The 144,179-nt window shown below is 39.8% G+C and overlaps 1 protein-coding gene across 2 annotated transcripts; it reads left to right on the forward strand.

The window, feature by feature from the left end:
• The first annotated feature begins 71,098 nt into the window (after positions 1–71,098).
• On the forward strand, positions 71,099–120,275 carry LOC139697427 (uncharacterized). Of its 2 annotated transcripts, none has more exons than XM_071596131.1 (3): positions 71,099–71,179; positions 106,953–107,106; positions 119,609–120,275. In XM_071596131.1, the coding sequence occupies exons 1-3, from the start codon at positions 71,158–71,160 to the stop codon at positions 120,072–120,074; spliced, it is 642 nt and encodes a 213-aa protein (XP_071452232.1). In that variant the 5' UTR covers positions 71,099–71,157; the 3' UTR covers positions 120,075–120,275. The 2 variants fall into 2 exon arrangements, with proteins under 2 accessions (XP_071452232.1, XP_071452231.1); XM_071596130.1 differs by lacking the exon at positions 71,099–71,179 and adding an exon at positions 93,379–93,659.
• The last annotated feature ends 23,904 nt before the right edge of the window (positions 120,276–144,179 follow it).

Genomic DNA, 144,179 nt, shown 5'->3' on the forward strand with positions numbered 1-144,179 from the left:
TAGACAAGGTAGAGGACCAGATGTTGCTGGGAGAAATTCAAAGAAGCAGGTAAAAATAAATGTTCGGCATATGCGATATCAATGGGATGTTAAAGACTGTGATAGAGGGAAGACTGGTGGGTAAATCAGGTAGATGCCAGAAAAGAATACGCGTGTTGGACGGAATGAAGGGAGGCAGGAAAAATGTGGAGTGAAAGAGTAGTTTATTGTAATGTAGAGTCTTAGAGGTATTATTCCGTTTCGTGTTCGGCGGGGCTTAGAATTGTAGCGGCGCTTAGTTCCTGGATCCATCATGACCTAACTTAGTAGGTAGAATACTATAAACAATGTAATTAATTTCATAAAATGAGAAATATTTGCGGGTTGGAGGTCTCATAAAAGCTTCGAGAAAGTAGATGACTAATTGGAAGTTTTGACGGTTTTCCTAACATAGATAATTCACCGACTAGTAAACCAGGGAACTTCTAAAATGATTTTCATAAGGTATATTCTAAATCTCATGTAATCTGTCCTACATGATCTTCAATGGATTTAATAGAATTTCTTAGATTTTCCTTCCGAGTGAATTATCTTGCCTGTATAAATTATTTGCTTTCCCGACTTCAGAATATTCCTTATCTTAATTGGAATTTTATGGCTGGAAAATATATGAACCTGTATTGGAAAGCGTGAAGGAAGGACAACGCCAAAGGGCGTATGGAATAGGGTGTTAAGTAGTAAGCCTTTGGGTAATTGATTAATTTACCATGTAGGGGCATAAAATGACATTATTTTTGAGCAGTTATAATGGCTGTACGAGTCCCTTCCTGTCGTTTCGATCACCGATAGTGCGATAGAGATGTGTTACCGTTTTTTGAGACAATCTGTTTTCTCAGTGCGGATTTCACTGACAATGTAAGGCAGGGAAAACTTTTTCTCTCATTGCCACTGCCAGCATTCATCTACATCTACGAGGGTCTTCCGGAAAGTAGTACCCGTTCGTGCCGCATGAAGTGCTGACGACGCGAGTAGCCGCTGGACGAGGTCAGATAGCTTCAGTGGCTTGTCTGCCTTCTCTGAGCCAAGTTGCGTGACGCTAGCATTGCCTGTGTTGTTTCTGTGATTGTTTACAATGTTTAAAAAAATTGAGAACGCCGCCAGTTGTGAAGTGAGGGCAGTGATTAAATTCCTCAATGCAAGAAACGTTCGCCCATGTGATATTCATCGCCAATTAAAGGAGGTGTATGGAGACAATGTAATGGACGAGTCGTCTGTTCGGCGGTGGTGTTGCAACTTCAACATGGGGAGGGGGAACACACACGACGATGAGCGTTCGGGGAGACCGTCTGTCATTACAGACCAACTGGTGAGCTCAGTTGACGAATTCGTGAGGAACGATCGGCGCGTCACAATTGATGACATCTGTGAGCATTTTCCCAATGTTTCTCGAACAATTGTTCATGAAATTGTTAAACACCATCTGCATTATGCAAAAATTTGTGCAAGATGGGTCCCTCGCGTATCTCAATGAGCTGGCGGCGAAGGACTATGCAGCAGGAATACAGAAACTTGTCACACGTTATGACAAATGCCTTAATTTGCTTGGAGATTATGTTGAGAAGTAGTTTAAAGTATCCTCTTTCAAATAAAATTTTTTATGTTTGTTAATATTTACTTTTGTGTCTTTATTTCACGAACGGGTACTACTTTCCGGATGACCCTCGTACATATTACACCGCAAGCGGCCGCAAGGGCGTGTAGCAGGGGGCGTTAGGCCACCACCCGTAAAAGGGAACAAAACCACATGCAAAATCAACACATCCATGCAAACTTATACCCACAGTTCACATATATTCATGCAAAAATCCTTTCAACTTACCCGCATGCAAATACATATACTATCAACTAACAAACAATTGCACCCTAGGATGTAGTAAAAAAAATATCCAATAATGTGCAAGCTAGAATTTGAAAAGTAAGAAGGCGAAATTTCACTACCTAGCGTAAAACTAATATGATATGCGCATTGGTATCCTGAATCAGAACCAGGGGTTGCTTAAAGGAGTGGTAACGTATCTTAACGAGTTTAAGAAGTCACAAAACAATACTAAAGAGACAAATACATAGAGTCACGAGAACCCAAAATAAGAAAGAAGAAATTACGAAGAGTTGGAATATAAAGTAAGGGAATATGGCAAAATAAACGTGATGAAAGAAGCGGTGGGAGGTAATGGAGAGTTAACAGATAGAGGAAGAAATAGGAAGAGGCGCTTCTTTACATGAAGGTGGAGGGAAAATTTCACGAAATAAGAGTAAAATCTGTGCATAAATTAAGAGATACGATAGGAAAAATATTAATCGAAGTTAAAGATATTCAGGCCAGTTGGAAAGAATTTATGGAACTACACTATGGTAAAAAGATTTGGTCAACGAGTTTAACTATAGAAAGATAATATGAAGATAGGATAGCTTAGGTCCAGGAGCATTTGTTGAAGAATCGAATTCACATCAATGGAAATGAAAACTCACAAGGCTCTGGGTCGTAAGTATTCCTGCAAAACTAGTAAACGTTTTGAGGAAATATGGAAGAGTTTTTGTAATCTCATCTCTAGAATTATTTGTGAAAGAATTGAGAAGAAGACTTTGTTATATCAGTATTAATTCAGATCACCTAAAAGAGTAAAGAAGTACTATGTGAGGACTATAATATGATTTAGCAACAACTAAGGTAGTTCTTTAGAACCACAGACATAAGGATTGAGAAGAGAGATGATGACTAGGATGCATTTATTAACTTCGCGGGCTTCAAGAGGATACTTGACAGAACAAATTGCGCAAAATGAACTCAGGTATTGCTAAAATAGGATTAGATTGGATAAATAGGGTAAATCCTTCAGACTATCGAATGGAGAATCAATTTGGGAAGTGAAAGGCAGTGGAGTAAGACAGGTCTCCCATTATTACCCATGCTTTCAGGTAAGCCTGTACCCATGTTCCCAGTTTATAAGGGTAAGTGTGGACGAATTTATGTTCCCAGGAATGCATCAATGTGATTATTCCAGATTTAGATGGAATTTAGACACCGTTACAAACGCAAAGAGTTGACTAAAATGAACCTCACGATCTTTTTCATATCGCTCATCTAGGTCGATAGCCTTATCAAAGAGATACTTATATGGTGTTCTTTTTCTGATTATTTAATGGGCATACATGTAATATACCTAAATAATTCCGTTACATACTGGAATAAGTCATCCTTAGGGTAAAATTTTTATACTAATTGTATTGCATTGATCCCAGGGCACGTAATCAACCCGGGGCATTTGACAGATAATTAGTAAATAATAAATGGTATCTGACCACAGTTACGTTCTTATTCGAAAAGCCTGAACCAATTTGATTTAGTTTTAGCAGTATATAAGACTACATTTGTACTGTTTGTGTATCAGCTCATTGTGTGGTTCTTGGTTTTATTGCTTATTGTACATTAAGGAGAATTCATTTTTAGTTCTCCTGATGGAGGATACCGTGAATGGGTGGAACAAGTTATGTTCCACAGGAGTTACTCTGTCAAAACTGTTGAGACAAATGATACCTCTTGCTGAAAAAATATTGGGTATCAAGAATTTGATACCAAATTTGGTAAATATTTTATTTTTAATTTGATTATTCATGTTTATTTAAATATTTTACTGATAATAAAATATCTCTCAATGTACGTCGAACTTGCTTATACGAGGCCTGTCCAGAAGGTAACCTCCGTTTTCGTGTGGCGTGAGAATTAGTGAAGGGAGCCGAATAGCAGCTGTATTGACGCACGCGGTAGGTCAGTACGCTTCGAGCTGCAGTGGTTTGAAGGTCGCACCGATTGTCGTTTGTTTGCAATAGCGAGTCAAAATAACAGTGCAGTTGAATTTCCCGCCAAATGGGAAGTCTGTTCAGTGAAAAGGTTTTTACTGATAAAAAACTTCAAAGCTGCAGACACTCATTGAGAAATTCATGCTTTGATCGCACCTCTGTGGGCTAGTGTTGTCGTTTGTTTATGAGTGAACATAAATGTCCATTATGATGACTGAAGTGGCCGCCCGTCTTTCATGAACGATGAGCTGCTCCTGGAAATTGACAAAAAGTTTGTGAAAACCGGCGTTTTACAATCTGAAATCTTTAGAAAGTTTTACGCAGATTTCTACGACTCTGTTGTATGGAAACACGACTGAAAAGTTAGGCTATTACATGTTTTCTGCTCGTCTCGACGAAGATCTTCAAGATGCTCTCATCGGTTGGCTGCGATTTCAGGTGGCAAAATTATATTCTGATGGAATTTGAAAATTAGTTCAGAGATATGACAAATGTATAAATCTGTTTGGCGAATATGTATAAAATAGTAGTGATATGTTGTGTTGAAATGAAAGTAACACATTTTCTGTATGAATTCCAGTGTATGTTTTGTAATACCATAACGGAGATTACTTTCTGGACAGCGCTCGTATTTACTCTTGTATTTTTCAACAGGGCTTGATCCAGGAAACGGTGAAATGATGGAACAGAAACCGGCTTGTCTATGATTGGTTTTTATGTAAATGGCAAGGACAATGAGCCTACTTGTGGTGGTAGGAGGAAGTGCTGGAAGTCCGCACTGATAATGTAAGTGGAAATCGATTTAACTTCAGACTGTGTTATGTACTGTTTTAATCAGGGTTCTTGATCGTTTACCATCGACGTACTTTTGAGAGCTTTCAACTAATTCCATTTAACCCTCCACTGTTTGGTGTTTTCAATATTTTCTTCTATGAATATAAAGCTATTTTGGTATATATTCCATTGATATATTCTGCGTTCATGTTCACGTATTCGTTTTCTGGAATAGATTCAATGCCTGGCAGTTCGATGTTATCATAATAATACATGTATTTCTGCTTGATCATCAATGAATTCAACTGCCCCTTACCTTTAGAAGCATTAGAGGAATCCTCCTCGAGCAATCCTCACCGTCTGCTGATTTGAGAGCCAATGTCCAAGAGAATGTGTGGTTTCGTATCTCTCGCCCGATTCGGGTGCATCCCTGCCGCGTGTCGTTAACTGTCGCGTATTAAATTGTTCCTTCTGCGGTTTTATCTCGAAGAGTGTTAATACCACATGTCTTCATTCGACATCACATGGGCATGCACTTTCAATCGTCACTCACGCACGCAAAGGACTTTGATTCGTCCTGTCTGCTTATTCGTTATCCCAATGGATAGAGAGCCTCAGCAGCTTTGATTCATGGCTAAGATAATAAAATAGTCCGACCAACCAATTATTTGTTGATTGCTCCGGGTTGAGTGAGTGTTCTGGGATCAATTCAATAAATAATTTACTAGAATTTAACACTGTCGACTTATTCCATGGTGTAGCGGCATTATTTAGATGTATCATGGTCCTCACATGAGAATAATGGAGAGAAAAATTCAACTGTTATGAAACATCTGACGGTAGCCTAAACGAGAATGGATGACATAACTCGATACGGGTAGGCGACTAAATCACCACCTGTATATCGTAACTTAACCCGTTTTTTCGTGCAAATAATATAATTTGATTAATAAATCTACCGGTAAAGATAGGCTGTGGAAGAACACAACTACCTAATAAATATTTTGTTTCTCCTAATAAAATACAACCCAACATCCAACTCTATAACAGCCCCTCTTCATATCGCTGTCGAGTAGGATGTTGGGTTGTGTTTCGTTAGGAGAAACGATAGAATAAAATAAATATATTGTTAAAATATTTCCATGGTGGTAGTGCAGTTTTGCGAAAAGGTAGGTTTGACTTTCTATTCCTACGAAAGCTCGGGACCACCGAAAAATGAAAAAAATCCAGGCTGAAGAAATAAGATATTTCTAGGAAGCGAAAGAGCGATCGATTCACCAATGGAATCCACTCTATTCGATCCAATGGGCTGGATTAGTCGTCGCTGGTTACGAAAATAAATTGGACTTGCTTATTCTCAGCAGGGTGTAGAAGACGACGAGGCGAATGGGAAGGAGAGATAGGAAATTCAAATTGCGCGATTCTCTCGTGATTAGTGGTAATAGGTTCATGCGCTCACACACACGAAGAAGTGCACCCACCTCTGGGAGAATCACGTCGCGTCTCCATTGGGGAAGATAAAAAGAAATGGGTAAGAAAGAAATGGGAAAGATTAAAAAGGTGAGGTAAGAGTTGCCATGGATGGTTGAAATGGCGGTGAAACGGAAATCGGCACGGAGAAAAGGAATAACGGATTAGGAATGTAATGAATGGAATGCAGAGTGCTTGAATGCTTCTCGGGCAGATAAATAGCTCCCGTGGATGTAAGGTCGCACGCATGTGAAGTAATTGAGTCCGTTCCGATTTCATTATCCGCATCCAACGGTGAACGAACATACTACTCTGTCCAATAAATACGCGAAATGAGGCCATAAAAAACTTTATTTTGCAAAATTTAGTCTACAGCGATTCTGTCCCCTTCAAATTACTCTCCATTCGTTGCTATGCACCTATTCAATCTTCTTTTCGACTATTTTAAGCACCCTTGAAGTCCTCAGCAGTTAGGCTTTTTAGTTTTCTCGTCGTTTCTTGCTTTATTGTATCCACATCTTCCCAGTGATGTCCCCTCATCACACTTTTGCATTTTGGGAATAGGGAGAAGTTGAAAGGGGCGAGATCTGGCGAATAAGGAGGATGATCATGGATGGCGATTGAATTTTTTGCCATAAACTGGCGAACAATCAATGCTGAATGTTCAGGTGCATTGTCATGGTGAAGGATCCATCCATCACGTTCGATTAAAATAGTGTGCACCGTTGATTTTCCTAAATTCAGTTCATCAGCTATTATTCGGGCATTTTTTCGACGATCGGTAAGGGCAGGGGACCGCACACGATCAATGTTGTCGTCAGCACAGGTGGCTGAAGATCGTCCCGGCCTGGCATCTTCCGTGGCGTCTTGTCGGCCATCTTTAAAATGCTTAATCCACTTGAAAACGGATGTTTTTTACAGGGCATTATCACCACAAACAGCTGTCAACATTTCAGTAATTTCTTGATAACTTTTACCGCATTTCACCAAAAAACTTTATGTTGATTCGTTGCTCCGTGATTTCCTCAATCTCCATTTTCGACAAATCAGTGAAAACAAGGACAACAGAGACTAACAAAGCTGGCACCATACGCACGGCTCGACGATCCTCCGAGCACAGATTGTGCTCTAGCATTGTACAACTAGCGCCACTCGCTAGACGCGCTATAGTCCGCGTCATGGCCGCCAGATTGCAACAGTTCGCGCATTTATTGCACAGATTACGTATGCTGAAGCGGCATCTTGAGTAATACCAGCGAAAACTTTCATTCTGTATTGAAAATATACATTCCTGTAACGTGTTACTTATTACTTCTCGTTGTTTCTTGCTCTTATGCAATTACCAGTTACCAATTGTCAACGGCAAAAATGGTGTGGTATAATAATGAGGTGTCTGATGCCAACCCGACTGCCACGAATTCATTATCGGGTGATACAATCAGGGTGCAGGGACGCAAACCTCAGCTGCACCCAGATTGCGTTACAATCACGTTACCATTTTTAACTGCGGGGCCTTGGGGAAGAAAGCGGCCTTCATGCTCTGAAAGGCACTTTCAAAGTACACTGGGCTCAATATAACGTGATGTTTGCTCGAAAATCGTTCATTAACCAACCCCCGGCTTATCTTGAAAAGTATCATTGTAAAAGGAAAAATTAAAAGTAAAACTGGGCTAGTTGAATTTTATATAAGGCTGTGGTGATGGACCGCTTTGCTTGTTTAGATTATTAATTATATTCCACCTATCAATAATATTTAAAATGTGTTTGGCCATCTATTATTTAACCTTATTATTTTTACCAAAGTACGGAATTAAAAGATCGTTTCTCGCATCCCATAGAACGTTTATTTAACAATCTCCCTAAGCCCATAATGTGTTCTGGAGAGAGAACTGTGGATATTATCCAGACATTTTAGTGCATCGTATTTCACTCTTTTACAATGTCATTTAACGTCGCTGATGGTCTCGGATGACTGTAAAGTGATAATTGAGAGTGAGGATTCCCCGACGGTGAAGTACGAAGTATTAGAATGGAAAGCGTCGTCTCCGGAAAACTTTAGGAAACCCGAGAAGCACACCGGTTCAAATATTTCATTTATTGTCATCGAATTCAACAGGCAGTGATATCTGTAGGTTCCATTCGACTGATTTCAGTACTTTGATGGATATAGCTACTTCATTTTTATCATTTCCAACTGCACTCCTTTCAATTCTTTCTTCAGAGAGCTACGCCCTTTTATCATTCTTCACAATTGTACACCATCTACTTTGTATTAATAATGGGTGTGGTATTGATTACCTCCGCCTTACTGCTCATAAAGCTTCCAGGAAGTTGACGGTAATAACTTAATGATTACCTGTGAGTAGACCAGAGTTATGCTAAACTCTGAGCGCTAGTAGCTAGGAACGGTTTCGAAGAAACTACAAATAATTTATTACTGCTATATTGTCAGTTTTATTTTCTGTTTAATTATGCTCTCTATAATCTGTCCAGTAACTTTCTATTCACAATCTCTCATTCTCTCATTTATCACATTTCTCAAGATCAAACCGCTTCTCAATTGCTTTGAATACCGCTTTTTCAGACTTCTTAGAGTTTCTTTTGTTGTACTCACCTGTCCTTAGTCACGTTGAAATAATTTCGAAATCTAGAAGATCTAAAATACTGAAATTTTGCGTATAGGTGACTAATGGATGCAGGAATACTCCCTAGTTTTGCACCCCAGAGGTTTTCAGTAACCTACGAAATTAAAACAATATCTACATGATAATGCAATGCAAATTATGGGTGTGAAGCAAAATATATTCTTCCCTTTAATTATTCCGTGAGAAATATGATTACTTATGAAATTATGCTGTAGAAACATTGCTTATTTTAAGTGATAATGTTTGTATTTTAATTCTGTTCATGTTTTATAATGTACTTATGACACTAGATCGCAAGGTTTTCATATATGATTGCATTTACTGGGATTTTGATGTGGCAGCTAAGCTAATAGTATTACGTACTGATAATTTCAAAGCTTTTCTAAGATCAGTTGATGGAAGATCCCTAATGTAGAGTGCGGTACAGAAAGGAAAAAGAAATTCAGGAATGAATTAAAATGTCTAGGAGTGATATTTTAAGGGACTGCAGCAAGTATTTTAAAATATTTATTTTCTTTCCACATGTGTGCTGAAAGGTTGGTTAACATAAAATTGTAATGATAGCAAATATGGAGTTTATTTAACGGTTACGAAACCTTAGTTTTTGAACTAATGTTCACATAATATCTTGCTATGCTGCAAGAAAAATAACGGCTATTTAACCGCTGCAAAACCTTTTTTGTTGGCCTTTGACCTTGGAAAATTTATCGGTTCGCTTGAATTCAGTTATATAACTTACGTGTCAACATACCATATTTTAAGTGACATTAATTTGAATTTCAATGGTATCCAACTATTTTCTAGCATGCGCTCGTTTTGTCAAAGGCACGCGAAAATTCGATTTCACTCAGCAGGACAGCGTATTTCAACGGATCCCGGTCACACGCTATAGTCTCAAATTACAAGCATTTAAACAATGCTAGGATGCTAGGAAGTCATACTGGGTACTGTATCGCCAATATCATTCAAGATATTTTACTTGGTAAACGGACCAATAATAAAATTTTCCATTTGGGTTTACTATCAGCAAATACGTGTAAAGGGAGTTTATTCCAGACTATTCCAATTAAAGGAGAAAATTCTATATTTTAGCAATAATTTGCCAAATGTACTATAAAATAAAATATTATTATTGGGTAATCTACCGGTTAAGGTAGGTTTTTGGATGGACACAGCTACTAAATAAAACATTTTGTGAATCCGAACAAAACAAAATCCAGCGTCCTACTCTATACCAGGTCCCTCTTCATCCCTGAGTACTTTCTTCCTCTCTTCATCCCGTCATACATCCCTATCCTGTTCCTTCCCTTTCCTCGTTTGCCTAACAGTCCCCCCTCAATCACAGTGTTCAACATCCCACTGCCGGCCAATACCCCTTTCATCCACTTTTCCTGCCTCCATAGGATTTCTCCCAACAAACCCGTCCTCGCCCACCATACCAAGTACTTCCTCATTTGTTTTCTTCTCTGTCCATTTCACCTTCTCCATTCTTCTCCACGCCCACATTTCAAAAGCCTCCAATCTACGTCTATCCTCCTGCTTCAATGACCACGTTTCCGCGCCGTACCGAGTTACGCCCCATATCAAAGTTTTTACGAGCCTTTTCTTCTCATCCTTACTCAACGTCCCTGTCATCAATTCCCTCCTCCTTGTGAAAGCCTCTTCGCCTAGCGCAATTCTTCTCCTTACGACCCTACTACTTTGACCGTGTTGGTCCAAAACACTACCGAGATACGTAAACTGTTCTACCTGCTCTAGTTTTTGCCCTCCTATTTTAATGTAAAATAAACTATTTATAATAAATAAATAGAATATAGGGATAGAAATATTTTGTTTGTTTGGTTAAAATAGTGGAATGTTGTTTGCAATTTGGCGCAAGAGAATCTTTGTCATATATTTCTCTCGCTTACTCCCAATGCATTATTCCGTGATAGGGTGAATCGATTTTAACTTTTCTTTGCCAAATTCAATCAATATCAAATAATGTCCCACCATTCCAAAATGCGATTGAACTTTGAAAACATTTCGAAAAGCAAACGGTGTCCGTGAACACTCGCCAATGGAATTCGTATTTTCTGCTGTAAAATTATGCTCCTCCGCATTAAATTTATTATTAATATTACTCATCAATACTTGAAAATATTAAGTCGCAACATAAATGTGCCTGCCTACACGATGCCTGGCAATGCCTAACAATTTCAATAATTTTATTGAATATTTAGAAAATATTTTGCTCTAATGTTGTTTTTGTGCCAAAAATGATTAATACTTACATCCTAATCACCCATCTGCAATGTTAGGTCGAATCAATTAATTCCCAAAATGACAGTCCCATTATACTCACAGATAATATTGTGAGATCGAATCGGAGTTGGAAAAGAGATCTGCGTCATTATTTTTAACAGCCGGTTTAGAAGTTCCTGGAATTTGTAAATTAGGAGATCACATCTATTATAATAGATTGAAATCAAATTAAAAGAGCGAGTCGAAAGATTAACTCGCTTTTACAACAATGGGACTAAAACATTTTAGCCGTGAAGGATGAAAAAAGCTTCGATTTTTTGAAAAAAGAGATTTAATTCTCCTATGTAAAAATTGATCAAGTTCCCAGAGGCTAAATATTATATTGTTCTCATCAAACTAAAAATTGTTAACGTATCTGTTTTACTACTTCGCGAAGGGAAGCCGCCCTTGGTTTAAAATGCAGTTTAGTGATTTTTTTGGAAAACGACGGCTTCAGCATGAAATTCTTCATAGCATTGGGTTGTGATGGAGATATGCTTAATGTTGGGCCGTACTATCATAGAGTCATTGGTTTGACATAGGAGCATACGAGCAAGCTATTGCAACGTATAGTCTCTGTATTGAATTGTAATGAGACTCCTTTCTCCATTACTGAAAGTAATGGAGAAATTATGGAAGCCTGCATTAGTCGGTCAGAAGTTTATTTAAAAAACTTGGAAGTCAGACCTCCCTTTTTTATAAGTGTCAAGTTAAGCATGACCCAAAAGTATCTTTTCGGCAAGTGCCAATTAATCAACAGTGGTAACTGCAGAGAGAATTTGGGAAATGTGAGATGTCACCTACCAGGAGGTTGGCTACTGCCAATCGAGTTCTACACATGTTCTTTTCAACTGAATAGCCCTAACCAACCTTATTCCATTGAAAGTATGCGTGGTGACAGTTGATGCCTTGGAATGGTTTACCATAATATATCACCCATTATAAACCTATGCATCTAAGAAATACTCCAATGTTACAGGCGTGAGAGCGGGAAGATAAAACTTATAAGATAGTATCATTCATCTAAGTGAACATTTTAGACTCCAATAATGTTTTCTGCCCTCCCATGGACTACAACTTTGACGTGGTGGAAGTGCTTGTGCGTTCCGATGACCCCTAGAACTGTGCTGGCGGGAGTAATGATAATTACTCCTGGTAGGGTGGTCACCCATGGCCATGCCATATAGGTCGAAGGTTAGGAGCCAAACGAAAGGTAGTCCCGCAGCGTCTGTTCCTCAGTGAGGCGGCTGCAAAGGCGTCTTACCCCAGTGGGGCGACCATTGAGTGATGTTGTCATGTTAAAAAAACTGTTGAGGAAGGCAACGGGAAACCACCTCAATTATCATTCCCAAGATTAATATGATGGACAATATAGGGAATATGAGTCCTGCCAACCACGAAACTCGGCCTAATCGGACCTGTTTCGTGCCCGGCAGCGGGCGGGGCAAGGCTTCCGCGGTCGTCATCTCACAAACCCTTGTAAAAGAAAACCGACTGTAGCCGGACAGAAGACGCAGAAGAAGAAGACCAATTCAGTTAGAATAGGAACTTGGAATGTCAGAACGATGTTGAGGACCGGAAAATTAGAGAATATTAAGCGAGAGATGGAAAGAGAAAATATACAGGTGCGTTCCAAAAGTAATTCTTTTATTTTTGCAAGTAATTTATCGAACAGATTTGTACAAGCACTTAAAATTCTTCAAATTACCGTCCTTGGGCCACTACACATTTTTTCCAGCGACTCTGCCATGACCGGTACGCGCCCTGGAAGGCGTCTTCGGGGACCTCTCACAAGGTCCTCGTCAAGGCTGGTTGGATTTCTTCTATCTCCTCTGACAGCTGGGAAGGCAAGGCTTCCGCGGTCGTCATCTCACGAAACCCTTGTAAGGGAAAACCGACAGTAGCAGGACAGAAGACGCAGAAGAAGACTAATTTAGTTAGAATAGGAACTTGGGATGTTAGGACATGTTGAGGAAGTACTCAGAGATGAAGAGGGACCTGATGTACACTAGGTTGCTGGATTGTGTTTTGTTAGGAATCACAAAATAATTATTTGGTAGCTGTGTCCATCCAAAAACCTACCTTAAACGGTAGATTACCTTATAATAATAATAAATGTTTTCTGACTACCCAGATTAGAGGTGGTCGGAGTGTATAAGAACGCTCGCTCTTAAAATATCGAGAACAAGAAAGAAGCACACGAAAAATATATTTGGCAATTCGTTATTCCAAAACTTATTTTAATGCACTGGACTATTCTGAAACATTTGATTTAGATACAACTGAGAGAGCCGCCTGATACGATTCACTTCCATGGGTTTCCACGTCACACACTTGCTGTGGAGAGATGAGACATAAGCCTCAGCAGAGGTGATTTGTCCTCAGGAAAGAGATGAATACTGAAACAGAGGAAAATATATCACCCTTGGACACCAGGGCATAATATTCGAATTCATGCCAAAAATTATGAAATGAATGAAACTTGCTATCCATGGTGAGTGGCAATAATGGTAATAGGTGGGATTCGTATGTTGGCACCTTCTTGCACGTTGTGATGCGTCCTGGTAAGTTCTGTCATAAAAAATCGCAAAACTAGATGAGGGCTTGAAAATATTTTTTAATAATCAATAATTACAATTCTAAATTAATCATCTGTAGGCTTAGTTTGAATTGCGCAAAAGAGCAACTACTACTTTACACAGAGGAGAATAGGAAAAAGCGGAACATTTACGAAATTAAAACCATATAAGAAATATTAGGTTAAACCATTTGTTATGCACCCCCAACCATCCTCGGAGAAGCGCCTTTTTGATTAAGTAATATTAAAAATACATTTCATATCCGGTGGAATATTTTTACGCTGGAAAATAAGAATGCCATTGGCGAGGGCTTATGGATTTTGACTAATTGTCGGCAACTTTTCATTATTTTATAGCGTTTTGGAAGGGTAGGATAATTCTTAATTTTAATGAAATGACCCCAAGAAACTACTCGGTACCAACTGGCTATGAAATTCGAAAATAAGTTAAAATTGATACACCCTATGCCCTAGTAATGCCCTGTAATCCAGAAGTATTACGCGAGTTTCCTCATAAATCTGTGTTTAATTCAAACGAATATTTTGATCTCAGTTGCACTGATAATGTTTATAGCAATAAAATAGAAGTATTCCAACTTTTCGGCATAATTTTTTTTTCCTCTCTTGAGAATCCCTCAGGTATTCTCATGATGGTATAAAATCGGTCGATTACTTATAAACTGCCATCATAGAAGAATCCGCCGCTACTGTTATCATTTAAACACAGAGCAGAGCGAAGTAATGGTATCTCTGTCCACCATTTTGATCTCCGCAACCTCTTACAATGAGAATGGCTGCTGTTCCCTCCTCTGGTTAATGTTTAGGACGTATATAGGTTGGTTGGAGACATTTCGCCAAGTGAAGGTATCTTCATCGCATTTTTAGCTGGCATACCAAATGATGGCAGTCTAAGCTATCAGAGTGATTGGTCTGTGAATGTTTAATCAGCGAATATACTTAATCATCGAACTTCTTCCGCATCTAACCTTTACATTTAGAGGTCGGTCCTTCATTCGCAACTGGGTGGTCGCACACATTAACCATAAGCATACATCTACATCTACATAATACCCCGCAAGCCGCCGCAAGGGCGTGTGGCGGGGGGTGTTAGGTCACCAACCGTAAAAAAGAAAAATACCACATGCAAAAAAAAAAAACAACACGGAAAATTACACCCACAGCAGCGCACACACTCATGCAAAAATCCCTTCATCCAATACTCATGCAAACACATAAACCGCAAAACAACTAAAAAACTGCACCCCATGATGCAGCACGCATAGCTGTGATGTATATTGCATAATCATTTGAAAGACGCAATTCGTAAGGAGGATGTAATTTTGACTTGATTTACTCCCCCAGGGTGTTAAAGAATACCATCCCATCAAGTGGAGAAAACGGTGGAATATAATTGGGATATCTTTGATGTTACTCTATTAAAGTGGCATCGAAATGATTTGACCTTCGGGAGTCAGTAAATAGCGTTTTGCTCATGGGGTTAGTCAATAGATATGAGATAAAGGGAGCCAAAAACCTGTCGTACTCCATGATTGTTCTCAATAATGCATGGTTTTTCTGCTGGAATTTTATCGACGGAACAATTTATTTTGAAACATTAGTAAAAATAGAATACTTTTCAAGACGTGTGAATTTAGTTATTAGGAAGCTTGAGCGTTTTATTGTATCTACTTCCTTCTCTTTGACTTAATAGTGCAGATTTTCGTCCGTGTAGCAATTATAAAGTAATACTAATTGTCCAAGCGGTGATCGTGGGAGGTAGTTCGTAAAAGTTCATAAACATTGTATGGACCAATATTGCTCATTTATATTCCGAATTCTTAAATTCCCCTGAAGACTGCCTGATTATCTTCCTCACCGGATAGTCCGAATCGATAGGGACTTATTCCAATCGATGGGGGGAGACTTACTATAGGGTCGTGTTCAGATACCCGGCAGATAAATCAAAATGACGCCAGACATAAGTCCTGGCGGTGAGTGCCAGTGGAATCCCCATCAGTCATTTCCATGACACGCATCTCGGCGAAAGAGGTTGCAGATAATGTGATCATGAAGGGGGAGAGGGGAAAGAAAGAAATAGAGAGAGAGAGAGAGCGCGAAATCATTTGGGCAGTGTTAATTAAGTAAAAATGAAGACTGAGGGAGATTGGAATCGAGAAGACGCTGGCAGATACTCAAATAGTAATAACGTAGGGCATCGGAACATGGTGTTGCTGAAGATTATGATACAGATTACCCGTTGCAGATGAGTAAAATTTTAAATGGATAGGTTGAACGCGTTGACAATCTTTGGTTACATTTCCTCTCTTTCGATAGATGACAAATGAAAATTGAAGTATTTCCTTAACCTTTAAACTTTTGTAATACAAACTTTTCAAAAATAATACTTGAAATCAATCCATCAATGTCCCTTTATATTTAACGCTATCGTGCAATTAATCTTAAAAGTGATTCTTAGACCATATGAATCCCTTTTCAAAGAAAAACGAACGTAATTTAAATTAAAGAAAATTCCTGAACTGATAAGTTTAATTAACGTACGCTTTTTGAAGAACATTTACATTGGGCTTGGGAAATAATTGAAATCTGATATTGGTGAATCTGTTTATGACGATTTTAGGTTATTTCTTATGGCCCAGTTTTGAGTCAAAAATCATCATAGAAAATGTTCATCAAAAAGTTGAAAAGGAATAAGGAAATGCTTTGGTTCGTAAAAAAGCTATGGAAGAACACATTTGCAACAGAAGAGCTACAAAATCTGAATGGGGCCTCAACATACCATGCTTGACGCTGATTTAAATTCATTGCAAATCGTGCAATTTTACTGGCGGCATAGAGGAAATAATCAAAGTCCCACAATACCTAGGTAGTCCAGACAGTAGTGATTTCAATAGCTTTCGAGCCGATTCATAGATTTCTTTCTCCCCCGCACAATCCATGACTCAGAGAGGAGAGCTCGAGCCCAGTAAGTGCGTCTCTCCCCTATGCAGACTTAATTCACTCCTTTTATCGTGGCTGATGTTCTTCCTCCCACTTCGAAGCTCCTTTTCGACAGCATGTGAATATTCAGCTGTTGATGAAGTTACAAGCTACTGTTGCATTACATTCATTATCGTTATCCATATGAACTATCAAAAGAATGAAATAGAAATAAATAATTTTCTGAGAATTCAGCGAATTAAATTACTATACTCCTATTTGTATTTTAATTCTTTCAGGAACATTACCCGTTGTTAGGCCCTAAATGATTACCCTAGAAGTTTGTAATGAAGCTCATAAAATACCTGTAAAACTGCAACTATAAACCTCTATTTTCTAAGGGTGTTTGAGTGAAGTCTAGTGATTTATAATGAGGCTTAATAACCTCTCCCGAGAATAAATTGTGTTAATGGTAGTGATGAAAACTTTTATTCTTAATGCAATCACCACACCTCTGTATAAAGCAATCAGTCAAGCAACGGAAAATGGCATATAATATGAGTGAATTATTCCTTTGCAAGATTTTATTGGGCTGACCCGAGTTGAGGTTCTAAGAGTCTTCCAATAGCTGCATAGTGCTATATAAACCAATCCAACCTGCAAAAGTATCAGACTGTTCAGATGCCTGCGACGGTCGAGAATAGGGATGGGTACTGAAATGCTGGGTAGTAAGACCCACTATTACCTTTCTTTTCGATATACGTAAACATCGTCTATGCGAATGGTGTTGGTAAAAGCAAAATGACAGGAACTGGAGATAGGAATGAAAGTCTTTGGGAAATTTATAAAATTAGTTAAGTTTGCGATTTATCAAGCTTTAATCAGCCAGTCAGCCAAGGGATTGCAATCCTTGTTTAGCGCATTATACAGTTTGATAGGATCATCAATGTAAACAAAACAAAGGGTATGAGTTTTTTGCGAAAATGGAAGGCCGAGGTAAACATTAAAATTGGATGGCAGTTAACATAGTTTACCTATCTTTGGGGTGTTTTAAACCAAGATGGTTAAAATAATAGCGACATCGAAAGAAGACTTGCCTTAGTGAAAGAAACTTTCACAAGGAGGCGGGAGTTTATGTTAGGGATGCAGAGTAAGGATATAAGACAAATAAGACAAATATAGTGAAAATTTAAATGGAGCGTGGTTTTGTGGGGCAAGTGAACTTGGATGTTGATGCATGATGATAGGAGTGGTTCAGAGGCTTTTGCAATGTGTATGTGGAGACAGATGAAAAGTATAAACGGAAAAATAGGAAACAAATGAAGAAGTACTAGGTACGGTTGTGGAAATCCATAGGAGGCAGGAGAGATAGTTGAAGGGCGTTTTGATTGGCGAAATAATAATAGGACCGTGCCAGAGGCGAGAACATTAGGACATTGATGAAGGGGGCAGGAAAATGATAAGATTGAAGAAGGGCAGACAGTATGTGGAATTGAAGGGTCTTTGTAGTATGGGTTACAGTTTGTCTTGCAGGAGGCTAAGAAATGCAGGGGTATTAAGTTTGTATCAATCCGAAACCTGCCTAAACTGTAAACTACCACATCTAAATGATTCATCCTGCGTTATATAGGAAAATTATGCTACGAGAAGATCTTAATCACCCTGTGTTTCTTGAGCACATTAAATTGAGAGAAAAATGCTAAAGTGTATTGAAAGGGAATTATAAACTGACAGCATCAAGCATATGAAGGCGTTATATTCGTTTACTATAATCTGGTATAACATTGTGTGCATTGTATGCACCTGTATGTTACAACGAAAGGTTACTTTTCTTTAAGTTATATGTAAACAATGACTTCGTGATTTCATCCATAATAATAAAGTGATGGAGTAATAAGTGAGTCATTAGAGAAGAATTCAAAATAATATTAAAACTCAATCATTTGACAAACTTTGACGTGTACTGCACATGGGACATTGTTTAGCGCCTGTTTTTTTCCGTTCAAAGTGCCCAAATGAAGAAATAAAATTCGCCTACTTCCAGAGCACACCCAAAAATTTCAGGTACTCTTGGAAATATTAACTACCTTTGGATTTTTGAGACTTTTTCGTCGCTTTTTGTATTCTTCTTTACAAGCTCAGTCTCAGCCTTCATTCCTACTAATTAATTTACCAGGAACCGTTAGGTACGTATATATTTCAGAAAAAATATCATAAAAGTAAATTGACTTTCTTAAGAGAGACCTCTTACTAAACCAAGCGGTAATTTTGAGCGATATTTGATATAGAGAAAGTGTCAACGGAGAGAAATGGCAATATTTTACGAAATCAATATTTGAAGATTCCCATCGGTAAGAAGGGTAGTACGTATAGTCATTAATTCACGAATGGCATTGAAAATTGACAAAATTTTCCCGGCTTCCATATCATTCTTCATTACTTTCGAGACTGCAAGAAAATTTTACTTATGAATTAAATTAAAATTCCTGTAGTTGAAAAATTACTGAACCCTGAAAGATGTTCATTGAGAAATTCACATAATATTGTATTAGTATGGGTTTTTGTGTTTGAATGTGTGTTTGGCCGCTCTGGCTCGTTTCCTTCTTCTGGCAATACGTGCCATGACACGCACTGTTCATCTTCTCTGTGGTATTGTATGATTGCTTTCCCTACTATTCTTTCCTCATATGTCCTCGTCCATTTCTCATTTTGTGGGTGAAATATCTCCCGATCGCCATCACCTGGCCAAAGAATCGAGGCAGTTGGTTGCATAAATCCCCTGCAGATTTCACGGTAAATTACGTTTCCTCGATAACTCAAGTGGTTTAGAGGATCAACCCGGCAAGTCAATATATCCGTCGTTGAAGTCCCGGTCAAGGAAACTTAACGCTTGATAGGAGCCAGACGAAAGGCATTCCACGAAGCGTCTATCCCTCAGTGAGGCGGCTGCAATGGCGTCTGACCCCAGTGGGGTGGCCAGTAAGTGATGGTGTCACGTTAAAAACACTATTGAGGAAGGCAACGAAAAACCACCTCAATGATCATTCCCAAGATAATTTATGATGGTCCCAACAGAGAATATGAGTATTGGGAACTACGGGGCTCGGCCCAATCGGTCGTGTGTCGTGCCCGGCAGCTGGAGAGGCAAGGCTTCCGCGGTCGTCATCCCACGAAACCCTTGCAGGGGAAAACCAACAGAAGCAGGACAGAAGACGCAGAAGAAGAACACCAATTTAGCTAAAATAGGAACTTTGGATGTTAGGACCGGAAAATTAGAGAATATTAAACGAGAGATGGAAAGGGGAATTATAGATATTTTAGGTCTATGCAAAGTGAGATGGAAGGATAGCGGGGATTACTGGATTGGTCAGTATAGAATAATAAACAGCGGCGGGGACGAGAGCCAACGAGGGGTTGCCATAGTATTGAATAAAGAGGTAGGAAGAAGCGTAGTCAACATAGAGCAGGTAACGGATAGATTATTAATAGTAGAGATAAGAGCAGAACCGACGAACTTGGTTATTATTCAGTTATACATGCCACCGAGCAACCATTAGGAAGAAGAGGTCGATAGGATATACGATCAGGTTGAGGACACAATTGCGTGTGTTCCCCCAGGGAAACATTTGATAGTGATGGGGGATTGGAATGCGACGGTAGGCGTAGGAAGAGGTGGTGATGAGGTGGGGGACTACGGTTAAGGCACGAGGAATGACCGTGGGGAGAAAGTTGAGTTCTGCAGGAGACTGTGGTTATTCATCACCAACACCTGGTTTAGAAACCACAAAAGACGCAGGTATACATGGAAAATGCTAGGTGACTCAGAGCGGTATCAGCTAGATTATATTTTTGTTAGACACAGGTTTAGGAACAGTGTAATAAATTCGCACAGCTTCCCGGGAGCGGATGCGGACTCTGACCACAATTCAGTTGCTATGAAATTTAGCGTCCGTTTCAAAAAGATAAGGCAGGGGCGGCGGTTTAGAAAATGGAATGTAGAAGCATTAAATGGTTTGACAAGGAAAAAGTACAAAATGGTAGAAGAGGAAATCATGGAGGATAGTAATGAGCTAAGAACTATCGAAGAAAAATGGGAAAGTATCAAGAAAGGGTTATCGAAAGCCGCAAAAGACACTATTGGAACCGTTAATGCGAAATGGAAAGGAAACCATGGATCACGGATGAGATGATGACAAATATGGTAGAGAGAAGAAAATGGAAGAATGTATGCACAGAGTTAAGCAAAATGAATCGTTAAGAGTTAAATAATAATTTGAGACGGGCAACAATTAAACCCAAAGAAGCATGGTGGAAGACGCAGTGCAAGGATATGGAAATTTTGCAGATGATGGGTGAAATTGGGGCGCTATACAGCAAGGTTAAATCACTATCGGGAAGTAAGAAGGGAAGATTTATGCTAACAGGTAGAGATAAGGCGGGTAAGATAATAGTTGACACAGAAAGGATCCCAGAGAGATGGAAGGAATATATAGAAGAACTGTGTGGTAAAGAACTTGGGCCAACAAGGCTAGACATAGAAAAGGAACATGATGTAGACGAAGATAGCTTAGGTCCAGGCATACCCGACGATGAGATAGAAAGGGTATTAAGGGAGATAAAATCAAATAAGGCCGTGGGGGTAGACGACATTCCTGCGCAACCACTGAAAGGTTTAGGAAAATGAGGGAGGAAGAGTCTAAATGGACTAATTCGTAGTATCCATAAGGAGGGAATCTGGCCAGAAGACTTTGTAAGGTCAGAGTCAGTGTCCCATTCCGAAAAAGCTAAATGCTAAATCATGGGAGGACTGCAGAACAATAAGTTTGATATCACACGCACTAAAGAAGTTCTTAGGATCATCAACAACAGGATAGAAAGTAGGGCAAATGATTACTTAGGTAATGATCAGTTTGGGTTTAGGACGGGGAGAGGCACGCGTGATGCCATTGCAGTAAAGAGATCACTAATCGAGAGAAGTATAGAATACAATCAGGACGCATTTGCCTGTTTCGTAGATTTCGAAAAGGCATTTGACCGGGTAAATTGGGAAAACCTCTTGAGTACTATGCCGAAAATAGGAATAGATTGGAGGGACAGGAGGCTAATCGGCAACCTGTGCATATCTCAGACTGCTCAGGTACGAGTGGAGAACGGAGAGTCCGGATGGGCGGTGTTAGGAGGAGTTGCAAGGCAGGGTTGTCCATCGTCACCGGTGCTGTTTAAAGTATATGTAGAGTAGATGATTAAAGAGGCATGGAAAGAAGTGGAGGTAGGTTTGAATGTTGGAGGGGAATTACTAAAATCAGTTGGGTTTGCCTATGACCAAGCTCTAATTTGTCAGTCAGCCAAGGGGTTGCAAGTGTTGCTGAGTGAATTGGAAAGTCAGTGCGATAGATATGGGATGATAATCAATATTAATAAAACAAAGGATATACGATTTTCCATAAAGAAAAAGGCTAAGCTTAGCATCAAAAAAGGAGGGCAAAAACTATAGCTGGTGGGCGGTTTATGTATTTCGGAAGCGTTTTGGATTAAAATGGCAGAAGTAGTGGAGAAGTAAGGAAAAGAATTGCGCTATGAAAAGAGGCTTTCACACGGTTCTAGTAGGTTGTTGGATTGTGTTTTCTCATGGGTCACAAAATATTGATTTAGTAGTTGTGTCCATCAAAAACCTACCTTAAGTGGTTGATTACTTAATAATGATAATATACGAGGGTCATCCGGAAAGTAGTACTCGTTCGTGCCGCATGAAGTGCTGACGACGCGAGTAGCCGCTGGACGAGGTCAGATAGCTTCAGTGGCTTGTCTGCCTTCTCTGAGCCAAGTTGCGTGACGCTAGCATTGCCTGTGTTGTTTCTGTGATTGTTTACAATGTTTAAAAAAATTGAGAACGCCGCCAGTTGTGAAGTGAGGGCAGTGATTAAATTCCTCAATGCAAGAAACGTTCGCCCATGTGATATTCATCGCCAATTAAAGGAGGTGTATGGAGACAATGTAATGGACGAGTCGTCTGTTCGGCGGTGGTGTTGCAACTTCAACATGGGGAGGGGGAACACACACGACGATGAGCGTTCGGGGAGACCGTCTGTCATTACAGACCAACTGGTGAGCTCAGTTGACGAATTCGTGAGGAACGATCGGCGCGTCACAATTGATGACATCTGTGAGCATTTTCCCAATGTTTCTCGAACAATTGTTCATGAAATTGTTAAACACCATCTGCATTATGCAAAAATTTGTGCAAGATGGGTCCCTCGCGTATCTCAATGAGCTGGCGGCGAAGGACTATGCAGCAGGAATACAGAAACTTGTCACACGTTATGACAAATGCCTTAATTTGCTTGGAGATTATGTTGAGAAGTAGTTTAAAGTATCCTCTTTCAAATAAAATTTTTTATGTTTGTTAATATTTACTTTTGTGTCTTTATTTCACGAACGGGTACTACTTTCCGGATGACCCTCGTACATACACGCATACGATGTAAAAGTACGATAAATTATATATATGTATATATATATATATATATATATATATATATATAGATTGATAGATAGATAATTAAGTTAATATGTGGGATGAATATCCAGTTTTAATAATTCTTAATGAATGCATGTCACAGAAAGTCCGCAACGAGCTGCATCTAGACATGTAAAACAATTTAATTTCATGTTTATATCAAATATTGTTTCCAAGGAAATAAAATGTGTCAAATAAAATTGGATGGAAGATGAGTCAGTGTGCAAAAGAATTTTCAGGGTGCAAAACTAAAGAAAGTCCGTAGCAGATGTTCTGGTCTGAGGGTAGAAATCGCGTAAATATGAACTAGTTTGCTTGTGTTTCGTACATCAGGTCAAAGATGGAGATTTATTTCTCCATGCCGATTGCAGTTTCCAAAAATTTTCTGGTACTTGGGAAATGTCAATTTAGACTCCACTGGTAGTATAGAAATACATTTTTGTATCTGAACCCGGATACCTAGCTTCGGTTCTAGATTCGACGATACCACGTCACCCAATTGGCTATGTATTTAGAAATGCCTTTTAATTTTACAAATAGAATTACAGAGTATAATAAATGACAGCCTTGTCTGCATAGACAGAATTCAATCCGTGTACCATATATCTATGATCATTATTCTATAGGAAATTACGCGCAAATAGTAAACTCAAGCCCGGGAAATTTTCATGATAAATAGGCTATAATCTTCGAGATGGCTACATTTGCAATCAACACACATCCTTATAGGGAACACAAATATCCAGCCATAAATATAAGCTGCAGCCTTACACGCTTGTTAAATCTGTTGCATTAATATTCTAATATCGTTTCTTTAATATATTCGGAACTATTAATTATTTTGATTAGTTTTGTACTTGAATAACTTACCGAGACTCTTAGAAATCAATTGTTTCAACAGTTTAAATCAACTTGAATCAATATGAAGCATTAAATAATATTTTTCATCATAGTGATTGAAAATATATTCTTAATCTTTATAGCAATTGACTTGCGGTGTAATTCATGTTCGCATACAGTTGAAAGCGACGAGTATAGGAAATGTTAACGATCCGCATTTCTCGGAGTGCATTTTTGTATTTACGTTTTTTTTACAATATACTTAAAGGACAGAACGAGGGTTTTCAAATGTACACTTAGCTTAAATTTCGCTAATTTTCAGCGATTATTGTATTGAAACGACGGCGTTGTGGCCTAGAATACAAGTATAGGGCTTTCAAATATTAATCGAATCATTATAATCCAAAAGATGCTTCTTGACACATTCAGCTAAACCAAGCAATGTGGTTTTTTGGATCCCATATTATCCTGTGTAGCCAAATGCGGCATCTTGAAAGGACTGTCCACCATTTTGTGATCATGTCTCTTATATAAATAAACTATTCGTAGATTTATTTTGTTGACGTAGTATTTACAGCAGCGTGAAGTGAATCACTTTTAACTCTGAATAATTAAAATACCGTCATTAGTTGTCTTTTAGAGGATATCATGTTTCCCTTTTTCCTTATCGCTCAAAGAAATATTCTCCATCCACTCATACTATTATTCTCTATCGTCCTCTTTTTAAGTTCAATTCTTTGTATGTTCCATTCACTTCTTCCCTAAAACAACATCACTCCTTAGTCTGGCGATTCCTACCTTTTCATTTGTGTTTCTTATCAGTGTTTTATTTTTTTAATAAAATCATGATACCGTTCTCCATCTTGGTAGCCTAAGAAGGGAGTTATTGCGTTTTTCATAGACATATATTCCTGGATTACTTTTGAACATGGTTAAACACGATTTAAACTGGGAAAGGAATAGATTGTGAAAAACGCGGCACCTGCATGGTTTCATTTACTTCAATGCAACATTTCGGCGAAATACGTTCCTCCTCCTACAAATTATGATTCCTTCGCATAGGTACGGAAAAGTCAAAGCTAAGCATTTGGAGGGCTGTGTGTGGGAGACAGTGATGGAGGGGATATGAAGTAATAGTTAATGACGTAGCGGAGAGAGAAGGATATTCTGAGAGATGAGGGGATGAAGGAGGACGTCAGGAGGGGTCGGGGGTTGTTCAAGTTCCAGAAGGGTGGGATGGGGAGGGAAGGAGTTTCGAGGGAGGTTTCAGATGCGTATCAGGTGACTTGGTTTATCCCGCTTTAGGCGGAACGGGTTTTCGGTCGGAGGACAAGGCGGAGCGGGGCAAGGGCGAAGAGGCGGGCGAGTCGGGAGGGATCCAGATGGGAGGGGAGTGAGGTTTCAAATGGTGGGAGTTAGAGGGAGGATGTGGGGCCAGGAGGGAGTTCGGTGTGAGGGGAATGCGAAGGAGAAAGGTTGGGAGTTTAAGATGAATGTCCGGGGAAATTTTTCAGTGGCGGGGAGGAAGTGGCGTGAGGGAAGGTAGTGGCGATCGAGGGAGGGGTGAGACGAGGTCCCTGGATGTAGGTGGCGATGAATGCTGCCCAAAAAGTTTTCTCCCTCTCTTTCCCCCTTCTCTCGCTCCCCCCTCCATTTTCCCCTTCTCTCTCTCTCTCTCTCTCTCTCTCTCTCTTTCCTCCTCTCCCTCTTTCTCCCTTTGGTAGCTCTCGAGTGGCTCGCGCCTTCCACCGACCAGCCTCCCAACTGCCCCCTCTTGTTTCCCCCACGCAGCCTGCCCACCCCTCCCTATTCCCTACGAAGAAAATTCCTTCTGGGTCATCTTGAAGTCTCGGGTGGTTCTACCTTCGAAAAGTGTTTCAGAAGCCATCGTTTTTCGTTAGCCATCACGTAATACAAAGTATTTTCTTTGAATGGAAGCGGTAATTTGGGTATTTTGAGAACCTTTTCCGGCAAGGTAACCTGGTCAGTTCAGCGTCTTTAAGTTTCCAGCGGATCATTTCATATCACACTTCTGCCCTTCAGATATTACCATAATTGGTTTAATATTTCTAGAATTTAAATTAATTTAATGCCCTGCAAGTGACGGAACGCAAAAACAGGCGTTTTGTGGAAATTTGCAGGGATATCTCCGATTATGGTTTCTTCCTCATTTGGTATGTATAGACGAGGGTTCTACACCGTATGGAATTTGTACAGTGAGAATTTATCGGCAGGACCATTTTAGAGCACGAATGACCTTAGCTGCCGGTCGCCTCCCGTAATAGATAACCAGGATAGGTCTTTACTGTCTTTTCTAATCCAACTTTCTTCCTGGTATAGGGCAGCACACGCCAAGGTCTGCTTGTCACACTTTTCCAAATCACTTCCAATGTAACCTGAGCCATTGTTTTATAAGTTATTTAATTCTTTGAATAGTCTTGGCCAACTCGTTAATTAATAAAGTTCAAAGTTTCTGTCGTAAAAATTTCTTTATTAAAATTGATTTCCTGGTATTGTTAATATTTGTAATAATTTTATCCCAGGTGACGCAGCACCTGTGAAATTAATGTTTAATCTACTTTATCTACTGATATATTCTACTCACAAGTGTATTGGATGCTGGTGGATTTAATCCGTTCCATTATCGTATAAAATAATTTAATTACCTAGTATGTAAATTGTTCTATGTTTATGTTGTACCTATATTCAAGTTGCGAAATGGAAGTGGCGAGTATTCGCAACAGCAAATATGCCATTTCAAGACGTTTCGAACGTATTGGTAGGTATTTTGTTTTGTTTGTATTTTCTAGCATGTGAGTAACAGATCCCCAGATAATGTATATTTTCCACACTTCTAGTGTGTTAGTTGCCGTAATGAGGTATTTTCGCTGCCATTCGAGTTATTTAAACATGTATGACCCTAGCCTAACATTTTGTATTCCATCAGGTAATTTTAAAAGCAGTAAAAACTATACTTCCGTTGAATTTTTTAAACCAACCGGTTCTTAAAGGTACCTCCTATTCTAAATTTCCAACGGAATATCAAGTTTGGAGTACGATTTATCCACTGGCCACTAGCCGATTACATTCCCTTGGAATTGCCGTGAAGTGTTTCCGCAGGAAAATATGTACCTTTAATTAGCATGAAATAATCGAGCAATAAATAATACTGCGACTTTATTCTTAACAATTTAACCATGATACATATCAAGAGGTCTTTTCATTTAACTATAAGGGTTTAGATTAATAAAATTTATGTATTGCGATGCCGGTACCATGGTAGAATTCATTATAAGAATAATTCATGAATTTCGATGTAATATTCTATAAATGAAAACTTTAGTTACTTTAAAGTCACATTCATACTTATAAAAGTAATTCATTACTTGAAAATATTAATTCAGCCACCATTTCATTTCTCGATGCCGGTCACCGTTAGTCAACCATTAAAACATCAACTTATGTTAGGAGAGGAGGTGGCACCGGACTAATTGTTACGTTCGAATCATAAAACATCTGTGCCTGTTCATCTTCAGGGGAAAATTAAACGCTGGTCAATGAAGAGCGAGCATCTTATATCCTTGATGGCCGCATTTCCTCGCGAGAACTCATATGTTTCACATAAACCGAAGCACGGCTCATGACAAGAAGAAAGACGCGCAGAAAAAAAAGCCCAATAAATGTCCATAAACTTTCGGAGGGCACCACGCTCTTGCCCTGGTCCCAGGCGGAGGGACGGCTTGAAGGGTGATCGCCCTATATGGAAAGCGATTCGTGCGACAGTCGAGTAGGTAAAAATAGAGAAACAACAGGAGTCGCTCGCGCGTTTCATTTTTCATTTTTCATTTCATTTTTCTCTCATTTTAGGGCGTCGCGTGTTCCACCGCTAGGCAGCAAGCAAGAAGCTATCTCGTAATGAAAGAGTCGCACAAAAACGCACCCGAGGCGCACGGCCCCATGGACGGAGGTGGGCGACGATCTCTCTCTCATGGGTGTGTCCGTCGCCGTATCCTTGGGCGATCTCCTCGAAAGACCTCTCTCTGTGCCACGGCGAAAGGCTCTCCAGTCGACAAAGGGCGGGCGGCGTTTGGCGACGCGTAGATCAAATGGAGCGCTTTTCTCTCACTGGGAAGAGTTGAGAGCATCTGGAAAAATTCGATAGATGCCGTCGTCAGGGATCTCCAGTTTCTCCTCGCGCGGTCTCCCTTTCCCTCAGTACAATCCTCCCGAGGTTAAATTAAAATTCGTTGCACTTCGGCCGTCGAATAAAAAGCTCTCTAAAATTTACCTTGCGTGCGTGGGCCTTCAAGGCGATCAGATTTAATCCTCCATCTTGTTGGCTTTCAGCAAGGAGGGTAACGGCTAAAGAAAGACAAATGATCCGGCATGATTAATGGGGAGTTGAAAAATTATCTCCGAACACCCGAGAGAGCTGCGAGCATTTGGACTCCTTAAGAGTCAGAGCTGCTGTTGGTAGAGTTTAGGATCAACTCAAGATTTTCGAATTTGAAAAAAATAATTAGTATCGATGTTGATCGCAGGTAGGTGCTTCGCGTAATTATAGCCAAGGCGAGTGTTGGGTGTAATTATGGCACAAAGTCATTATTGATTATGCGATCATTTAAATTTCATGCCAAATATGATCAATTCGTGTGAATCCTCAGGTATTCATGGTATCTCTCTTGGCGCAGACCAACGTTTAAAGAATCTTTGCTTCCCTCTGGAATGCAATCTGCATTGTGTTACATAATTGCATGACGCCACAGTGAATAAATCTTCCTTTAAAGTAAATGGCAGTGAAAACAACACAGAAATGCATGCACAAATCTGTGGCGTATTCTTGATAGGCAGCAGTACGAGAAAATATTTTGATTATTGATCATTGCAAGGCATGGTGTACTTTCGACTTTGCCCGTTTGCTCGGATTTTCGCTCTATTCCACATAGCATTCTTAATGATTCATCTGGGTTTCGGGCAAGTCCTTTCTGTTAACTATTTAGAAAACGACAGAATACTATGAGCAAGTATTGTTTTCTTGAGGATCACATCATATTTAATTAAACTGAAAAATAGTTTATGAACATTTTGTAGAATTTCCCATGTGAATCCAATGCATTTGGCTTTTTTAACTCAAAAGTATTCCTGAGAATTAATTCTTGCAAACATCTATTACACTCCTCCTAGGTTGAATAGGTGAACGTCATAGTATATCATATTCGGGAACATAATTTATGGTGTTTTAGCCATTTTTACGTTAGCCTTTACAGGTAATGCCATGGTAGAAGAATTTAGACTGAAGTGAGTTTACTATCATGCTTAGTCTGTTAAATTTACATGGTGACTGAATAGTCACGCCAGCCGAGAGGAAGCAGACGACAAACCTGCTAATTGGACGATTGCGATTTGGAGTCGCATCCGATGCGATGATTGCACAATTTTTAATCATACGAGGAGCAAGGTGAGTCATTTCAACAATGGCTGTTTCCGAATACTACTTCGCGTGCATCCGTACACTGCTTATATTGTCGTTAATGAGGGGCATTGATGGCGGCAATCTTAACGTGCGAGAATAAAAGGGAAAGGAATTGGAATTGGATGGACATTGGGATTGAATAATATTCGTGTGCCCTGGAGAAGTAAACCCGATTTCGCAACATTCTTTTTTCCAAACTTGAACTAACTTCGCGGCTAAATTTAATGCCTTCACACGTCGGAATGAAGTGCAATCGCTCCACCGGATAAGGAAATAAATAGGCCTTCGCTCGTGACCGTAGACGCTCACCGTCTGTAGTTTCAACGGTGTGATCTCGAACTCGAAAATAAAGACCTGCTGCGGTGGATAAGAGGCGCCTATTCTACCTTACCCCAGTAATCAGCGACCGGCTTTTTTTCCGACTGTTTCCTCAATCGCTCCCGCACACCATTCCTCTCTCAGTTATCTTCTCGCAGCCGCCATAAGGAAGTTGGCGTGATGACACCGCAATCGGTGGTGAAAAAGATAATTATGCCCGAAAAATGTTACCCAGAGCACGTAAAAGATGAACCAAAAGAAGTAAATCGCGTAGTATGCTCTTTTACTCGAAAGCAGCGCGTTTGTGGAAAATATTGCGGAAACCAAAAGGGATTGCTCCCGTGTCTCTGGTTTATTTTTTCTCACCTCTCGCCTATTTCATTTCAATTATTCCCTCTGAAAAACCCATAACTTCTCTCCCCCCCATCCCACTACTTCCCCTCTTGATTAGGCCCATTCATCCCGGGGCGATCGGCGTGGGGTTGTGCCGCGTGCATTACAGTCCTGCACGTCGCTCCCTCCTCCACCAAATCTCCGCATTTCCCAGCGTCAGGGCATTCAATAAATCCGTGGACATCCATGAAACACGGCCCCGCCCCTCTCGCGAGAGCCGTGTTTAAACCGCGGGTCCTCTGGGAGAGGGTAGCCGCAAGGACGATTCGCTGCCCCCCGTGGTGATATAATGGTCAGAAGTGGCAGTTCGAAATATAGCGCGCCGCGTCGTCTGCCCATCTCTCCCTCTCACCCCCTTTTCAGCCGTCCCTCCCTCAAAAATGATCAACAGGGCGGAATGAAAGTTGCCATTGCGCAGTCATTCCTTAACGTACGTTTTAAAGGCTTTCGGCCTCCGCAAACGTAGAGAAAAAAGAAATTAGATGGGGGAAGGGGGGTGGGAGAAATGGCCAGAGCCTGTCCGGAGGGACGTTTGGTAAACCGGTCCCCGTTCGGGGTGACAGCCGGTGGGTGGGGGGAAGTAAGATAAGAGGGTTATGTTTTTTCCCCAGTGGTAGAAAAGACTACTGTAAATGAGCTTACGGGGGGCGCCTGGGATAGCACTCTTCTCATTTTTTTATTTTTTTGGCTTTGTGAGATGCAGAGGGAAACCTCCGCCCGTCTCCACCTCACAGGTTATCCGCGAGAAGTTACCACGAAAGTGGCGATGATTATGAAGTCGCGGTGGTCAAGAATTAATAATGAACTAATGTTATTACGGCTTTTGGCTCGCGATGAATGGTGTTCTGTTAATTACGCAACTAAGTCTCTTAACTGAGCCTTTGGCAAAATTCAAGCCCGACCGTTCTTTCGAGTGGAAAAATTTAATTTCGTGGGCATGAAATTAGTTGAGAATTGAAAACTGCCATGTAATAGGACCAAGAACGAGCCTAAATGGGGTCACCAAATGACAAAAACCAAATGGTGGTCATTTTAGTATGCCAATAATATACGGGCTGATGTTTATCCTATGGTAGCGTAATAAACTTGCTTCCTCATTTCACTTAATTAGACCTATTGTTTTCTGTTCATTAGTCGTTTTAACGTCGAATTGTTAAGCACTTTCACAAGATTGCCTTTCAAAACAGATTTTAATGTATTTTATTAGAATTATGCGGTTTGAAAGGTAGTATTGCTTACCGTATGATTTTATGATTCAGCTTATTTCCGTACAAAATGATTAGTTGAGTCATATTTTAAATGTAAACTTTGCACAAGAAATAACTATACCTTGTCTATCAACTACCGTACATAACGTAGTCGGTGATTAGTTAATAACGACTCTATTTAATAAGAACAAGTGTTAAATTTCCTGCACATCAGTGTTCGTACTAATTACTCCTTCCTCATGGTTTTCTTGAATTTTTTATAGTAATTTAAATAGGGAAATCGAAGTTATTTTGTACATCTATGAAGAAATACAGACCCCTGCAAGGTTGCAATTTTTTATTTAATGTGACTGACGGGAGTTGCTTTCTATGGTTTTAAAATCAGATCCATGCATACATTTACACAGATAGATCGACACCCATTCCGAGGATTTCTCTCCGGAGAACTAAAAACTCGCAGGAAACAATCGCTATTCTGATTTGTATATCTAGTCAGGTTTTTACAATTTTTCTCCATGGGTAGTTTTCACTTATTTCGGAGAATTAGAGGGAGGAGTGATATCAATTTGAGCACATTTTTCTTGTTTCCGTCACTTTTTAAAGCTATTTCCACTTAGTTCCACAAACAAGTTGGTATATTTTGGCTCGAGGTTCGCGCGCTAACATATTAGCCCTTTCTGACTTCAATTAGACTGCATAGATGATAAGTATGTGTTAACCATTTACTCGGTACTAAAATACTTTCGTGTGCCAATCGGCGATACCTATTGCTGAAGATGCAGAGCCAGCGATGTCTAACAAAATGAAATTATGTCGGGTTGCGTATATGTGTGTGTATGCACACACTCATATACATGTTTACACGTATACTGTCCCAGTCAAGTGCAACTTGCGCATAATCCCATCGTCTCATGACAAAATACACTCAGTGAGGAGGTCGGCAACGCACAAAAGCCTATGACAACTACCTTGGCATTCTCTCAGCTCGCTAGTCAGTGGAAGCCTGATAATTAGTTGTACATTATTTAACATATATTTTTATTATATAGTAAAATTATTATTCTTCTTGTTTTTACAATTTTTTTACTTGTTGATGATAGGGTTGGCACGAAAATGATGATAATGCTATACCTTGTGAAGCATATCCAATGTAAGTAATTTTACTCGAATAAATGCGACGCATTTAATCGTGTTTGGGCATAAAACATTTAAGAGCCTTGGTAAATTTTTTTTAAAATGTTTAAATATTGGAAAATGCTACAGTTTTAACTGCGAAGAAACTAAAATTTTAGCGAATCTCTTTTACTATCTATTACGTTTGTGTATGCTCTCTCGTATAATAAGTGTTGTAGAATGTAAATACTGATGCGTAAATAGGCACATTACCATCCAAGTCTCTTTCCATCCTTCCCCTCTTCCGCTCCCATAATTATAGCAGAAATCTTCATGAGGGTTAAATCATCAACAAATAATTTTTAAATTCCGTTGTTTTCACTCCAATTCCACGTTAACCATTATTCTCCGGCCTCATTGTTAATTGTTCTCGGGTTTCTATCTACTCTTTCTCCCACACTGGCATTCTTTTACTAGAATGGTGCGCTAATTGGCTATAGTAGACAGTTTTTATAGGTATTGCTCTACAAGTAGCAAGGTGTTTTTTTAAAACATATCAAAATGTTGAAAATTCGATTTTAAGCATTTTATATGGTTTAAACATTTTGTAAGTACATCAGAATAATGGGTTAGTCGAAATACGAATTACATTTCCCACAAACTTTATTATATCCGAAAACCTTTGCTCCGTTAGAATTTTCAAACAATTGTGACCGGGAAAGAGTAAAACATTTTACATAAGTTTCCAGCTAAATGTAAAAACCATTATTATCATTAAATGAAGAGGAGATTAAACTTGTGAATTTGGACGTAAATTAGTACATATTTCAAATGCCAACTGAGGGGGGGTGGGATAAAATAATTTGTTAGCAGTAATATTAAAATGAATCGAGATCGTGGATATTTATCCATTCAAAATTTGCTGTGAAACTGAAACCAGGGTCTAACTATATTATGGTCTTATAATTATGATTGATCAAGAGATTAGGCTATAATATTTAATTTTGGTTAGTAATATTGTAATAACTTTTCGTGGGATGTGATTTCTTCTCGGTGAGCTGGAACTAACTACTTGATCATTAAGCTTAAGATTAATTGGTAGAGTCAAATTGATGCATCTGTTCTTGCCATATGGGGTCACTGCCCATATACTTGTCGTTGCAATTCCAGTGATCGTATTCTCTTGGAAAGGTGTTACTTTTGTGAATTACCTCTCTTTGGTCAGTATAGGCGGAGTGTTAGGAGAGTGAGTTCAGTGTCCATGGTGCTAGCCCGCCTAAGAAATCTGGAAGCTCAAAAAATCTACCCTAGTTTTATCTCGATGAAAATGTTACATATTATGCCTGATTTTTGGAAGACTTTTTATTTAGTCATCGCATCTCCTGATTTTTTCTTATTATCTGGATCAGACTTGGGTCAAAGTACAAAATCACAATATCGTTCTGCCAAGGAAGCGTTGCTTGAGCATTATGTCTTTAGATTGCAAATTAGTGAATTATTGCTTTTTTAAAAAGGGCTGTATTTCTAAGCAGACAAAGCTTAAGATCTGGCAATACGCTTTTGTTCTCATCGTACAGGTGAAAGTTTTCCCAGCTACAAGCAAGCGCCGACGAATCCGTTCTCTGGAATGGGAATACTATTAGTCATATGCATTTTGTTTTTCGACGTCCGATTATTCGCGTTCAAAGTCCGCTGAGCGTGTCGCAATGTCGCTCCAGAAAAAAAACTGGCATTTTTATGCCATTGACCATTATCATGGATACCCGCGCCAAAATTGGATATGGTAAGGAGCGAGAAAAATATTCTGGATTTTCATGAATGCTACGGCACGGTTATCTAAACCATCCTTTGCGAGTTACCCCGAGGGCTGATTAGTTTTATTTTTCTGATTGTTAGAGTGCATAACCTTTCGCTTTGGTATGATGAAAGATTTGGATATTGAAAGAGTGTGTTCAAATGTGTCAATGTCGGTGCCTGTTATTTTTATTTTATCCAGTTGTCCCACATAAATGTGGGCCCTAATGATTCCCTCGATGGTAGGAAATAATTCTAGAGCCATGTCCCTTATTAATAACCCAAGTGCTCCTTTCCTCTTTTTTGCAGGGACTCTGAACATAGTAGTTCCAATAACTCCGTCATATTAATATTTTTCTCTAGACAATTTTTCGTAGCATACAGGTATAGCTACTCTTTTTCGAACTTTTTTCAACTCCTTACTTGAAGAATTCCTTGATATTTCCCAAATACTTGACACATATTTCAAATATGACTTAATAACAAGACGAAGTAAGATATCTCTTTTATTTCTTCAACTTTATTAAAGGAATTTAAGCATACGTAGTCGCATTTCGTCTTGCGAGGTCAATTTGTTATGGCGAATCTGCATATTTCTCTGTTTTTGCACGAATAGGAAGGTAAGATTGTCTCCAAAGAAATTCTCCAAATTGACTACAAAAAACTGTTATCATATCTTTTCATATATAATGTCCAGATTTCAATTGATTCACTCCAAAATTTCATTGCTATGCTACATTAGCTTGTAGTTAAAGTTTAATTCTAATTTTCCATTTCTCAAGCTATTCTGATGTTATCTAAATAAATAGAGATTAACTCGCCGTCCATTGGGGATTTTATTTCGCTCTGTATCATCGTAAACTAATTTAAATCTGTAAATTACTTGGGAAATTATGTCATTGACGAATTTTAGCTAGAGCACTTAATCGCGCCACACCGAATTTTACATTACCTTTTCTTACTTTATCTATGCATTCTTTTGTGTCTAATTTTGGGTAATTCTCTATTTCCAGTTTTGTAGATGGGGTGATAAGAGTTATATTCCAATTGCGCGACGCTGTTCGCTATGTCGCCAAATGTCTTCGATAAGCTTCATTAATATCTTCTTCGGTATTTCTTCAAAATCTGAGGCGTTTTTCTTACGTTTAGCAGCTGTTATGCTATTAATTTCTGTGACATTTCTCAGTTGCTATTACAATGTTTGGTGCGCAATTACCGTTTGTGCAGGCGCACTGAAAAATATTAGCATGGTAATGTTATTTATCCTGCCGGTGACTAGTTCTCCATTTTAACAATTTTTAGCATTCTTTTTCCATTGCCTTTTTCTAACTAATGAAAAAGATTTTGGAATATTACTGAGAATATCTCTATAGTTTTTAATCGACAATTGTAATTTATTCCTTCATAATTTAAGTTTGCATATCCTCATTTCCCTTAAATATTTGATGAATCGGTGAGTCATGTGTGATTTTTGCTGCGTACCATATTCTTTGGCGCAGTATATGGTGCTATCACCCTCTCTCCGTTGTAGCTTCTTAGCTACTTGGTATTGGTTTTTTTATGTTTAATGTACGTACCTTCTTCCCTATATAACAGTAATCAGCCCGAAGGTCGGTTTGGTAGGTGACGGTGCAGTTCCCCCAGTACTAAGCCCGACAGCGTGTGACATTCACACATCAGGGTAGGGGGATCAGTTCCTTTCCCTGTGCCGGTTATCGTTTCCCAGGAAGATCCCGTACCCGAAAAATCATATAGCTCGGGTGGAGCTGCAGGTGCCCAGAGTGGCTTGCCCGGGCATCGAACCCGGACCAAATTGAATTAGAGAGAGGGATGTTAGTTGCTGGGAACTCCTAAAAGCAGTTAGCTTTGTGGATAATCAGCCTTTAGTGAGCCAGCCAGTCAAGGTGTTACAATCATTGCTGGCTGCATTATAAAATCCATAGAATATAGAGCAGGTTTGATAGTTAATGGATGGAGATCAATGTTATTAAAACAAGGCTATGAGTTTTTTGAGAAGCTAGTCTAAGTGAAAAAGCATATGAGGGTAAAAATGACAGCAGGTGGAGAAATTTACTTATCATGGAAATGTTTTCGGCCAAAATGTTCAAATTAGTAGTGAAATAAGAAATGCAGGAGGCAAAGAAACTTTCGCGGGGATGGAGTTAAAGGCAAGCACCACCTGGAGGGCACGAAAAGATCATTGAAAACTTTTACAAGTAGTGCGCATTTGTACGTAGAGGAAATGTGAATGTTGAAGCAAGAAAATGGGCGTAGATCGGAGGCTTATTAGATATATGGGTGTGGAGATGGATGGACTAGTTAAACTGGACGGAATGGAAACTCAACAAAGAACTGTTAGGCATGGTGCGGTAGTGTTGTTGGGGATGGTCCAAATCAGACAGGGAAAGTGGTTTTAGATTATTTAAATTGGCGATTAAATGCTGAAGAGTTTAATAAAGGGGAGCATATTTGGCAAGCAAGGTAGGAGGAGAATAAGGATACGCATGTTGGACAAAGTAAACGGAAATAGAAAGTGTTCGATATTGAAATACAGATTAATATTGGGGTGATTAGATTAATACAATTTGTCAGGTTCTGTAATTTTTGACGGATCTGGGAATGTTGAATTTAGAGATGATCAATCTGTGTCCTTTCGATGCCTACTTTTTATTTATTTATTTCACATCAATCCTAAATGGATCACTTTGGCCTTTACATCGGACTTTGTAACAGGGATACAACAATATAAACAATTATAAACACACAGGCCCTAGAGTGATAACCCCCCACCTTGGTGGGAATCGAACCAGCGAACCCGAAATTGCCCTGCCACCCTCGGGGCCGGCTTAAACCGTTGTAGTAGTTTTAATGGGAGGCGACCGATAGCTAAGGTCATTTGCGCTATTTGGGATGGATGGGAAAGGAAGGGAGGAGAGAAACCCGGCGTCGGCGTTAGCCTACTTTTGTCGAAAGGTGGTCAAGGGGTCTGCAGTTTAACGTCCCATCCGACGGACGTCGTACTCACTCAAAGTGTTTTCTACGAAGCACCTCAAGTAGGGATCGGGACACCGCTGAAAAATATTTGTTTTCTCCAGGATTTGAACTCTCGGTGGGAAGCTTGTACGTTAGCCACCCCAACATCCCGATCCCCCACCTTAAACAGTAGACTACCAATAATAATAATAGTCGTGTGCAGTGAATTCTCAACCGATTAAGAGACCCTTGACACAGTCTTACACCTCTCACTAATCAATCAAACATCACTGAGAGTTTCCCGCCAACTTTCCCTAAATCAGCATATCCCAATCCGCCCGAAATAGTTAGCTTCACATAGCCACCCCATATTAATTCCGTTACCGAGAGAATGCTTGGACGACGAAACTCAAAGAGTATATATCCCTGACGGAAATTTATATCCGATCTGAACCTTGAATGATCACAATCTTCGGTTCTTTTATTTGCGACTACATTTACTATACGTATATGAATTCATAAATCGCTCCTCACGTCTCCATCCCCTGTTTCACCGTAACTCACACGCCAAAAACACGCCTGTACATTACTTGATTCTCTTTGAGCTTCTTAAGCTCATTCCCGACACGTGCGATATCCAGAGGAAGGCAGCTGCGTCTCTAAACGCCGGAAATTCGAGCTGTCTCTCGTATAATCAAAATTTCGTCCCTCCCCTTTCGACTCCCACTCGGTGACGTATCCCTAGACGTTGGGTTCGTTGAGCCCTTCTCCGATAGCACATCGATCCTATTTTTCACGGGGTTCGGTTCCGCCTCCACCTCACCCCGTTTACGTAGGATGAATCCCAAGGATACGTCTAGTACCTGCTCTCCGGTGGGCGGCTCGTCGAAGGGTGCAAGGCGCAGAGAAACGTCTTCTATGTTCCCCATTCCGAGCGAGTGCACCTAAGTGTTGACCTATACGGTCCTCGAGAGCACTGTAGTCGTTCCCAGCTCCTCCCATCCACGTAAAAGCTTAAGTAAATGAAATTTTTCAACGAAAAACCAAATCCTTATATCACTTATACTCTCATCAAGGATAGCATTTTTCATTAGTTGTATTCGTATTCCCGTTGTGTATGATAAACAACTTGAGAAAATCTGTGTGTTAATTGCTTTTATATAGATATTAATTTCCACTTGCCCTAATACGCTTGCTATACAAAGTACTATGATGGAAGCCGACAGTAATAAACTTATGTCTCACATTCCTAGCTTCAGTAGTTTTCTTCGATAAGTTTCTTATCTTGTTAATATTTCGTTACGATATGGCGGAATCATTTTCGTGAAATTACTGAAACACTTGGGGCATTTTAACGAACGTATTCACGTTATTCCCAAAACATTTCAGCATGAACTCCTCCTGATGTCCATGGTGAAAATTCACAAATCCAATATTTTTTCCTCCTGGGCTCCTCGTCTAAATTTCCTCTCTATTACCATCCAGTTTTTCCATTTTTTAATAAAAAAATAGTACAGAGGCTCCTAGTTCCTCTAAAATAAACTGAGAACTGTTTAAATGTTTGATGACTTAGGGTCTGGTCTATTAGGAATATAAAACACGCATTGCCCATTTCAACATTATCTTCAGTGCATGAGAAAATATTCAATATTTTTCAGAACATTTTCCTTGTATTTTTAGTCTTTCTCTAAACAGCATACTTATAAATATAAAGTGTACATGAATTAGCATCAGTGTGACCGCAATATGTTCCATAGGCTATTGCTGAAGAAAATACGACCAGATATTTTCCTAGCAATCAATTAGTTTTACTTGTGCTTTATGTTCCACCTCTTATCTATTAGCTATTAGAAAATACCCTAATACCCTAGACGAGGTGGTTGCAGAAGATTGATTCCGACCTATATTCCTATCCTAAACAGCCCTGTGAGAGTACGAATCGTGTGACACCTGCACCCGCCATTTAACGGTATGCCCTCTCTTTCTTCCTCCGTCATCTCCCGTTTTTCTATCTTGGGTTTCCCTCGTTGGATACACCTTTCTTTTTTATTCATCCTATCCCTCATTCCTTCCTTGTTTTTTTTCCCATCCCCTTCTCCGCTCCGGCAAGAACGTGCGTAGTAGCACATTACGGCCATAGGGAAGGTTTCCAATTACACGAACCCACAATTAAAGTTTAAATTAGTCCTTCAATTCAAACGTTGAACTCTCAAGGATATTTATTCTTATTAAAACGGTCTAGCATCTCGGTAGTCCACTGGTTAAATTACTGGACATAACTTCACCACACTCCTCGAACGATAGTGTGCGCATGGCATGTACCGGAAAGAATCCAGAAATATAAAGAGCCAAAATCGGCGATGACGACTAATTTAAATTTCACCATCAATGCTTCAAATGGAAATGTTGCAAGAGTTGAAAAATATTCTCTTTCGTTTCGGTCATTATTGGGGCATTATTTCTCCTTATTTGTATGTTTCTCAACATTGCATCCGGATATATTGTTTCTGGATCTTCGTCAGGATATATAGTTTAGAGATATATAGAAGTGTACGATGGGGTATGGTAAACTTTTAACTAGTACTAAAAATAATCGATATAAAAAACTTAATTATTATTTGTTATTCTGAAGGCTATGAACTAAAACCTTGACGTGGTGGAAGGGCTTGTGCGTTCTGATGACCAATAGAGCTGTGCCGGTGAGAGCAATGATAATTGTTCCTGGTAGGGTCACTTCAACTTATCATGGATATCATAAGTCGAAGATTAGGAGCCAGACGATAGGTAGTCCACGGTGCGTCTGTTCCTCAGTGAGGCGGCTGCACCCAGTGGAGCGGCCATTGAGTGGTGTCGCGTTAAAAACACTATTGAGGAAGGCAACGGGAAACCATCTCAATTATCATTCCCAAGATTAATATGATGGACAATATAGGGAATATGAGTCCTGCCAACCACGAAACTCGGCCTAATCGGACCTGTTTCGTGCCCGGCAGCGGGCGGGGCAAGGCTTCCGCGGTCGTCATCTTACAAACCCTTGTACAAGAAAACCGACTGCAGCTGGACAGAAGACGCAGAAGAAGAAGACCAATTCAGCTAGAATAGAAACTTGGAATGTTAGAACAATGTTGAGGAACGGAAAATTAGAGAAAATTAAGCGAGAGATGGAAAGAGAAAATATACAGGTGCGTTCCAAAAGTAATGCTTTTATTTTTTTAAGTAATTTATCGAACAGATTTGTACAAGCACTTAAAATTCTTCAAATTACCGTCCTTGGGCCTCTACAGATTTTTTTCAGCGACTCTGCCATAACCGGTACGCGCCCTGGAAGGCGTCTTCGGGGACCTCTCGCCAGGTCCTCGTCACGGCTGGTTGCATCTCTCCTATGGACGAAAAACGGGTTTCTTTCAGGGCTCCTTCAGTCCGGAAGAACAAAAAGAAGTCTGCTGGGGCGACGTCAGGACCAAAGGGGGGGGGGCAGCGTTGGCACCTGTTGTCTGGCCAGGAATTCGCGGACTCGTAGCGCGTTGTGGTAAGGTATTGTCGTGATGGAGTTGCCAGGTAGCGGAGATGTCTTTTCTCGTCCTGATGACCCTTTTTCGGAGTCTTGCCAGCACATCCACGTAGTAGGCAGCTTTAACTGTCTGTCCTTGAGGAAAAAACTCCTTATCGACCACTCCCTTACTGTCGAAAAAGACAGTGAGCATTGTTTTCACTTTTGATTTGCTCATTCTTGCCTTTTTGGGCTTGGGGGACTGATCGGTGTGCCACTCAGAGCTTTGGCGTTTTGTTTCTGGTCTTAATAAAAAACCCAGGTTTCATCATCAGTGGCATTGTCCAAATAATCAGGTTAACTTTTCAATACTTTGCAAAAGCTCACTTGAACTTTCCGCTCGGTTTTTTCTTTCGGGACACGGTCGGCGCGCAGAGGTTTACAATAACTGACGTCCTGCCGCTTCCACAGCTTAGAGAGCACTGAGACGGTTTCGCGAGACATTGTAGCGTCCACTTAACCTACTCCAAGTGGATTGGTTCCACTCCTACCAATAGAAGTGGCGCGGGAACTTTAATTACATTACTTTGAAACGCACATGTAGATATCTTAGGTTTGTGCGAAATGAGATAGAAGGATAGCGGGGATTACTGGAATGATAGTTAAAGAATAATATACAGCTGCGGGAACGAGAGCCAACGAGGGGTTGCCATAAGATTAAACAAAGAACTAGGAAGAAGCGTGGTAAGCATCGAAAAAGCAACGGATAGAATACTACTAGTAGAGATATAAGCAGAACCGACGAACTTGGTCATTGTTTACCATGCCACCGAGCAATCATAAGGAGGCAGAAATCGATAGGATATACGATCAGTTAGAGGACAAAGTCGCGTGTGTTGCAGCTGGGAAACATTTGATAGTGATGGGGGATTGGAATGCTACTGTGGGGGAAGAAAGAGATAATGATGAGTTGCATGACTACAATTAAGGTAAGAGGAAAGACCGCGTGGAGAAAACAATAGCATTCTGCATGAGACGGGGGTTAGTCATCACCAACACTTGATTTGGACACCATAAAGCGGGAGGAATAAATAGAAAATTCTAAGTGACTCAGAAAGGTGGCAGTTATATTATATAATGGTTAGGCACAGATTTGGGAACAATGAGATGAATTCGCACATCTCGGGAGCTGATACGGGCTCTGATTATAATTTAGTTGTTATGAAGTGTAGCGTCCGATTCAAAAAGATAAGGTAGGGGCAGCGGGTTAGGAAATGGAATGTAGAAGCATTAAACGGATTGACAAGGAATGAGTATCAGCAGGCTGTAGAGGAAATCATGGAGGAGCGTAACGAGCTTAGTACTGTCGAAGAAAAATGGGATTACATCAAAAAAGGGACATCGGAAGCCGCAAATGAAGTTATAGGAACCGATAATGGGAAAGGACAAGGAAACCATGGATCACGAATGAGAGGATTAAATAGATAGATGAGAGAATAAAATGGAAGAGTGTAACCACAGACTAAGGCAAAAGGAAGTACAAAGAGTTAAAAAATAAGTTGAGGCGGGAAACAAATAAAGCCAAAGAAGGATGGTGGAAGACGCAGTGCGAGGATATGGATAGTTTGCAGAGGCAGGGTGAAAAGGGTGCGCTACACAGAAGGGTGACATTACTATCGGCAAGTAAGAAGGGAAAATCTTTGCTATCAGTCATAAATAACTCGGGTAAGATAATAGGTGACACAGAAAAGATCCAAGAGAGATGGAAGGAATATATAGAAGAGCTTCATGGTAAAGAACTTAGGCCCACAAAGGTTAGACATAGAAAAGGAACATGAAGTAGACGAAGATAACTTAGGTCTAGGCAAACCCGTCGATGAGATAGAAAGGACATCAAAGGAGATAAAATCAAATAAGGCCGTCGGGTTAGACAACATTCCTGCGAAACTACTGAAAGGTTTAGGAAAATGAGGGATGAAGAGTCTCTATGGACTGATTCGTACTATCTATGAGGAAGGAATCTGGCCGGAAGGCTGTGTGATATCGGAGGCTTTGGATAGATTGGAGGCTTTTGAAATGTGGGTGTGGAGAAGAATGGAGAGGGTGAAATGGACCGATGGGAAAACAAATGAGGAAGTACTAGATATGATGGGCGAGGATAGGAATTGTTGGGAGAAATATTAAGGAGGCAGGAAAAATGGATGAAGGGCGTATTGATCGGTAGTGGGATGTTGAAGACTGTATTGAGGGGAGAATGTTAGGCAAACGAGGAATGGACAGGAATAGGATAGGGATGTTGCTGGATTGTGTTTTGTTAGGAGTCACAAAATATTTTTTTGGTAGTTGTGTCAATCCAAAACCTGCCTTAAACGGTAGATTACTTAACAATAATAATAATTCTGAAGACTTCTCTTTATATACCTGTAGAGTTAATCATTTCTCCCATCGTTTCTTGACCTTTCGATGGCCGTTATTGTAAAGATCAGCAGACTTCGTCGAAAGCTTTTGTTCTACCTCTTGAATGGCATCATTCTGTCGTTAAATCTCCAACCTCGTGATGATTCTATGAGTTCTGGGAATAAGAAAAAGTTGCTTGGGGTGAGATCGGGAGAATAGCGTGGATGTGGCACAATTTCTAAGCCACATTCCTGATTGCCTGGCGTGTCGTGGTCGCGATTGCAGGTCGCGCCGTGTTTGCATCTGAAAAGGAATCGGTAGTTGTGAAACTCAGCATGCTGACACCTTTGACATGTGCAGTTCTTCGGGAATAATTTTTCACGCGCTGCTGCAACTAACATCAGTCTTATTACCATTCGGATGCCTGGTTGCCCTTCGGTCTTATAGATAAAGTGTTCCACTTCCTTTAGTGTGTCAACATCGTCCGTGAGTGTGGGTATTTCACTTCTTGGATCGTCTGTAAGGGGCATGTGGCCAATTTCAATATTCCTTTTCCACCTCACAGCTGTGTCATACGGCGGGCTATCATTTTCATGAGCACTCACGGAAGGAAGATCAAATTTTAGCTTAAATCTCTTGCATTGATTGGAAGAATGTCTCTGTAGCAATTATGTTGGAAATTAATTGCTAGCCCCGCCGTACTATGGTAGGAGAGATAATGTCAATAAAATAGTGACATTGCGTGTAGGACAGATATATTTAGGATGTCATTTTTCCCCACTGGGAATCAGAATTTTGTCCGACCGCGCAAGGAGGGAATAGTATTTTGGGTCAAAAGTAGTTTGCTGTGTCTGTCTCTGTCTTTCACTGCCACACACCCTAGCGGTGGCTTACAATGTAATATAATTAAAATTAACAATCATCATTTCATCGGGGGTTTGCCAGGCGCTGTAACCTTTCAAACGAAGGAATCACACGGTGAGCTTCTCCATGCCGCGAGTTACTTCAATATACGGCTCCCTGAAACAGAAAAAAAGCGACATTAAAGCAGCAATTTACTATATTCTGTGTATAAAGGAAAATTAGGATGCAGGATCAATTTCATCCAGATATTTAATTTTTAGTTGTAGTGAATTCTATGTCATATTTTATTATTATATATATTATATATATGTGTATGTATGCATATATATATGTATATATTACATATATATACATATATATATATATATATATATATATATATATATATATATATATATATATATATAATTAAAAACGATACAATCGTGAAAATTTTGACCTATAACTCCACGTACATGAAATAAATGGCCAGTAGGAGTATAAATTGTCTTTAAAAGATGTACATAATAGATTCTTTATTTCCCACTGGTGGATAGTCTATTACTGCCACCCAGAAAATTTAAATATTGGTCGTCCTTTTTCATGGTTATATTCTAATTCCTGATTTTACAATTCACTTATCTCAGCATGGAAATCCTGCTGACTCAAGATCGTTAAAATAGGAGTCTTTTGGCTTCTTTGTTACTTAAAAAGATGCTTTTTCAAAATAGAAACTTTGTATCAATTTTGCTCTCGCGCCCATGAATTAATGATACTTGCTGCATGCTAAAACACACTTATCGTTCTTTGTAATTTTAAGGAAGTTTTTGACACTGTTAATGATAAAAGCTCGTTTTGAAACGATACAGTTTGAAATGTTCTTGTAGATTTAATCCATCCCTCGAACACTGTGCGGTAAACAATCGTCCTACCCTTGTAGAAAAGTTACTTAAGGGGAAAAGAGAGATTTAATCTTTTGAAGAATTTTTTAACGCATTCTAAAGTCATCCATTCAAAGGACTGTGGAAAACTAATTAACCTTACTGAGCATTTCCATCAAAATGAGGCATGTTCTAAAATAGGTCAAAAACCCATTCCAGTCAATCACTTGAAAGAGTGGGAGAGAGTGGGAGTGGACAAGAATGAATAGGAGGTTATGGGATGGATGCAGGAGAGAGTTCGGAGTCTTCGTATTCGACGACTTGCAAGGTACCATTTAATCCCGGCAGATGGATTAACGTGCATCTGTGAGTGAACTTCGGAAATAAAAGTAGAGTACGCTATTCGAGAGAAACCTTACTTTCCAAATGATCCTCGAAGAATTGAGCTTATTGAATCTTAATTCTGCGAATCATTCGATTTCTAATAGAATAAATTAAAAATAAGTAATCATATTTTAACTTCTCAATTGTTTGCATGGTCGTATGAATTCAATGGCGTTTGTAGAAGCTATTTTTAAGTATTCATTTTGTAAATTCCAAAGAAACTGCGGGAGATGCCGCAACAGTAACTTTAAATGGAGTCATTCGCCAATGTGCAGTTCAGTGAAAAAATTTCAGACAGTAAAAATCATTTTCATTCAAATCAATCATCCGGGTCGTGGCGGGGGATCGAGATGGTGCGAGATCGAGGGTGCGGCTAACGTACTGGCTTCCCACCCAGAGGGCGCGGGTTCAAATCCCGGCGGTGTTGAATATTGTCAGTGGTATCTCGATCCCTACTTGAGATGCTTTGTGGAGGGCACTTTGAGTGAGTACGCCATCCGTCGGATGGGACGTTAAGCTGCGAACCCCTTGGCGCCTTTCGTAAAGAGTAGGCTAATGCCAACGCCGGGTTTCTCTCCACCCTTCATCCTTTCCTGTCCATCCCCTATGGCGCAAATGACCTCAGTTGTCGGTCGCCTCCCCTAAATACTACTACTAGTACTACCGGTCGAGGCGAATGATTTTTGCACTCTGAAATTGTTGTATATTCATTTAATAACTAGTTGCAAATTGAATTCCATTTTGCCAAATAATTTATTTATAAATGGGAACTAATATCAAGCTGCTATGTAAAGAAAAATGTACATCATGGTCCATCGATTTTTTCCGTGTAACAATAATAATAAAAGCAATTTTTGTGGTGAAGCTATTATGAAAGGGATACGAATACTAATTTTTAATTTAAAGTTGTAAAAATGTTTCGTTACTTTATATCATCGTTATAGCTTTGAAAATGAAATTAATTCTCTTCCCTTGCTGTATTGTGGTGTTCATGCATGATGTCTTCCACTTCCTAGACTACATTTTTCACCCATGTAAGGTGCAAAATGGTGATATCAGTGGACCTTCTAAAAAATAATCTAATGATGAGAACAAGAATTTTCATGGGAAATCGGATAAGTAAATTTTTAAGGTAGCTTTTTTCCAAGAGGAGGACGGAAAAGGCATATAGTTAGTTATCTTATAGTTGTGTATGAACGGTTTGGAAAGGAATTACTGCTGTGAAGCTGGTCTGCGGCACCGAATTTTGTTTCTCTTGCAGAGATTATCATCGCCCATTTTGACCCGTTGGTGCGTTTATGTTGTTCGCCTTCATTCTACGTTACTACTGTCTTGCTTTTAGGTATTTCAAATGGTGCAAAAGAAAAACTTTCAGCAATAACGCATGTCAATGAATTGCGGCTGACCGAATGATGCCATGACTTTTCATGAGGTATCTACATGTACAGGTATCCTATATGAGGTGTTATCATCTCAATACACCCCGATTAACTTCTACTATGCACTGTATGCGTTAGAGAGTTGTAGATTTAAGAATTGAAGCTTTCCGTAAAAACTAAGTTCTATTTACTGAGCAGTCGAGCGAAAGTCAAAGTTAATCAGATCCGAGCGGAAGATATGATGAGATAGTTATTTGGGAAACACTAAATCGGGCTGAAATTAATTTCATCTACACACACACACACACACGCACGCGCACGCGCACACACGCGCACACACGCGCACACACGCGCACACACGCGCACACACGCGCACACACGCGCACACACGCGCACACACGCGCACACACGCGCACACAGGCGCACACAGGCGCACACAGGCGCACACAGGCGCACACAGGCGCACACAGGCGAACACAGGCGCACACAGGCGCACACAGGCGCACACAGGCGAACACAGGCGCACACAGGCGCACACAGGCGCACACAGGCGCACACAGGCGCACACAGGCGCACACGCGCACACGCGCACACACGCACACAGACGCACACGCACACAGACGCACACGCACACAGACACACACGCACACAGACACACACACACACACAGACACACACACACACACACAGACACACACACACAGAGACACACACACACACAGACACACACACACACACACACATGTATATATGTATATATATGTATATATGTATATTAATGTATATATGTATATATATGTATATATGTATATATATGTATATATGTATATATATGTATATATGTATATATATGTATATATATATATATATATATATATATATGTGTGTATATATGTGTATGTATGTATGTATATATATATATATATACTTAATACCCCGCAAGCCGCCGCAAGGACGTGTGGCGGGGAGTGTTAGATCACCACCCGCAAACCAGAATAAAACCATATTCCAAATCAAATTAGGCTACCTTCGCATAAATATTGGTTTGTTCATGCATTCGGCTAACAATAATCACACGAAAGAAAGTACTTCCATGCAACAATATTTAATAACAGGATGCATGCATTCAAATCGTGCGGTAGAACTATTGAAAAGATGGATCTATTAAATAAAAAGTCGTTTCACTGCTGCCTTGTTCATAACAACTTTTCATCAACCTAGCTGCTCTTCGTTGCATCGATTTAGTTCCAGAATTAAGCCTACTTCATGAGGATCCCATACACTTGCAGCATACTCAAGGTGGGACCTAACTAACGTGAAATAACAAAGCTCCTTGTCTCTTTCATCACTATTCCCAAGTTTTCTTTTTATGAATCCTAACTTTTTATTAGCTATTCCGCAAATTTCACGAATGTGTTTTCCCCTGAACATATCTGTAATTATCATTAAACCCGAGTACTTTACCGATTCCACGTGTGTAATTTTGGTTCCCTGTATAGTGCGTTTTCTGGTGAAGTACTTTTCCTCCAAATATTAGGGCTGGTGTTTTTTTGCTTGAGTATCATCATCATAATTTTATTTTACGGAAATATTTATATTGAAATTATCCTGTCACTTACAATATATGTATAATGGCGGAAAGAGTCCAAGAGTGAACCGGATATTAGGTAATACTTTCATGTTAGACGAAATATTTATAAGCGTCCTTCATACGCTTGAAGAGCCGATTTAAGTTGTTTATCCAAGAGAATAGGCTTAGTTGTGGAAATTTGAAGAAACTGGAATGATTCTGTAAAATGAAGTCTTGATTTATCCCTAACTTCATCATTATTAATAATTTTGCTGAAAATAGACTTCTGGCGCCGATTGCTTTGTATAAGTAATTATCACAAGTCAGTGCACTTCAAATAATAGTTTTATTTTATTTTATTATTCTCCTTACTCGGAGCGATAGCCATCTGAGCATTTTCAAAAACAACATATTTGTATGATATTAGGACTTGCGCTAGTAAAGAGGTGTCTTAGTTCTATAGGGTAGTTTGTGGTAGAAAAAAATCCTCTGTGTTGGAGTTGGAATCAGACGATTAGACTATTTTCTTAAGGTTTCCTCTCATTCAACAAAGTCAAAGCGATAGCGATACCGGAGTAATTATCTTGTAGGTATATAGGCTTAACATCTTTTTCCATACGCTTTGAACTCACCTTATATATTTATCATTAAGTATTTTATATTCTAATGTTAATGCGACCCATTTAAATTAAAACAAGGCAAGTAGTAAGTTTGTGGTCTAATTTTCAAAGCTCTAAGTCAAAAATGCAAGTCCTCTACAATCAGTTATAAACGCTAAATCGCTTATTGTGAAATGAATTTTAGCATTCATTGTCATCAGAGGGATCCGCATGTGCCCACTGAAAGGCGGTTGGCAGGTAGTTTGAACTATATTTGGGAGAAAGAAGCTCCTCGTGTTAAGATATGGCGCAATAAAGTAGGTATATTGGCGGATATACCAGTATAAATCAATGTCTCTCCCGATTTTTTATTAAAGTCACCATAGAAGGTCTGGGCCGTAGATTTATTTTGGCTAATTTAAGACTCCTTTATATTCGTCTTTCTTATCTTACTTAAGGAATAATGTCTTCTTTCAAGGATATTTGCGTTGATTGCGAGATGTCATGATTGATATTGTACATGCATGGCTGGTGATACCACACACCCTAGTGGATACTTTCGGGGTGTTGGGTATAGGTAGATATTTGGTCTATTTTGCTAAATACTTTGAAGAAATTAAGTATGTTTACAGATCTTGAGTCAGTATGAGAAACCTGCGTCAAAAACTCATATATCTGATAATTTTGCGTCATGATCGCTGTAGTTAGTCAGTCAGTAAAAGTTAGTCAGTATTTTATCTAGTGTAATTACCCAAATTTACCGTGATAGTTTCAATATTAACCCTTTTTTAAGACTTGCCTACAATAGTATTCGATTCCCCTGCTATTGCTCCCTATAATTTAAGTATCCTCCTAAATTCCATACGTACTTCATGCCATAGGGGCATTGAAAAATTTATTATTGCATCAAATATTCATGCTTGAACGGAGTAAATAACCTATCGTTATTTTGTATTAGTATTACAATAACTGAATCACTGGTAAGTGTGACCTTTTCTTCTGTCTCCTATACTTGAGTTATTTTTTCTACATGCCACTGATATAGGTTCAAAACCAAGAGTTTCTTGCTTTTTCTTAAGTAGCTTTTAAGCCCAACGATGAAACATTATGCACTCTAAGTATGGTAATTTAACTACGTACGTATAACGGTGTGGCTCAAAAGGCAATACTGTAGACCAAAATAGCACGCGGTCGTGGTAATTTTCTTGCGAAATACCAGGAGCGTAAATCAAAATGGAAACAGTCGCGGTATAATGAAAGTAACAAGTTTGAAACAGCAATATGATATTTTAAGTTGATTCATGAACGGTCGTAAAATGTTTGACTCTATTGAAACGCTGGTATTTCTTGAAAGCTCTTTCGCAATTCTGCTTTAAGCATAATCGTGTAGTGTTTTCGGAAAATTTTAATTTTGCTATACCCTATCTCATAATTATCATTTTTTTTTTGTTTTAACGTAGTTAATGAAAGATTTCGAGATTGTAACCCTTTCATTAAAGTTTATTTCGATAAAAATTAGCATTTTGAGATTCATTCGTTCGGGAAGTGGCGGACCAGGGAACTGAAATTCCAGATTCCTTTGTGCGGCCGACTAAGTGTAAATAAGCTATTACCCTAGGACGAGGTTTTATTTTTTATTATGGCAATTTCCTCAGGCGCTATTTTCCAGTGAGTAGCCTACCAATGTGAAATCTGGCTGTATTGCCGTTTTCTTATTCGATCTGCGCAAGAGACGCCTATTCTGCTTCGGCATTGCAAAAATATCCGATGGAAATTTCTATTTATGCATGCGTTCGCTCCAGAGAGCTATGTCGCTATGATCTCTTTCCTTCAAATCAAATGAATACTATTTCAGGTCGGCGCGCGCTATGAACTCTGGCACTATCCCACCACCACATCCCGCAAATGAAACGAGTCCAGCCTTTCGTAAAATGAGCTGCTCGCTCGCCAAAAGTGACCCCTTTTTAAGTGATAAGTGAAGCCCTCAGGAGTGACGGTGGCGCTCAAAAGACCCCGCAGTGCGTAGAGTTGGCAACATCTCCACCTGTCCCGAGTTGCTACCCCCCGGGGCCATCGGTGGTAAAAGGGGAGAGGGGGTTACTTACTTCTCTCTCCCCCCTCTCCCCGCTAATCCTCCACCTTTCCTTCTTTCTCTTCCTTTCCCTATTCCCTTCCCCCTCTTTCCAACGTGCGAAACCCCCACCATGCTTTTGACCAACCCTCTTCGCCGCCTCTCTCTCTCCCTCCTCCCTCACGTCTCACCCTCTCCACCCACCCCGCCTCTCTCATCTCCTCGCGGCAATTGGCCGCGGCTATGAGCGTCATTACGGTCGGAGAAAAAGGCGTACGGAGACTGTACTCATCGCCGGGAGAGAAAGGAGGAAGTGCGATTTGGAACAGGTGAAGGGTTTGGGGTAGTGTGGGGTAGAGGATGAGGGATTGCTGGAAGGGGAAGGGGTGTCGAGAGATTGAGAACGGGGAGCGGAGCCGGCGGAGGAGAGTGTAATGGGGTTGTAAGGGGGGAGGATATAGGATTGGTGGAGTAGGCGGGTAATAATGAGACTAGTGGTGGTGGGTGGTGGTGGGGAGGGATGATTCCTTCGGGAGGTGTGAAGTGAGAGGGTATGAGGGCGGTGGGGATGCGTGCGGAAGCGAAGGAGGGCAGGCGATAGGATGAGGTCTAACTGGAGTTCGAATAATATTTATTGTTCTGACACACTTGCTCCTCTTCTTGGGCGAAATACAAAGTTAACGAAACGAGGCATATTCTGGAGGGAAAAAAGGACCGTGGCTCTTTCATTACGAGGGCTCATCATCTATTCTGAGTGAAGAGTGTACGCGAGTTGTCTCAAGATGGCTTATGTGCATCAAGAGCTTTGGTGTCGTCAGAAAATGTAAATACTAGAATATTCTTTTATATTGAAGGATACGCTTCATAGCTTTCGCTCCTAACCTCAAAATTCATTCATTCAGCTATGCGAATGTATAATTGATGCCTTTATTTATTTAAACAAAAGTCTAACAACACATAGTTATACAAAAATTTCAAGTCCTAAGCCATAAGGACCTCTTGGAGAAAGGAAGTAGATCTCCGCTAACGAAAGATGTTCCGTCAATCATGGCGAGAACATGCTCAATAAAAAAATTAAAAATAAATTTCAAAAATATATTTGTACTGTGGTTTTCTAAGAAAAACAAGCAGTGATAATGCTGATCTTAGCATGCAGATTCAGAAATGAATTTACTTCCTGTTTCAGGTAAGAACCCAAGTGATTTTATGATAATTCTTTATTTTAATACATACATAAGTATACACGAGTACGACTCAAATTGGTGTTCTGACCATTGCTAGTACTGCTCTCTGTAGACTCGTTTGGTCGTATTAAATGTTTATGTCGTTCTTCGTGGTTTTATTCGAATTTGAGGTTTATGTACTCGGCTTATAGCATATGGTTTATTACAGAGTTTAATATGTTCACTCTGAGCATATTAAATAAATTTTATACAAGTTTTCATGGCGTTATAGTGCCATTTTATTGTGCTGTTAAATCTAACTTATTAAGACTAAGCTAGGAAGTTAATACTTTTTGGATGGTCATCTATTTCATTATAAACTGTCCAATAGTAAATATTGGATATAAGATATATCGGACTCATGAGTTCGAAGAAGAATTGAGAAATGAGAGAATATTGAAGTTTTAGGCGGTCTGATATTTGAATGGCCCGGAAATCATCTGCAGCATCCAATGCTCCGCATTATTCTCTTGAGTCCAGACCTAATTGGAGTAGTTTAGTCGCAAGGAGCGAATTGGGAACGGAAATTCGGTATCGTTTTATTAAATTTCAAACTGTGATACAGATACTTAAAGATTGAAATAAGTTCAACTTCAACAAGGAAATGCTTTTTATAAGGTTCTCTGTCTATTAAGATAGTTTATGAGGGTCCCTTATAACTATTACGAGTCGAGCATCTCGTGGACTTCCTCTTGTTTAGAATGTTATTTCCTTCATTAGTTCTTCCACTTTCTACCAATCTTGATGCCGCCTAAGGAGCAGAGATGTGATGCACAAAGCCGAAATTATTTGTTTTTAATTTGAATAAATGGGTACAGATTCATACAGCATTGTGACAAGGATGTATAAAAGTAATGATAGGTAAAATTATAGATATTTTCCCCAAATAATCGAATATCTTGTTAGCGTACATATATATGAAGAACTTCGTGTAAAAGGTTATCTAATAAGACCTACGTTTATCATGCGCTATTTACGTCATCTGTTGGTAAATGCGTCTATTTGTTCCAGTACCACCTACGAGCCTCGTAGTAGTAGTAGTTTTGAGGGGAGGCGACCGACAGCCAAGGTCACTTGCGCCATAGGGGATGGATAGGAAAGGATGAAGGGTGGAGAGAAACCCGGCGTCGGCATTAGCCTACTCTTAACGAAAGGCGCCAAGGGGTCCGCAGTTTAACGTCCCATCCGACGGACGGCGTACTCACTCAAAGTGCCCTCCACAAAGCACCTCAAGTAGGGATCGAGATACCTCTGAAAAATATTCAACACCGCCGGGATTTGAACCCGCGCCCTCATGGTGGGAAGCCAGTACGTTAGCCCCCGCACCATCTCGATCCCCACGAGCCTCGTGCATTTACAAATTCATCCTCTCTGTGGCTGAAAATATTACTTTCATCTTTGTATGTGAAAATGCGGCAATTGTATCCCATGAATATTTATATTCGACTTTTTAGACCTGCATTAGATTTAGAATTTTTCATGTGCTATCGAATTTAAGCTTGTTTAAAAATGTACTTATCAGGTCAAAGACAAAGAAAAAATTGCTGGGGACGGAGGGAAATAAGTGGCTCTTGGGATCATAAATACCTGAATTTCGACTCTTCTATTCAATGAACGCCAGCATTTATCATCCGTTTGAGTGATTAGGTAAAACTAGAGAATAAGTTAAATGTAGTTTTTCAGTCATTGTTATCCATATAACCATCGTCAGAATGTAAAAGAATTCAAAGAAGCGCAACAAAGCGCTCTCGAATGAATGGCAAATCGCTCGCGAACAATTTGTTCGGACAGCGTTGAGAGGTCACCGAAAGCTTAGCGGGTTCGATTTTCCTCGCAGTTTGTACAGATTAAAAGTTACTGTCTCTCAACTCAGACAAAATCAAAATACCTTCTTATTTAGTTCTTCATTGGTTTGATTTACTTGAAATAAACAAAACGGTTATCAGTGTTAAAATTCATTCTCCTAAATAAAAATAGTAGTGGGCATTTGATCTATAAATCTGATCTACATATATTCTATGTTAATATTTAATGTGATCAGAAACTGCTAATTTAATCATTGTCTGTAGATTCTCAAATTTCGGGTGTCAATAGTGCAATAACGTGATTTTGGAATCAAGGTTATTTCTTGGATACACTGGGCATGCTCAACTGGAGTGAACTAGAAGCTGGAGAGATTTAAAAATTACGAAATGGTTGAGAGATATGCAATTATCCTTGGGAAGAGAATGGGATCATTAACAAAAAAATAACGAATCCTTAAGCGCGAATCGTGGAGTAGTTCTTCCCCAGACATAAATGATTTACATTTTCATTAAAACCCCTTTGTGGTTTGGCAGCTTAACCAGCAACCATTAAGTAAAAATACAACTTATTCCACATCAAGAAGTGAAACATTTCTTAAAAAAACGAGTAATTTGGTACTTCTACAGATACTGCGACGAGCTTTTCAGTGCTTTTCGGCAGTTAAATTTCCTATCCTTCTTTCCTGGGTGTTTATGTTCCAGCTCAACCTCTCTGGAAACCTTTCCTCAGACGTCATTTATAGATTATATTTAAGGACGGAAGAAGGACGTAATTTATTACCTTGGGTTTTATGTATTGAAAAGCTAGCCCATTAACGGTAATGCCTTTATCATAAAGTCTCTACCATAAATAAATTAATGCTGCTTTAGTAACCAGGCGTAAGTAGTAGTAACCAGGCGTAACATCTATTGTAATTTAGTATCCAATGCCACAGTGAACAGATTTCATCAGTGAATTAATAATTTTCCATCCAAATTAGGAATGTTAGAAAAACTGGCAATTTAATTTTTACGAGTTTGCTGGAAATCCGCGATGGTAAGTCTTGTAGAGCTTTGCACGAATATTGCTTCGATTGGTAATCATTATCACCATTGATCTTCACTTCGGATTATAGTAGCACTCCAATCGATCCTGTTACTGGTCAGTCTATTCTTTACTTCATGGTTCCTCCATTGGTAATGTTGACATATTATTTTCGAGTTGTTATACGATATCTAAAGTGGTGATCGAATCGAAATAGACGAGACGTGCTAGTATCTGTTAGTAATTACGACTAGGTAATTAAATTCTAGTCTCAGAAGGTTCATGTATTGCGTTAGGTAACGAGGTATTTCCTAGTTCATAAAATGGTTCTTATAGTAACCAGATATAATTGGTGCATCCTTCTCCATGCTTATGCACGGTGTTTTTTTAGATTAATGGGGAGACTGCTCTATGCACGCAGTTATTTAGGTCACCTTATCAATTAAATCAATCACTGGGTTGCTTACTATTATAGTGGTTACTTAAACAAAAACATGCAGAAGAGTGATGAAATTTTAGTCATCGAGAAGTAGGTAGATTAAGTAGTTCATTCCACGAAATACTTACTTGTATCAATGGTAACTGATGCGACTTAAAAGTTAATGGATATTTTCCTAGCTTTGAGCATTAGCCAGTACCCTGAATGGCATACTCAAGGGTGTACGAGTATATAGCTAACAAGAACTAAATCCCCATTTTGTGAGTATTGGAAGACAGCATGAATACAAACTTCGGCAAAAATCTATGGTCGAAGCTTCGGCTATGGCCTACTGTGACACTACATTGATAATCCTAACACGGAATGTAAATGATTAAGGTAAATAATTTGCAATATCAATGGCAATGCAAGAGCCAAAGTTCCAAGATATATTTTAAGGAATAATTTTGGCACCACATTATATTGTTAAATTCGACCACAGGGATAAAATAAGATTGATAGAAACCACCACAGACAGATTCCAGCACTCACTCTTTCTTCGCTGAATACGCAGCCCTAACAAAATCGAACCCAAGCGTCATATTAATTGTCTTAAAGACTAAAATTAATTTATTTAATCAAATACTTCAATTATTACATATAGGCATATTCGAACGAGTGTTTTTGTGCATTTGCTTACATAAATTCAGATACATGTAAAAACCAATATTTCTGCGTATATGTCTGGTGCCCTGGCACCCACCGCGACACGCCCTTTCGACGGCTTGTGGGGTATTATGCAATCATAGATGAAACCTGAAATACAGAGGCCCTTTACGAAAGGCGTTGTGTGGTTTTTCTTTGTCTACCACTGAATATTGAGCGATTAAAAATAGTTGCTGCTGCCTTGAAACTACGTGTTCTATATTGACGATCTGCTGCTGCTACCTATCTAAATGTCTAAAAGTTTTGCCTGCTCTCTACGTGTATCAAGGGGCTCCCAACCTCAGTTCTCTAAGGTACCCGTCACATTTACACTCTTCTCGTAGCAATTTCTAACAATCTATCGGATTTTCCCTCAGCCTTTGCCAACTGTATTGTTTCCTCCATGGAACACAAAATGCTTGCCGCGTATTCCAAATGTGGCCTAACCTATTGATGGTACCGGAAGAGCCGGTAACAGGCCTTCCGGTATCTCTTACTTGTTGTACATTTTCCTAAAATCCACCTAATGAATCCCAACTATAAGCTGATATGCCTGATATTCTTCCGATTTGTCAACCAATGAAAAGGTTGGGTAAGGCCTAAGTTTTTTTCATTCCCTGAGTTGCTTAATTCATTCCCATCTACTTGATGTATGCCTTGATCCTGTTTCATTTTATTCCAAAACTTCAGTGCTGTAAATTCGATTATATCTAAACCTTAACTATATCCTCTACACTACTTCGATATGTTCATATAGCAGTAGTTATTAGCGGAGGCGACCAACAGAAGAGGTCATTTGGGCCAGAATGGATAGGTGGGTAATGTAGCAGGGGTAGGAAGTTTAGGGAATGGGAGAAGGGTGGAGAGAAACCCGGCGTCGGCGTTACCCACTCTCGAAAGCCGCCCATGGCTCCAATTTTTTTTCATGAAAAATCAAATTATTTCTCAACTTTGCGTGCATCGTTGGAAAGGTTGAGCATTTAGTTTTTCCACATAGCCGCCTTGACGATCAATCACTTTTTGCATCCTTGTAACCAGAGTTTTAAAAGCGGCGTCGTACCTTTCTCCCGCCGCGTCATGAAGCCAACTGACGACTCCTTCTTGCACTTCCTCGTCTGACTTTAATTTCTGTTTTCCAAGGTGTTTTTTGAGAGCGGGAAACAAGTGGTAGTCGCTGGGGGAAACGTCCATGCTGTACGGAGGGTGGTCGATGATATCCCAGCCGAATTCATTGAGTAGAATGGTCGTTTGATGTGACACATGTGGACGTGCATTGTCATGATGCGAACACACTCTGTTTGGTGAGACACCTTGTTGTAACCGAGGACCTCTCACACAATATTCTGCACGCAAAAGTAGCCACTCTCTTCATTAAGGCCATCCTTTATCTCATGAAGGGTGATTCTCCGGTTATTACGCACCATCTCGTCAATTGGAGCCACCGTTGATTCTGGCAAACTCGGCCGCCCAGACCGCTGCTCGTCGTGGACGTTTTCCTGGCCATGAAAAAACTCCCCGTACCATTTCCGCACGTTTTTGATGTCCATACACTTCTCACCGTACACTTTCACTAAATGGTGATGAATTTATATCGGAGAAGCAGTCGTCAGTTGGCTTCGTGATGTGGCGGGAGAAAGGTACGACATCGGTATTACAAAGCTGCTTACAAGGATACAAAAAGTGATTAATCGTCAAGGCGACTATGTAGAAAAATAGCTAAATGCTCAACCTTTCCAACAATGTACGCAAATTTGAGAAAAAATTTAATTTTTTATGAAAAAAAATTGGAGACCTTACTTTTCGAATCGCCCTCGTATAACAATGATTTTAGACGCAATTTGTTGAGTTCTACAATGACGACCTTCAAAAGGTCAAGAAGCGCTGGGAAAAATGTATAACTCTGGATGGGAACTACTATGCTGAGAAGTCTTCAGAATAGCGAATAAAACTTAAGTTTGTGCCTCAATTATTTTTTAATAATTATTACAAGTGACGATACACCCTCGTATTCTTGGATCTTCTTGTTGGTTTGAACGACATCCTGCCTTCGATTTCAAGTTTTCTTTAGCAATGACAACTTTAAAATTAATACATCAGTAAAGTATTTCGGTGGAGTTGTAAATATTTATTTGGTTTTCGTTTAATTTGCGGGTAGTTAAGCAGTTGAATCAGTGTCCAGAACTTGTCGGCCGAATGCGGAAAGCCTTTTCACTCTGGTCATGTGGAACGAAAACTGGTCTAATTGTGGACCCCTCCAACGGCCTTGGCCGTCTGATAGTACAGAGAAACGGCATCGTTGAGGTTGCAAACCCGGTACCACGGCTCCTCCATACTTTCTCAGTCAACCCTCAGCATACACAGGGTCTGCGTGGGGGCAGGTGAGGGCACGATGAAGGGGAATGGATGATGGCCCTGGCTGCACAGCCTTGGGGTCGGAGGGGAGCCATTCTGCCAAGCCTTTCAAATCAGGTGTTTTGGGGAGGAGAGTAAATAGAGGCAAGGTAAGGTGGAAGGGCGGAATACCTTTCCATGATGGAATATGCACTGGGGGAAGTAGACGGAGGGGGTGAGGGCCAGCGCGAACCAGCATCTTCTTGCTTTGAGGTCAACGAGGAAATGGAAGGAGTCCTCCCGCCATATTCCGCGATCTCATGATGATGCCTCTCCGCCACCTTCATTCCCCGATTCTCTCCCTCACCCTCTTACCCCGGGACAGCTGCCGTTGCGCGGCACTCGGGGACGTTCCCCAACGGGTCCTTTCGGCAGCGGCCCCCTTGCCTCCACCCCCTGAGATCCCCCAGGCCACGAAGCGTGGGCGAAGGTTGCCCCTTCCAGAGGAGTGAAGGAGGAAGAAGAGGGACCTCCTTTCCATCGAGCAAGCTAAAGAGGCAGAGCTAGCGGGCAGGCGGGCGGAAGAGGTCATTCACTTTTTGAGGTCTCTTTTATTGTCGTCACCTCACTCTTAAGCCCTATTGGCATCATTGCTGCTTGCATCATTCGGCGTGCATGATTTTGGCGGAATTTACGAGGACTTAAGTGTCGCGATCGAATCTTTATTTTGTTTCCTCAGATTCGCGAGTGATAAAAGTGTTATTATTTCCGTTTTGGTCCCGTTATGTGTGTTTACTGACGGCTACGACCGTCCGGGAAAAACCTAAAAATCCGGGAAAAGTTGGAGGGTAGGTTTTCAGTCAAGAGAATGCGGGGGGATCTTCAATTGGGCTCTGGAAGTTTAGCGGAATGCATCTAATTTTAATGATAGGTACAATATAGACAGAGCTGCTGAAAATTGATTATTGAGTCCAGCTTTGAGGATCTACTTAATAGTGGTTGCATGTTTATATTGAAGGAAATGTAGGCAGAACATAATTTTTTACTCAGTTGTAGATCAAATGAAAAAAATTACTATTTCAACCTTGGCGCATGAAAGAAAGACCTTCCTCAACTTCTCTCGTCAATGCATGATATCATGTGCTCCAGCCTGGTAGTAAATACGATTAGGGATATTTTGCAACATATTTTTATTGCAATTAAGTAAATGTGTAATGTCCGCTAGTAGAGTATTTTCATTTCACTTTGGATGGCCTACGATCAAGGGAAGGACTGGAAGTCGAATCAGTTTTAATTTACCAAGAAATCAGATTCAGTGACCTCATGCACTTTGGCTACGCATCTTCATCTGTAAATTATGCGTGTCATGGTAAGTTCGATTACAAATGTGGATCAAAGCGATATATTTAAAGAAATTATATTTATAAATTTGCCTCTCACCTAAATTGCCGACTATTTCTGATTCTGATTAAGTTCAAGCAAGTGGTAAATTTTATGTGAACCTCAATGAATTTGTACAATTTATTATTTTTTAATTACCATGATGAAGGTATCACTATTAGAAATCGAATCACATAAAAATGAATGTGATAGCTGTCCTTACAGAATACATATTACCCCATCGCTATGAGACTCGGATATATAGTTAAAATAAAATGTGTATTGAGTGCATATTGCTCTTGGATATTTCGGTATTTGGCTCGGCAATACTATGGACATATGAGGTATCTGAGATGTTGACGGATTTTATGCTGATGTCGTTTACAAGTCACACGGTTTATTTAACAAAAAAAAATTCTCTCATGCTTGCTCTTGGCAGTAAAATTATAGCGTAGCTCTGGCAATCTGGATCTCTATTTAGCTGGAAGTCGTTGATGCGAAACCCGCCGGGAAATTGCACCCTTTGGAAGCGTCGACTATGCAGCGGTCATCTAAGTTGGCCTTGCAAGTTGGCCGGACCCTAATTTACTCTAGACGAGATTTCCAAGCGGGACTTCTCTCACGAGTGCTCTTCTGTTTTTATGAGAACCAATCCAGTCAAAAATTATCCTTCCTCTGTAAATGACAGTTGGGTGAGATCCCTTGAGTAAAGGAAAAGATAATCAAGTAGACTGTTTTCCAAACTTTCCTTTAAGTTTTGAGGATACCCCGGTACTTTTAAGAGAAAAAGATTTTTTAATCCATGCAATGGGAAAGTTAAATGCCTTCTGTTTGGTGTGTTCGTATTTACCTTTGTGGAACATGGCGGATTACGACTTCTGAAGGACAAATAGGATTATTGCTGTTACGTATTTATTCGCCCCCTTTAATTCACAAAATTTAATCCGTAAACAAATTATGCTCCATGCATATTTCCTTCTGACAGTTGGAATAGCCACTTGGTTGGAGGACGATGAAAGAGTCGCGGAATAGCAGTAATTCCATTAAGCTGTACATTGATGACCCTGATGGCGTACTTAGATGTGATTTGAAACAAAAAACTTCTGATTTTTATTCATCTCTAATGCTAAAATGATATGAGATAAGAAGTGCTAAAATGCAATAACCCAGCTTTCTTTCACTGCTGATGTAATCTTGATATTACGGGGGATATCTGGCGCCTAAGTGCAGCGCTTATTGGACTCTTATGCCAATAGATTTTCACTTACTCCTCGATTCCACGTCATCGAGAACTACTTTTTTTGTTTCGGTAGCGAAAAAATTTCAAAATCATTAGCAATTGCTTTACGAATGATTCTTTGAAGTGAAACGCACTCGATCCACGCAACCGTCGACAGGTCGTCGATAGATCGACACGACAAAAGAAGGGACCCGCCTCGCTTGCAAAAGGAAAACAGTCTCTCATCCTTATTTTTTTCCCTTCTCTTCGTTTTGTCGAAAATGTTTATGACGATTACGGCAGGATTTATGGCGGCGATTCCATTCACGGGGAAGCCTCTCGTGACTGAAGCGTCCTCCTTTCATCCCGTTCAATTTATCTTTTTTCCACGCCATTTTACCCCTCGCCTTAACAAACCTCTTTCCGTCCTCCTCCCACCTTCGATACACGCTTTTTTTTTGGCCCACGCGCGATCCCTTGCACACACAACATTATGCGAGGGAACTCCTTGCATCGTCTCTGATAGAAATTCTTCTCTCGGCTCAGTCTCTTCAATTTTTTTCTTTCCTTTCTTTTGCTTCAACCTGGAATATTATTTGCTCTCGTTCTCATTATCTGCGTTTCGAATCATTCTCTTCCTCCCTCACTACCGACTCCGCAATCCACCCATCCTTCGAAATGGGTAGTCTTTTGGGCTGGCAGCGACTCATTCAAACCCGTTCCTCTTCATCTTTTTGTTCCTCCCTCTCTTCTTGTTCTTTCAAAAAAAGAATATTCCCGCCCCCTTCTTTCTCTACTGTCTACCCTCGCGCTAAACGTTCGCTCTCATCGGTGCCCAGTCCGCGAGTGCTGTGCCCTCAAGGGTTTTCTTTTTTCAGAGCGCATTTTAATCGAGTGCGTCCCCCGTTTATCTCAATCGTGTCCAATAAGAGACCCTCCAAGTAGTTTCCTCGTAAGTCCAATCCCCCCGCTCGCCCGCTTTTCTTCCCGAATTGATTTTTCGCTTTGTCTGAAACTGCACGCATAAAAACGCAAGAAGTCTTCCAGCATACAATTGGCAGTTTTAATGTAGGTTGTTGGTCAGCAGAGTCGTGTAGTCTTAAATTGCCGGGATGGCTTCGCGCCATCGACATCTTGGGTTCTTCGATTTTGATAGGACTTAGGTTTCCACGAAAGATTCGTTATTGTAGTCTTTGGGATATACGGTGAAATTTCAGCGCAACCGAAGCTCAAATGATGACGTATTAGTCAACGTTATGACATAACGACGGACGTTATGTCATAATGCCAAAGAATGTTTCATGTTTACTTTGATCATGATTTTTATGAATGTTTAATGGTGCCTTAGAAATAATGTCTCTATGAAGTAACCCAAAGGTAGAGGCCCAAATGTGGTACTAAGTAGATTTAAATAGAATTTATATAGCTATTTAACCATAGATGTAGTCAGACTTTGATTAATGGAAGACTAGAAGGTTATAGCCAACGTCAGTTTGTTTAGAGGGTGCTCCCTAATGGTCCTAACTTGTCCAAATGGATACTTTATTCATTATATTTATGGCTTTCAATACGCTATTTCGTCCTCCGTAACCGTTTTCTCCATCTACTTTCCTACAATAAAAAATGATGAAGTGGGTCTTTGGTAAAGTAATATTTTCGTTATGCTCCAAGAGGGTGCTATGGAATACATATGGCGACCGCGTTCTTTGTTTTATTCCTGGCTTCGCTTATGGGTCTAAGCGAAGGATTCAATAAATCTTCTGAAACAGTATTTCAAATTATTTAGATCCCTGAATAACAGTGCCGTGTTGCGTATGCACAAAAATGGTAGTTAATTGTTTTAATATATCTTCATGAAAACCGCAATCATCAATGCGACGTTTAGTTTGATTATTTTTTTCTTCCTTAAACATCTAAAATCAAGAATTCAAATGGAAAGAGTTTATCTACCTGACTTTGAATTCTCCATGTATCTGCATTGAAGACATTTTAATTTTTTCTCAGCGCTGTCCATAGTTCGAAATCCTGTTGCTAAATTTTACATCATTCCGCACTGGTAAACACTTGGAAAAACCTCCAGTGTAGGTGCATGTTATGTCATTTAATAGGAGTATAGAATTTCGTATTTTACAACCTTCTCTAATTAATTTTAAATCCTGTTATTATCAAAATATTTGAGGGTAAGATGTTATATTTCCGGACAATTTGCGTGTAACAGCTGCGTAATTAAAGAAAATTGTCAAGCGGGGCACCTAAACCACATGCACTGGGCAGTACGAAAAGTTTCAGACATCATATTGGCATACTTATTTACTTGAAATATTAAAGTCGGCATATATTCGATATGTTAAAGATCTTCCGTGTAGGGAGTGAAATATTTCCGGCTGCATATTCCCGCAACGAAGTCCGATAAAAACGCCCGATGGCATTCCTCTCGAGTTTTGTCGTAATTCGAAATAGCGCGGTGAGTTTTTGAGATACCATTTTCAGAACGTTACGCACAAACGGCGCCGGGTTTCATGACTGCCTGAGATTGAAGTGTTTGAATGTATCCATCCACGACGGTGGGAAAACGTCTACAACCAGATATAGGGATATCTCTACAGCGGCATGGTGTCCCGAACACCGCTATTTGGGCGTGAGATGGGTGATTCCACACCAGCCATACCCTGCCAAAATTATGTATTATTAAAATTTTAGGCATTAATGACAAATTTGTAACATTCAAACGATGGAATTAATTTAAAAAATAGTTTTACGTACACTGCAGGATATTAAGTTTCAAATATTACTCTTTCCATGCAAGACGAGCTGCTGGTAAAAGTTGTAATACAATAAAATTTAATTGGATAATGGTGACAAGCTTTTCTTAATTATTGAAACCAAATTGTTTCCTAATGGTCTTAATGAGAAATTATTTAAGTCTTACTTTTGTAGGATAAATGCTATCTTAAAACTATCGGCTTACAATTTATCTCTATAATCTTATTTTCATGATCTCTCCAACCCAGGTTTGACGACATTACTAGCACATTTTTGTCATGGTAACAAAAGACACCTGTTTGCATTTATGTCAGAGATGTACTTCTCGTTAATAATCCTCGTTAATAACTGGTTAATAAATAAACGTTCGAACTATGGGTGATTCCCAACCTAGTTTTTCATAAAATATAGTAAAGTTTCCATTCATGTAAGAAATTTATAATAAGGTTGCTATAACTTCGACATATGGTCCTTAAATCTTTTTGTTGCTGCACATAGTTTAATTCGGTAATAAGGTCAGTTTGGGGAGGAATATTCATGGGGGAAGTAATAAGCAATTACTGTCATGAAGTTTTGGTGTGTTGTCCATTTTCTTGCAACTTTTGATGACAAACTACACGCCGTGATTACTTAAATCTGCTCTCTCCATGAAGACTAGGCTAAGTAGATTATTTCCATTGTGTTCTTCTATCGTCACTTGAGGTTGGATTCAGTGCTGCATCTTCTTCGACTAGACGAGGCTATTTCAAAAATACGTAGTTGTATCCCGGAGCAGTTAACGACATTACTTATGTGCTGAGCTATTCCTATTATTGAGCAGTTCTTATTGCTCCAATAGCGAAAAGGGAATCATACCAGAATGGCATACCTGAGGGGACTGCCATCTTAAGGAGCGGTTCTCACGAGAATCACCACCGAAGTGAAGAGGTAGGGTGTGCCTGAGCCATCCGCACTCTTTTATTTCGATGAGAGAGGGCCGTGCTTGATGATGGATGGATGGTGGACGAGTAGAATAGGTGGGATGTATGTCAAGATTTATTTTAACGCCATCCCTCGTATCAAAAAATGTTTGAAGAGGAAGTTAAAAAAGTTCGCTTAAAGTTTTTGGTTCCATGTTAATCAGGAGACATCGAGATTTTAACGAAGAACAATATTCATTCCATCAAAAATCTCTGCAGAATTAATTTCGTTAAAAAAATCTTTTTCGTTTATAGCGCGTAATAAGTGAATCAGGGATGCCATAGGGGGTCATTGTGCAAATCGCGCCATTAAAATGTTGTGGGGTGCAGGCTCGGGAGAAGAAAATAAATATAAGAAATCAAAAAGAAAATAAATAAAAAGTTCAAGTGAAAGGATATTTTGATAAAAGATACTGCATTTGTTGAATTGAAGTATTCAAACGATAATAATTGATATCTATTCATTTTGCATCATTACAACACACTAATAATCTCTATTATTATAATTCAGTACATTTCAATCTTAACTATGCAATACTTCGGGCGCACAACTGTTTAACACAATGTACACTAATTTTAACATACAAATTATAATAAAAATGCGTGTATTAAGATTGGATGCAATTTTCTTGAATTGTTTGGTTTGGAGGGTAATGGTTTGATGGGTGTTGAAGATGAGTCGTAGGGTTTTGGGGGCTAGGCACCTCTGGGTTGATATATTACCATTTTTGAATTGAAATAGTTTCTTCTTCCCGACATCTGGGATCCTCATAAACTTTATCAGTATATGCAATTGCAAATACACTATTAGACATAGTGCTGTAGGCCAAACTCGAACTGCGTGCTTGAACTGTGAAGGGAAAATAAGAAATGGAATTAAAGAAAATGGTAAGAGTAGGCAAAGGTAAGGAAATTACCAATTTAAAATCGGACCTGTAATCGCCTCCTTTAGCGGGCCACTAATATGAGGAATCATATTAAAACCTTATCATTAAATCACTTAAATCAACTCGAAAGTTGGCATTGATCCCATGGTAGAGCTAACCCTGAACGAACCTTACAGTCTGTTAACCTCACAAAAATGGGATGAATTTGGAAATATGACGATCAGGGGTGCCACCCCTATGCCTTTTGTCACCATTCGTTAGACTTTGAGTGTAGACTGTCTTTCTCAATCAAATGCATCCGTCTGAATTTGAACGCGTGATTATCCAAGTAAATATTCATTCTTATTCTGTGGTATATTTGAAGTGCTTATTTCATTCGAGTGCTTCATTGTTGTGAACCATGAGGACGTCGACGGAATATCACCTAATCAATAATATTTCATGGAATGAGAATTGGTCTTTTGAAATTTCAAAGAATTATTTACATCCGAATTTTAAAAGGGCATTTCTAATTGTCTTGGTAAGTGAACGTCCATTTCGTGAACTGAGATTTATGTGATGGTTACCTAATGGGAGAATACGAGTTAAAAGTCGAGAAACTGAGCGGGAAATTATATTGATTTTACTCTATGTTGTTATGATGCCCTTCAGTGTGATCTGAAACGGCATAAAGAGGGAGATTCAAAGCATTATTTCACTAGACAAATGGCATCGTCTTCAGCGAGCGGAATTATATTTTTGTGCGCGGGATATTTTATATTCCAACTATTATTTCAGGCCGAGCACTAATTTATAAAACAGACTATAATGGAGAAAAACGAAGAATCTGTTGCGATGCAGCCCATATTTGTTTTCAATTAACGGCTGGGACAAAACGGCTGTACAAAATAGTGGACTTCGCATTATATGGACTAAGTGGTGATAATTGAGTCATAGGCTTTGCCTTGGTTGTAGTGAGTAGACTTTTCGAACCAAATGTTTAGTGACGAAGAAGAGCATTCACCCATCCGAATGGCTTGGATCCATATCCCTTCCGCTTTGGTGAACTTCGCTATTCCTAGATGTGAATGCGAGTCCTAATCGATAAAAAGGAACGCTGGGGCGCAAGACATTTATTTCCGTCCTCAATTGCTCACCTGACCAATTTTACATTCGTACCATTGTTTTCCACGCACGGTGGAAAACGATGAGGACAAGCCTATTTTCCCTTTTTTAGCTTTGGTGCCATAGTCCCTCCCTAAGGTTATATTCTAAGATGCATGAAACCTTAAACATTCTTTGTAATATAATATATGACCCCATTGCCAAAGGGCAGATTGTTTTCTTTCCCTTAGGGAAATATTGTGCCGTAATATTAATGTAATAATACCGGTAAGAGAATCGTGATTATACAGAACATGGAGATTACACATATAAAAATACAGTTCATTTCGGAGAACTGACTTGTGATTAGTTGGGAGTATTTGGATGTTTCATATTCTCTACTTCCAACTGCTGTCGTCATGTCGAAACTTAAACTCTAAATGGGAAGATCAAATTCCTGGCGCGGAATAAACCTCGGAATATGTATGCCAAGCTCGGAATATGAATCCCTGGTTTTTAGCAGCGAGCGTGCTGATTTTTACTTATTTGATATTGAATGCCTGATCTTGTCTTCCACAATAATATGTAGTTTTCAAAATGTGCTGGACGTATTAAAAAAAACAGATGACTTAAACTCAGTTAAGAGAATCAGCTTATAAACTAATGTTGGACTCATTCCCAATGTAAATCCAATAACATTTTAGTCGCATAGCTGTTTATGTCGTAACATCTCTTTTTAAATCTCGTTAGCGTATGCTTCGCACGTCTGATTCTCCTATTACTTCATGAGGATCCCAAATACTGGCTACAAACTGCGAGTCCTAACAGGCGACAATTAAGAACGCATTCTTAATTTCACTTCCTATTTCCTTAATATCCTCTTGGTAAAACCTAATCTTTGGTTCGCTTCACCACATAATTGATAAATATGCTTAGTTTAAGAGGGGTATAAGAGTGAAGCTCATATATTATGCATTCGTTATTCCGGTTAGATCAGTGTAGTAAACGTTTTGGGGAGGATTATTCCTTTTCCAAAAATTCATGGCTACTTGTGGCATTTCGGGCGTATCGAAGTAGTCAGTTTTATATTTCACTGACGATGATCTTACATCATTAATTGTACTACTTGAAATCAGGGTTATCCTTAACGGCTTCGACTGAAAACTTTTAAAATTGGTTGGCAACCACCTGATTCTTCCTCGGGCTCGTTAATTCGTCCGAAGGTTAATGCGTCTCTCAGGCAGTTCACCGTTTCGTCTCCACGATTTGCCCCCAAAAGTAATAATTTCATTATCCCAACACGTGGGTATTTGGAAGTTCCTCTAGTGTCGTCGTGACGGATGGGGTGGTCTCAGTCGGGGCTCGTGACACAATGATCTCTCTGTGGTCGGATGCATCCGTTTCGTCTCCACCTATCATCTTCCACCCTCCCGTTTCTCAAACCACTCCCCCCTCCCTGCCATCACTCCCTCCTGCGCACGCACGCACACACGGGCGCCTATTTCTCTCCCTCTCTCCGGACATTTCTCTCCTTCTCTCCGGGGATGATGGTCTCGTCTCCGGGAGAGAAAGAGAGTTCCTTGTAACCGGGAGCCGCGGTGGTAGTAGCAGCAATAGCAGCATTGGCAGTGAAGGTGGAATGGGTCATGGTGTGAGCAGGGCCCGGAAGGACGGAATCGTAATGGTCGGCCGAGGGTGGCGAGGTGCTGGAAGGGAGGATGCCGTCGGCGGGCAGGGGGGGCGGAGACGAGGGCAGCGGAGGGAGTGCGTCGGGAGAGGAGGACGTTGGAGGTGGGAGGTGGATAAGGGTGGGTGGATATTTGCCACGGCGCGAATGGAGGGAAGGTGTTCGCTAAGGGTGAGGAGAGATCAAGGAGGGTTTGGGGGCGAGGGGAGTGCGTTTGAAGTGTGTGCCGCAGGGCGGATTGGAGGTAGGGGGGGCACCAACGAGGAGGGAGGGAGAGGCGGCGAGGAGAATCGGGGGCGATGGGATTCGGCAGCGAGGGTGGGCGTTTCAAAGAAGTGAGGGGAGGTGGGACGGAAAAGGAAAGAGAGATGGAGAGAGGAAGCGGGAAGAGAGCAGAGGTTCCGAGGGAGGAGCGCTGGTGGGGCGGGGAGGGTTGGAGGGGTTTTTAGGGTGGAATGGTAGGAGGTGGGGGAGGTACTGGAAGGAGTATTTTACTTTGGGGGAGTGGGGAGAAGGGACGCGGTGACGTCAGGGGCGAAGCGGTCAACGACTTTCCCATCCGCTGAAGACAGGTCGCGGGAGGGAAGGAGGAGGAATGGAAGGGAAGGGGATTGTGGAGGATCGTGGGGGGTAGAAGAAGCAAATGAGGGGGGAGAAGAATGGTGGAGGAGGGATTTGCGAGGGAATAGAGCGGAGGGGGAAGTGGTGAGACTGGGAGAGGCGTGAAAAGGATTCCAAAAAGACTAAAAGTGCTAAAAATGTGGTGGAGGTTAAGAATTGGAGAAATGGAATGGAAATGACGTTAAGAGACCGATTCTAATATGAACGTTGGAAATCAATGCAGCAAACTTGATTTTCTGAAATTTGAAAAAGGGAAAGAATGATTGAATATCCAAATTACGTTTTGGCCCTTGGTCCTATTGAAGTTTAGCACAGTCAACATAATTCAAGTTCTCATTTCATCTAGTGTCGGCAGAACTCATCTGGATGTGAGAGAAGGAAGCTATTTATTTCCCTTTACATTACATTAACTAATGCTGGGTAACTATCACAATATGATATTATTTTTCCTTTTTCTATTAATTTATCATGCCTAAAAACTGTATGCAATACATTTTTAAATATAAGTATTCCAAGAACAGTATGCTATGTTTATGCCTATGTGGGAAGTTGCTGCAAACTTTTAATTTCATGTACGTTAATCGCCATTCCTCAATGCTTAGATTGGTTTAGAATTATTTTCCGTAGAGTCAACCAACTAATATTTGCTCTATGTATTAATATTTTAATGAACATTTACTTGTGTATAATTTTTGAACGGTTAAACTTTTTCTCGGTAGTCACCTTGCCGTGTTCATACTGAGAACATTTTACAGCTATTCAAAGGACTTTTACGGTTTAGATCGTCGGCAGATTTTTCTGCATGTGTTTGCGCGCAGTCCAAAATCATGCCACTTGTCCAATTGTGGCCTCACTTTTACAACATTCTAGTAAATCAAAATTAGCTTCATAGTGATACACTAGTCGCCAGAATCATCCCATACTAGCATGATGTTGGCAATTGCTCTTACCCAGTTCAGAATCATAAAAAAATTGGACCCAAGTACCCGAATGTTTGTATTTAATAACCAACAAAGGCGAGTCAGATGAACACATTCATCATTGCATGATGTGCGCAGTATGCAAGTATGAATACATATATACGTGTATTCATATGCATATGTGAACTCATTTTTGTGCAAAAATGGATGGTGTCATCGCTGGGTCTCCGTGGGTATTGTTCAGATGAAGAGGACTCAACTACAAATCATCTTCCGACTATAGCATTCCTAAGTTAATGTCAAAATATCCACTTTTCATTCCTACGCTCCCCTGTCTTTTAATCAGCTAAAATGTAGTCGGGGTGAAAGTGATATATGCATACATTATAGCATTATCTACTTGAAGAATTTGCTGCTATTTTCTCAAGATTGCATTGAGTTTAAGAAAACAGGAATTTCAGTAAAAGATAATATCTTGTTATTTAGCTTAAGGAATATAATGAATTCTCATAATCAGTATTTTAATCCTATGATTGGTTTACTGCAGCCCTCCATTTCTCGCTATTCAGTGTTAATTCCCCACCTTCTAATAGCTTCAGTTTTTTGTCCTCCTTAATTTGTCATATGGGCCTGTCTCTTGGTCTACGGGATATTCTCTTCAGTTTTTCCTTGTATAATATTCCTAAAGAAATTATATGAGGCATAATTCAAATAAGTTATTTCTGCACCAAATGAAATATAGCCAATACCCCTTTGGCATTAACCCCTAAGGTTAATGACCTTATCTCTTCGTTTTGTCTTTTCTGAAGGTTGGTAGGCATTTAGTCCGCAAGTCTGGCATAAAAATCTAAGCCGAGCTGAAGGATGAATTACCGAGTGACATTTCAGGAGAATTCATACTATTTTCGAGGAAAAGATAAGGAATCTTTGCTTGATTGGTTTAAGAAAAAATAGAAAGGTATTCGTGCAAGGTTGGAAATGGAGTTTAATGCAACAAGCATTTTTTATTCGGGGAAACAGACGGATATGACGAAAAGGATGTTATATCGATTCGGAGTCGAAGCCAGGAAGGAAAGGGGAAATAGATCCGGCGTCGAAAGATGGCATACATTCCAACTGGAACATGTGAAAGTGAATCTAATCACAGTAGTTGTTGCAATAAACGAGTGTAAACACAGGTTTGTGACCGCGACCCATGTCGGTGAATACCCAATGCAAATCCTCTTCTATATTCATCTTTCTAGGGAGAGGTCTATCTCACGACATCTTTCTCAACGGGAGTGGAAACCGAGGGAAGTTGAAACTCCTAATTGACAGATAAAAGTACCAAGTGTCATCGCACAACGCTAACTGAAAAAAGGAGTGATGCCGATGACAAATCCTTGCGGTAAGTTGGACGCATTAGGTTTATTTTCCCTGAGCCAGCCAAGGCTTTCAATTACATTTCATTCCAATGTTGGAAGAGTTGATCAGTCAGATACACTCCCTCCGTCGGAGTGCTTTTAGCACTTCAATTTCGGTCTAAAATTATCTTCCTAACGATTTGTCCATAAAACTATTTTTTTTCAAGAGTACTATATTCAAACATAAGGTGTTTTACTTGACTTTATTCCATTTTTAAACTTAATGAGTTGTCATTAATGGTATTAAACGTAGAGTGAATAATTAATTTGTTTTTAATTTTCGGGCTTCATTTTAAATCTTTAATTGTAATCAAACTTTTTCAAGCATTTTTAACGTTTTCAAGTTTTGCAACTACAATAAATTACTCTCAGCTCTAGTTCGACTTAGACAGGTTTTTTATAATAAACTTGCCTAACCCATCGAGAAATAGTGTCTGATCGAATGGTTTGGAAAATTTCATTAGTCTTAGTTTTCTCATTACTTCTGAGTTAAATTTTTCTCTTTATATTTCTATCAAAGCTAAAAAAATAACTAAATTTCTGATGTTTTCAAAAGCGGAACTATATTTTGAAAAAAAAACCATTTAACTCTAATTTGCCAGATAAGGAAGGATTTCGTATAGCTGAAAATTTAAAGCTTAAGAATTTTGAAGTGTCATAGATTTCACGAGACCTATGTTAATTATAAATATGTTGCTTTAGATTCCAGCCAACTTCACCCGTCGCCATGATAATTTTTATCTCATCCATTTGTCGCAATCCTTTTCCATTCCTCATCACAGCTCCTGTACGGGGAATCTCGAATAACTGACTTTGGTTGCTAATGATTTTCAGCCTGAACGATGTTCAAATTGACGCAAAATTTTATTATTTATCGAATGTTTCGCAATATCCTTTAGTACATTAATGAATACAGACTTCAGGCATGCAAGTAATAAACGAAGAACTCTTTCTTGAGGAAGGTTTTCGAATATGTCCCAGGACATCTATCGGTTATTTTTTGCGTCTTTATTCACAGAGCACTGATGTACGAGTACTCCCACGTACTTTGAATATTCTTGCCACGTTTGCCAATATTTCAGTGAGTGAAATCTTGAAGGGAATGCGACAGAACTCGTGTTGGTTTGGGAAAAGACCCATGAGTGGCCCCCCACATTGCGTGTTACGACTCGCATTCCATCACGAATTTCCATGTTAAGATTAATAGATATTCGCAGGTAATGGCAGCTACCACTGCATTCCGTTATGAAAAGTACAATTGGTGAGGCACATCATGTATATCAACTGTTAGCATCGTAAGAATTCAAAGTGAAAATTATAGTACAATCCTCTAATTACACCACCATTCTTTAAGCGAATAGGCAGAATGTTGCAGTATCTTGCTTCGGCTAGAGAGGCAGTTTTAATTGAAACTTACTTTTGTCTTTATTTGAGCCCGTATTATTTGGGATAGATAGTCTAATGGAACGTTTCTACAGTCGTCATACGAGTGCGTCAACTCTGCAGGCAAGCAGCTTTGCCCACCCTGACGGAAAATTGTTACCCATTTACCATTAGGTGTTTTATCTTGAATGTTGGACTCAGACTGTATTCATGATGGCCGACGAAAGATAAATTGTGACATTTTTCTCTGAATGGTTAAGGAAATAATGCAATTTCAAACCACACAGCCTTAAAAAAAGGCACTTAGGTAGTTATTTTTTCCAAAATTAACTAATCATCCTGTCAGCCATTGCTAAATGTCGGTAATGACAAGGCGCATAATTACAATCCACATAACTATTTATTTCAATCCCCACAGCAATATATTGTCTGAATTTGCAGTAGATTATTTCATGTGATTGAAAGGGGCTCGTGACGAAAGAATAAGATTCTTTTCAAATGTCCCCAAAATTCACCAGTCATTTAGTAATTGGGAAGCTTGTTATACCGGAGTTATAAAATTGCGAGTCGCCCTTTATGGCCGTTTATTTCATGAGGCTATATCACCAAATATATCTTCTATGTAATTAAATGATGATGCATGAATAGTCGTCATTAATGAGAAAGTTGCATTATTTGAAGGATGTAATATCAGGGTGCAACAATGATGTTTTTACATTCTTTTTTATTTTCAAAACAAAGAAAAATATAAATTCTACAATTTGGCTTCGTTTATAGTAAGAGAACCCTTTAAAGTCATCTTTGATGGTAGGAGGAGATTAAGTTGAATCATCAATTTAATTTTTGCTTCAAATTTTCATTTTAAACACCTGAAATATTTTGTTTGCTTAGTTAGTTCATATGGGTAACGAGAAATTTAAAAGAAGTAGTAGTAGGAAGTAGCGTATCCACAAAAGAAAAAGCGTATAAGGTAAGTTAGCCCTATCCTAGAATGCTCGTCCATAGTATGGGATCCATATGAGGTGGGACATATTAAAAAGATGGAAAAAGTTCAAAGAAAGGCTGCAAGATATGTACTTGGAAGGTACAAAAGAGCAGATAGTGTTACGAAAATGTTGGATATACTGGAATGGGAGAGTTTGAAAAATAGAAGATAAAGGACTAGGTTAGGCGCGATGTATAGAATTTTTAAAAATGACGAAGCGTGGGAAGATTTATGGAAAGAGATAGAGAAACCAAACTTTAAGGGAAAAAACGACCACAGTTTTGAAATAAAAATAAGAACACAAAAAACAAATAAGAAAAAATACTCTTTTTTAAACGGAACCATTATTGAGGGGAACCAGCTGCCTGGAGTTTGTTTGGGCCATTTCCATTCAATTTTAAGAGTTTTAAGAATAAGTATAAAGCAGCCACTGGGTGATAAAATTTATTGACTAGTGATCTATTGTACTTATTAAAATATTGTTTGTACGTGATGTGGACGGCGTGAAGGGTTGTATTGCAAAAGTGAATGATGTTTTAACGGTGCGTGATTTTGAACGGTATTTGAAATTGAAGAATGCGTGACTATGGACGGAGTGCGGCGATGAACGGTGCGTTGTATGGATGGTGTGAAACTAGCCCATGTGTGATGGTGAAGGTGCGGTTGGTAGTCATTAAATATCGCTGTATATAAGAGCATTTTATCTCATCCCTGTTCTTCTTGTGTATGAATGTATGTGCGTTGTACGAGTGACCGTTGACCAGGCTTGACCGTTGCCACCAGGACAATTGCCTAATTGCAACGAGATTTGTGTAATAAGAATAATATACGTTCACATACGTGGCTATGCCTGCGTGAAATATTTATGCATCTGCATATGATGAAAAGATGGTTGCTATGGATCAATTATGATGGGCTAATCGGCCGGAGTTCGGCGTGCATGGATCTACACAATTCCCTCAAGTCGCGTGTGGCGGAGGTGTTCGGGTACCCGCCATGCATGTACATACACAATTGTATGGATGCATGCATGAATATTAATATATATTTGTTCATGCTTAAAAGACAGTCGCACACATGCACATGCGTATAGGTATGGTATAAATAATAGTGTTTGACTAAATCATTAAATATCTGTCTTTAAATTACTGTAATTTGGTGCTTCAGTCAGATATTGTTATGGTTGCATGTCTTGTGAAGGAAGAACGAGTACTTGAAGCTGTCAGTGATGGTATCTATCTCTTTTATTTTATCTCCGTAATCGAATTACCAATATAATTCGTGGGTATAATAATTCAGATTCGTGGACATAATAATTCAGTCTTGCCTTCTGTTTTTACGATTTAAAAGGCTACCAAATTAATATCTTTAATTAACTGTCACGCCTACTTTCTTCTCGTATTCATTTTTAACATTCAAAAGCATGGTGACAAAAAGGGTAATGATTTGCATTAATATGAAAAAGCGAATTTTTGTTTTTCTTGTTATGTACATGAAATTTTTTTCAGATGAATCATACTTCCGACGGATGTTTCATGTCATAATGCCGCGTTTGCATGCGAGATGAAAAAATACTGACTAATTTCTATGAGTCTAACCAAAGAGTAATTTTTTTTAAGTGCCGAAAAGGTGTAAATTGACTCTTTTTAACGATTATGTATGCGAAATGAGATATTTATACCTTTTGGAGTTATCTTGTTTTCCTTCGGGAGTTAATTATTAACATAAATAGCATCATAAAATTATCACTTAGCAAAGGCGTTGAGGGCGAGAGCTTTTTGTGTCCTCGTCCTTTTAGTAGTCACAAAAGAACGTTTACCGCCCCATAATTCCTCCTGGATGCGGCCCACCTAGGTTAATATGAGCAGTTGTTTTCGCAGTGCTTTCGGTTAATTTAATTTCCATGAAATCTTTACGGTGAGCCTCATGTTCACTCCACATGGAGATGCTTCTGATGATCCCGCAGTTTTTGTGCTGCCAAGTGGTCCAAATTGACTTTTAGCGGTGCCATCAAAGAAAGAGTTCGTGCTAATGAAAAGAGCTAAATCAATGCTATATTATAATTATATTTTCCCTCGAGCTTGATGGATACCTAATGAGCTAAAGTTTACTTGGTTTTTGATAAATAAAAGGCGGAATAAACCGATCCGTAGTTTAAAATACATGCCGTTAAAAGACGAAGAAGTCATCAGCATGAGATAAACCTTACCGCCGTTTGGATTTTTTAATGTTATGCAATATTTTCTCATGATAGTTATCAATCAATAATATTGAATTATGTTTGTCCGATCTAGCGGCCTTATATTATACGGTTTATGTTATTGTGGTCTTGAGTTGTATAAAGTGCTGCTTTTCGAGCTGACGTTACCTCTATGAAATATAATGAGGGCCTTCAATGAAATTAGGAATGAAATATACTCATCAAATCATCAATGAGTTGGAGGGAGTGGTATTCATTCAATGGAACTAAATGACCGACCAGAATATAGTTTTCCACAATCAAAGAAATGCTCACGAATCTTCGACACGTAATGAGAAATGTAGCTGTCGCAGCAAAACAGTAATCGGCAGAGATCATTTTGAATGTAAGGGAAAGATTAAACAATATATATATGAGTTTAAGGGTTCTCGTACGTTTGGATTTTGTGATCCGTTGTGACTGGGTTTGATTGTCTCCACCAGTTGTACCCAAGCCCATTTTATTAATCTCACGAAGAAATTCATAGAAAATAAAATTTCCTCGGCGTAAGGAGAGGAGGTACTTCATTGCCCATTTACATATATATCACAATACTACCCTATATGTCGTCACGCAGTTGCGGGTTTTAGGCCACTTGTCATTTAGGTAAAATTTTGACTTTATGGTGGAACATACAGGTATTTAGATGTCCTGTATGTAGATGACAATTAGGTAGTGTTATACATTGAAATAATGTATTTAATGTATTCTATTGTTGTGATCACGAATTACGTTTGGGAAGTGGGATTAATAGCATTGACCGTTGCGATAATTGCTCTCTATTAATATAACCGTCCCCTTCTACCTATCTAATGTGATATTAGAATTATTCTTACAAATAATCCCTCCCAATTCACGCAAGTAAACCATTTTTGTTCAGTGCATATCAGTGTCATTTCAAATGTGATTTCCCCAGAGTAGATGTTAAAATAGCACCCAAGTATCTGAGTTGCTCCGCTATATTTACATCCCACCCCTGCTAGACTGTACAATAATAGAAATAATGTATAATAACTGAAGGATTTCAGGTTTTCCCGGCGTATGGTATTCAAGAAGTTCTCTCGGGTTTCCCACCGGGTCAGGTTGCAGTACACCGACGTTTCGATAGCTGACTCTGCCATCGTCTTCAGGGTGAAGTACCCTGAATGTGTAATGGCTGTCTACACGTGCAATGGAAAATTGATTCATTGCCCCAGAATTGTATTTCTGCTTATATTCCAGTATTTAGTTGGGCAACATTTGTGGTATCGAAGATTAATATTGTTTGAATCGCTAGATATTAAACCTCAGTTTAATCAAGCAATAGTGATGTGTGTGTACCGAGTGACCCTGTCCTGCGGTTTTTACATCAGTGAAATAAACACATCAAAACTCGAGCGCGCCACCGAGGGAACACTCATAAGCATTGCAGTTACTCGTAAAAGAACGAGATGGTCAGCGTGTATTCCGGGTGACAGCGCGATACCCCGCGAAGCAGGTGAGAAAAAATTAGTCGGGAAGTCGTTGGCCTCCAAGTAATTACATGCATGTTCTTCCTGCATCTTGAATTTGGCCTTGGGTTAATTCCTACCATCCTTAGCATGCGTATTTTAATTCATCTTCATGGAAAAAATACCTTTATTCATTAGGGATTTTTCGACGAAGATATCCATAAGCGTATCGATCCAGCTGAAAATGTTATGTGGCGTTCGATCGGTTTCGCGCGGCCAACTTGTGGGTGGGGTCAACATACTCCGTCTTTTTGAGCCGCAATTCGAGCCCCGTTCGTCCCTCGATGAAAGCTTCTTGTCGGTGATTGGGTGGCGAGGAGGAGAAACCACGTCAGAACTGTTCGTGCATTAGCCGAAAAGCGGGTGGTCTGGGTGATCCAGTGAACACTTGACAAACACACCATGCTTGACGCAAGCAAGATTTCGTAATAGTTTGGAAAGTTCACCGTGATAATTTCGTTCTCAATCCTAAAAATATTTCGTTTTTGTGTTACCCGCAGCAATCTAATCCACTTTGATCCACAGCGATCTCCTCTTTAATAATAATGCGTTGAAAATACGATTTCACCATTGAAATTATTGTTTTCTATTCTTTTGTTCATATCATTAGCTTCTTTGGAGCTACAAGCTTGTATGTGCGTAGGTCGTTACATCTCCCTTCAATACTCCACAGCGGACAACACTCTCCATTATCCCACGTGGCAGCTAACTGAGAAAAATTCACTCTAAATGTAAGCAGATGCTACCATATTTATTTCCCTTATCCATGTATATAATTTATGAGCATATTCCGTAGTTCTTCCGATTTTATATCAATTTCTTCCTTCAAAATTCTGTTGTGTCAGTAAACTTAAACTCTATTGTATGACGCGAGTGCGTCTTTTCATTTTTACTATTTCTCATTTACTTCAAATGCCTATTTTTCGAGAAGTTGTCATTCATTTTATGAAATATTATCTACAGATTGGGAAATTGAACTTCGTCGTCTCTTCATCCCAATCTCCATTTATTTGAGCCTTTTCTTACACGTTCAGAGAATTGTTGTATTCTGCCGGAAATGATAATATACTCGGTTGGTGCTGCAAGTTAGTTTACAGCCTTACGCTAAAGTCTACTCCTGAGGAAATGGAGATTTAGAATTCGAATCCTTACGATTGCGTTTTAAGTAATATTCCGATTCCCACCCTGAATTTCGTGCGGGAAGAATTACATGTGCAAAACAGCATCCGTGCGGATAGGGTATTTATCTGTGTCCGCTGGCACCCCTCACCGAGAGGAGACCAATGCCGACACAGGGTTTTTCTCAAAGTCCCCCCTTATTGACCTAATTGTCTTTAATGACGCTCCTGGTTCTAACGGCACATCAGGGTTGTGCGAACTACAGCGAAAAAGCAGAAATGCTATAGCTAGTAGTACTAGGGTCAGAAAGGTAATTCGTTCAAACGACTAATTACTTCAATGGAAGTGTAAACTGTGATCCAGTAAAGTTAGACACCAATTTTATCAAGTGTTCCTGAGAATATAGAGGAGAAAAAAATAACTCCTCTTAGATTCGTATTTATACGAGGGTAAGGAGGACAGTTAATTTTTCTGTGCTAGTCTCTGTATCTGTTCACTCTCACTGCCCTAATGGGAGAAGGTAAATGAGGAGACTCAAGGGTAAATGAGTCGGAGAAAGACGAGGTGTGATATATGTTCACCAGCTCTTCTAAATGAGGCCCCATGTGCGCGAAAAAAAATCTTTCATGCACGCGAAATGCACATAAGGTTATGTGCATTTTAAATGGACAAGTCCAGCCACATTATTCGCATTGGAAATCCTTGGTTTTCAAGTAGGCGCGATATAATGGAAAGAACCGTTCTATTGCTAAATATTCAAATCTTCGCACGTAAATGTGCCACATACCTGTAACTTCATCAGCATAGGAGAAGCTCGTGGCGCAGGCAAACGAATGACAGTCGGACCAATTTTTGGGGATGAGACAGTCGAGGGAGACGGAATTGTGAAATAATGATCAGAATAAGCAGTATAGAGATGAGGGTTCGGGGCAAACTTAGAAGCCAAGTTCTCTATTGAAAAATATCTGAACATTCGGCTCTGAAATTCTTCAATTCATCGATATGATGACTGCCTCAAACTAATAAAAATCCTTGATTTAATTTTTTATAGTTCTTAGAATGAGTGATATACATGAAGAGGGGAATGTTGAAAACCTCCGAGGAAACTACTATTCGGGTGAAATCTATGAAGAATACACCTTGGATCGAAAGATGAACCGCTAATCCCAACGAGGAATGATAAATAAAATTATCTTGACTAAAGGCAAGAAAACTAACCATTACGAAATAAAGAACCTGTGAGGAGATTTGCGACATAAACTTGTTCCGGGAAAAGTTAAAACTGCAAGCAGAACTGTTAGACTTCATTTGAACGAAGGCAGGACGAGAAATGAAAATGACAGTGGTAAAATTTCCAAAAAGGATGAAGATAAAGCGAATAAGAGGAGAGTGTTTTGGAAAATCTTTGTGGGGGAAAGGGAATGAAAGAATGCATGAAAACTCCAATTAAATGATCCAGTTGTAAACGATGAAGTGAGAAAGTCCGGTTTTCAGATCAGAAATTAACCCCCTTGGAGGATTTTCTGCATGCAGGGAACAACGGGGCACAGGTGATTGAATAAATGTCATCGAAACTAATAAAAGAATTGAGAAATAAAACAGATAAAAACGAAAAATAATAATATATGATATTTTTACGAAAGCAGAGGTTACAGTGAACTTAAAGAAGACGTAGTCATCCCAATCCCGAAAAATGAAGGATATACAGGATACCAGTACATGCGAAAACATTCAAATGATTGATATATCAGCCAGTCGAAGTACATCAAAGATTGTGACAAGAACAATCTCCTTGGATGGAGGTAACGTCGGAAAATGTGAAATAGTATCTACGTTAATATAGATTTATATTTAGAAGAAGTTAAAGGTTTAAGGGTGACTGTTTTATACCCTCATAGTTATCATCTGTATCTGAAGAAAACTTTTGAAGAAGTAGATGGGAACATGATGCTACATAATGTTCATTCATCTGTAGGAAATAGGGATCAAATAGGAATACAGAAAATTTATTTATGTGTGTGTGTGTGTGTGTTTGTGTGTGTGTGTGTGTGTCTGTGTGTGTGTGTCTGTGTGTGTGTGTCTGTGTGTGTGTGTGTGTGTGTGTGTGTGGGTCGCGGTAGTCCAGGGGGTAGAGCGTTGGACTGCTGACCGGAGGGGGCCCGGGTTCGATTCCCGGGCAAGGCACTCTGGGCACCTGCAGCTCCACCCAAGCCAAAGTGATTTTTCGGATACCAGGTCTTCGTGGGAAACCATAACCGGCACAGGGAAAGGAACTGGCTACCCTGATGTGTGAATTTCACACGAAATATAGCTTAGTACTGGGTGAACAGGGCTTAGTACTGGGTGAACTCTACCATCACCTACCAAACCGGCCTTCGGGTTGATTACTGTGTTTATGTATATATATATATATATATATATATATATATATATATATATATATATATATATATGTGTGTATATATATATATATATATAATACGCACACATATTGAGGGAAGATTGCGGTAATTAAATGGGGTGAAATTTGAGACGAAACTAACATGAAAACATTATGATAGTGATGCTAATCATCAGTGTCATCAATGATCTTTAATGCGTGCATCGGAAAAGCATTAAATGAGAAGAGACCAAGAAAATGACAGCGTGCTATTGCGTAGAGAAACAATACCAGTCTACTATTTTTCCAAGGACTGCTGCAGGTGGAAGGATGAAAGAATCTTAAGAATCTCTTAGACCATAACGGCCGCATGGATGAATTTCCGACAAGAGGAAGCAAAGATAGTAATAAGTAGACTGGAAGATGTAGGAAGGCCAACAAAGTGACAAATACTTGATAACGGTAGTTTGAGAAAGTTATAAGACAAGGAGATACATTCACATGGGGTTATTAAATGTATTACAAATTTGAATACATACGAGTAATTAGAATAATTTTATCTGATAATAGGACTGGTAACGAAAGAAGAGATAGTTGGGCATTCGGAAACAGTCAATAATGACCTATTAATTGAGTTTCCTTTCATATGGCTATGGGCCTAGGGCAGTGGTAAAAGAAGAGAAAAGAAGATCAAAAGCTATGGATATGCGGTGAATCCGAAATCCTTAGCCTTCGGATCACTACAATGTAATGATTCCCTCGGTCTTTTGGTTAAAATTTCAGGAGACAAAGGTTGTTAGTATATAAAATGAGAGGCAATTAAGGAAGGACGAAAGAAAGGAAGGAAAAAGGGCTCTCGGGTAAAAAGTTGCGCATTCGATGTCTTTAAGAACCTTTGCGAATAACTTTCGTCTTCATCAAATTCACAGCAAACAAGTTCTTGAAATGAAGAGAAGAATGTTCACTTTTGTCAAGATAAATGGGGTTTGTTTTATAAACGCCTAATTTCATCGTATCCGTGGGTCCTATAGGGCTGATTAGGCGTAAAACGCTTGCAATCAACCCTGTCACCACCCTAAAATTAACGACTCCTCGTTCGCTCAATATACTTAACTCGTTTCACCACTCATTTCGCATCTCGAAATGTTTTGGGTTAAACAAGGTGGAAATATCTGGAAAAGCATGGATTCAAGCCCATTGACGTCACATCACCCTTACTTTCTCTTTCCTGCATGCTGCTAGCCATTTCGCTGGACATATCCTCGAGACGACAGATTATTAAACATTTGTGTATAGTTATAGTATGTTCTAAGTTCATTATATATCAAATAGTTTAATGATTAGAGACAATGAACGTGAAGAATAAGCTTTTTACTTTTGGGAAAACTGCGTATCTTTCTTCCTCCGACGTTTACGCAGTACTCCGCGAGTCGCCGCAAGGGCGTGTGGCCCTCCGTCTTTCGGCCCAAATCAATGCGGTATAATTCTGAATCATACTTAGAATGCCGGCAACTGAATAAACATTCTCGTTTGACGTATTCCCGTGAAAAATTGTGATCACACTTCGGAAAGGACGTTATCGCGGCTGTAGAATGCAATAGGGTAAAATTTATGGCATCATTGTCATGAACGGCGTTGTTTCCGTGAGCCATATGTACACACCATTGCAGCGACTTGCGAGGTGTAGTGAAATTAATACAAAATAAGTGAAGTCGAATCAATACCGGTAATTCACAGTAAGAGCTTGTTAAAGGCCTTATTTAGACACACAAAAATACCAAGGAGAGGAATAAGTCTGTCAAATAGGAACCTGATAAAACATCAGTGTATCTCACTATTTACTATCATACATCTTATCTTCCGAAAGGGTGCGGAACTTGGATTATATCACATTTATTTCGAGTAATAAATATGCGATAGATTTACCTTAGCGTTAGGTTTTCGGTTATTCAAGATGGGGCGGCAGTAATGTGACTCCTTGTGTTCTGTCGCTCCACTTCATTACGAACTGGATGGCTTGTTTTTGTTTCGTATATTTCTTGAAATTCTTAGAATGCTCCCTAATATTCACAGTCTATTCTATAAGAGGTTTGACCAACAAGAAATGGAATGTATCGGGCCACTATTTCATCACTTTTGATTCAAACAATGCTTTTCTTGAATAATAGCTTCCTCAAGATAGTACCGAATGTCTTCCTTAAGTTACGGTGTGATAGTAACACCCCCAGTTCCTTATACTATAAAGGTACTATTGATTGAAAATTTTTTCCTGAAAACCACAGTAAGGGTGTGATTTCTTGAAACGGGGTGACTGTCACTTTTGTGTGCGAGAAAGTGATTCAGTTTGAATCTTGACTTAGGGAAAACTCAAGTGTCCCCGAGGAAATTGATAAAAGTTTAGAGGCAGTGGAATCTGTTTCAAGGTTTGCTCCCCCCCCCCCCTTTCTCCCGGCCTCACTGCGGAAGATCCCTTTGATATCGTGCATATTGCAGCAGAACTCACCCAGGGCTCTCTATTAATAGGAGTTCATCGCTCGGGTCGCGACTCTTGCGAATTTTTCGTGATGGCTGGCTGTTCGTCCGAAATGCGTCATTCGCTTTCGCTCGGGATGCTGGGTGGCCTCTCCCGGGGCGAAGACGACGCGTGATCGGGTGGATTTCTCCTGGATACACCAGTGACGAGGCGGCGAAGAGAGGAGGGATATGCGAGTGAGATTGGAAGGGGGACGCGTAGGGTTCAGTATATCTCATCGCCTGCGTGGAGGAAGTAGGGTGGGCGGATGTATTCTGTTTATTTTCGTCTGGGGTCCCATTCCTTCGGGGAACAAAGACTTGCCTTGTGTGTCCTCTTGGGTCATCGATTTTTTCGCAGACGTTGGGTGTTTGGGAGGTTAAGAACTACCAAAGCTGCATGGCTTTAACACGAAGTCTGGAGCGCTTTCGCCCATGAGACGCTGCGAAATTTGATAAGTGAGTGATATTACTTGCCTACAGGATGAATGATTCCCGGTGGAATTTAAAAGCTTGTGCCTCACTGAGCGAGCTCCTATATTCCACATAAAAACTGTGTTTTCCTAATGTTTTCCTCTGAGAGTTAATTAGAGGATAATTGTCCTGAGTGTGACTTTGGTTTTGGCCTATGACATAATAAGTGGAGAAAAAATCGAAAATGATTGATAGTCAAAATTAAGTGTTTGCACTGTTTCACCTCAGGTAGCATGATCAAGTGACGTAAGTTTGTGATATTTTAATATCCTCCTTGAGAAGTGAAACTAATTTTCTTTATTCAAAAGTGTTTACCTTGTATTTTGTAATTTTAAATTATATTAATTTTGCTGTAAGAAAATGAAATGAAAATTTTGGGATGATTGTACATTTTCTTGTTTATTATTTTTTTTGCAATACTAATTGTTTTTATCAACTTTGGATATTTGGGTGCAATCATAAAATATAACGAATATTAGCTCAAAATTATGGTATTTATATATTAATCCAATTTTTTTTATCTCCTTAAATGGCCTTTTATTCGAGGTGGCGTGGAACCACCACCAATATTCTTGACATTAGAAACTTATTCGAAAAAGTAAAAACTTTTTCAAATCAAATCTTTGAAAGAAATTCCCACCGATTTTTGTATCCGGTATTGCCTAAAATTTTATGCCGAAAGGGCTTGACAGTTAGCTTAAGAAAGACTCTAAGTAACATGAACTTCTTGTAGCTATTAATAATAAACAAACACCCTTGCAGCAAGCTTGCTTCACTGCACACTCAAGTGTTCACTAATGAATTGAACTATTCCAAACTTTCTGAATGGCCATCCACGTACGTGGATAGAAGTAAGTGTGGGTATAAATTCCGTTTAACTATTGAGGTCTCTATATCCTTCTGTTTAATTTGCTGATTGACATTGATTTTAGAATCCTAATCTGCAACCCTTAAAGTTGTTTTTTATGCGCACTATGCTGGGAGCTGAACTTTGACGTTCGCTTTCCGTGTGGGGAAAAGTCAAAAAAGCCAGGTTTTATAAGGAATACTGTAGCAGATTGGAGGAATAGATGACTTATTCTAGTCGAACGGAGCCTGTATACGTTTCAGTCAGACGGTGCCGGTAAGACAGCATAGGAAAAATCGGGTTAGGTAGTAATAAGCAAGGGGGTAAGACAGAAACATTAGGACACCGGCAGATTTCAAGATACTCCGTAACGACTTATGTCGGATATCAAAGTGGTGCAAATAATCGGGTTTAGAATTAAATATCAGGAAACATTCAGCAATGAAGTTTTGAAATAAAAGAAAAGAGGAACGATACGTAAATTATAAAATAGATTGTGTCTAGTTAAGCATATCAGAGCGAGTTAAATCTTCCATGTCATCATCTTTTAATCTTTTTGCTATATTTTCTATCCTATTTCTTGTCGCAATATTTCGCGCCACAATTCCGTCATTAGCATTTGACGGAATCGGCGATTTATTTTTTATTAACTTCTCTTCCGATTTCAATGTGATAACTTTTCTGCGTCAAAATCGTTCCGGAACCTATAACATGCCAAATTACGGGAGTACAGTATCATCAGTAGAACTAAGATAACTGAAGTGCTAATTTTAAAAAGGATATAAAATGGAACAACACATCTTATAGGTAGAAGCAAACGGACGACATACATTGGCCTTCATTTTTTCTTCACGGTCTCAGTACACATCATGCCAGCACAGATGAGCTGACCTAGGATACCGGATTTAAGCTACTACCAAATGATGGGTTTACTACTTAACGCTGTGTTGTATGGCTAAGTTATCATTTAAAATATTAATTTTACATTTAGTGTTAAAATTAGAGTCAATATTTAATTTTAATATGATCAATGCTTATAAAATAGCAACGTATATTTGATTTTCCATTTTTTTTGGCGTTAATTTGGTGCTCTCATTGATGCCGAAAAGTGCGGCCATTTTGAATGTTTAGTTAATTTTTGAAATCTGTTTTGCTTGGACGTGTTTTGGCTTGTCTTCGATTTGTGCCTGTACCAAAAAATGGATCATAGAATCTGTATCAAATTTTGTGTGAAAAACGAAATTAATTGCTCGGACGAATTCCGAATGTTGACTGTGGCATGTGGAGGAGCTACCTTGGACCGAAGTAACGTTTATCGGTGGTGCAAAATGTACTCGGAGTGCCGAGAAGATGTGAACGACGAAGAGCGTGCCGGACGCCCGAGCACGTCAAAAACAGACTAAAACATTGATGAAGTGAAGAAAATAGTATTGGCCAATCGTCGAATCACCGTTAGAGAAGTTGCTGAGGACCTAAACATATCCATTGGCTAGTGCCATTCCATTTTTACCAATGATTTGGGCATGACACGGGTCGCCGCGAAATTCGTACTAAAACTGCTCAATTTCGACCAAAACAGCAGCGCACAAACATTGCTAATGAGATGTTGGACTCTGTCCGCGACGACCCAAATTTGCTCCAGAGGGTCATAACTGGTGAAGAATCATGGGTTTATGGTTAAAAAACCATAAACATGGTAATCAACCCGATGGTCGGAGTAGTAGGTGATGGTAGAGCTCACCCAGTACTAAGCCCGACGACGTGTGAAATTCACACATCAGGGTAGGGGGGCCAGTTCCTTTCCCTGTGGGGTTTATGGTTATGACGTGTAAACTAAAGCTCAATCATCCCACTGGAAGCTGCAGCACGAGCAAAGACCGAAGAAAGCTCGCCAAGTTTGGTCGAACGTGAAAGTTTTGCTTACAGTTTTCTTCGATTGTAGGGTCTTGGTGCATCATGAGTTCTTGCCAAAGGGTAGAACGATTTTTTTTAAAGGTAATCTACCGGTTAAGGTAGGTTTTTGGATGGACACAACTACCAAGCAAACATTTTATTACTCCCAACAAAACACAAAATCCATCATCCTACTCTATATCAGGTCCCTCTTCATCTCTGAGGAATTTCATCCTCCCTTCATCCCGTCCAACATCCCTATCCTGTTCTTTCCCTTTACTCTTTTGCCCAACATTCTCCCCTCTATCAGAGTCTTAAATATCCCACTGCCGGTCAACACCCCCTTCATCTCCTTTTCCTGCCTCCATAGGATTTCTCCCAACAAACCCCTCTCTTCGCCCAACATACCAAGTACTTCCTCATTTGTTTTCTTCTCTGTCCATTTCACCTTCTCCATTCTTCTCCACACCCACATTTCAAAAGCCTCCAGTCTACGTCTATCCTCCTGCTTCAATGACCACGTTTCCGCGCCGTACATAGCTACGCTCCATATCAAAGTTTTTACGAGTCTTTTCTTAATGTCCTTACTCAACGTTCCCGTCATCAACTCCCTCCTCCTTGTGAAAGCCTCTTCGCCTAGCGCAATTCTTCTCCTTACGACCCTACTACTTTGACCGTGTTGGTCCAAAACACTACCGAGATACGTAAACTGTTCTACCTGATCTATTTTTGCCCTCCTATTTTAATGTTAAGCTTAGCCTTTTTCTTTCTAGAAAATCGCATAACCTTTGTTTTATTAATATTGATTCTCATCCCATACCTGTCGCACTGAATTTCCAATTCACTAAGCAATGCTTGCAGCCCCTTGGCTGACTGACAAACTAAAGCTTGTTCATCAGCAAACCTAACTGATTTTACGAATTACCCTCCGGCATTCATTCCTCCCTCCAGTTCTTCCCATGCCTCTTTCATCATTTCCTCTGCATAAAGGTTGAACAGCAACGGTGACAATGGGCAACCCTGCCTTACACCTTTTCCTAACACTGCCCAAACGGACTCCTCGTTCGCCACTCGCACCTGAGCAGTCTGAGACATGTACAGGTTGCGGATTAGCCTCCTTTCCCTCCAATCTATTCCTATTTTCTGCAGAATACTCATTAGTTTTTCCCAATTCACTCTATCAAACGCTTTTTCGAAATCTACGAAACAGGCGAATACCTCCTGGTTGTGTTCTATATTCCTCTCGATTAATAATCTCATTACTGCAATGGCATCACGCGTACCTCTCCCCTTCCTAAACCCAAACTGATCATCCCCTAAGTAATCATTTGCCCTACTCTCTATCCTTTTGTTTATGATCCTGAGAACAACTTTAGCTGCGTGGGATATCAAACTAATTGTCCTATAGTCCTCACATGACGTGGCCTTTACCTTTTTCGGAATAGGAACTAAAACTGATCTCACAAAGTCTTCCGGCCAGATTCCCTCCTCATAAATACTACGGATCAGCCCATATAGCCTCTTCCTCCCACATTTTCCTAAAGTTCCACGGGAATGTTATCTACCCCCACGGCCTTATTTAGTTTCATCTCCCTTAGTGTCCTTTCTATCTCATGGTCTAGTATGCCTGGACCTAAGCTGTCCTCCTCTACGTCATTTTCTTTTTCAATGTCTAACTTTGTTGGTCTGAGTTCTTTACCATACAGTTCTTCTATATACTCCTTCCATCTCTCTTGGATCTTTCCTGCGTCAACTATTACCTTACCCGCCTTATCTCTAACTGTTAGCATAGCTCTTCCTTTCTTACTTCCCGATAACGATTTAACTTTGCTGTACAGCGCACCGATTTCACCCTTCCTCTGCAGACTTTCCATATCCTCGCACTGCGTCTTCCACCATGCCTCTTTGGCTTTATTTGTTGCCCGCCTCAATTTATTGTTCAATTCTTTGTACTTCATTTTGCCTAATTCTGTATTTACATTCTTCCATTTTCGCCGCTCATCCATCTTTGTAATCATCTCATCCGTGATTCATGGTTCCCTAGTCCTTTTAGTGTTAACGGTTCCAATAGTGTCTTTTGCGGCTTTAGACAACCCTTTCTTGATACATTCCCATTTTTCTTCGATAGTACTTAGCTCTTTACCATTTTCCATGATTTCCTCTACCGCCTCTTTGTATTCCTTCCTTTTCAAACCATTTAATGCTTCTACATTCCATTTTCTGACTCGCCGCCCCTGCCTTATCTTTTTGAAACGGACGCCACATTTCATAACAGCTAAATTGTGGTCCCCATCAGCTCCCGGGAAGCTGTGCAAATTTATCACACTGTTCCTAAACCTGTGTCTAACCAGGATATAATCTAGCTGATACCTTTCTGAGTCACCTGTCATTTTCCATGTATATATGCGTCTTTTTTGGTGTCTAAACCAAGTGTTGGTGATGACTAACCCCTGTATCTTGCAGAACACAACTGCTTTCTCCCCGCGGTCATTCCTTGTGCCTAAACCGTAGTCCCCGACCTCATCACCATCTCTTCCTTCGCCTACCGTCGCATTCCAATCCCCCATCACTATCAAGTGTTTCCCTGCGGGAACACACGCGATTATGTCCTCTAACTGATCGTATATCCTATCGACCTCTTCTTCCTTAAGGTTGCTCGGTGGCTTGTATGCCTGAATAATAACCAAGTTCGTCGGGTCTGCTTTTATCTCTACTAGTAATAACCTATCCGTTACCTGCTCTATGTCAACTACGCTTCTTCCTACCTCTTTATTTAATACTATGGAAACCCCTCATTTGCTCTTGTCCCCGCCGCTGTATAATATTCTATACTTATCGCTCCAGTAATCCCCGCTATCTTTCCTTCTCACCTCGCATAGACCTCAAATATCTATATTTCCCCTTTCAATCTTTTGCTTAACATTCTCCAATTTCCCTGTCCTCATCATTGTCCTAACATTCCACGTCCCTCTTCTAACTAATTTGGTGTTTTCCTGCGTCTTCTGTCCTGCTGCTGCTGGTTTTCCCTTGCAAGGGTTTCGTGGGATGACGACCGCGGAAGCCTTGCCTCCCCCGCTGCCGGGCACGACACACGGCCGATTGGGCCGAGCCCCGTAGTTGCCAGGACTCAAAATGTCTGTATAGTCCATCATGTTAATCTCGGGAATGATAATTGAGGTGGTTTCCCGTTGCCTTCCTCAATAGTGTTTTTAACGTGACACCATCACTTACCTGCCGCCCCACTGGGGTCAGACGCCATTGCAGCCGCCTCACTGAGGAACAGACGCTGCGTGGACTACCTTTCGTCTGGCTCCTAACCTTCGACCTATCTGGCATGGGTGACCCTACCAGGAGCAATTTTAATTACTCCCGCCAGCACAGCTCTAGGGGTCATCGGAACGCACAAGCCCATCCACCGCGTCAAGGTTGTAGTCCGGGGAGGGGGGTAGAACGATAAATAAGGAATACTACTTGCAAGCTATGCGCAATTTCCGCGAAGCAATCCGCTTGAAACGCCCGGATTTGTGGAAGAACAAAAATTTTCTTTTGCACCATGACAACGCCCATGCTCACACATCGTTACTTGTGCGCGACGTTTTGGCCAATAACAACACACTAATGATGCCGCTGCCACTGTAGTCCCCAGATCTGGCCCCCAGTGACTTTTTCTTGTTCCCGAAATTGAAGAGGCCCATGAAAGGACGACGATACGCTACGATTGACGTGATAAACTCTGCATTGAAGGACGAGCTGAACAAGATCACAAAAAATTATTTCTTGAAGGGCTTCGAGGATTGGAAAAAACGTTGGCACAAGTGTATAAATATCTAATGGGGATTACCTTGAAGGGGACAAAATAGGTATTCATGAATAAATAAATAATTTTTGGAAAACACAAAAGTCGCGATACTCTTTGAACAGACCTCGTATTAGATTAGAGAAATAGACTGCAAGACTGACAGGTTTAAAATTTCATATTTTCCAAGAACGATGAGACACCAGAATGCTTTTAGTGGAAAGCCCCCAGGAGTCAGTTCGACACAATAAGTATTGCCCTCCCAAGTGGGAACTGCGCGTGGTTATATATACTATATATATATTTTAGGTTCCCCCCACCCATTTGAAAAACCCTAAACGCCTCACCCAAGCATAATTTTTTGTCTAGGTGATTATCAATTCCATTTCCTTCAAAATTGGCTCATGCATGCAACTAGGTTGAAAATTCGTTTAATAGAAGACCATAGAGGAGTTGCTGTAGACAACATCATGTCCTAATATGTGTGTGTATGTATACATCCGAACACAACTCGGGATAGCAAATAGACATAATTAATTTTCTTATTGATGATATGAGCGAGTTTGCTTCATTGATTAATTTTCTTCGTAATTAGCGTTCTAATTATTCGAGGCAATACTGAGTCTTGAATGCCTACTTAAGTCTGTTTTCCTGACCACATATTATTATATTTGTTATTATGATTTTAGCAAAATGTTAAACCCGATGAGTGACTGAATACTTAATTACATATAAGCATTTTTAAACAGCAGGCTATGTGTAATGAGGATACGGGTCAACTAACCCGGCCTTTTTATCCTTCGGCTTTCAGTCCATCCATCCGCGCAATTAGTTGCCTATCTCTAAAGTGAAGGGGAGGGAGGGTTTCAGGGTTAAAAATCCCTTATCGATTTAGCCGGGCCTCAGCGGCTTTCCGAACAGCTGAGGGGCGCGAGTTCCCGGCACGGCTCCTTGAAATGCGATACTGTTACTCCTTACGGGTGTAATATATTACGAGTGATTTGACCTGAAGATATGCACAACATGATTATTGTATGTTCAGCATTAATGCACCTTAATTATCGTGTATAGCTCATATAACACAATTAGCTAATAATTGGCAGGTATTAGGTAGGATATTCGCTCAGAGAATGATAGATCACCAATTTAGCCAAATGTTTGCGTGTTCAAGGACGTACTGTCTTTAATATTAATTATTGCAGAAATATTTCCTCAGCTATTGAAAAACAATATCTGGATACGTTAAAAACATTATTATGACTTTTACAATGATGATAACAAGCATTAAATGGTTTCGTGTATGTAACGGCAAGTTTATATAAGAATAAAATGCGCCATTGCATTACGTTCAAACCAGAGACCTCGGCCTTCAAGAAAATTTAGAGGCGAAATATTTCCACTAGGATGCTTTTGATTCGAGGTCGCTTTTATTTTCTCAGTGTGATCCGACTTGAACTGAAGCTAATATTCTGCATCATGTTAGTAAATTGCGCATGATACGTAGATCCTCATCTCATAATTCGCCCTTCATTAATAGAATTCAAAATATGATATATTTTTTCTGCCTTGTTCAGGGTAAAAAAGTTAATGTTTTTGTTTCTCGCGATGGGAATATTCGCAGATAAATAATTTGATAAAATATCATAGCTATTTCAATCAGTCATATTCAGCCAATACTCATCAGTACCTTTTAGGGGTGTGCTCTGGATGAGTCGTTTATGAATCAGTGATCAATCGGTATCTTAGAGAAAAAGCAAAAGGGACGATAAAAAATAATACAGAATCCGGCCGAATGAGTATCACTTGGAGAAATCATTTATCTCGCTAGAAAATGCGGTTTCATATTTACCATAAGTTTTATGCGTGGAATCTTTGCACGAATACCTCAATGCCTTGAGGTGAAGTCGTCGATAATCAGCTCGTTTTACCGTAAATTTTGCTTTTCCAGAGTTGGTTAGGGGTAATATTCTGAACAAGGGTGCTTAGGAATGCCCTCACCGCAAATTGTAGTAAAATATCCATAGGCTAGAATAATATTTTCTTCATCCAACTCTGTATTTACTATTCTTGAAGCACTTCAGAATGAGATTGATGAATAACATTTTTAATACGGACGAAATTGACTATTCTGGAAAATTTGTGGATTTCCTGTAGTGGTTAATATATTATAATAAGTTTTAAAGACTCAATGATGAATAACTATCCCGTTTCCAGCATCATTTATTCTTAATACGTACTGCAGGTGCATTTGAAATTGTGGTATAAATGACGGCCTGTAAATGGTATTTTAAGAAGTAGGTATCCACGGCACCAAATGTAATCCATGTTGTTGAAATAGTTTTCATCCAGTACAACCTAGTCCCCAGTATATAACTCTTTAGAATTGTCCACCCCCATCTGAGGGGCTCCCAAATCTCCAGTCAACTCACGTGTTTCCTATTCGTGTACCCATATCTTGATTAAATATTGAAAGTGTAAAGACATTAAATTATTTAATGCGTAATTATTTCAAAAGTAAATTAAATTGTCACTGTCTTTAAGAAGATTTAGCACGATATGCCTATTTGTCTGTATACTGCCCTTGTTTCTGATAAGTGCTTACTAGTTCATTGCATGCCAAAGCGTTTTCTGTAATGAGGCTCATGCATGGTGCGTGACTTAGTCGGTTCGTGAGCTGTGCATGCCTGGCGTATGCCACACACTTTCCCGGTGGCTCGCAGGGTACTATGACGATTTCTGTCGCATTGAAAATGAAAATTCTCTTCAGAAAGCATTGCCCACTGGTGCTAGTACGATTCATCCATGAAGCAGTTCAGCTTCGATTTTCAGATGATTCCAGCGCGATTGATCATCATCGAATCGCGTTCCGTTCATGAATTCCAAGGAGCCTGCCCTCGCGCGACCCCATAGCGAACTACGTCGAGCAAGATCGCGTTCGTTCCCGCGCCCTCATTCGACCGTTTTGGGTTGTCCGCTGGACGGCGGTGCTGGCGCCTCTGCTTCGTCGTAGAACTACCTGCGACTGCTTTATCCGGTTCGTCGAACCGTTCGAGCAAGTTTGCAGGGGCGTGCGCGCGCATAAAACGTTGTTGGGCTGCCAACGATTTCTTGTTCACGTTCCTTGCTCTGTTCGCTTGTATCGTGCTTTGCAATGTTATTCGAGTGCCAATAATAGATATTTGCTATGGCAGAAGTGGTATGGACCGCGGAGGAGGTGGGTCGTCTAATCGACGCAGTGAAACGACGTGATTCGTTGTACAATCCGGCGTCTGGGGAGTACAAAAATCGGATCGCTCTGAACCAATGCTGGAAGGAGGTAGCAGAAGTGGTGGGTGGTGGAAAAACCGGTGAGTGTTTAACCGTGCTAGGTGCTCAATTTTACTCTGCCAATGAAGAGTATCGCTTATTCTCGACAAGGGTGGCAAGAAATGTCATAGAGGGCTCTCTTGAAATGCTTCAAAGCAGTGCTACGGGGAGGAACTCTCGAGAAAGGATATCATTCCTTAACAAAGCTTGCAGTAGCGTTGGCGTTAGTTTTTACAGAGGAAGTGTGTCGTCTAATCGACGCAGTGCAACGACGTGATTCACTGTACGATCTGGCCTCCAGGAATAAAAAATAATCTTGAACAAAATAGAAAGCATTTGTTTCTAGTAGGTTTTTAAAATTCCTGAAATACGTCAAAACTGAACACAGATAACCGCGCTGACAAAATTATTTATGGTTAAATTTTGTTTGACAACGTGAAACCATCTGCGCATTGTCGACAAACTTCAACAAGGCTTCTGAAAAGTCAACCTCAGATGCTATTTATTATTCAATTAACAACACTGCAAGGGAAATCAGTCTCACGACAGCCGTAGATCCGTTTTCTATGAGATTCGACGAAAAACTACGATATCCGTTTAAAACTGATACTGGCATCGCAAGGATAATTCAAAACGTCGCGTATACGTTAGGAAATACATCGATTTTATTGGTCGTTTGAGGGTTGGAGAACCTCTGCTAGTACACCTTTACATCGCGACAAAAACTTACCACCCTCAAAACTTCGCTATGCCATACTCACACTACAGACAAAATGCAATTTGTCTTCGTTCGCACCGAGACTCACGCTCTCGCCGTCCTCGTTGGAGGCTAGCGTATACTACGACTAACCTTTCTCCTTTCATAAACTGAATTTTCGGTTAGCAAGTATTGAGGGATAGAAATTAGTATGTGAGCCTATCTAGGTTTACATAGCATAAACTTTACTTAATCTTTCACGGATAATAGCTTTTGCTCAAATGCTTCATGATGTTCTCGTCTTTTTAAAGAGAAACTTGACCAAAGACGCGGAAATTCGAAATTATTTTATACTTATGTGGATGTTATCCTGCAAGATGGTATGTCCCGGGGTGATTGATTAGACACCAGGCTACTTATCACGAAATAATTTTCCTCTAGCGTGGTCGGGGGAAGTTATTCTGATCCCTTGTTCGTGTACCAAATTACATCTTAAATCTTTCTGTTATGCGCCCAATCTCTGTAATTTTACGAGGGGATATCGAAAATTTTAATTATTACTATATCCCCCCGCCATGGGTTTTTGAGTTCTGGGGATAAAAAAAGGTTGCTTGCGGCGAGATCAGAAGAATAAGGCAAAATTTCAATGCCACATTGCGTTGATTCCGCGATATGAGTAAGAAGGAGCATTGTCGCCAAGAAGACTGATGCCTTTGCTGATCATACCGCGTCCATTTCTTTTTCAGAGCATCGTACAATTTGTTTAGCAGTATGCAGTGATAGGCACCAGTGATGGCTTGACCCTTCTCCAGGTAGTCTGTTAAAATGACACTTCCAAAAAAACAGGCAGCTCTTCAGGCAGGCAGACCTTCCCTGCAGATTTCTGCATCTTAGCCTTCATGAGGGGCGGAGAGTCGCTGTGCTTCCAGTCCTTGCTCATCTCTTTGGTTTCTGGATCATATTAAAACATCCAAGATTCATCTATTGCTACCAAACGACAAAAAATATCCTCTTCGTCTTGTTCCAAAAGATTCAATATCTACCTAGACAGGTCGCGCCGTGTTTGCTTCTGAAAAGGGGTTAGTAGACGTGGAAACCAGCGTGCTGACATCTTTGACTTGTGCATTTCTTCGTGGATAATATTTTACAAGCTGTCGTAACTAAGTTCATTCTTATGATCATTCGGATGATTGTCTTCAGCCCTAAGATCTAATAGATAAAGCACTCCACTTTCTCCACTGTGGCAGCATCGATCGTGGGTGATGATCTTCCACTTCTTGGATCGGTTGTGATGTGCTCAGTTTGAAAATTCCTTTGAAAGTGCCATTATCCGACTTCGTTTGATTTTACTTAAATTTTCTGAAGTTTGGTGCACCAGCGTGATGACACACCCTTACAGGTGGGAGTGTATTTAGGTGAGAGAGATATAGGGAAATAAAAAGTAGCGCGGATAGGACAATGAACACAGTGAGAGACGGTACGTTTGAGAGGGAAGAAATGGAAATGCGTAGTGATGTGTTCACCTTAGGGAGATAGAGTGAAATGGAGAATCCTACCTGGGGGCCGTGAAACGCCAAGCATAGGCGTCACCAATTGATTATTTCCTGATCCAATTTTCACATTAATAAGTGATGATTTTAACTTTATGCTTATTTGATTGGTGTTATTTTTTCCGATTTTTTGATTCACTCATTTTCACTTCCAATTAAATCTGTGCTTTTTCGGATGACGTTGCTGAAGTAGCTAGGCAATCTGTCGTCAAACAGCTTATTCATGAAAATATTTACGCAATCTTCCGATTCAGTCCATCTTCAGTATTCCGTTGAGATCCCTGGAAGAGCTTACCTGAGAGTTTTCTATCGCCTTTCTTTTATTAAATGCAAGAAAAGAAAAAGGATTTGTGTGGCTTCTTTTCCTCGGAATATTAGGGCCTTGGATTGCTGATAAGTACTTATTTGATTCCTGGCGTATTCTGACGTAATTTCTTTGCGCCTATCATATTAAGCATTAAATGACAATACAAATCAATTTCAACGAATAAAAAATAGGGTGCCTGTAGCAAGGGGTAATATTGCTTACTTCTTATTTAATGGTTGTTGTGTAAATAACAAAAACAGCCAGATAGAACGAACAGAGCTTTTGGCATTTGTCATTATAGAGATACCATATTTAGGAGACCAGTTACTTTTCTTTTAGGCTTGATATTTTTTATCATGCAGCGAAAATTTTTCTGGCTAATTTTTCCTATAAATTTGCCTCTGTTAATTCGTACTATTTTTTTAATTTTACGATCTCCCCGAAATCTATTTTTTTCTCAAATTTCGTCACCAAATCTGTGCTTTATTGTATCAAAGGCGATGGAAACATGCCTGGTCGGCCCATTTGGTCTAGCCTTGAAAATGGATGGCGCATGAGGGGTCGTGCTGCAGGCCGGACTCGGCTCCGAGTCGAGTGCCGCTCTAGGCGCGACGAGTAGGGGGGTCCCGGCGGCGTGCGCAGAAGGGTCTGGGGTCAAGTCTGCCAGGAGCCGCTATCGGTGCAGATCTTGATGGCAGTAGCAAAGGTAGTTCCTGTTATGGAATCTGAGACGTATCAAACGGAATATTCCTAATAGAAGGGGAAATCTTTGTATTCCCTATACATTGTGTCAAGGGAAGTTCAGTATGTATTCAAGTATATGCTAAACATTTATGATCTGTGGCTAGGTCATCTGGAAGAAACACTGCGGATATTCAACTAAAATTTGTGCTAAATATTTTCTGTTTCCATAGTAACTTCATTCCAATATATGGCTAACATTCTCGGAGAATCAATCAGTAATTTGGTGAAACGAGGAAAAAAGAGCAAAAACGAACAAAATCGTAGCATTTATGAGGGAGAAAGACCGGACAGGCCGGAATACTGTTCGATTGGTACCTATATTATTTTATTATGTGTATTCCACCGGTTAAGGAATGTTTTGGGTGGAGATAGCCAAAGAAATTGTGCATCAATGCGTTACCTTGTCTCTCCGAACAAAAATACAAAACCTGGCATTGAACACTTCATTAAGTCACTCTTCAACTTCGTATATATATATATATATATATATGTATATATATATATATGTATATATATATATATATATATATATATATATATATATATATATATATATATATATCTGTCCTCCCTTCATTCCATATAATATGCCTGTACTCTTCCTTCCCCTCCTTTTTTCGCCAACGTTTACCCAGCTCTCACAGTCTTCAACATTCCACTGCCATTCAATATGCTCTCCATCCATTTTTCCTATTTCCTAATGATTTCTCCCAGCGCTCCCCTCTCCTCTCCACCATAGCTAGCACTTCCTCATTTATTTTCCTTTTGGTCCATTTCACCTTCTCCAACCTTCTCCACAGCCACTTTTCAAAAGCCTCCAATCTACACCCATCATCCTGATTCATTGCCCATATTTCCGCGCCTTTCATAACTACGCTACATATGAAAGTTTCAACGAGCATTTTCTTAGCATCCGTACTCAACGTGCCAGCCATCAATTCCCATCTCGTGATAGCATCTTTGCCTAACATAATTCTTCTCCTTATGTCCTTACTGCTTTTGACCATTTTGGTCCAGAACACTTCCAAGATCTGCTAACTGCTCTAGTTATTAACTTTTATTTCAATATTTAACTTAGCCTTCCTCTTTATTTATTTGTATATATCCCCATCCCAAACCTATTGCACTGCCTTTCCACTACGGTCAGTAATGTTTGCGACCCCTTGGCTGACCGACTAAATAAATCTTGATCATCAACAAACCTAACTGATATTATGAATTGTCCACCGGTACAGGTAATAATGGACAACCCTGCCTTATCCCTCTCAATAAAATTGCCCATCCCAACTCTCCATGTGCCACTCGCATCTTAGCTGTCTGTAACTTGTACAGGGTGCAGATTTGTCCTGGTCCCGCTAATCTACTCTTATTTTCTGCAATGCATTCATTATACCCACCTAATTTACTCTATGAAACACTTTCTCAAAATCTACGAAACTGAAAAATGCATCACAATTGTATTCTAAGGTCTAAAGGAGTCTAAGTTTTATTTCTCCTTTGGAAAAGATATTTTTAAGGAATTAAAATGAATTATGGAAAGATAGCAAAATAGTACATCGGAAAAGATTAATTTGGGTGTATAAAGGGGATTAAGATGGGTGTTAGTGATGCCATAGCAATTTTGAAGTCACCAGTAGAAAGGAACGTAAGAGTATAGCAAGAGCGTATTTGTATTCTCGGTGGATTTTTAGAACTGTTTTAGTTTTTGACAGAGTAAACTGAGCTCAATTTACGAAAATTTTACGGAAGATAGAAGTAGAAGGTTATATGTCTTATCGGATCCTGTTATATGTTTCAGATTGTACAGGTGAAGATAGCGAATGGAGAGTCAGAATATATGGTGCCATGCAGGGGAGTAAGACAAGTATGTCTCTATCACTGGTTCTTTTCAATATATATCGTATGAGGAGGAAATGGTAAGAGACGCATGGGAAGGACTGTTGGCTGGAGTGATAAAAGTGTTTGTGAGTAACTCTTCTAATAAGGGAGGTTTACGGTTGAGTAGGCGTTGGTTAGTCAGTCAGGCGAAGGGTTAAAATTATTATTTGGCGTCTTGTGTAGTAAGTGTTATAGGTATGGGATGAGAATAATTTTTTTTTAATCGTTGGTAATGATATCATGAATGAATAGGAATATTAAGATAAACATTAAAGTTGAGGGAGATGAACAAGAACAGGTGCGCAGAAGTTCACCTAAGTAGGAATTATTGTCAACATAACTAGGAAGTATTTTGGAGGAGGATGGGCAAAGAGGAAAGGACATGAAAAGAAGAATTTCATTAGGTAGGGAAACGTTTACAACGAGGCAGGGGTTGGACGGAGGCACCTTAAGTGAAAATTTAAAGAAAAGACTAGTGAAATCTTTGATATGGAGCTTGGTTTTTTTATGGGTCGACAACATGATCGTCAAGAGGATAATGGTAGATTGTAAGCCTTTTAGATGTGGGGGTTGATAAAAATGAAAAAGTAAAATGGACGGAGAGGAGAACAATCGATGCATTTCTGGGCAGGGTGAGGGAAGAGAGACGACTATAGGGAGAAATTCAAAGAAGACAAGTAGATGTAAAAGATACTGATAGGCAGTGGGATGCTGAAGAGGAGAATGCTGGGAATGTGAGGTAGAGGGGTAAGAAGACATTTTCGATGGATTTTAGGGAGGTAACATGTATGCAGAGCTAAAGAATGAGATATTGTAATATGAGGTGTCAACTTCGTGTAGCAAATGGCATTTACTGTGAGAGAGTACACGATGAAGAGTATGAAATACGTAAGTGGTGTAAGAAAGGGAGTCGATATTAACAAAGCATTCAAAACAATGATAGATTCAACAAGGAATTTAGGGCACGTGGTGGGGAACCAAAAGTACCACTGCAGTTCATCGTGATGGGGAAAGTAGGTGGTGTGAATAAAGGTACGACTAGGGAGAAGTCATGACTGTCCAATATTAGATCATGAGACGGCAAAAGTTTTCTTTTGATACACGACAGGGAAAGTTTCACTGATCTGCAGAATGCCTTAAGGAGATTCACCCCAAGAAGAAATCTATCGATCATTGAGTGAAAAAATAATGAATTCAGAAGAAAAGCTAATGATTTTTGAGGTCGTGTTCATTTGGTGTAGCCCATTATAATTTTCTGTAGTGTTTATTCCAGTAATTGTTTTGTTGCATCCCTCTATTCCAGTTTTTCTTAATTACACTCATATATAGCTGGCGTCTTCTTCTTCGTAACTCCCTACATCAGTCCATATATCTCGTTATCCTAATCCATCTACCAGATATATTGTGTTGTTCCAGTATAGCCCTGCGGTACTTTTTCCGTTAATTATTTTTTCTAATACTGTAGTCCTGTAACCGCCTTATATGATATCTCCAAGAGATATTTCTTTTTCCTCGTAGGCAGTAATGTTGCTTCCTTCCTCTACTCTTCGACTCGATGGATATGCGAAGAATAGGGTTACTATGCCGTTATCTATGAGGTGTTAGTATCCGCCCGGGCCTCTAAATATATTTTATCCCCATCGAAACGCTTCAATTCAACGGGTCAGTAATGCACGTCGCGAAACCTTTCCCGATGGAGCGAGGCCATGGCGGACTTCCGTTTGCGGTTTTGCAGTGGCGTGGATACTCGAAGTGTGTGCTCGCCTAAACCGCGACAGAATTTTTTTTCCTTTTACCTTTAGCGAAAAATACGTCCGTCGACTGCACTCGGACCCCTCCCACTGTCTGCAGGCGGAATGAGGCTACGCGGAATCGTCCCGCTTTTATTATTTGGAACCGCGAGGTGCGGGTGTTCGGCGTTTTTCTGCCTTGCTAAAGGGTCGTGATGAAGCTTCTTGCGCCCGAGAGTTTTCCCCGTTCCCACGAAATGTTTTTTCGAACCCTCCATTCCGTTTTCCATTGTGCTGATCCAGTATTTGCCCATCTGTGCGAATCTCCGTCATTGAATTACACTCAGCGAGCTAGTATTTTTAAAATCAGTTGCAGTGGGAAATTATCCGGCCCGAGATTTAGCTATAGGTAAGGGAAATATAGTTCGGCCCCATCCTAAGGAGAGGCGACCATTCAGGGCCCCGATGCGCTTCTTTTCTATCGTAGACTATGAAGTTATTTTACTTTATTTCAAAGCAAGTATTCAGCATGGATCAGTTTGATATCAAGTGAAATTAATTCTCGAATGTGTGTGTCGTGGATGGGAGGATTATAATACGTTTTGAGAAATAGGAAATTCACATTCGCCCCAAGAACTTCCAGTCTTGTATCTTTGTCGAATAGGGTGGTTGAGTAACTCATTCATATTAAATCTACCTCCGGATTGTAGATATTGGGTGTGTGAGCTTTTTAATTCCTTATTCTTAAAATATTTTTGATACTTAATAACTTCGATTGATCATTTGGGATTTAATTGACTTGGACGGTTTGGAGAAGAAGGCACGACCAGGATTTTGTTTGGAAGGCAATTTAAGGAGATATTTTGGTCGCAACATAAAATAGATGTATACAAGTCTTATTTCTTTCTGATGCACCAATGTATAAATGTTTTTCATACACGAACAACTTCATTAAGGAATCACATTAATGAATTCATTTTCTAGTGAATCAATTTCAAATCTTTGAATATCACCATGTATAAGACATTTAGGGCGAAGGTTAGCTATTTCCTTAAGGACGTGGGAAGTCGTAGTTCACGACAAATTCTCATTTCCTCTCTCCAAAACACTTGCGTGCTAAGGAAACTGGTCTCGATAGTCTCAATGAGCACGCGAGGTGCACATTTGCCACACTATCAGAATACTCACAGAAACGTGTTGCGCTTTTTTATATTGCTACTGTAGTTGCAGCAAATACATTGCGTTGAATCTAATATATACTTATAATTCAACAAGAAGGCGAAAATATTATAATTATATGTTGTTCCGCGAATTTAATTCCGTTTTTCGCCAAAATTTAACAATTGATATCAGGAATGAATATCGTGCATCCTGGGAATAAGACAATAAAGTTTACTGGCATATCATTTTCTGGTCACGCACGCGCTGGTTGTCAATTTCGCGTATTAGGGCTGCCGTGATATGTCATTCAAATAATTATTTGTTTTCTCCTCTGACTATAAATTCGAAGATTGGTTGAACCCAGCTTAGTCCCTCAAATTTTGCTATCGACAAACCTCGTCCGAATTATTTTTTCTTCTCTTTTACGAATGTCATATTTTAATTCCTATTACTCACTCGGGATCTATATCAATAGTTATTTCTGTTCTTTCCTGGACGATTATCTGCTTCAGAATTTTTACTCAATTTCTTTCTATCCTTCGCTTCATAGAACTCATCTGTTTCAATTCGTCTAATTGAGCTTCGTACTTCTCAGTATTTCGCCTCACTTCCAATGTTCCCTGTTTTTTCTTCTGCCCATGCCATGCCTCATCTTCGTAGAAAAGCATGCTGCGTATTCATGTTTTAATGAAGCGATTTCCGGCTGTAGTTAGCCTGAAGACAACTTGCTTCTTTACCCTTAAGTTAGTAGCTATCTGCAGGCAAGGAAGAAATTATTCTAATGTTGCTAGCTGTTCGTTGACTTATTTCATAAAATGCCATAATTTAGACCGTTCCTAGGCTCACCGTTAATACTGTTCGTTTTCATTTCAAAATAACTCGTGAAAAATGTTAGTCTCAAGCGTACAATACAGCGAGTGTTGCAGATGGGTAAAAAAGTCCAGCATTTCGTTCGAAAATGTGAAATTTCCCTAATATACATGATTATTACATGCGTTTCTTTTTTGATTCCTTGATTGTGCAATGTATATTCGAGTCCTCTATTTTAGTGAAGATTCTGGTAATGACATTCTTTCATATCTATTAATTAATATAGTAAAATACTATTCCATGTAGCATCAAGCTCCATGGTACAGGTATTTCCTAACCTATCCGTAGTCCTCCTTTTGGTTTGATCTCGCGCGGCTGATCTAAAAGTTAATGGCAGAAAAAAGCGCGCCTGAAAAAAAGCTAATGGCAGAAATTAGTTTTTAAAATCTCAAATTGAGAATTGAATTAAATGTAAGTTTTAACTTCTCAATATTTTAAACTTTACAAGAGAAGAATTAAATTAAATACTAAGTGAAGGAAAATGTATTATTAGTTTCATAAAATGAGGTCATTGGTCCTTTTCAATGCAGGTATGGATTAATGAATGGACAAATATTAATTTACTTGGGTAATCTACAAATAGGTTGGAGGTAATTATTTGTGGTCATTCTGCTTTCTGCTGTAAGGTACACTACAGCTATGGGCAAGCCAGAATAAATTTCTGAAGATGTACATTGAAAAGGGAATAAAATATCCTAAAATAAGGTATCTAGAAATGATGTTAATTGTTAAAACTTGTTTTCTCAAAAATTTCACAAGGTATACAGGATGAGTTCCAAAAGAAATGCAATTATTTAATTAAGTAATTTATGGAACAGATTTGCGCACACGCTTAAAATTCTTCAAAATACTGTCCTCGGGCCTCTACACATTTGTCCAGCAACTCTGCCAATACCGGTACACGCCCTGGAAGGCGTCTTCGGAGACCTCTCGCAAGGTCTTCGTCAAGGCTGATTGGATCTCTTCTATGGACGAAAAATGGGTTCCTTTCAGGGCTGCTTTAATCCGAGACAACAAAAAAAGTCTTCTGCGGCGACGTCAGGACTATAGGGGGGTTGGGGCAGGGTTGGGACCTGGTGTTTGGCCAGGAACTTACGTCCTCGTAGCGCGTTGTGGCGGGGCGCGTTGTCGTGATGGAATTGCCAGGTAGTGGAGATGTCATTTCTCATCCTGATGACCCTTTTCCGGAGTGTTTCCAGCACATACGAGGGGGGACCCAAAAATAACAGGAATGTTGTCAGATTCTTAGTTCTCAATATATTTACATTAAATTTTGTTCACCTTCAAAGTATTTCCCTTTGACCACAATGCACTTCTCCGAACAATGCTTCCATTGTTCGAAACATTTATGAATTTCATTTATTGGGATGTCCTTTAGGCCTTCTAGCGATTTTTGATTTACCCCCTAGACAGTGTCAAAACGCTTTCCTTTCATGTCCCTTTTGAGTCTGGGGAACAGAAAGGAGTCACTGGGAGCTAAATCTGGTGAGTAGGGGGAGAGATAATCGATTTCATGCCATTTTTTGTCAAAAACTGCATCACGGAGAGGGCAGTATGAGCCGGCGCGTTGTCATGATGAAAGAACTAGTCGCCTGTGTGCCAAAGATCTGCTCTTTTCTTCCGGATACTCTCCCTCAATCTCTTCAAAACCTCCAGGTAAAACTTCTGGTTGATAGTTTGACCCGAGTAACGAACTCCGAGTGCACAATACCTCTGCAATCAAAGAAACAAATGAGCATTGTCTTGATTTTTGATTTCACTTGGTGAGCTTTTTTTGGACGAGGACAGCCAGCTGTATTCCATTGGCTTGTTTACTGCTTTGTTTCAGGATTGTATCCAAAGCACCACGATTCATCACCAGTAATCACCTTGGAAAAAAATCAGGGTCCTCTTCGAGCTGATATTGAAGCTCAAAACATGCCTGAATTCGACGCTCCCTTTGCACGTTAGTGAGATTGCGAGGGACAAATTTGGCTGCAACCCTTTTCATATGCAAATCTTCAGATAGAATCCTCTGAATTGAACTCCTGGACACTCCAGATATCTCACAGTGTTGATCAATGGTTCTGCGACGGTCGTCACGAATGAGGGCATTGATTTTGTCGACGTTGTCGTCAGTTCTTGATGTTGATGGGCGGCCTGAACGGGGCTGGTCTTCAATTAACATTTCTACATTTTTAAAACGTGTAAATCACTCGTAGACCCTGGTTTTGCTTAGGGCAGCTTCCCCATAAGCAGTCTTACGCATTACAATAGTCTCCGCGGCCGATTTCCCGAACAGGAAACAAAATTTCACTGCAGCGCGTTGCTCTTGATAATCCGCCATCACGTTTTTCGCCGAAATGAAAAACGTTATTTCACTGAAACAGCTCTCACGGACGGACCGATCCAGTCACAGCGACGGCGCTGCGCATGCTGACGCAGGTGGCGTGAGCCTGACGTACGACCGGCCAAACAAAGGCTTCCCCCACTCTCGCTCCCCACCGCAGCCCAATTCCCGTTACTTTTGGGTCCCCCTTCGTACATGCAGTAGGTAGCGTTAACTGTCTGTCCTTGAGGGACAAAAATCTTTACTGACGAAAAAGACAGTGAACATTGTTTTCACTTTTGATTAGCTCATCCTTACCTTTTTGGGCTTGGGGGACTGGGCGGTGTGCCTCTCAGACCTTTGGCGTTTGGTTTCTGGGTCGTATTCTAAAACCCAGGTTTCATTATCGGCGACGTTGCCCAAATAATGACGTTCATTTTCAGTACGTTGCAAAAGGTCACTTGAAAGTTCCGCTCGGTTGGAGCACCGAGACCAGTTTCGCGGCAAAGTATAGCGTCCCCCAACCTACTTCAAGTGGTTCGATGCCACTCCGACCAATAGGATCGGCGCGGGAAATTCAATTGCATTTCTTTTGCGACTTACCTTGCATACTAGATTGAGTACTCTGAATGGCACAATTTCATTTGGATATTTTTTAGTTCGAGTTAAATATTTTAACTACACATTCGTACGAAGGTTTCCGAGGCGTTAAACTGCTTGTCTCTGCACTTCCGGGTTCTCCATCCGAGTTAATTGTCTTCGTGTGACTACAGTTTCTCTGGCCAATTTTCCTGCGTATTCAGGTTGACTTTAACTACAAATGATTATGATGTGAGTGTGCACTCATTGAATAAGCAGCATTCCTCATTCTCATGTAAAAAGATGCTAAAATAGTTGACAGTAATATTACCCAAGTGGAAGTCTTCATAATGTATGCCTGTCTGAAAACGTGAACCAACTACAAGAAATTCTGGAGCTATTCATTCAGAGTATTCGAGCTATAGAAAGGTATGTTTTGGACTGTCCCAAACTCATATTTAATTCTACTTAAAACAAGCACTTTCTATATCTGCCCTACATTATATTTCTTTCTTCATTTCTTCGTAACTTCTAACCGTCTTCATGATGTCTAGAATCCCAAATCTCTTTCTTCCTCTACGTACACCACGTTCTCCGTTCTTCGTATCACAGCATTCAGCATCTCACTGCCTTCAAATATTAACTCCATCCAGCAACTTTTACTCCTTGCTCACCCTATTTAAAACCTCTGTGTTCGGCATCCACCTTGTCCAAAGTATTTTCTCCATTCTTTGGAGTACCCACATCTCAAAAACCTACAATTTATGCCAAACATCTTGCCTCAAAGGCCAGGTGTCGAATCCATAAAGTTTTACGCTCAATATTAAAGTATTTACTACTATATTCTTCACATATGTAGAAAGTGTACCTGTCATCAATACTTTCTTCTGCTAAATGCTTCTTTTTCTATCTCAATTTTCCTAACATTTCCATCGCTGTGCCCATTTTGTACTGTTTACTGGGCTTTCCTAATTCTCGAGAATCTTATTACTTTTGTTGTCTTGTGGTTAACCTTCGTTCCATATCCCGTGCACTGTTCCTTTAAAGCATACGATAGTAAATGAAATCCGAAGGCTTTCTGACTCACTAATGCTAGGCCTAGGGTAAACCTGTCTTAATTATCTCACTGCCCACATTTATTTCACAAAGTATGCTTCCCTCCCCATTCTAATCTTAACATTTCTTCTGCATACAATTTAGTAAAACTTAATTCTGCGTGTATATAAATAAGGAAATTGCCAAATTTTAATGTGATATCAACTCACACATATACACCCTCAATGCTTATGTAAATACCTCATTTAAAAGTAATTGTTCAAAAAATGTGTGTGAGCACAGGAGCTATGAAAGAACAAACGATATATTCTTAGGTAATTGGCTGATATAGCTTTAATTAACAATTAAAATGTGAGGCAAGGTGAATATTTTAGGATAAAACCCGTAAAATTAAAATTAAACATCTTATTTCTAAAATTACTCGCACTAATTTTATTTATTGGTTCACTTGTAGAAATACAGTGTCACGACAAGTGGAACATCTTGAGGAGTGTCTACCGAAGACAGAAGAGGAACATGGAAGCCGACAACTCGAATGCAACCAAGAGAGCGAAGTGGCGCTGGACGGATCGCATGTCATTTTTGCACGAGTACTTCAACACTCCCATGTAAGTTGGATTCGGTCACATAAATGCCTATGATATGACCTTTTTCTTCGTTAATGAAATTTAATGGGCCACTTAAATTTACCGAAAATACTGTTCGGGGTAGTTCTTTGAGTGTCCTCATCTAGGATTATAGAAGAGGGAACTTCTGATCTACACATACGTCGTACATGTTGGCATGATTTCAGATAGCATTAATTAAAATTGCTACATTTTAAACGAAAGTGAAATTCGAAGGCAGGGTAAGTGGATGCAGGAGATGCTAAGAGGCAATGGGATGCTGAAGACCGCATCCCATGGGATAGGTGGATGGGATAAAACTGAGAAGGCGGGGTAGAGAGCAGAAATGAATAGGCATTTTGGATGGAATGATGGGAGTTAGAAATTAAGCAAAGCTAAAGAACGAGTCACTGTAATATGTGATATGGGATTTAAGAAAATTTTTTGTGTCGTGTTAATCAAAGTTTACGGCTACAATAGGGTGTTTTGCCAAGATCCATGAAAAACCTACCCGAAGCGGGTAGACCGCTCTTAATAATAATGAGAATATAACAAGCGTAGGTATGTACGTAGACGCCGTAAAAATATTGCTCTGTTGTCAACTTTAACGTTTTTGTCGCTATTTTTCCGTTTCTATGTGCTTCATTTCTTGTACCTGATTGGATTTGGGATTGAGATTCGGAAATGTTATCGCATAATGCGTAGACCGTACGAAGGAAGCGTACATTATTTTTTTTTCTTTTTAAATTTTTTTGGTTTGTGAGGAAAATCGTTTTCAGTGGCATTGCTTGTTTCCTTTTAATTTATTTCAAAAATCGCCGGAATTATATTATTTGAAAAGTAATACACGTGGACGTTTCTTCTATCATATACTACCTTGATCAAAAATTTCCCGGAATTTATTCAGAAAATTAAAAATACAAGTTTATTCATCTAAATCTATATTGTCCCCTTCAAAGTAATCCCCATCGACTGCAACACACTTATGCCAGCGCTTGATCCAATCCTCGAAACATTTTTTATATTCGGTGTTCGGTATGTCCATCAGTGCTTCCTGCGATTTTTCCATTACTTCCTCTCGGCTGCTAAAACGCGTTCCCCGTAATGGTTTTTTAACTCGATTGAACAGAAAGAAGTCACAGGGAGCCAAATCAGGTGAATTCGGTGGCTGTTGGATGGTATTTGTTGCATTTTTCGTCAAAAAATTACGAATAATGATAGCACTGTGCGACGGTGCGTTATCATGGTGCAAAATCCACGAGTTTTCTGCCCACATTTCTGGTCTCTTTCGGCGAATTGCTTCACGCAAACGTCTCATAACGCCCAAATAATACTCTTTGTTTACTGTCTGGCCTTCTGGCAAAAATTCATGATGCACTACACCGTTGTAATCCATGAAAACCGTCAGCATTGCCTTCTTTTTTGACTGAAAACGACGTGGTTTTTTTGGTCTCGGCTCATTTGGTGAACGCCATTCACTTGCCTGATGTCTGGATTGCGTGTCGTACTCATAAACCCACGTCTCGTCTCCAGTAATGATCCTTTTGATGAATGTGGGATCGGATTCAGCCTCGCAAATCATGTCTTTTGCGACGTCAACACGGTCTCTTTTTTGCATGAAATTGAGGTCTTTACTTTGCTGCTACACGACGGAAACCCAAATCATTAACCACAATGTCTTGGGCGGATCCATAGGCAATGTTCAAGTCCTCCGCTATTTCTCTGATGGTTAATTTGCGGTTATTGACCAACATTTCTTTTACTTTATCAATTTTTTCACCGACTTTCGATGTCGATGGTCTGCCACTGCGTTCATCATCTTCGATTGACTCACGACCACTTCTGAACCGCTCGTGCCACTGGTAAACGACCGTTTTTTTTAGAGAATCGTTGCCGAAACACTTTTCCAACATTTCCAACGTCCGTGCGCCACTAAATCCGTTTTTTACGCAAAATTTAATACAAGTTCGTTGTTGCAAATTTAAATCCATTTCTGAAATTGTAAAAAATCGCCAACACACACAGAGATAGATGTACTCTTGGCTACGTAACTTTTGCAAATGTCAAGTTATGACACTAAGATTTAAAGGGAATATCAACAACAGATGTACCAATTTAACAAAAAAAACAGAACTCAAATCGGAACGATGGGAGCGCCACACGGTGGTTATTCCGGGAACTTTTTGATCAAGGTAGTAAGTGAGGGTATTATAGGACATTGGATTCCCGCTACATATAATGGAAGCGATTAGAACCTCTTTCAACGAGAAAAACATTAAATTTAACTAAGAAATAAAGATTAAAGTACTTTTGAACTTATTGTTATTATTCAAGGAGTCAGAAAAGGGTGCAGCTTTTCATACCCACTCTTTAATCTATCTGCTGATAATCTGATGGCAATATGTAAAATAAAAACTCCTTAACAACTGAATTATAATGAACGTTTTTCAAAATTATCCTCTTCGCTTACGGCCAGAATAGTAGAACAATGACCGGCAATGTCTCCAGAGGGCTGTCTACATATAAACAGCAACTAACAGTCACCGAGTTAAAATTTGAAAAGTGTGATGAAAAATCAATCTGATGGCGTTAACGGAAAAATCTCACAATGATTTGAAATGGGTTAAGGTGATCAGTGTCTGTAGTAAGTAAATGAAACATTTAGGATGCGATGCATCGTTCACCAGTTACTGCGTACAGGGTATCGAAAATGAACGGGTAGTTTTTCGGCAATTGAAGGGAGCCAATTGGAAGAATTTCTAAAAGCAAAATGAGGAAAGAAATGAAATGAAAATTTTATAAACTAGCGGCAGTACGCTCCCTTCTATATAATGGTGAATCTTGGACGCCATCAAAAAAATCTTTTGAAAATCCAAGTTGCAGAAGTGAAATTTCTCCGTTCCGTGAAAGACTTCATAAAATCGATTGCTAATTAGTCTGTAAGATAGGTGCTAGGCATCTTTTCAATGGAAAATTAAATAAGTATAGACTCAACCAGAAACAACATGTTCAATGAATGAGTGGTCTCATGCAGACTGCCGAAATCAGCTCTCGTATAAAAGCCCAAGGGACGGAGAGATATTGGATGCCCCACAAAGAGATGAAGCATTAACGTACAACAGGCCCCAAGAGGACTAATGAGGATGGGGGGAAGAAGGCTGCTGTAGACGATGATGTTTCTTCTCCCAGATTATGTAGTCGGAGTGGCAATGGCGCGATTGCGCAACGTCTTGTTAATGTCAGGTAAGTTTTGCTGTGAAGTGGCATCTTTTTTTATTAACCGTCTAGGTTCCATCATCCTAATTTATTTTGTTATCGTTCTACAGCTGTTTTTTACGTCAATTTAGAGTGCATGTCGGCGTGTAAGTTCGTAGAGTGCGCTATATTCGAGAGGAGCTATTTGAATTAGCAATCAATTACATTAAAATGCTTTAAATAAGGGAAAACGATAACGGGGAGACTTGAAATGATAACATGATTTTTTAATGATTATTGCTTAGTCGCCCATGTTATCATGAATGTATGAATCGATTTAAGGGCAGTCGATTGAATCACAGATATAACCCACGTTCAATGAAGGCCTGTGTCATCTGACGACGCTCATAATGCACATGTTTATAAAATCGTACGTTCCAAGTGACATATTTTCTTCCAACTGACAGCATTTCGGTAAGTTCGTAGAGGTATAAACTTTAAATAGCATTCTTTTTTCCTCACATTATAACGGGTGTGTGTGTTTTTTCACCTCTTTTATTCGGTTCAATAAAAGTACGCGTACTAATTAAGTTAAACAAAACTTTCTTAGCTCCAAGTAAGGTGCCTCCGAAGTCCGCGAATTTCTAGAATCTCCTTCGTTGACCATCTTCCCCTCCTCACTTAATTTAAGCTAGTTCTACTTAGGTATGTAGGAGCAGTTTATGCAAAGATTATTTCTATTATTTTACATTCATTATTTTTCTCTTTTGATTATTACATTTTAAATTTGCTGGTGAAAAATGGTCTTCGTGGTATCAATTTTCTTTGAGTTAATTGTGAATTCGCTTGTTTGTCATAGTTTTAAGATATTTCGTTATGTGATAAAGTTGTCTTAAAGGTAAGTTCGGTTATTTTTACCATTAGATATTAGCTCAATTATATTGGAACAAATATGGATTGTACATAATTTGATACTCATTATTTGAAAAGGAACTTTTTTAAGGAAAATATTTAAGGCTGTATAATTTTTAATCGGAATTGAAATGAAAGTAGTAACACCTATAGTCATGATTAGCCATCAAGACAAAAGTAAAAATTTGAGCGCCTTACTGAACCGGTCTCATAGATTCGGTTATGAGCTATCGTAGTTCGGAGACCACAGAATGCGATAGCCTTAATTATATATAAACTCATTTAACTGTTCAATTACGGTTAATTCAAACTGCTTTCGGAAGTAGAGACTATGTAATAACGGCGTTTTACTCCGCTTTTTCCCTTTAATTTATGTAATTTCCGATTTTCAGTCGAAATTCTTTCAATAAAGCTCACAATTGAAATATTATTCCGCAGTTACGGTACTTCATTTTGCATCAGTATTTACGCCTATCCGGAAGAGTATGCACCCCATTATTGTTTCTGCTCTATGAAGAGTATCTTAGTAGAGTAACTGAAAAATGAGTCTGCCCACCGTCCTTGAGTGAATAACGTACTTACTTTTGTCACCTATTTTGTCACCCTTTCTCTGTTGGAAACACGATCCCTTACACAAATCTTAGCCTTAAGTGAACGTCCGCTTCAGAAGGACATCAGTCTCTAGGAATCAAGTTTTTGCTGGCGCAAAACTTACGTGACACAGAGCGTGCGTATGTTATAAAGGCGCCCTTGGAGGTTGCTTCTCGTTCTTCGGCTTAAGAGACTCTCGAATTCTATGAAATAAAAGACTACGACGAGACCTTTAGGAATAAAGACTCTACTGCCAGTATTATTTTTATTAACTATGGTTAACAGAGGCTATATTTGAAAATTTATTAGGAGCTTATGGATATATGGTCTAATAATCAAATACTTCATTTTTTTAGCATGGATACCCTGTGAAGAGTTAGCTGTTTAGAGCAGCATTCAGTATATAAGATTTGAATTAAGTTTGCCCGCACATTTCTAAAATACAGCACACCCACACTGATTATGTCCCTTGATGTTGTTATGATCTCCATCGTGATACGATTCGCCAAAAAAAGCAAGTTCTTACTTTTTAATAGTATCTGGAGTTGGTTCATATGGACAAGCGGATTCCCGTAACCGAGTGTGTCAGTGCAATGGCCGTTTGTTTTAGAAGGGGTGTTCGAAGTGAATGTCTCCTTATTCTAAGCCTTTTGATGCTCTATTGACTTTCATATCCGCTACTACATTTCCAAACGTTCGGAAAATAGTTTTACACAAACCAGAAATACGTTGTTGCAGATACTTAAGTACGTAATTAACTCGATTGGCCAAAACAAATATGGTAAATGTGCTCAGAGACGCTATTTTCTGCAACCAGGGTTAGGCAGACATTGAGACCCACCCCAGTAACAAAATCAAGTTGTCTTAATCTTATCAATTGTTTTAATGATCCCTAATAACATTCTTAATTATGTTGAAATATTAATCTCTTCTCGCATTAAAATAATTACATTGAGAATATTACATTAAAAGAATATATTAATTGCTTCTGTTTTACACAGTCGCTTTGTTTCTAAGGTATTATTACTGCAAACTGTCTTAATATCACTAAAAAGAGGCTAAATTGTGACATGTGAAATATTTCCGCATTGAAAATAAAAACAGTAATTTGCTATGAACCACCGCGTATGTGAATTAGTATAATGAATGGTAAACCGAATCTGGAAGAAATCGCATCCTGTGAATTCGTCCCGTGTATCGGTTTTTAATTGTTAATTAATTTCTCTGAACTTGTAGCTCATATAATTATTCTTATCCCCAGTTTATTTGTACTGCTGGTGGAAAATTTTGACTGCTTATTAACCACTTATTTTTACGGGATTACAGTTGTTTTCGCTTCTATTCCCTCGAGTACACTGACTCCCGAATTAAGAGGCGATATATAGTATGTGTTTGCAGCTCTACTCGTTTCTAATGATTGATGTTATACGAAAGATGTTAATGAAATATGCTCCCCCCTCCCAATAAAGAATGCGCATTCTAAAGTTTTTGACTAACTTGTTTCCAAATAACGAGTTTGCCATTGATTTATCAACCTCAGTCACCAGATTTTTCAAAATGACCATATTTACTTGCTTTATCCCTTATCTCCGGTTTATGTTTCCAGTAAAAATATGTATCATAATTTAAATTCTATCACCACTAGGAAACGAAAGGCCAAGGACTCTTCTGTCAATCGCTAAGCGATCGTGTTAGGAAATTTCTTCGGGAAATTTCAGGGGAGATTTCCACTATCATGGTGTTCTCCTTCAGTGGTAACTTAGTAAGCCGCCATTATTGAGCTGAAGGTACTGCAAATGAGTTCATGCGTCACGTGCAACAAGTGGGGGTAATATTTGACTTTATGGGAAATCTCGTGATGTTCTAGAGCTAATTTCAAATCGAAACGTCTCGCCATCTCTTTCGAGATCTTGAAACGCCTTCGGTCTCGAAAAGCGCCGACTGTAGATTTCCGCGCAAAAGTTAGACCACGTTTATTGTCAACATAAAAAACATCATTAATTCTGAAGCCAGGAACTCAGCCGAAGGATCTGTCAATCCTGATGAGAAGTCCTGCCATTTGATATTTCTGGAAAAGTTGGGAGTATTTCCGCAAGACTTAGGAAACGTTCGACTAAGAGGCTGGACATAAATGATTCTCCCCGATTTTTTTAACGCACTTTTGCTCTCCATGCATGCATCCGTTACCTTTTGATAGACTGCCTCCCGGGAAACTTAGTATTTTTCTGTTTACTCATAAACATCTTTCTCCGATACGAACTCCTTTCTCAAACTTTTGTCTGTATGGATCTAAATTAGTGTATCTTCCTCCGTTACTGTATTTTATTTTTCATAACCGGAGTGGCCTCAAATACTTCATTTCAAAAAGGAAATAATACCCCTCGTCTACGTCATGCTAGTAATTTGGTTCAATATAATGATCATGGGAATTACTTGTGATGAAGAAATAAGGAGCAATAATTAAAGATAATTCAGGGAGCCCAATAATAATAAAATATAATTCAATTATGCCCCGCTGCAACTATTGCAAAAGAACTCATAAATTCTTAACTGTAATTGTGGAAGTAAAAAAATCACAAACACGACCAAGGGCACCCACGAGAAGACGATTATTTAATAATCCAATGCGTGTAAATCGCTTCCTATTTAAAATCAGTAATAATGCGGTAGCAAAGTGCCTACCTACCTGTATTCCAACATTTCATTGATATCAAAATTGTTGGATGAAATCATGACAGCAAATATCGAAACGACATTTATTTTTATTAAAATTGTTGAAAAATTATACCAATATGTTTGCCAAAATGTTTGATTAGCATCCAAACTAATTAGAGTAAAAAACTAACTTTATTTGGACTTATAGCAAAAAGAGACTGACAGAATATATATTCGACGTCTAATGATCAGCAGAAGCAGCTTAAGTAGAATCTTTGTTAACAAAAAAAAATAAATTTATTTAATTTCGTCTGTCCAAAGAAAACTTTCAAAGGATGAATCCGGGGTTACGCCACCTTTCCGGAAATCATTCCTCTCATGTCGCCAGTTACCAACCTGGCTTAATCTTCTCCCGAATTCGTGGCGCCATTTGTCTAAGAATCCTTACCAGCGTCCTGACCGCAAGTGAGCAAAGTCAGTCTAGCGAAATGTGGTTTCGTATTAACCGATTTGCAGGCTTGTTAACTGAACCCACTCCAATCTCATTAGAATTAGCTTAACATAATCTCGAGTTTAGAGCTAGGCCACGAATCAGTGGCCTCATTCAGTGCAATAACTCCGTAACTCCAACAGAGGTTGTTTGCAATGCTTCAAAGAGTATCGAGAGGCAAATGTACTCTTCGGCGTCTACGAGAAAGAAGCAATTGTATACTCCGTTGATTATGGCGATGGATTCGCAACGACTTAATCAATTTCATCTACATCTACATTTAATTAATACCCCGCAAGCCACTGCAAGGTCGTGTGGCGGGGGGTGTTAGGACATCACCCGTAATTAAGAAAGAAGAAAAACCGCATGTAAAAGCCACAAATTTATACCATCCACAAATAAGACATGGCATGCATTCATGCAAGAACACTTACACCCTACACATATGCAAACAGTCAAACTACCAACTAACATACACATGCACCTACAAATATACCTGATATCTATGCAATGTTTAATTTCGTTCCGGCTTGTAAATTAAATGTTTCAATAATCCTAAAGTGGCTTTAGTATCTTGCTATTGTGATTTCTAATTATTCGGGGAACGAATGAGTATTTAAATCTATCTGCACTGGATTCTATCTCCCTTATTTTATCTTAGTGGTCTGATCTGCCTAAGTAGTGTGGGGCCATTATAATTCCTTTAGTGTCATCGTTAAACTCATTTGTTCTGAACCTTTCTAAGAGTTTAAGTCTCGCTTGTGCTCTTCCTACTTCAAGTGGCTCCCAGCTTAAATCCCCTAAGAGACCTGTCATATTTGTGTTCTTATCATAACAATTTTTAACGAATCTAGCGGATTTTCTCTGGACTTTATCTAATGCTTTTCGCCAATTTTTTTCCCAAGGATCTCAAATACTTGCGGCATATTCCAAATGAGGTCTAACTAGAGCAAACTAACACCTCTCATTAACTTTTTCAGTACATCCCCCCACCACCCGTTTAATTAAGCCGAGTTTCTTCAAAGCTACTCCGTATATTGTCCTGATATGTGCTCCCCATGAAAGGCGTGGTGTTAAAACTACCCCCAAATATTTAACTTGATTGGCAGTAGTCAGTACTGAACCCTCTATTTTGTAGTTTATGTCCTGTTCCCCACTTCCTTTCTTCCAAAATTTCAAAACTGCGCATTTGTCTATGTTAAGTATTTATCTCCATCTCTTGCACCATTCCGAAATTGTGTCTAAGTCTTCAGAGAGTAGCTCGCGATCTATTTGGCAACTTATTTCCCTGTATACCACCCCATGTGTTCAGCAAATAACCTCAGATTGCTACTAACCTTTGTGCTTAAATCATTAATGTATATTAAGAACAGAAGAGGCCCTATTACACTTCCCTGGGGGACGCCCGAAGTTACATATCTATCCGTTGAGCGCAACCCATCGATGACTACTATTTGTTTGCGATTTGACAAGAAGTCTCAAATCCAATTAATACTTTTCCCTTTGATTCCATAGCATTTAAGCTTGAGAAACAGTTTATTGTGTGGGACTTGATCGAAGGCTTTTTTGAAATCTAGGAATACTGCATCGACTTGTGCGTTGTTTTCTCCCGATCTAAGTATATCTTGAATGAAAAGACCTAGTTGTGTTTCACAAGATCTGCTTTTCCTAAATCCATGCTGGTTGTGGGTTAGTATTTTCCTATCATCAAGAAATCTCATAATGTTAGTGACAATGAAATGTCCCAATATTTACAAGAGATCGATGTTAAGGAAATGGGTCGGTAATTGGTTGGTTTATCCCTATCGCCGCCTTTATAGATGGGAGTTATGTGGGCTAGTTTCCAGTCGCGAGGTACTGCGCCTTCCTTATCGATTTTAGAAAAACAATGTGTAAAAACGGGGCAATATCATCAGGTTCAATATTACAGCAGGTATTTCTTCCGGACCAGGTGCTTTGTTTGCTTTGATACTACGGAGCAAATGTTCTATTCCCTGCTTGGTCAGGGTAATATCGCTCATGTTCTCCCCGAGTGGGTGTGGAGGATCGTTAGGTGTGTTTGTGTTTTTATTGTGGACGCTCTGGAAAAAATGGTTTAAAATATTTGCCTTTTTCACGCTATCCGTAATAATTTCTCCGTTCTCCGTCTTCAAATAATGTACAGTTGGACGTTTACCCTGTATATCCCTAATATAGGACCAGGATGACTTTGGATTTTCCTCAAGATATTCGCTTAGCATTTCAGATTTAAAAGAGTGTAGTGCTGTGCGCATAATACTTTTCGTCTGACTACGACATTCATTTAGTTTCTTTGAGGATGTATTCAAATAAAATATATCTTCACTTTTTAAACTATTTTTGAAATTTGACTTTAGCTTTCTTTGCCTTCTTAATACCGATCTGACTTCCCCGTTGTACCATCTAGGTTCCTTACTGTCGCATTTGAGTTTGGATGGGATGAACGTCTTCATTCCTTCGCGTAAAATATTTAAGAAATATTTCCAAGTGTTCTCCGTATCGGTTGTCAGTGTTTTTGTCTTGTATTCTGGTAATTCTATCTTTAAATATTCTCGTAGTCCGTTAAAATTTGCCTTGTTGTGTAGGTATATTTTACGCTTTTCTTTGTTTATTTTCAGGATCTTAGGTTTTAACTCTACAAAAATAGCCTTATGGTCACTGATTTTGTCCATTATTTCAATATTTGTAATGATTTCGGGCATAGAAGTCACAAATATATCTAGTATGCTGTGGCCCCGTGTTGGTGATTTAACAATTTGTTCTAAGGAGTTTTTCTATTCAATTTCTTGACTGTCAACTATAAAATGTGCCTGCTAATTGTCATTTCTGTGCACCTAGGTATAAAGTTAATGCAAAAATCCTCGTATGGATGTATTATATAGCTTCACAAGACGGAGTTGAAATGTTTCAAAATTGACAATTTCCCACTTTTTTCTTTCATTTGTGGTTTTACTTTCTCAGCCGAAAAATCAATAGCACAATGAATTGTTGAAAATCGAAACTCCTTATAATGCTATTATATAGTGTAGCCCAAGTAACAGCTTTCACAAAACTTACCCAGCCGTTATTCATAAACTATTTACCTTGTTACCTTACTATTTTTCCTGTTCCTCCAAGTTAAAGTACACCTTCAACTATACTTGGTGCCATTAAGTTTCTTCATGAACAATCTCTGAAGAATGCACAAGTGACCAGATACGTCATGTCGCCCTTCTAGTATTCCCTGCTCCCCTTTCTTAGAACGGGCCAACAGTATGTCCATTGCTTTCCATTCTGCAATTGCGTGCTACCCCAATGTAAAGGAATGTAACGCGTCAAAGTCGGAGAAAGATTTCCACTGGATGAACGTACCCTGACATTAAAATATTGTTCTAGCCGGAATCCTGATGCCTCCGCTCCCTCTTTCAAGGTTTGGGTATTGCCCACATATTTATTCTAATTGCATCCCTAGTTCGCCACCCCCATCCTCAAAGGGGTCCTCCACAATCTAGATGGCCAGGATGTAACCATCCATCTCGATAGCCATCACCCAATCAACAAGCTGTGACAGTTTTAAGCCGCGTACCTGAATCCGCCCGATAGTTGACGGTAAAGCTTTCCAAATTTGTGCCATATCTGGTCTCTGGTATATCTATATTATTTGTTTAAGTTTTTTTCTAGCATTTTAATAGGTATATGCTTTTATTTTTCTCTTTTATTCACCATTCTGTCCTTGTTTTATTATAATTTCCGTTGCTATTGATTGAATTTCAATTTTATTAATATATTTGCGTCTCTTGAATCATATCCATGAATAATGAAAGTCAAATATATTTATGAGCAAAAAATTCTATTTATAATTACATCACTTGATTCACCATTCCATATAATTGTTTCGTACCTTTCTTCCAAATTTCCAGGGTTCGGGCTAGGGAAGAGAGAACTCGCTAGATCCAAATTAATAAACAAATATGTTTAGGTTGTATACGTTAATGTTTTTACCGTACTTGCTGTTGTCACTGATTTCTGATGGCTTCCATGTCTTTCTGAAGTTGTTTCCGGAGAGTGCTGATTCCATGAATCCGCTTACTGACCACGGTCCATGCTGATTGCGTTGTTGAATTAATTGAGTTAAATTATTTTTCCCAGTCATATAAACGAACGTGGTATCCTAGTAAATAAAATTTTGACTCCTGACTGGATGACCTTGGTGTAATTCCATGGTGGTGTCTCTGGAATTGTGCTGATTTTTCGGCCGCGAGGTTTTCCTGCGTAACAGTGGGTGGCACAAGAAATTACATCCCCTACCGTGACTGGTGAATTTCATCCACCGTAGTATTTTATAGCAGGTTTATAATTTTACCCTTCAGTTTTCTAACTAACCCAATCAATTTTGTTTCCTACCGTTTTTTTGGGGCTAATGATCAATAGTTGCCACTTATTAGCTTTTGACAATGTACTTATTCACAATCAAATGTTTGATTTCTATATACTCCATTAACTGTAGCTCTGGACCGCACCGTACTTACAAAATTGCTTTAACCTGCCCTTGGGAATATTACTGTCTGTTGAGATCCCTTCCGAAATATTTCACCATGAGCGAAGGCTGGAACTATCTCCATAGTGTAACTAGTGTCGTGCTGACCGTTTTCCGTCGTGTTGCAGGAAATCCTCCCCAGCAAACAGATTCCCTTCACCTTCGGAGGCTAGGAGTCCGGTGACGATGCAGTCGCCGGCCGCGACGCCTGCCTTGCCGGCCGACGTCGACCCCGAGGGCGTCTCGAGCCCCGCGCCACCGACCTCCATGCCGGTTGCTGCGAGGGCGCCCAATAAAGCACCCGCAGTGGAGCAGCCGTGGGTCGGAGGCGCCGGCAGCGGGATAGAAAGTGGTTGGCCCGCGGTTTTCCCGGAGGCGATGCACCACCGTCAGTACCGTAGGCGGGAACTCAGGGCTTCGACGCTGTCCGAGGAGCTGCGGGAGTGGCTGCGGGCTAAGAGGGGTGTCGAGGAAGTTGATCCTTTCTTCCTCTCGGTGACGAGAGACATGCGAAAGTTGAGCGATAAGGACCAGAGCATGTTTAAGATACAAGTGCAGACGCTTTTGCACGAATTTCTCTATCCGAGCGAATGAATGAGAACCTCTAATTTTGTGGCTTCCGGCAGACAAGTTTTGGTTAAGTTGAAATCGATTCGTCTTCATCACCGAATGTTTAACTTATTTCTCAGCATTTTCAAGTAGTTTCCTTAGTTGCTGGTCATATTTGAGGGGGACCTCAGTAACCATACCGTTTTATTCCTGAGAATTTCCTCCCAGTAAACGGTTCCGTTTATATTGTGCCAATAAATAAAGCTTAAATGTTCGTGACTTCCTGTTATTATTCAATAATTTTCATTGAGGTGTATTATACTGATTTTTGGATGGATGGAAGGATGATATCTTAATTGATATTGGAATGCTTCTCCTACTTGCTGTGGTAGATACTTTCGAACAATTCAGAATTAACTGTCGATGTTCGCATGTGAATACATGTGTGTAGTTTACTCCACAAATGTAAGTAAACCAGGTCAACATATTCATGTCACTCGATCATTAGGGGTTAACAAATATTTGCTGCAGGAAGAGCGCCAAAATGGATTGCTAAGGTCTTGGATTGGACCCACGGACCCCTGACTCACCCGTTCAAAGCGTCTGTGTTTGAAGATAAACTAGACTAAACTCAGCACAACCATAGATGCCAGAAATTAGTAGCGTATGTTGACTGGCTACGTTACTGACTAGTGTAATTAATTGCATTTTTTTCGTCATTGCATTTTTTTCAGTTTTCAGTTGATGTCCATAAGAAACATGTTAACTCGTTTGAAGTTTTGGAAAGTTTAACTGGGTGAAATCTAGAGTACAAGTTCTGAACCAGAAGTAGTAGAACTTATTTTTTCCCAGTCTGGTGTCGGGTTTGGCTGGGTTCGAGGGAGGGGAAATAGCAATTTCCGAATTAGATACAGGTGAAAACAATGCTCAAAATTAACTAACTGCAATTGACTGTATTATTATTTGGTAATCTACCGGTTGAGGTAGGTTTGGATGGACATAATTACTAATTAAATAATTTGTGACCCCTAGCAAAACACAACATCCTACTCTACATCAGATCCTTCTTCAGTTCTGAGTACTCTCTTCCTCCCTTCATCCCGTCCAACATCCCTATCCTGTTCCTTCCCTTTCCTCTTTTGCCGAAAATTCTCCCCTCTATCACAGTCTTCAACATCCCACTGCCGGTCAACACCCCCTTCATCCACTTTTCCTGCCTCCATAGGATTTCTCCCAACAAACCCATCTCTTCCCCCACCATATCAAGTACTTCCTCGTTTGTTTTCTTCTCTGTCCATTTCACCTTCTCCATTCTTCTCCACACTCAGATTTCAAAAGCCTCCAGTCTACGTCTATCCTCCTGCTTTAATGACCACGTTTCCGCGCCGTACATAGCTACGCTCAATATCAAAGTTTTTACGAGTCTTTTCATAACATCCTTACTCAACGTCCCCGTCATTAACTCCCTCCTCCTTGTGAAATCCTCTTTGCCTAGCGCAATTCTTCTCCTTACGTCCTTTCTGCTTTGACCGTGTTGGTCCAAAACACTACCGAGATACGTAAACTGTTCTACCTGCTCTAGTTTTTGCCCTCCTCTTTTAATGTAAAATAAACTATATATAATAAATAAATAGAATATACGGATAGAAATATTTTGTTTGTTTGGTTAAAATAGCTAGTTTTTGCCCTCCTATTTTAATGTTAAGCTTGGCCTTTTTATTTCTAGAAAATCGCATAACCTTGGTTTTATTAATATTGATTCTCATCCCATGCCTGTCGCATTGAATTTCCAATTCACTAAGCAATGCTCGCAACCCCTTGGCTGACTGACAAACTAAAGCTTGGTCATCAGCAAACCTAACTAATTTTACGAATTCCCCGCCCACTTTCATTCCTACCTCCAGTTCTTCCCATGCCTCTTTAATCATTTCCTCTGCATAAAGGTTGAACAGCAACGGTGATAATGGGCAACCCTGCCTTACACCTCTTCCTAACACTGCCCATCCGGACCTGAGCAGTCTGAGACATGTCAGGTTGCGGATTAGCCTCCTTTCCCTCCAATCTATTCCTATTTTCTGCAATATACTCATTAGTTTTTCCCAATTCACTCTATCAAACGCTTTTTCGAAATCTACGAAACAGGCAAATACCTCCTGGTTGTGTTCTATATTCCTCTCGATTAATAATCTCATTACTGCAATGGCAACACGCGTACCTCTCCCCTTCCTAAACCCAAACTGATCATCCCCTAAGTAATCATTTGCCCTACTCTCTATCCTTTGGTTTATGATCCTGAGAACAACTTTAGCTGCTTGGGATATCAAACTTATCGTCCTGTAGTCCTCACATGATATAGCCTTTACCTTTTTCGGAATAGGAACTAAAACGCATCTCTCAAAGTCTTCCGGCCAGATTCCTTCCTCATAAATACTACGAATCAGCCCATATAGCCTCTTCCTACCACATTTTCCCTTTTCAATAGTGCCGCGGGAATGTTATCCACCCCAACGGCCTTATTTAGTTTTATCTCCCTTAATGCCCTTTCTATCTCATTGACTAGTAAGCCTGGACCTAAGCTGTCTTTCTCTACATCATATTCTTTTTCAACATCTAACTTTGTTGGTCTAAGCTCTTTACTATACAGTTCTTCTATATATTCCTTCCATCTCTCTTGGATCTTTCCTGCGTCAACCATTACCTTACCCGCCTTATCTCTAACTGTTAGCATAGATCTCCCTTTCTTACTTCCCGATAAAGATTTAACTTTGCTGTACAGCGCACCGATTTCACCCTTCCTCTGCAGACTTTCCATATCCTCGCACTGCGTCTTCCACCATGCTTCTTTTGCTTTATTTGTTGCCCGCCTCAATTTATATTTTAATTCTTTGTACTTCATTTTTCCTAATTCTGTATTTACATTCTTCCATTATCGCCGGTCATCCATATTTGTAATCATCTCATCCGTGATCCATGGTTTCCTAGTCCTTTTAACGTTAACGGTTCCAATAGTGTCTTCTGCGGCTTTAGACAACCCTTTCTTGATACATTCCCATTTTTCTTCGATAGTACTTAGCTCTTTACCATCCTCCATGATTTCCTCTACCGCCTGTTTGTATTCCTTCCTTTTCAAACTATTTAGTGCTTCTACATTCCATTACCTGACTCGCCGCCCCTGCCTTATCTTTTTGTAACGGACGCTACATTCATAACAACTAAATTGTGGTCTGAGTACGCATCCGCTCCCGGGAAGCTGTGGGAATTTATCACACTATTCCTAAACCTGTGTATAACCAGGATATAATCTAGCTGATATCTTCCTGAGTCACCTGGCATTTTCCATGTATATCTGCGTCTTTTGTGGTGTCTAAACCAAGTGTTGATGATGATTAACCCCTGTATCCTGCGGAACACAACTGCTTTCTCCCCGCGGTCATTCCTCGTGCCTAAACCGTAGTCACCGACCTCATCACCATCTCTTCCTTCGCCTACCGTCGCATTCCAATCCCCCATCACTATCAAATGTTTCCCTGCGGGAACACACGCGATTATGTCCTCTAACTGATCGTATATCCTATCGACCTCGTCTTCCTTATGGTTTCTCGGTGGCATGTATTCGTGAATAATAACCAAGCTCGTCGGTTCTGCTTTTATCTCTACTAGTAATAACCTATCCGTTACCTGCTCTATGTTGACTACGCTTCTGTCTACCTCTTCATTTGATACAATGGCAACCCCTCGTTGGCTCTCGTCCCCGCCGCTGTATATTATTCTATACTTATCACTCCAGTAATCCCCGCTATCTTTCCATCTCACCTCGCATAGACCTCAAATATCTATATTTCCCCTTTCAATCTTTTGCTTAACATTCTCCAATTTCCCTGTCCTCATCATTGTCCTAACATTCCACGTCCCTCTTCTAACTAATTTGGTGTTTTCCTGCGTCTTCTGTCCTGCTGCTGCCGGTTTTCCCCTGCAAGGGTTTCGTGGGATGACGACCGCGGAAGCCTTACCTCCCCCGCTGCCGGGCACGACACACGGCTGATTGGGCCGAGCCCCGTAGTTGCCAGGACTCAAAATCTCTGTTTCGTGACCATCACTTACTGGCCGCCCCACTAGGGTCAGACGCCATTGCAGCCGCCTCACTGAGGAACAGACGCTGCGTGGACTACCTTTCGTCTGGCTCCTATCGACCTATCTGGCATGGATGACCCTACCAGTAGCAATTATTATTACTCCAGCCAGCACAGCTCTAGGGGTCATCGGAACGCACAAGCCCTTTCACCACGTCATGGTTGTAGTACGGGGAGGGCCAATTGACTGTAAATTGACTGAAATATTTTCTAGAGAATAGAAGTATAGCGGAAAAAAATACGAAAATTCAAATCCAACCCAATTTCTATAAAAATATCATTATGCATGAAAAAGACTTCCATCATATATAATCTTAATAATTAATCTGGATGAAATCTAAATGGAAGTTTCAATAACGGAATAATATAGGAAGTAACTCTCTATTAATCACTCCACCTTAAATAATATATTTTTCTTGAACGGTACAATTTTTTAACTTTGACTGAATTATTACTGAGCTAATTTTCCTCACATTAGATTATTTAAGTCCCGTACTGGTCAGGTCATGTTAGACATACCCATTTTCATTCGTCAGACATTTCTGAGACACATTTTGCATAATATTAACATATACAACTATTCAGTGTGTTCTCTTACTCTTTATAATGTGCAGAAATTCTTACTATCATACCCTCTTTTCTCTGATCAGCAATAATTCTATTGTGTATTTTTAAATGTTATTGCCCTTGCGTTTTTTTCTATAGTAGTCTTCAGAATGCTGTTTCCTTTCAAAATTTCATCTACTTTTAGTGCCTCATAAGAATTTTCCGCTCCTTACTTCAACTTTTCTTTCTTTAACAGATGGCCTTCCTTGGTTTCATTTCTTTTTTATTCAAATTATTTACTCCAGTCTTCGTAATGTAGATATTCCAAAACCTTCAAATGCACACTCTTCTTCTTACGTGAGGGACCAACTTAAAGATTAATTCAGTGCTAAGCTCCTAAGTTTAATTTGACAAATATTCTTTTAAGTTTTCATTCGGAGTACATAATCTTTTGCCTCCTATTTTCCAAAGCAATTCCATCCTTATAGAATTAGGTAAGAGGAGAAAATACATTTACTAGTTGTACGTTCATATGCCTCATAACTGTTTCCTTTTATATCTAATCCTAGTCTCTACTTAGGCAGCTACCCTTATTTTACGTCTCTTTTCTTACCTACAAATTTGTTCTTGGCAAATAAGATATTTATAATTCACTCTTTCTGATATGTTTTAAATTAGTCAAATATATAGTGTGAAAATCAATGGAAATATTTCCATGCTATGAGAATCTATATAAGTAAATTCTGAAAAATTGCCTCAGTATTTTCAGAGCCTAGTGGGCTTCTTTAATTCAATCTGTGCTAGTTTCAAATATATATAGAACGAGCTGAGGTTTACCTTTTAGTAAAATTTCATAATGAAATGTACCATTCACTTTGCATTTTTCAAACAACAGGCTATTTGCTACCGGCCATGTTTTCAACAGGTAACTATAATTTTAATATATAAACGCAATTTCCACAGGATATTATTTTTATTACGATTAAAGTTTCGTTAAATTACACAATCAAGTCACGATGATGATGATGTAGTGGGTCGAATTAAAAATTCTCTTCGGTTGAAAATTGAATTTTTTTGGCCACTCATCGTGTTTGAATTTCATCACGAACACCATGCATGAATCTTCTCAATATGTGCTAACAACTGGTTGTATATTTGGAATCGTCGGTCAACCTGAAAATTTCCTTGAAAATGGCGGTTAAGTATTTTATCAAAAATGTATAATGGTCCATTTACAGCGTGAAAAGACTGAGCCATTGGTTCATTTGATCTGAGTTCGGAATAGATGGATGTTTTCATTCTGATTGGCAAGACTCTCTTATATTGTCACAGTATTTTTTCCTGTTAGTTCCGGATAACCTTCCACATAAAAGCGCCGTGTTGTAACATATATGCAGAATTATTCATCTCCCAGGTTAAATGTTAGCTCTAGATGCGAATATGCTCATGCACTCAATAAGGAAGCACATCTTTCATAAGCTTGACCAAGATTCTAGCATCTCCTCATCCTTTGCCCTCAGATGGCCCCTAAGATCTTCTTCCCCGCCTAAGCGCACGCATGCACCACCCCCATCACCCACGCTCATGAACCCCAGCCGCCCTCCCATCCAACCGACCGCACGAAAATCTCGCCCAAGCCGGTCCGGGAAGGAAGAGAGGGGAAAAAAACGCAAGATCGGGTGGCTCGGTGGCCACCGAAAAGAGGGGTCCCCGACCCAAACATGCTGCCAACCCCTTCCCCGCCCTGCTCCATTCTCCCCACCCCTCTCAATCCTAGCTCACTCGATTCGCGCTGAACCGTGGTCTCGATCGCTCCCTCCTCTCATTCCTTTTCGATTCGATCGCATTCCGTGATACTTCTCTCACCCCCACCCACGCCACCATCCTCCCTAACACTTTCGTGGTGGTCGCGATCGAAAAATTCGGTCTCGGATAGCAGGAGTAGGTGGGCGACAGGATCGTCCTGGGAAGCGCATCCTCACTTCCCCGTCCTACGCCATTCCATCCCACGAAAACCTTGCCACCCACTCCCCCGCCGCAGCCTCCCCATGGCGGAGGGCGTCCATTTCTCCCCCATTCCCACCCACATTGCCGCTCCAACCCCACCGCGTCCTTTCCCCTCACCCTCCCCGTTCCCTCCTTTCCCAGCCTCGCCACTCCCGGGGCGCTGAGATCCGACGGAGGCGGGCATCGCCCCCGACTCGCTTTCCCCTCCCCGCTCCCCCGCCCACCGTAATCGTCGTCCTCTCTTTCTGTCTCTCCTCACATATTCTCTCGCCCCTCTTTCCCTCTTGACTACTCTCCCCCCCCTTCTGCGCATCCTCGTACTCTTCTCTTCCTTCCTTTCTTTCTTTTGTTTATCCTTCCATCCTCAAATTCCTCGCTTCCTTCATTTCTCCGTGTACACCCCTCCCCGGGGCCATTTGAATGGGGTGGTTAAGCGTTAAGGCTTCTTTATCGGGCGAAGATATCTGAGTTCCCTCCACTTTATAGATTCAAAATAGCTCTCATATGCATTGTGAGATGAGGCATATTTTATCGGCGAGGGTCCTCCATCTCATCCGCGGCATTTCTGTAGAGTGGCAATTCTGAATTCTCATGGTTTATTTTTAACGGAATTCGACTCGTATAAGTTTTTTGTACTAGTGATCATTTGTTCAGGTTCGAAGATCTTGAGGTACGACCCTTCAAGGAAATTATTTGAATTTTTACCAACTAACGGTAACTGAATCACATATACGTATTTCGAAGGGCAAGAAAATATTTTTTTAGTGTTTCGGTGTTTAATGCTTCTGTATTTTTAAATCTCAGCAAATGGAAGTATGATTCCCGTTCTTTAGTTTATTTTCATATTATCTAATTTTTAAATGCACCTGCTCTACGCGTATCTTTTTTGTGACTTCATCGTTCATTTAAATACACTTGAATTGTATTCGACAAAGGAGGCAAATCTGTTGCTAAGTATGTGTTGAGACAAGCACGAGTCATGGTCTAGCTACGCGTTTTTAAAAAGCTGTCATCCCCGCTCTTATCATCGATTCACCTTATCCTCGTATAAGAATGAATGCTGCTTGTCAATACTCCGCTGACTAGATAATCATAATGCCGCATAATAATATTGTAATAAACCTAATGGAAGCTGGAGCTTAGACCAACTGATACAGTATTTTCATTAACTCGGAATTTGTTGTTAATTATATATGTGAAATAGAAGCACTTGGCTTGCAAAATGGAATCGATAACTTCATACGAGATCTTTGTCTCATGGTAACGCATAGAGGGTCGTGGTACTCCAATGTGTAGAGAGTTGGTCTAATGACGGAGCGATCAATTCCGGGTAACGCCACTGGGCAACCTCAACTTCACCTAAGGTGTGTGATTTTTCGGGTACTAGATATTCCTGGGAAACTACAGGCGGCCCGGAAAAAATCTGCCCCCTCCCCACCCTGATGTATGAATGGTATTGGCGTGAATGGTGAGGATGGTGTTTTCCCTGCAGCATTTATAAGTCATCGTAATTATTGCGCATATGTGGTAGAGCTACCATTTGGCATCAAATACCAAGGACAGATTAAGTGTGAATTCGAAGTAGCAGTTTTAACTTATCATCATAAAATGTGATGTACAAATTAGAGGCAGATTTTGGACCTGTTCCTAATTACTTTTACTTGCTACTTATCGCGTGAACGCTCTTTGATTACTATTGAAAAGGTCAATTTCTTTTTTCATGCATAAGTAGCCTATTATTTCAGCTAACCTTTTTTCTGTCCTTTTTGTTACTAGCAGCTCGTATTTCATGCGTGAAGCATCCTGAATGTACCTCTAGTTAGCATTATCTCAACCATTTAAACTATTGTACATATTTATTAGTTACGAACAATTTAGAAAAACTTCATATAGGGTATTGCATTCTTGGTGTTACCCTAGTTCAGGGATGGCGAACCTTTTCACGATTGAGTGCCAACGGTTATGTACGTAATAAGAGTATACTCTTGACTCGTGTGCCAACCCATCGAGTTATCACCATGGAATTGCCATTAGCACCCTCCCAGCTCAGCGTGCCCCAAGAATTGCTCTGCGTGCCACCCTGGGCACGCGTGCAATAGGTTAGCCACTCCCACCCCAAAAATGTCATTCTTTACGAATTGCTACTTTAAACCTGTCCCTATGCCTTCCAAAAATCTTACTCTCTTCCTGCATTTAGCTCGCTGACTTAATTGCCCCTCCACCACGGTCTTCAAAATCCCTTTTCTTAAAACCCTCTAATGTGAGCTCATAATCTCGCCTCAAAGATCGGGTTTCTGATATCTACAGCGCTATGCTTCTTATTAAAGCTTGGCAACGGGACAAATAATCAGCCATACTTCTTTTGAGGTGTGAGGATGCTACCAGATATTTTTACGCTATACGCTTAGGAGTTACTTATTTACAAGATTTTACATGCATGTGAACATGAGTCCGTGAATGCGTGTATGTGCTATTTCATGGAGTTTAACTGATTTTGGAATTCAGTGGCCATTCACATGATTTCGGCGTTCTCTTCTGTTCATGGCAGTAATATTTAGTATTAACTAGCTGAATACCCGGCTTTGCACGGGTTAGGGAGAAACAATAATATAAATAAACTACATAAATAAAAACAACAAATTATAAAGTACAATAATACACTACTTCATACAAATTTAAGAATCTTTTTTATTTAACACCTGTTTATAAACTACATTTTTTGTTTCATATCCAGGAGAAAGAATATATAAATTTTTAGGCGAACCTACTCTGGAGCAAGCAACATAAAGTTGCCCGTGGCTAAAACATGGCGATCTTAGATCAACACCACAAAACTTTAAAGACTGTCCCTGTGATTTATTAATGGTAATTGAAAAAGCTACCCGGACTGGAAACTGTAATCTTTTAAAGTTGAAGGGAAGATTAGTTGGGATTAGAGGTATCCGTAGAATAAAAATTATTTCACCTTTTCCTTTTCCAGTTAAAATGACTGCCTGGATTATATTTTTCATTAATTTTATCACACACAATCGTGTCCCATTGCAGAGTTTTGGTGGATCTAAATTTCGCAATAAAATGATTGGAGATCCTACTTTAAGTATAACGCGATGTTGTGGCAATCCAGCTGGATCAAGTCAATTTAGGAATTCCGTTGGATAATTGACGGCTTCGTCAGCATCCACTACGGTATCAACCGATTTATATTCTATCACGTCTCCTGGCAGCATGGCTAGTATCTCCTTGTTAATTTCATTAACATCATCGTTCTTAGGAGCAAGAATGGCTCTTTCTCGCAACCATTCTAAATTTTTATAATTTTGATTAACGTTAGGATAGACTGCTTGTATCATATCGCGGACAGTTTTCACCGATACACATAAATCTGATGACAATTTTATCATACCAGATGCTTCAATAACTAATCTATCTTCTCCAATCTCCAAAAGTTTATTTGCAAAATTTTGAGCATTCCCATCTCTTAAGAGGATTCGCATGTTTTGTTTAAGACTAATTTCTTGGACATGATTCCATAGAACAGAATGTTTTAAACAGGCATAAATTTCATCGGCTGGAGTCGATTTTGGAATGACAGGCAGAGTTTGACGGAAGTCTCCACATAGGAGTACCAGAGCTCCTCCCATTAAACTGCAGTTTCCTCTAAGATCTTGAAGTGTTGCGTTGAGGGCCTCAAGAGATTTTTTATGAGCCATCGTACACTCATCCCATACTATCAATTTACATTCTATAAGAACTTGTGCCTGGCCGCTTGTTTTATTTATATGACATGTGGGATTTTCTTGTCGGGAAATATTAAGTGGCAACTTAAGGGCAGAGTGGGCTGTTCTTCCTCCTTCCATTAATGTCGCTGCAATACCTGAAGATGCAACGGCTAGAGCAATTTCTCCATGAACCCTGATTTCAGCGAGAACTAAATTAATTAAAAATGTTTTTCCCGTGCCACCAGCAGCATCAAGAAAAATGATACCTCCTTCTTGTTTATCTACTTGATCCATTATTGTTTCGTACGCGAATTTCCGATCTTCATTAAGAAGTGGCTTTTTATCCGCGATGTATGCTTCTAAGTCTAAGACATTGTAGCTAGTTTCACGTATATAATCTGGATAAAATACACCCTGTTGATCTTGTACAGGTGCAAAAAGACCGAGTTCCACTAAAATCTTGTTAACCATGGTGATACACTTTTCCTCCAAAATAATCAAAGTTTTATTAAAAATGTCGGAGTTAAACGTAATATCCAATGTAGGATTTTCACTTCGAACTTTGGCCAGTATATCCTCGCTCATTGATTCTTTATATTTTTCCCATATTGTTTTTGGGTTAGATGGATTACAGGAGGTTATTATGATGGCAAACAAAATTCGGATTTGTCCTGGAAGAGAAATCAAACTGGCCTCTCGCAATGAGTCATCCCAGTGTTAATCTCCTTCTAGCAACCCTAAATTCTGGCAAGCTTCTCTGAATGTCTCACATATTTCTCCGTTTACCGTTCTTAATTCTGCATATGAGCGAGGTCCTCTAATGGTATGTAGAAGCATTCTTAAAAAATAACATTCGGCGTTGTTAGGATGGACTGTGTAGACTCGGCCCAATGCGTCACATGAATAAATATTATTCTCAGGATCAAAGTTGCCCATTTTTCTTCTACAAAAGACTTTCCTTTATGTATTCCACGTATAATATCTCGGCAATTCTGAATACAATAGTGTTCTTGCAAAAGTATCCTGCTGGCATAGTTGGAAAAATGCTGTTTCTATGACAGTAAAAAAGTAAACAAATTACATACATACAAACAAACACTCTCCTTTATATATATAGAAGATTGATTTGGATTAAATTATTAGGAAAGAGGATGGTAGTATACTCTTATATTTGATTGTCCTGGAAAGTAGGGATGTTTATGCAGGATTCTGTTAGATCTCAAGTAACATGGGAACAAGCTTCTCCCCACAAAAATAGCCAGCCCAAATTTAACGAATACAATTCTTTATTTGAAATATAATGTTAGCTCTTCGTATTTATATCGTTAAAATTAAAATAGCCGGTCATGTTTCCGTGCTTCTCATTTAAGTGATATCTCTCTTAATATAGGCCTGTAAATACTGAAAACATGTTTAAATACTATGTACAATCTTTCAAGGGGTAAATCGATGAGGAAATCAGTAATTTTTAAATGATCGAGACCCTCGTTTACCATAGTTAATGATTGAGAGGATACGGAATATGGAGCGGCTTCAGAATCGTTTTGAAGTATACTCCTACATTATCCATTGCCTCCGAATATGTTTCAAAACTATTTCATCGTGACCCAAGTCTCATTATTTCCGCCTATCTAACGCCGTAATTGAGGGTAAAAGTGGCACACCCAATGATCTAATCTCCTGCATATCATCAGCATGTGTCCACCGGTTTCTCTGCTTTCCTCCCTCCGCGCATCACTCTTTCTGTGCCTCTTCCTCCTCCGCAAGAATCCTTCTCTTTCCTGTATCGCCCAACCCCCTCCCCCATCCCGTTCCTCTGCCCCTCGGCGTGATCTTCCTGCGCCCATCCGCGCCTCCCACAACCACTTCGCATTCCCACACCACATGCTTATTTCAAATCCCGTGAGAGTAATCCCCCTGGCGGTTTTATGCACCTGCCTACTCGCTGCTCCCTCAACTTCCCTTTCCCCCGTCTATGTTTTCCCTCTCCAGACTTCCCACCTCCGGCCCTTCTTTCTTCGCCCATCACCCATTCCCTCGAGTACTCCTTACCTTCCTATAACAATTGAATAGCTTGGGGGAAGGAAATAGCATGGCTATTATTGATTCGAGAGATTTTACTGAAGTCGAAGTTTAGTTAGCATGTCATTTTCACTGGGACTGCAACATGGTGCATATCGTTTCCGTACGTCCACTGGGATCGTCTCCGACCGTCTCGCCGCTTATCGAGGTCTGGAAACTATTGCCTGCTCATGATCATTTGAGCTGGCGGACTAGACGTGCCATTTATGTGGGCACATGAGAGCGCAAATAGGATGGAATCGTGGTAAAGTGTTTTGTCGCCGAATTGAATGTTTCCACTCTCCGACTCTGCATTGCAGTTACCCGTGATTTACATAAGGAATAGTGTTCTCTTAGTGGCATACATTTTTTATGCACCAGATTTATCAATATAATGATGATTCATTTGGTTGGTTTTAGTTTTGGTTAAAAGACTATTTTATTTTGTAGCTCTTTCAATGAATAAATGTTATTGCCAACGGGTTGAGGTAACTCTTTGATGGCAATTTTCGATGTATGTATCAATACGTAAGGAATAGGGCACAGCGATTATCGTGTCTATCAAACAAACGCGAGAATGGAAAAATTAAAACACTTAATCAATCGCGACAGTAATTTCGAAGAATCAAAATGCCATGTATATACGGCATGCTTTTTATAGAATGAATATTTTTATGTAAGTAATTAAATTTCATTTAATTCTGTTCTCGTGCCGAATGACCTCGGATAATCTGGAAATTTCCATCGAAAGCAATTCACCCATTAGGACAAAATGTCTGCGTCTGCCACATGAATTTTCCCGATTCTTTCGTCGTAGTTAAGATAATATTGAACATCGGCTTCTAGGAAATTTCTGGTATCGCCAATTGCTAACATTATTTGAAGTATGGATTAAAATCATAGTGTTTAATTAATAATTAATATAATTTACGTTGTATTAGCTCTGAAATTAAATGTATTTCTACGTTTTTTTAGATATTAAAACTTTAGTATTTCTTAATAGTTCCAATATTTTAGAAATCCTTAGTTGGGAATAAAATATGCCGCCGTCATTCCGGGGCGTTTTAAATATTGAGTCGTTAATCAACACGCCGCTGCCTATCTTTTTATTGCTTACTCTGGGTTACAATTATTTCATATATGCGTACTCTAGCTATTACGTACATTTCAAAAATTTGCTTGTCACAAGTTAATTATAAATTCGCCATCGACGCGTAAATATAGCTCTTATGAAGAATTTCATCCTAATTATTTGCCGATGGCCTACCAGCTCAAACTCAGTTGAAACTGCGTGTCACCTTTCAGCGTTTTACATAACGTATAACCAAGGGTAAGTGTCGGCGCCTTTCGGGGTAGAGTGTAAATGTAGAAATCAATTTTCGGCACAAAAATATTGAAAAACATTCAAACCAATTGAGACTTGAAAAATTAATATTTCACAGGCATGCAGGGAAGCGGTACCGCTAGAAAAGACTTGTTCTTGTGTTAAGTGTTACGAAATATAATTTTATTCTTTCAATATTACGACAAAATACTCTGCTAGTATTTTAACGTCTCGCATTCTCAAAACATTGATGTTCTTGAACTCTCAACAGTGTTTTTGTTTTATGGATTACATATGTATAGCTTGGATTGCGGCCATGAAAATATGTAGAGTACCCTTAGCGGCTCCTCGAAATATCGATTTTTCAACGTAGTGAATACATTCACGTATCATTCTCCAACATATACAAGTATACTTTAATAACAAATCTTCCATGGTTGTAAGTATTTCAAACGCAAATTACAGAGCGTCAACTTCATAAATTCTTCTTGACTTTCCTATCTCTAGGGTTAAAAGCTCCGATAATAAAATTCTTTTCTCGTACCTAAGAGTTAGTATTGTCATATTTTTTCTTACTTATTACTTCCAGGCCACTTTTTTTTATTGCACGTCTTCAGTAGTCCTTTCCTCTGTTCAGAAGAGTTATGAAACCAGTCTTACACAGTTTTATTGCTCCGATTGTTATTCATACTTCACTTTCCTCCCGAGAGCCGTTGTTATGAGGACAAACTATTTTAGATATGTTTTCTTCCTATTTAACTCTTTCAATGTTCTTAAATGTATCTTCCTTTGCACTCTCTCTCATCATTTTACTACATCATCACCCATTATCAGCCCTAGGATTGGTTTTGACCTTTTGCATTATGTTTGATCCAGCTGGCCAACCTCTTCGATTTTTAAAAATATATCACGTTATCCTTTATTTCTTCACGTTAGACTGAGTTTTTTATAAAGTGTCACTCCTCGGACGACTCATTTAAAATTTTTATCAAACTCTCAAGCACATTTCAAATCATCATGAAGGTATCATTACCGAGAGAAACTGTGATTTGTATCGGAAAGACTCCCCTAGTTTTCCATAACTTTCTTTCATAAACCAGGCCGTGAACGGTAACGGCAAAAGAGATTGACCCACAGACTCAGAACCAAACTCGATCCTCGCACACTGTCAGAGGCATTTACCTGCGCGCTTCGATTGATCACTCCAGAAATCGCCCCTTTCGTCTATTGCCCCGCGCAAATTGTTCCAAATAGTTTTCCTCTCACGGATGTGGCCCTGTGGCTGTTTCAAGTGGTGCTGGCATGGACTGTAATTCACGGTTCATCTTCTACACTCTTCATCCTCCCTGCCTCCGTACTTTCCCGATCTCCTCCACCGCACCACTTTCCTAAACCTCCAACTCGCCGTTCGTCCATGGAGTTTCTCCAGGACCTCCCGACGATCATGACCATCTAATAACCCACACGATCGATGGAAAAGAGAGACCAGACGTCTAATCCTCACCGCGGGATACCCAACCTGTGATAATTATCTCTGCTCATCTCTTTCTCCACTCAATCTCTCCTTCTCGCGCTGCTCTTTGCCCTCTTCCCCATTCATGCGTCTTGAAAAATCAGCTCATTCGAAAGGTGGGAGGTTTTAAAGTCTTCGCCGATATTATGAAGCAGGTGGTGAGTCATTCTCGAGAATCTTAGTGAACTCGGCTGTTTAATTGAGCATGCCACTTATTTATTCACAGTTTTGAGTTATTGTGATACCTCATTCTTGTCTTTTGTTTTCGAATTCCATCCAAGGAATTTCAAACGCCCGCGTCTTTCGATCCTCAACGTCAAGGAGAGACTTTGTTTTTAAATGTTGTTCATCCACCAAAATTCACCTTGAAGGATTTTTTTACCCATTGCATTGCTTTCAAGGCAACAAGGCAACAACATGCACAATCTTAAGGATATGTATAAAAAGCTAATTTCCATTGAAGCGATCAATTACCGTATCACATCGAATTTGCTTAACCTACCAAAATACACTGATGTACAAACACAAGGATATCCGAGCTGAATATTTTCCGATCGGGTGCTCAAAAGGTTACGATCTTTTGCGTGAAACCCGACTCGTGCCCTTTATCATCTTAAATACTCGAATAAGTTTTTGTTTTCCTTGCTGATAACTGTTTCAATGAACAATTATCTTAATGAGCATTTGCTATACTTCCCTTTGGAAATGTATTGTGAATTTCCGCGGGCTCCACCTCGGTAGCTTAAACCCAGCGAGAAAGAAGGGTTTTGCTGCGCTGCAATAGATCAGCATTCACGCTCAGTTTACGTGAGTCCAATCCACATAATGATGTCGACACGACACTCGAGTTTGATAAACGTCCACAGTTTCATCGACTCCGCTCGGGCATTCCTTGAGCCGAAGACGCGCGGCGCCTCTGCCGGGCACTCACTGCCGTTCGTCCCCGGCAGTTCGCTGGCCGAAATTGTAAAATATGGATTCAGCCGCGGCGCCTCCGTCCCCTCCCCTCCTCTGTCCGACCGTTCTCGTCGAATTAAGTGAGAGAGAGAAAGGCGGAATGGAGGTGGAAGGCTAGCGAACCACGTCCTTCCTCAACAAAATGCGTGCTGCGGCCCACTTCCTCTCGGCTCATTTCGAATTTAAACACTGTTTTTGATACGGACCCGCGACCACAAGACGGGTTCATTCGGGTGCCGCTCCTGCCTCAGAACGTGCTCAAAGCTTCCAATGCCATGTGGACCGAACGGATTCCATCGTGCGAAAGCGCGAACGATCCCCTGCATTATCATTCCACGAATGTTGAAGACTTCCTGCCGTTGGCTCGAGGGGAAAATTATGTTTCGACCTTCAAGTGGCATTGGGTTAGGAGGTTGGCTCGTGACGAAAAAAATCGTGATTCTGCTATTTGATGGCGTTTCTGTCCTAAGTTGTTGATGAGTGACCATGCGTGCCTTAGTATTCAATTATTAGTGCCTTCTCATTTCAACGTTCCTTTCAACTTTCTTTGATGTCTTCCGCGAGACCTGTAAAAACACAAAGCCTTCCCAAACTATTTTAACTCTTATTTGACATCATACCTGAAGCTAAACAATATCAAACTAGTGAACTCCCGGCTGGTCCCATTTAGTGAAGAATTTTATTCCTTCTCTTTTAATTCTCATGAGGTTACTTTTGTTTTTTGTCTTGAGGATGTAAACATGTGCTCGTACGAGGTGTTCCCCGGCCGCACACCCTGGTGGTGGCTTGCAGGGTATATATAAATCAAATTAAATACAACAGAGTTACTCGTATACTATGATGATACCGTGGATTCAATATCTCGTTAACCATGTTGTTTGTCTGCTACCGTTTGTCTGATTTCCGTGATTCCTTTTGTCATAATTTCTTGATTCGCTCCATCCCGTTACTCTTCGTCTCATTCCATCCATCCACTCAGCCGTTCGTAGTAATACCTTCACAATTCCCAATATCCCCGTCCACAAGTCTTTTCCTTGTTTCAGTCTCCATCAATATGTTTTTCACTCTTTCCCCGTATTCCACCCACCAACCCCTCTCTCATTTCCCTTCCCCGGTTTTAACTCATCGGCTATCATATATTATCTCTTGCCTTCCTCAATCCATCTTTCTGCCCTCCCCGTCCCCCGCCCTATGCCCTTGCCCCTAAACCTTTTTCTTACACCGCTCCTCTCCCCTGTCCTCACTAGTCACCCCGCATCCAACCCTCCCCCCACACACTAACGCCACCTCGCCCATCCTTCTGCCCCGTACGTCCCTCTGCACTAATCGCCCGCCTCTCCCTTCTCTCCCCCTCCATCTTCCCTCCTCCCTCATCCACGGCAGCCGCCAATCACCCTCCTCATCCTTTCACCGTATGCCTCCCCCACCCCTCCCTCATCCTCAGTATTACCCCTTCCTCCCTCCCCTTCTCGTGCATCTCCGTTCCCCTTGCTCCTCCTCCCCCTTTCCGCGGACCTCCCTCGCCCCCGCGTCTGTTGAGTGCACGTCTCGCCGGCAGGCCTCTTTCGCCTCCCTCTCCTCATCATGCCCCCTCCAATGTCTCCCCACCGTCGCTCTCTATCCCCTCCTCCTCCTGTCGCCTTTCCCCCCTGTCCGTCTCAATACCCCTCTCTCGCCTCCCTCCCCTTCCATATCCAACGTAATAACCCTGCCGAAGGCCTCACGATCTTCCCTTGGTCCTTCCTCGTACTTTTATCCTTGGACCACAGATGGCGGATCTCAACACTCCTCTTCTTGAGACTGGGGCTTTTCCTGGGGGCAGAGAGGGTTAGAAAAATGTTCGTTTACGCGCCCGAATCCCCCGGCACACTCTCTCTCTCTCTTCCTCCTCCTTCCTTCGTTAGGGCCGTTCGTTCTTGTGGCCAATGGAGAGAGTGATCTCGTAGGCCGTGCGTTAGGGAGTTAACTACTTGGATGTTGCTGGTATCATCATTCGGTGGCTGTAGTCCCGCCTAGAATATGTTGTCGAAGTGTAATGATAAACGTCCCTGACTCCACAGATTGTTGAAGACACAACTGAAGTACCTCCAACCTATAAAAATGGTCCTTGATCCTTAAATGGACACTTTTTTCCATCACCTAAGGGAAGCACCGCAAATGAAAGCTCTATTTTCGTATCGGAGTAAGCATCTCTACTAGTATATTGCTAGCATATTGTTTCCATGCGTTGATTTACATTACGTTAGAATTAGTTTGTGACGAAGGTCAAGTATATTTGGTAAAGGTTCTTCTGCTACGAGCTCACTGCATTCTATGCCAAAAAATAATGGTAAGATCCTGTTCAGATGAAGCTCATTGGAAACTCACTATCATGCTATTGAGGTATGTTTTGGTTTATATGCGCGAAGGGTGTCATAATTCATCAGGTTTGACGTCACTTGCACTGTGGTTCAACTATTGGTCACTCTAGGTCAACCTTCTGATATAAAGTGTTACTTTTTGATTTAGGGCTCGATAAATCGGTTTTCACGCAACATTTGATATTTTAACATGTTTATTATTTCCATCAAGATGGTAATTTTGAATTTTTACGAGTGAAAAGATCCAAAGAATTTAGAATTGACTCCCTCTCCCCGTGAATTTGACCTTGAAATGCATTTACATCCAACCAGGTTACCTTGCAATTTTCCATAGCGAGAATTTCGCAAATATTCGTTTATACTTTTTAAATTTTATCAAGGAAGTGTACTCAATTCATTAATTAATCCCGTGTTCTACATGCCGTCGTAAGTCCATCTTTATCGCATCCATATTAGGGTGGCAATCGAATTTATAAATTAAATAGATTTAATTTTACTCCTGGGAAAGTAACGAAAGAAGCAGCCATGGTGGTAGGTATGTATAAGAACCCTAAAATGTTAATCGATGCAAAATATATGCCCTTTTCACCCTCATCAGACTATGATATGGCTGGTTTTGTATATTTGCAAATTTAATATAAATATTTATAAATAGGAAAAGTATATGCATACATGTATAAACATAATGAATAACTGATTGAAGCACTTTTCCGCTTGAAAAGTGCTTCAATCAGTTATTCATTATGTTCGACTTCCACCACATCACGCCTGAAGCTACTCAATTTATCTATAAACATTTTCAGCTACAGCAGTTACATATATATATATATATATATATATATATATATATATATATATATATATATATATATATATATATATACACACACACGTGTAAATAAATTTGCATTACGTTAAGATTTTTTCAAACAACGTGCTAAAAGCGGGTGAGAACCAAGGGATTGTATTGTAGTTATTAGAACAAATTCCTCCAGTTTTGAGATCAACTAAGTTTGATTTCCTAATGAACATGTTAGGAATTAAAAGCAAAGAAAACATCAATACGCTCTGGCTTTCGTTCAACACTCCAATTTATTCCTCTCAAAGTCTTGTCTTACCGAGTAGTCGCGGAATCTCGGGAGGCAGCGGTTCTCGTCCCACCGTGTGATGCTCGGATTTCGGGGCTTTCTCCCTCTCCCACCAAGGACTCTTCGATGTATAGATGACTTGGTTACCTACAGTGAGCGATGCATACAAACCTTGTAGCTTCAATATCTTAAGAATATATGCGCACAGACAAATGAAATCCGTTTACCAAAATGGTTATAATCTTGAGTGGAAATAACTATTTCCCAACGACCCTTGATGCGATTAACCATTACTTAATTCCGTTTTCTAATATACCACTAAGATATTAAAAAATTTCTGGCGTGGTTTTATGTGCCGAAAATCTCTGTCATTTCTGGCTTACGTGGTTGGGTTCAGAAAAAAAAGCCATCTCCTGGGGGTAGATTATGACAATGCCGTTTGGTAACGAATAACTATGATCTAATTGAATATTGAAGGCACGCAGAGCAGTTTAAAAATCTCTGATCACTGTATCGGCAAAACTGGTACGGATTTCCCATTTCAGACTTAAGCATTTTAAACGATCCGCGTCATTCCCTTATGAGAAGTAAGTGGCTATTTGGTAAATTATTGCTGCCGGCCCACTGAATGATTAAGAACATCAAGACATTCGAGCGGAGGCACACAGGCGACCTCAAAAGAGGGAGAGCGGTTAAAAGTTTTGGCGAAAAAATTAAAACCCCGGCGGCGAAGGCAAGAACTCCTGGGCTCTTTACGATGGATACTAGCTCGCGAAAAATGTTTCCTCGTGACCACGACGAGATTGTTGGCGTCCTTGGGCCAAAGGATAAGTCGGCAGAGACGAGGGGGGCCGGATGGAAAGTAGGGGAGGGCGAGAGATGGGTGTCCAAAGAAAAAGCCGTAAGAGCGACGAGGGGGAGGGTGCGTGGATGTTGAGCGGCCCCCCTTCACCCCCTCTGGTTCGCGAGTGGGCTCATACCAATCGCTCATTCTCCACTAAGTCACTCGTCGGACGCTAGTCGATAGCTTTATTCACGTGTCTTATTCCCAAGTTTTCGAACATGGGAACAAAATTCAAGTCTAGCCAGCATCATTCATTCCTGAGAATGTCCTCCATTGCCCGATGACTGGTTTTATAATGACAGCATATTTCATTGCTATCATCAATCAGAAAATGTTTGTCAGGAAAAACTGCGGATTTACGTCAACTTTAATGTCGTCGAGGTGGAACTTCGTTTTCCTGAACTGAAAATTTTGAATTTCATTTGCCCCACTACTCATGCTTAAAACTGCAACGAGTTACTGGGACGTATTCACAGGAACGTTTTTTATTTATGTTCAATTCGATTCAGTGTGAACGACGGCTGTTATGGGCTCCACTTGTTTCCTTGCATTTTGACAACATTTTTATAGCTCGTAATTTTTTTAGGGAATGTAAAAATATTTTGATTGTATATGGTAATATTCCATCATCTAATTCAGTAACCTGAGCAATGTGTTTCTAAGATCTTCCTATAATATCAATAAATTCACAATTCGTATCCGAAAATCAAACTTGTTTATTTTTACTATAATGTGCACCATTGAACTTAATGAACCTTTAGAGGTACAGCGGCCTGTTATAGCAGAGAGAAGAGTAATGAAATTTAAAACGTATTTAAACAAGTACAAGGATTACATGCCAATATCAGGTGCAATTAGTTCTTAAATTTACTCAATGACTGATTATGCAATTTCATGTGTTATGACGGGGTTCCTTACTCTCTCTCTACCAGTTGTTGATTTGACCCATAACATTGTGCGTGATGATGCTCATAAAAAATTAGATGGGGCGTCACATATCGTGCATCTTTGAGGATGTTTATGATGTGATACACTTTCTCAAGGCCACGATTTTCATTTCAAATCTCAACCAATCGTGAAATTATGAAAATCAATATTTGGTAGATTTGGGTTCGATCTTTCTGTGGCATCAGGTTTTTGAAAACATTTAACCGAGAAACTATTAATTTCAGTGTTCAAACTTTTCTATGAGTGTTGAATATTTATTACTTTTAAAAAAATTAAATAAAATCTATTCTCCCCCATGAGCTGATAATGACCTGCAGCAGGGAATTCTCTGGGATTTACGTAGCTATGTATCTAGTGGCGGAGGAAAGTTGACTCTTGATTTAAAATGAACTGATGAAAGTAAACTAAATATAGTTATAAGATTTGCGCTGATGTTTCTAGCTTTGAACAATCTCGTTGTAATGACTTACTACCACGAGGACAGCTCCTTCTACCAATATAATTCTGATGGTTCAAGTGCCTATTGCAATTATTTATTCGGCCTATATGGCATACATTTTGGATATTTTACAACTCCCTACTGCCCTTTCTTCTGAAGTGACTCCTGCCTGTCTGTGTCTTCGAAAGTGGATGGCGCTATTCCAAAATGTTAATTTAAATTTTAAAATATATGTATTTGGATATATTTTCTAAAAAAAAGATTTTCTGTATTCTAAGCAAGCCAATTAGTGCAATCTGCAGTCTCTATTTTGATTTCTCCTCATATGACCGAATGCTATTATATTTTTTTTCAAATTTTTCCCTGCATATGTTTCAGTCAATCTACTTTGGGTAAGCTATCGGGTTTAATTCTGATGTGGTGGTCGGGTTTTAGAAATGGTTTAATTTTCCGTAGGGCGGAGCATGAAAATGGAATCATGGGAGAAAAGGTTCAGTATGAAATTCATGGAATAACCAGTGCCTCTGCTGGCGACGTATTTGCCTTTGTGTGACATCAAGCCGCCGCCTGGAGCGTAGCCTTTGAAGGCCCATGCTCTGCAATTACAGCTGACTCGACCGTTTTTGCCCAAACGCGCCAAGTCGTATCTTTCCCATTCGCATTGCGTCGACTTGAAAATGTTGGCCTCCCCACAGTATGTTCCCAGCCTAGTGCAAATGCGGAATCCATCCGTCTCTGCAATCCTCCCCCGTGATTGCCTTATTTTTCATCGTGCTGAACCGAATTTCTTCCCCGCCGTGAACTAACCTGGGCAGTTTCCACCCCAATGGAAACATGCCCTTATCGAGAAGCTCGAAGAAGAATGCCGTGAAAAAGCAAGGGAGTGATGTTGCATCACATTAGTTAAAATATTCAATCGATTTTCGAGGAAAATCAGAATAAGTGAAATCACTAGATTAGATTCGGAATATGTTCGCTAAATAATCAAAAACTGCGGCGGAGGATTTAGTGTACTAATAAGGATGTTAGTCGCATTAGACAGCTTGAGATAAAGCGTGAATAAGACTTTTTAAAAAATTGGGTACTTGAATAAACACCGAGAAAATAATTAGAAGCTCACACTTGCTTGGTATGCTAGACCACTCTTTTGAATTAAAAGGCGATATTGCAGCATTCCATCACGCAATGATACGTGCAGGATAACACAATTGTTAACTGTTTTTTCATTTTTCTTATATTAGGTTGTCATTGTAAGCCGAATAGCGTAGCCATTGGTGTATTTAGTTATGTTTCAAAGCTTTAGGAAACAATGCAATACATCTACAAATCCTTCAAACTGCTTAATTTACTTGCAAATGAATTTTTGTGTATCCATGTTTATTGTTTTTGCGTGAAGAATGTTGAGGATTGGTGATTATTAAACTATTTCTCCTTTTGGGTTTGACCACTTTAAACCTCACGGAACACTCTTTAATTGTTCGTAGCTTTAACCTGTTGCCGTAACCTCTTTTTTATCGGGCAATAATTGTCAATTCCATCAGTATTTGATGGTGTAAATTGAATTTTTTTCTTCAGAATACTCTATCTTTTGATTGTTATTTTTTGAAAGGCAGTAGCAATAATAGAAGTGCTGGATCCTTGCGATAGAAAGCCAAATACGACATGCAACCCGTGAAAACGGTTCATGAAACCTAAGTAAAATTAATAAATTACCTATATCCTCATATCCATCATTTAAAAAATAACTACGCCAAAAAAGCGCATTATCGTCCTAAAATATTGCAAAAATAGCTTTAAAAGTTCAAATCACTATCTTTTTTGTAATCACTCGGAGCCGAATTTTCATTACACTTTTCGAAATTAAGATATGCAACCAGATAGATTGAAACACCATGGATTGAGGTAAGAAGTTGACTCATCAAAACAGCTTTCATTACTGGAAATTCTGCATGAAACTGGATTAAATTTATAGATTTCAGATTTTACAATCAATATGAAATATTTAATTGTAAAATGTATCCAGCCATCAATTTGAATTTCTTCTAAAAATCCCCTCTCCTCCTCCACTAATGTATAGCACTTCCTTGTTGGTTTTCCTTTCTGTCAATTTCACCTTTTTCAACCTTCTCCACGCCCACATTTCAAACGTACCCATCGCGTATGTACGCCTATCCATGTGCGCCTATCATCTTGATTCAACAACCCAGCTGTACA

This window comes from Hetaerina americana, unplaced genomic scaffold (genome assembly GCF_022747635.1).
Source record: "Hetaerina americana unplaced genomic scaffold, ioHetAmer1.1.p SCAF_76, whole genome shotgun sequence".
Classification (NCBI taxonomy): Eukaryota; Metazoa; Arthropoda; class Insecta; order Odonata; family Calopterygidae; genus Hetaerina; species Hetaerina americana.

What these genes read in the sequence shown, in the direction of transcription:
- LOC139697427 (XM_071596130.1), top strand. Translation starts at nt 93,497, where the DNA reads ATGGCAGAAGTGGTATGGACCGCGGAGGAGGTGGGTCGTCTAATCGAC. An exon ending in GGTGGGTGGTGGAAAAACCG is followed by an intron (nt 93,660 to 106,952) that starts GTGAGTGTTTAA and finishes GTTCACTTGTAG; the next exon opens with AAATACAGTGTCACGACAAG. An exon ending in GAGTACTTCAACACTCCCAT is followed by an intron (nt 107,107 to 119,608) that starts GTAAGTTGGATT and finishes GTCGTGTTGCAG; the next exon opens with GAAATCCTCCCCAGCAAACA.